A 144179-nucleotide genomic window follows, 5' to 3' on the forward strand; every position below is an offset into this window, starting at 1 on the left:
GTTCCTTTTATTCTTTGCTCCATTCATTTTAACCCAGATGGGGCTCTTGATGGGACTCCCAAGCTCCTCCTCCTGTATTTCTGTGCAGAGATATGTATTTTTCACATATAGTGTGACTCCACCTCCCTTTCTGTTCCTCCTGTTTTTTTTGAACAAGTTATAGCCTTCAATTCAGTCATGAGAGTCATCCCACCATGTCTCAGTTACACCTATCAAGTCATAATTTCCCTCCTGTATTAAGAGTTCAAGTTCGTTCTGTTTGTTTCCCATACTCTGGGCATTAGTATATAGACATCGAAGACCATGTGCTTCATGGTCTGGCTTTCTTCCTACGTGTTTGTGAAGACTATTACTGGGTGCTATTAGAGCTGTTCTCTCTGTTGCGGTGCATGAGCCTTCGTCCATTGTTACCCCCAACTTTATATCTCCCTTCCCCATAGGATTCAATTTAAACCCCTCCTGATGAAGTTCTTCATGCTGTGGCCTGTGACATTCTTCCCAGCCTTTGTGAGGTGCAACCCGTCCCTTACCAACAGTACATCTTCCAGGAAGTATAGCCCATGGTCCCAGAATCCAAATCTCTCTCATTGGCACCACTTTCATAGCCAGTCATTCACCCGGAGTACTTTTCTTTCCCTTTCTATGCCTCTTCTAACTACTGGAAGGATGGATGAGAAAACTATCTGGGCCCCAAAGTTCTTGAGTTTCCTTCCCAAAGCTTCAAAGTCTGTCGTGATTTCTTTGTAGCTCCGCTTGGTGGTATCATTTGTTCCCACATGGATGAGAAGAAAGGGATACCTGTCCGTGGGCTTTATGAGTGCAGGCAACCCTTCAGTCATGTCTCTAATCCATTTTCCCGGGAGACAGCATACCTGGCGAGTCCACGGGTCTTTGCTACATACTTGGGTTTCGATCCCATGCAGCAAGGAGTCTCCCACTACTACTACTCTTCCCTTCTTGTTGTTGTAGGCCTTGGTTTCATCACCTCTGCTTGGCTGACCTTCAGCTTCTTGCTCGCTCTCATGCAGGTTCCCCTGTAATTCTTCCTCTGCAGGCTGTTCCCCAGTCCCATCATCAAGTACCTGGAAACGGTTCCCTAGTTCCACTGCCTCCACTGTTGCAAAGTGGCTTCTAGTTCTTCTGCTCTTCTCACTAGGGATGGTGGAGAATTTCTCCCCGAAACTTCGGGGGGCCGAGCGCCAACGTGTTCAGCCCCCCGAACAAGTTTCGGGGAGAAATCCTCCGAACCCCCCCCGCACCCCGCACCCCCCCTGGGACGGGACTTACCTTCGCCGAATGTCCCTCCCGGCGGCGGGTCCGGCCGGCGGTTCAGCGGGTGTTCGAGCGGGGCGGGAGCAGCAGCCGGTCTTTCGACCGGCTGCCGCCACCGCCATTCCAATGAAAGAAAAAAAAAACGCCCCCTGATAGGCTACGTGACGATTCACGTAGCCTATCACGGCTAGATTTGCAAAGTCAGCCGTGATAGGCTACGTCAATCGTCACGTAGCCTATCACGGGTGACTTTAAAAAAAAAAGCGCGTACGGCTAATGGCGGCCCCCATAGGGAGCCGCCATTCGCGTTCCTTATTTGGTCGCTGTAGTCTACGTAAAGATTTACGTAGACTACAGCGACCAAATAAGGAATGCGAATGGCGGCTCCCTATGGGGGCCGCCATTTGCGTATGCGCTTTTTTTTTTTTTAAGTCACCCATGATAGGCTACATGACGATTAACGTAGCCTATCACGGCTGACTTTGCAGATCTAGTCGTGATAGGCTACGTAAATCGTCACGTAGCCTATCAGGGGGCGTTTTTTTTTTTTTTTAACTTTCGCGTTCGTGGCCGGGCGAGGCGGGAAGCCTCCTCCCCGGCCTGAATTTCGGCCGGGGCAAGGCGGGAAGCCTCCACCCCGGCCTGAATTTCGGCCGGGGTGAGGCAGGAAGCCTCCCCCCCCGGCCTGAACTTCGCGGGGGGAGCAGCGAAGCGCCTCCCCCCCACCGCGAACGTCCTTCGACAACAGGTAAGGGACTTTCGTCCACCCCTACTTGTCACCCTTTTCAAAGGAGTATCCTCTACTTTATTTTCCTCACCTCAGCAGTTTCCTCTTCTGCCTCAGCTTGCTGTTGCTCTTCTAACTCCTGTACTTTGCTTTGCTGCTGTAGTTTTAATTGTTGTGAACTGCTCAGAGAGCTTTGGCTATTGGCTGGTACAGAAATGTAATAAATAAATACATTTCTGATATACATACATTCTGATATACATTTCTGATATACATACATTTCTGATATACATAATAAATACATACAGACATTGTACATTTTATTAGCAATAAATAATAATATAATATTATTTTATTATTTTTATTAGTAGATAAACCACTAGTATTTTTTTTTTTTTTGCTCATCATTGATAATATTCACAAACCTGGTAAATGTTGAGGATGCTTATCTTTCTTGGCAAATGATTGAATGGGTTGGACTGTATGGTCCCTTTGTTGTTGTTGTTCAGTCATTAAGTCGTGTCCGACTCTTCATGACCGGACCATAGCATGCCAGGCCTTCCTGTCCTCCGCTATCTCCCGGAGTGTGCTTAAGTTCATATTCATTGCATCAGTGATGCTATCTAGCCATCTCATCCTCTGCCGTCCCCTTCTCCTTTTGCCTTCAATCCTTCCCAGCATCAGGGTCTTTTCCAGTGACTTTTCTCTTTGCATTTGGTGGCCAAAATATTTGAGCTTCAGCCTCAGTATCTGTCCTTCCAATGAGCAGTCAGGGTTGATTTCCTTTAGGATGGACTGATTTGACCTCCTTGCAGTCCAGGGGACTCGTAAGAGTCTTCTCCAGCACCACAGTTCGAAAGCATCACTTCTTCTGTGCTCAGCCTTCCTTATAGTCCAGCTCTCACAGCCATACGTTACTACTGGGAAAAGCATAGCTTTGGTTATATGGACCTTTGTCGGCAAGGTGATGTCTCTGCTTCTTTCTATGCTGTCTGGGTTTGCCATAGCTTTCCTCCCAAAGAGCAAGCGTCTTTTAATTTCATGGCTACAGTCACCGTCTGCGGTGATTTTGGAGCCCAAGAAAATAAACTCTGTCCCTGCTTCCATTTCTTCCTCTTCTATATGCCAGGAAGTGATGGGGCCAGATGCCATGATCTTCGCTTTTTAATGTTGAGTTTCAAAACAGCATTTGCACTCTCCACTTTCACCCTCAACAAGAGGCTCTTTAGATCCTCTTTGCTTTCTGCCATTAGGGTGGTATCATGTGCATATCTGAGGTTGTTGATAATTCTCCTGGCAATTTTAATTCCGACCTGTGATTCATCCAGCCCGGAGTTTCTCATGATGTACTCTGCACAAAGTATTCTGGGGTCACGAAGAGTCGGACACGACTGAACGACTGAACAACAACAACACTCTGCATATAAGTTAAATAAGCAGGGTGACAATATGCAGCCTTGTCGTACTCCTTTCCCAATTTTGAACCAATCGTTTGTTCCATGTCTGGTTCTTACTGTTGCTTCTTGACCCTTGCACAGGTTTCTCAGGAGACAGGTGAGGTGGTCTGGTACTCCCATCTCTTTGAGAATTTGCCACAGTTTGTTGTGATCCACACAATCAAAGGCTTTAGCGTAGTCAACGAAGCAGAAATAGACACTTTTCTGGAATTCTCTTGCTTTCTCCATGATCCAGCGAATGTTGGCGATTTGATCTCTAGTTCCTCTGCCTCTTCGAAACCCAGCTTGTACTTCCAGTAGTTCTCGGTTCACATGCTGCTGAAGCCTAGCTTGTAGGATTTTGAGCATAACCTTGCTAGCATGTGAAATGAGCGCAATTTTACGGTAGTTTGTACACTCTTTGGCATTGCTCTTCTTTGGAATTGGAATGTAAGCTGACCTTTTCCAGTCTTGTGGCCACTCTTGAGTGTTCCAAATTTGTTGGCATATTGAGTGCAGCACTTTAACAGCATCATCTTTTAGGATTTTAAATAGCTCAGCTGGAATACTGTCATCTCTGCTAGCATTGTTGTTGGAAATGCTTCCTAAGGCCCGCTTCACTTCACTCTCTAGGATGTTCAGCTCAAGTTCAGTGATCGCATTATCATGGCTATCAGGGACATTAAGATCTTTCCTGTATAGTTCTTCCGTGTATTCTTTCCACCTCTTCTTAATCTCATCTGCTTCTCTTAGGAACCTGCCTTCTTTGTCCTTTATCATGCCCATCTTTCCACAAAACGTTCCCTTGATATCTCTGATTTTCTGGAAAAGATCTCTAGTCTTTCCCACTCTGTTGTTTTCCTCGATTTCTTTGCATTGTTCATTTAAGAAGGCCTTCTTGTCTCTCCTTGCAATTCTCTGGAACTCTGCATTCAGTTGGATATATCTTCCCCTTTCTCCTTTGCTTTTCGCTTCCCTTCTTTCCTCAGCTACTTGTAAAGCCTCATCAGACAGCCACTTGGCTTTCTTGCATTTCTTTTTCTTTGGGATGGATTGAGTTGCTGCCTCCTGAACAATGTTACGGACCTCTGTCCATAGTTCCTCAAGCACTTTGTCTGTCAGGTCTAATCCCTTAAATCTATTCCTCACCTGCACTGTATATTCATAAGGGATATGATTTAGGTCATACCTGAATGGTTTAGTGGTTTTCCCTAAGTTCTTCAATTTAAGCTGAAATTTTGCAAGAAGCAGCTCATGATCCGAGCCACAGTCAGCTCCAGGTCTTTACTGTCTATATGGAGCTTCTCCATCTTTGGCTGCAAAGGACATAATCAATCTGATTTTAATATTGACCATCTGGTGATGTCCATGTGTAGAGTCGCCTCTTGTGCTGTTGGAAAAGAGTGTTTGCTATGATCAGCGTGTTCTCTTGACAAAACTCTATTAGCCTTTGTCCTGCTTCATTTTGTACACCAAGGCCATGCTTGCCTGTTATCCCGGTGATTTCTTGACTTCCTACTTTAGCATTCCAATCCCCTATGATGATGAGGACATCTTTTTTTGGTGTTAGTTCTAGAAGGTGTTGTAGGTCTTCATAGAACCGATCAACCTCAGCTTCTTTGGCCTCAGTGGTTGGGGCATTGACCTGAATTACTGTGATGTTGAATGGATTGCCTTGGATTCGTACTGAGATCATTCTGCCGTTTTTGAGATTGTACCCCAGTACTGCTTTGCCCACCCTTTTATTGACTATGAGTGCTACTCTGTTTCTTCTAAGGGATCCTTGCCCACAGTAGTAGATATAATGGTCGCCTGAATTAAATTTGCCCATGCTTGTCCATTTTAGTTCGCTGATTCCCAAGATGTTGATGTTCAGTCTTGCCATCCCATGTTTGACCACCTCCAGCTTACCTTGATTCATTGATCTTACATTCCAGGTTCCTAAACAATATTGTTCTTTACAGCATCGGACTTTCTTTTCACCACCAGACACATCCACAGCTGAGTGTCCTTTCGGCTTTGGCCCAGCCACTTCACTCTTTCTGGCGCTACTTGGAAATACCCTCTGCTCTTCCCCAGTAGTATATTGGACACCTTCTAACCTGAGGGGCTCATCTTCTGGCGTCATATCTTTTAGCCTTGTGATACGTTCCATGGGGTTTTCTTGGCAAGAATACTGGAGTGGGTTGCCATTTCCTTCTCCAGTGGACCACATTTTGTCAGAACTCTCCGCCATGACCTGTCCGTCTTGGGTGGCCCTGCACGGCATAGCTTATGGCTTCACTGAGTTATGCAAGCCCCTTCGCCACAATAAGGCAGTGATCCATGAAGGGGCGATGGCCCCTTCCAACCCTACTATTCTACGATTCTATGAACTGCCATTGTACTGTCATTGTACTACCAACTTTACTGTACGCCTGTGAAACATGACCATCTATAAACGCCACTCCCAACTTCTCGAAAAATTCCACCAACGCTGCCTCCGAAAAATTCTGCAAATTACTTGGGAAGACAGATGGACTAATGTGAGTGTACTGGAAGAAGCAAAGACCACCAGTGTTGAAACAATGATTCTCCAATATGAACTTTGCTGGATCGGCCATGTTGTTCGAATGCCTGATTATCATCTTCCAAAGCAGTTACTCTGTTCCCAAATTATGAATGGAAAACGGAATATTGGTGGACAGCAAAAGAGATTTAAAGATGTTCTCAAAGCTAATCTAAAAAAATGTAACGTAAGCTTTGAGAAGTGGGAAGCTCTAACTCATGAGGGTTCCAACTGGAGGTCAGCCTATATTAAAGGCGTTATGAACTTTGAAGAAGCACGAGTACAGAGCAAAAGGGAGAAACAAGCTCAGCGGAAGGTGCGTCAAGCAAACCCTCACCGTGACCGTCTTCCACCTGGAAACCTATGTCCTCACTGTGGGAGGCTGTGTAGATCCAGAATCAGCCTTTACAGCCACCTGCAGACCCATTGCTAGAGATTAATGTGTTGATTGACCTATCTTCTATGACTCTGTCTAATCCTTTTAAAGAGTTATCTATATAGACTCTATCTTTGGAAGACAATCTTACTCGGTCATGAGTGATCGCCATGATGATGATGAACTGCCATTGTATCTGGAGAACCATAGAGGTCTGATAATGCCAAAGAATGGTCACATGTATACGTCCGGAGAAAGGTAGGTGGCTGTGTGTGCCTGTGTGTGTTTGTATTTCATTACCCACCTATCTTGAAAAACCAAGGAGAAAACAAGGTGTGGAGCAAGGAAATCCTGGTGGAGCATCACCATCAGTTCAAAATGTCCTTGGAAGTATTTTGTTTCTTGGTTGCCTCTCTGATGGATTGACCACTCCTGATTAACACTCTCAGTCCCACCGGCTGATAGACCTCAAAATCTGGCAGCAGAACAGCAGGCCTGACGGAAGGCATCCCCCCCTTCGAATACTGCCCGGTACATGTTCGTAGCGCTGGATGGGCCAAGCCCACACTCAGATTTATTAGCCAATCAATCTTTGGAAAGAGAAGTAGAAGAGAGGAATGATACAGGCAGGGGGAGGGGAGCAGAGAGAGAGAATGACAATGAGTTATTTGAAAATATTTCATGAAGACAAGTTGGCCCAGAAGCAGCTTGCAGATAGCTAGGTTTTTGCACTGTTTTGGCAGCTACAGTCCCAGGTGGTTGGTTGTATACCCAGTTGCAGAACGAATAACAGGTAAACCATCCAACTATGAGTCAGGTTTTGCTCATGAGACCAAACACTGGTAGGTCTCCAAAGCCTTCTTGCAGTGAAACTGAGTCAGTTCTAAAGGCAAGCAATGTCTGTCACGTGTGGCTTGAAGGATCCCCTTGTTTATTGGAAGCAATTGGGCTGACTTAAAGAGGCCGCCGCTTCTCACTGAAAACACCCTCTCTAATGCGGTACTTGGAATACTTATTTATTTGACTGATACCCTGCCTTTCTTCCAAAAAATGGCATTCCAGGCGGCTTACAAAACCAATTTAAAATAGATTAAAACATTAAAACACAATAAAACAATGTAAATACGCATTTTTGTGCTCTGGCCTATGGGGGAAATGCATATTTTTGGCTGGTTTTTAAAATGTTGCCTATTTTTCAAAGACGAAATTTGGGCAAAATTTGGGAAAGTTAAAAAACTGGTCTGCAAGTCCTCGGACTCTGCCTGACAGGGGAAAAGCCAGTCCGCTGCAGAAACCACAGGTCGGTTTAATGAAAATCTGAACTCATTGGGTTCTGTTGCAGATTTCTCTGACATCACTCACTGGGAATTACCCAGTGATGTGGGAAATGGGGTATGTCCCTCTGGGAAACCACGGAGGGCCAGATTGGGACCCCTGATGATCAACATTCCCAATTTAGAAGCAAACCAAAGACACGCCCAGAGATGGGCCTTTCTATGATGCGAAACTTCCGATGTTTCACAGACGGAAATAAGCACACCCCTGTATGTAGCATCCCATCATACCAAGGAAGGGTCCCTTTGCGAATCCCACCATCTCCACTGGCTATATGTGTTTCTGGAAGCTGTATGCTGTATTCAGTGGTCCACAGGCAAGTTGCCAAAGATAGGCACCTGAAAATGGAGACCTGTGTGGGTAAACTGGGACTACTGGAGAACCTGAGGAACTCCTCTTGCTGCCTAGCTCCAGGGTGTTCACAGCAATCCCATTTTCACAGCCAGGGCAACAGAGAGGAACAGGATCAGAAGGGAGCAGGCCTCGGGTCTCACATGTCTTGTGTTACGTTTCGGCAGTAAAGCCATTTATCAGTCTCTGAGCAGATTAACGTAGCTGGCGCTACAGGGGATTAAACCACCAAGAAGGCACTTGTTTACATCATCAGTTATCCTAGAATAATAACCCTCCTGGACTCCCATAAGCCTTGGATTTGTTTATATGCTCATGGGGTGAATAAGAGGATAACGCTGGTGAAGGAATCTCAGCCACCCCTCACCAGCACAGGGCCTGTTTCATCTGGGCAAAACACTTGCTCGCCCCTTCAACAGCAAAACAAGCAAATCTGATGCCCAAAGCATGATGAGTGGAAACCCAGTGAGGTGCAGTGGATTTGACCCAGTAAACCCTGCATTGAGATTCCAGCTGACAAGGGGCCATCTCTTGGCCCAACCTACCTCACAGTAGGGGTGCGTGAGGATTTTCTTCGGTCCACATTTTTAGGTGAACCTGATTCGCACTTTTGGGGCTCAGATGCTTATCGGAACGTAGTTATCTAATTTTTGCATGTCTCCGAATCTGGAGACATGGGTCTCAGCTCAAAAAAGGTACCAAAATGCATATCAAAATATGTGCTTTAAGATAAAATCTGAGCAGGAATCCCCCCCCCCCAGGCCATAGCTTTGCCTGTGGTCTTCGAGGAGAAAATTCCCACTATCCTTTGGCCCTTGAGACACTGCCTAGGGGTCATAGCACTGCTCTCTATGTGCACAACAGGGAGGGGGAGGGGAGTGCGGTTTCTGAAAAATCCTATGTCCCCTAGACGCTGTCTAGGGGACATAGGATTACTCCCTAAATGCCTTTCACCTTAAAAAAAAAAAGTTCAACAGATTGTTTGGGTACTAACTACAAAAATGAACTTCCATCCTTTAGGGCGCAATCCTATGCATGTTTAGACAGAAAAAAGCCCTACAATTCCCAGAATTCCCCAGCCACTGTGATGTTGCTGACAGAGATCAGGAGCTTCTAACCTAAACTGCCATCTTGCTCAGTGACAGTTTGGAATCCCCCATATTAGTTAATTTCATCATCGAGGCCTTATCCCAAACCCTCATACACCAATCATCAATTGTCAAGGACATTTATAACCAGGCTGTGATGGTGGAATCCATTCCCCTGTTCCTTTGACCCCAATATAGCCGTTGTTCTATATCGCCTGCCATTTTTTCTTTGGGAACGTTTGCCTCATCTGCCCCTCTCCCCCTCCTATCTCCTTTCAATTCCAAGAATCATTTTTTCCCTGTCTTTCTGAAGCAAAATTAAAAAATAAAAATAAATAAACCGAACCTTGTGCCAGGCATCTTAAAACCATTTGGAAACACACATTCTCTCCTGCAACCCATTATCTACAGTTCCCCCATGGTCTCCATCATCTGAGGCTGCCAGATAGATAATGTGGTATTAGCCAGGGCCCCCAGATGGGGTGGTAGATTAGAAATAGGATTGCAGTGCTCCTAATATCCAGCCATCGTCTGCCTTGATTGCAGCTGGGGTGGGACATCTGCTAGCAGTGAGAGGAGAGAATTAGAAGAAAGAGAAGCTCACGCTTAGGTTTGGGATGTTAAGAGGAATGTTCCTCCCTATCGTAATTAATAATAATACTTCTCTGCCAAAGGAAGCCCAAAGTCTGCATTTAAAATGATTGATTGATTTGCCATTTTTATCCCACCAACATCGCTCAACGGAATTGTCGGGGTGGCATAAGATTATAGTTGTACATATGGTGGCATCACAATAATGTGCAAGTACAGCTAAAAATCAATCACACCATTTACAAGAAACAAAATGGCCACAGCACCATTAAAGTGATGTGTGCGTCAAACGTTCGGAGACATGTTGGGGCGAAAAATCCCAACTTCAAGTATAAGCTGATGGGATCCGAGCTAGCAGTGACTGACCGAGAAAGAGATCATGGGGTTGAGATGGACAGCTCAATGAAAATGTTGACCCAGTGTGTGGCTGTTGTAAAAAACAACAACAACAAATTCCAAGTTAGGTATAATTAGGAAAGGAATTGAAAATAAAACTGCCAAGATCATACTGGCCTTATGCACTTCTGTGCTGTGACCACACTTAAAATATTGTGTACAGTTCTGGACACCACACCTAAAAAGGACATAGTAGAGTAGGGAAAAGTGCAGAAAAGGGCAACTAAAATGACCCAGGTGCTGGAGCATGAGAAGGTACAACAGCTGGGATTGTTTAGCTTAGAAAAAAGGCGAGTAAGGCATGAGAGAGGTGTGCAAAATTATGCCTGGTGTGGAGAAAATGGATAAGAAGACACTTTTCTCCCTCTCTCATACTACTAGAACCCAATGGGGTCATCCCATGAGCTGACTGTGGGGAGATTCAAGACAGATAAAAGGAAGGGCTTCTTCACACAGTGCAGAGTTAAACTATGGAATTTGCTACCACAAGATGTAGCGCTGGCCGCCACTTTGGATGGCTTTAAAGGGGGACTGGGCAAATGCATGGAGGAGAAGGCTATCAGTGGCTGCTAGTCCTGATGGCTATATGCTACCTCCAGTGTCAGAAGCAGTATGCCTATGACCACCAGTTGCTGGGGAACATGGACGGGAGGGTGCCGTTGCGCCCATGTCCTACTTGTGGGTTTCCACAAGAAGCTGGTTGGCCACTGCATGAACAGAGTGCTGGACTCAATGGGCCCTTGGTCTGATCCAGGAGGGCACTTCTTATGTTCTATCCCCACAAAGAAACTGAACATGCAATGACTGATTTGAACTTACCATATTCATTAATTAATTAATTAATTCATTCATTCATTTTCTATACTACCCAATAGCCAAAGCTTTCTGGGCAGTTCATAGCATGATGAAACATAATATAAAATTTAAATATAATTTAAAACCTATTTAGAACACTTTGAAACCATTAAAAAATTAACAATAAAACGACCAGGGCCCTGTTTCCATGACAGCAGAAGGGGAAGGGAGGCTCAGCTGCATTCTGCAGGAACTGCTTTTGGTCCGGGCAGGGCTCCACAGGGGTGTACATTGCACCACTTAAGAGGCTTCACATAACTGACTTCTGGGTACGGGGGCGGGGGTTGAAGTGAACATCATCTGAGTGGCAGGGGCTGCTCAACCAATAACAGAGCCCCCCCCCCCCGCTCCATAGGGAAAGTGCAAAGTAGTTACTTGCTTCCCCTTGTGCACATTTGTAAGACAAGCCTCCCAACGAGCCCCAAGGCTCATTGAACACAATGGGTGTTACTCCTGAGTAGACACTATTTGGTTTGTGCTAGGAAACACAGGGGCGGGAGACAGGAAACGCCCCTTGACCGGGGTCAGGGTGAAAGGCAGATGTGAGGTTGATTTGGGTAGGGGAAAGGGAGACAAAGGCCCTGTTTCCACACCAATGGAAGGAGACGGGAGGAGTGGCTTACACATATTTTTCTAGGAGCCGATTTTGGTCCAGGCAGGGTTCCACGAGGGTGTGCATTGCCCCATTTTACGTCGCTTCACACAACTTACTTCGAGGGGTTTTTTTTGAAGTGAACGTCATGTGAGTGGCAGGGGCTGCTCTACCAATGGAGCTCCCTGCCGAGGGAGGCTGGGGTGGCTCCCTCTCTGCTGTCCTTCCCCCAGTGGGCCAAGACCTTTTTATTACAGCCAGCCTTCGGCATGTAAGCAGGTCTGCTGGGATGCATGCTGTTTTTATTCTGCGATTCTTGTGTTTTAAGTGTGTTTTAATGCATTCATTTTGTTATTGTTTTAACTGGGTTTTATTTATGATTGTAAGCCTTTTTGAGGGCCGTTTTTCTTGGAAGAAAGGCAGGGTAGACATCAAATAAACAAACAAAACACTTGTTATCCCCCCACTACTTTTCATTTTTATTCCTGTCCCTCCTGCCCTCTCCCATCTTTCCCTTCGCCTTAGAAATTAATAGGTGTGCATTCGGTCAACATTAGAGGGACATGGGCAACACCCTGCCAACAGTTCTTTGGGTCTTATACAAAGGGCTAATGCTGACAAGTCCTTATCCAGTCTCGAAGGACCTCTTGAAGGGAGACTTTAGCATCCCCTGCCTGCACCCCCCTTTTTTGGTTAAAATCGGTACCCCTACCTCTTTTTGTGTCCTCCTCACTCCGCAATTTGCTGTAGAGTTCCAAGGTGGTAGCATAGACTGCAGCACTCCGGATGGCGGGAGGAGAGCGGGCTGAGATGCCATTTTCAAGCGCTCTTTCACACCAAAGAGTCCTGCAAGAAGAAATGAGCAGAGCTATAACTGTTGTCCCTGATATGCTAGGTCAGAGGTAGACAATATGGTGAATGCAGGCCCCAATGTGCCACCAGACACCTTTCTCAGTGCTCCTGCCCTCCCACTTTAAAAATAATAATAATAACACATTTTCTTACAGGGATTGCTGTGAGATAGATTTCTGTTGGTGCTGAAAACTGTGGGTTCAAAGGAGTTGTTCAGTGTTTGGGGACTCAACCCCCCCTCACCTCTGCCTTGTACTCAGTCTTTTGAGCAGGTTACTTGTCCTTTGCCATACCTTCCAAGGCAGCCATTTTGTGTTAGTGCCCTGGACAGTTTCTCAAATTGCCAAATGTGCCCATAGTCCCAAAAGATTGCCACCCTGTGCTAAGTTTTGTAGTTGCGGGCAAGTTTTTAATAATAAATAAATGTAATAATAATAATAATAATAATAATAATAATAATAATAATACCAGGGAGCATTCAAAACTGGGATCCCATACCTGCAGACAGAAGCACTGCAGTCCATTCTACCAGCTCAATCTTCCACCTTGTTCTGAACACTGTGTGGACTGGGCAGACACTGGAGTTCTTGGCTCAAAATCTAGATTCTTTTTCATTATTTTTTTTTCATCAGTTGGTGGAAACAGTCCTGGCTTTAGCTGCTGGAGCAGGTTTGCACTTTCTTGCCTGCTGGAAAGCTAGAACTTCCCCATGATTAGGTATTTCTTGGCTACCATGACGATGAAGCCAACAAACAGCAAGCTCGAACTGGCATGGATATGAAGAGCCGAAAGAAACCTAAAACCTGGCCTGATCTCCATAAGTCGTAAACACCCCCTTAGGCCGGTCAACAGGGAGAACACGTGGGACCCCTACCGTGGTTCCTGCTCACTGTCTCGGCAATGACAGCTGGGAAATTGATGCACCCGACTTCAGGCGGCATTTTCCCCACACCCCTTTAAATCATGGAAAGCCATTTCCCAAATGAGGTCACACTCTCACGCACATCGGGCTTATGACAAGAGACCAACCTGGGAGCAGACCGGTCTGAATCCTAAGTAAGTGAATGCCAGCTTCCTCCCTGCACTCAAGCGAGCCCTCATCTGTCTTCCTTCCCAGGCTTGGCACCAGGATTTGGCATTGCTGGGCATCCGCTCAGGCCTGCACCCCAGCAGGGGGGGCCACTCCTTGCTCCTCTTTGTTGTCACTGCCTGTTCACCTGCCCTCCCCGAAGCACGTGAGCTGTGACAGGGGCAAGAACAAAGAACAGCAGCCTCTGCTCATTTTGTCCTCTCCCTCTGGGGGGCGGGGGTGTCCTGGTAAATTTCAAAGTGCGGGTGTACATCGCGGCAGTCCCCATAACCACGCCCCCAAGGAGAGTCCAAAAGTTCAGACAACTGTGTTGATCTGTATCTAAATGCGTGTGTGGATGACAGACAGACACACACACATACACAGAGGGAGAGGGGGGGAGAGAGAGAGAGAGAGAGAGAGAAGAGCAGCCGTAGATAGCACAATACCCAGTTTATTATCACCACCTGATAGTCACGGAATGGTGACTTGGAAAAGGGCAGTGTACTGATTAGCATGTTGAACTTTGGCTGGAGAGACCCGAGATTGCCTGGGAAAAGAAAAGAGGGGAACCCAACTTGTCCCCAAACAGCCGAAGATCACCAACTCAAGATTTTCCAGGAGTTTCTCTTCTCTGGACCAAGGAGAAACATTTTATCACAAAGTCAACAAAACAGTCGTAGCGGGGCTTTTTCTCCATTGTGAGCAGGTCTTTTGTAAAGAGAATGGGTCTTAATTACCCTTTCAAGACCAAGCAACCCCCCTGAATACTTTGGCTTACGACAGGGATTGCTCACAACAATATATTGTTGCTGGGAAAATCCATCTGAGATCAGACAACAGTGGAAATTCCTTCAGGATGTGGGGCTTGAGTGCCAAGCCCTGTTCCCTGGAGAAACCCAAGGAGGCCTTGTGGGCCAGATACAGAACCTCTGTGGGCTGGAGGTCCTGCATTCCTGGAGTAGGCTAGATGGATAGACCAATAGTGGGCTAGATGGACCAATAGTGGGCGAGATGGACCAATAGTGGACCAATAGTGGGCGAGATGGACCAATCGTGGACCAACAGCAGACCAGTAGTGGGCTAGATGGACCAATATATAGTGGACCAACAGCAGACCAGTAGTGGGCTAGATGGACCAAGTGTACAAGGCAGTTTTCGATAAGAGCTGTAGAGTATTAGCACTGAAATTAAGACTCCAGGTCAGGATAGCAGCCACAGAGGCAGGCAGGCAAGCCTGCAAGAGGAGCACCTAAGCTTTCTGTAAGTGCAGTGGCCAAGCGTCCTCTGAGCATGATTCATTCACCGCCTAAGATCGGCAGAGTTGCAGTCGGTGAGATGGGAAGCAATTTCTCCATGAAGATCATTTTAAATTTATCTGAACTGGCAATTTGCAAGAGGATGAGAAATTGCTAAAGCATGGGAATCGAGTCTTTGGGGAAAGAGGAATCTCCGCTAAATGGGTTCCAGCCCTACCACTGTAAGCAAAAAATAAAATAAAAATAAAGCCATTTTTGGTGTTTAAGTGCCCTATAAGTCAACGGCTTGACAGATACTAATCGTTTTAATAACTGATGACCCCTGACGCAGCTGTCTAAGCTCCGTCCAAGCTTTAACATGTCACAGAATGCCGAAGGCCCTTGATGATCTAAAATTCACTCATTGGAAGAGTCTTTCTGACAGGCTAAATATTAGCAGATTTCCTTAGACTAGCGATGAATCCCTCTAGAGGCTCTAACATGCTGTTGTCCTCCTGGCACAATCTCTCAGATGCAGACCCAGCCGAAAGGAAACAGCCGGGTTTGGAAATTATTCAGAATTGATGAGCATCCGCTTTTTGGGCATCGGTCCCAGTGGTCTTCCTCATATCTTGCCTTCCCCGTTCTCCCCAGCCCTCAAAGAGAAAAGTACTGTGAAATTAAGATAGAGGAAGAAAGCAGGGGTGATGGCCCATTATCCTCCTCTGCCTTGGCCTTGAAATTGGGGGGGGGAGTTGATTGTTCCAATCAAACCCTTGAGAAGCCCTGATTTGGCCAACACTCTGTCTCTGCCACAGCCCTCCCCCTTCTCCAAGGTAAAAAAAGGGGCTTTGCTAGGCCTGGCCCTGTGGGTCCCAGGCCCCAAATCTATTTCCCATGGCCCTGGATCTATTCCCCAGAGATCTAAGTGTTCCTTGGTGCTGATGGAAGGGTTGCTTCTCAGTCTAATTGCCAATGTGGGGGGAGATTTTCAACGGGGACTGGAGCTGGGGCAGGAAGGGTTGGCACAGCTCTCTGGAGCACCACCTGCCCAATGCCTCACTTTGGCCACTGACAGCATGGCGTTCGGTGGGTCGATTCTCTGGGAAGCCCCGCTGGCCACTCAGCTCTCCAGAGATCCCAGCCCAAATGCCTCACTGTAAGGGGTCCTTCCCCAGAGCCAGGCAACGCTCTCCAGGGCCACCTCCCTGCCAGTGCCTCACTCAGAGGAAGGACCCCTCAGAGCGAGGCCTCGAGGGGGAGGCCTTTGGTGCACCACCGCCAGGGGAAAGAGAGGGGGCCACAAGGGCTGCCGCCACTGCCATCATCAAGGAGGAAGGAGTGAGCAGGAGGAAGAGGGGTGGTGGTGGCAATGCTGACCAGTGACCATGGCTGGGAAGGGAGGAGAAGGATGGCCAGGCCAGGCTGCTGTCATTGTCATGGCTGGGTGGGAGAGAGAAGAGGGGGCAGCAACAGGAGAGGAGAGGAGGAGGATGGGAAGTGGCCGCTGTCACCGGCGTTGAGGGGGTGTAAGGAAAGGGGTGGTGGAGGAGGGTAGGCAGTGGCTGCCACCACTGGGGGGAAAAGAGGAGGAGGAGGAGGAGGAGGAGGAGGAAGAGGTGAGTGGCAGCAGTTGCCATCATCGCCATGGCCGGGGGCGGGGAGAAAAGGGGGGCAGCAGGAGGTCTCGCAGCAGCCCTGTCTAGTTACATTGCACAGGCATTGGTTGACACCAGCGCAATGTCATGAGCAGTACTGCCCTAGGCACAGTGGGATCCGAACGCTTTTGTATATAGCAATAGCAAAGACCTGGCAAATATTCATAGCTGGAGAGCCAGTGTGGTATGTTGCTGTTGTTGTTGTTATTTATATCCTGCCTTTTTCCCAATACTGGGATACAAGGAGGCTTTACAACATTAAAACTTGTACAATTCAAACCTATAAATAGAAGTATACAAAACTTAAAAATATAATTAAATCATCAATAATATTAACACTGTATAAAATATCAAAACATTAAAAGATAACAAGAAATATAATATCCATCCGTCCATACAGGTCCCCGGACTAGCTATCCCCAAAGGCCTGCTGGAACAAGAAAGTTTTTACATGCCTGCGAAAACAATTCAAGGAGGGTGCCACTCTCTCCTCCCTGGGAAGGGAGTTCCAGAGCCTTGGGGCAGCCACCGACAAGGCCCTCTCCTGCGTTCCCACCAGATGTGCCTGTGATGGTGGCAGGACGGCGAGAAGGGCCCCCCCTGAAGATCTCAGGGCATGAGTAGGCTCATAGAGGAGAATACAGTCTTTCAGATAACCTGGACTCGAGCCATATAGGGCTTTATAGGACATGACCAGCACTTTGAATTGTGCCCGGAAACAGACTGGGAGCCAGTGAAGCTGTTTAGCAGGGGAGTGGTATGCTCCCTGTAGCCAGCCCCAGTCAGCAGTCTGGCAGCAGCTCTTTGAACCAGCTGAAGTTTCCAAACACTCTTCAGAGGCAGCCCCACATAGAGTGCGTTACAGTAATCCAAACAGGATGTAACTAAGGCATGTGTCACTGTGGCCAAGTCAGACATCTCATAGTATAGTGGTTAGACTGGAGGCATCTCTGCACCAGCCTAAAACCCTGCATTTAAAATGGGGCTTTCTGCTTCCATTTTAAAAGCAGGATCACAACGACTCCCTTTTTCACCCACTTCCTTCCTCCCCTCCCCTTTCCCCCTCCTTCTCCCCGTATCGGAGTCTTCCGTTATCTTTCATTGATCTCGCTCCTCTTCTTGCTGCTTTTCCTCTTTTCACGGAGGGAACTCAAGCAGAACACAATGGGGTAATTTGATAGCTCTTTATCTGCGATCTATTTAAAGATTTAAAGCAAGGGCATTTAGTGCAGGAGACGCCGTGGAGGTTCACGGCGTCATGTAAAGATCCCGCAAACTTCCGTGAAGGAGCCATCTCAATCCCAGGATAAACACTCTGTGTGAACTGTGAACGCTTCGTCCCTGTGTGACTTCAACTGGGCTGTGTGTTTGCAGCCCTACCTCTGTGGAACTATGCACACTGCTTGGCTGTGCTCCAAGTAGCACAAAGGAGATTAGAGCCAGTGTGGCGGAGTGGCTGGAGTGTTGGACTGGGACCCGGCAGATCCGGGTTCTAGTCCCCACTCAGCCATGAAGCTGCCTGGGTGACTTTGGGCCAGTCACAGACTCCCAGCCCAACCTACCTCACAGGGTTGTTGTGGGGGTAAAATGGAGAAGAGGAGGATCATGTAAGCTGATTTGGGTTCCTTGCAAGAGGGGAAAAGGCGGGATATAAATGTGATGGTGATGATGGTGATGGTGATGTATTTATTTAGGGAACTGGGATCTCAGGCCTTCTCCTGGAGGGCCAAGATTCTTGAATTAATAAGTCGCTAACATTTCATTCACCTGAGAAGCAGATGCAGCAATCCCCAGCTTGCTGTCAAGAGAAGGAAGAAAAAACGATGACAAAAAAAGAGCCAAGGAACGGTGCCTTCATACTACTCCATCCAATAAGTGGAATCACATCCATGGTCTTGAAATTAAAGCTTTCCAGGGCATCGGGGAGGGGGGCTTCCGTCCTGCTTTCTTAAGTGTTATTATTCGTAGTACTATCCTTCATGTCTGGATATGGATCAGACGCGACGGCAAGCTCCAAAAAAGAAAGAAATGCATGCAAAGGTTGAGGTGGGCAAGATTTATTTTATACAGCAACACCTTCCAAACCACGCCAGGAATTTACGAGCCCAAGGAACAAGCCAAGAGGGAAATACATTACCGATCTTATTGATAGGTGGCTGCAACTGGACTGGCAGGCAAGGGGTTGCATACACCCCCTCCCCAGATTCTTTAGCAGGAAAGGGGGATAAAAGAAGGGCAAAGGGTATTCTTGATGTTAGAAAACAAGCATTGTAAAGACACGGGGTTCATTGTGTCAGTGGAGGCTGGTGGCTCCGATGTCAGTGGGGCGGTGAATACGCTCCGGGGTTCAGTCAGAACTTTGGTTCTGCAGAGAACCTTGGATAGATCCTTTAGAGTTCTGACTGGTTCTGGCTGAAACTTGGAGCAGATTCATTGCACCACAGGCATTGGAGCCACCGGACTCCATTTCACCATGTCCAGGCGTTCTCTAGCAGAGGCATGCAATCGCCATGAAACACACTCTCGCCCGAGAAAAAACGAGAGCAATCTTTGATGCTGGCAATACCCCTACAGTCACACCAATGATCAGTGCATCAGTTCTCTGCCTTCCCTGCCCCCCAATTACTCATTGCTGGAGGCAATGTTTAATAGGAAAACAAAACTGAAACAAAATGTTGAAGCCTCTAATGGATCTAGCCATGCAATGATAACTGTAAATAAGCAGTGAACAACCTCAGGGTCTGGGGCCAAATATGGCCCCCTGGGATTCCCCAGAAGGCCACGCCCTTCCTCTGGCCCCACCCACTTTCCTCCAAACACCAAGCATTTAGTGGCTTCCCAGCTTTCCCACCTCAATCTAAAAGTTGAAATGCCTGTGTCAGGGTTCCCCTTATGACCTGGACCCCCTGAGCCACTCCTTAAGGATCTCTTGCCTCCTTAAAAGTCCCACCTTCCTTCTTTTAAACTTCCCCTTCCCAGTAACGTGGGGTTTAGGTTGTAGGTGTGGGGTGATTGACGCTCTCGACACAGGGTTTAACCACAACAGTTTACTGGTAAATTAAAGCCAGCAAACCAAAAGTAAAGGTATTTACACAATAGAGCTGTGTGATACAAAAGGCATTAAGAGAAAATAAAAGTTGCAAAACGCACGTTCCTTTACTCTAGCTGCATGTAAGACTTCTCTAGGCTGCTTCTTCCTGCTGCCATTTCAGGCTCTGGTTTCCCCAACTCTGCTCTTACTAGCTCTCATGCTGTCTATATATAGAATCCTCCCTCAAAAAGATAAGTACTGTTTCAAACCTGAAGAAATGAAACTTAACCTGGGAAATGAAACTGAAACTTAACTTGGGAATTGAAACTACTCCTCTCGGAGATACCCCCTCCCAACAAAAAACCCAGGCCTCTAAACCTGACCTTTTCCCCTTTTGCCCTCTGTAGGCCTCAGACCTTCACAGCCTGCCTTAAGCCTTAGGATCTACTTATAAAAGGAACCCTCCAAATCTCCACAACAGGCTAAATAGGGAAAGCAATTCATCAGGGACAGGGACCTGGATGTAGACACTGACCCTGCTAAAAAGAGAGTGTATGGAAAAGTAGCTTGACTCATTTTGTTACTGGCATGGTTATATTTCAACAACCAAAGTCTCCATTTTGGGGGAAGGGGGCAAAGCTAGGAATCAATTTTCACTTTCTGAATTTGCACCCATGATGGCCATGTACTGCTGATGCATCTATTTCTGGATGTGTACCTATTTCTGTAGGGATCACTTTTGACCAGTCATATTTTGTTGTTAAATTACTGTTGAAAGCTCCAGCAGAATTTTAGCTCTGCCTTGTCCCAGGAAAGGTCTGTGTGTGTGTGTGTGTGTGTGTGTGTGTGTGTGTTAGGGATGTCAGAGGAATCTGTCCAGGGGTGGAGCTTTCATCAGCTCAACCCCCTGGACTTCAGCTCTCTTCCCGTGAGCTGGCCCGACTCGATCTGCATCGACTCAGACCAACTCTCAGATTTTCCATTTTTATTTTTATTTTCATAAATAGAAATTTACGCAAATTGTGGCTGTAATTTGTGCAATATTCTTTTTATGTAAATTAAAACAAAAAACAAAAGAAGTTCCCAGATTTTGGGAAAAACCTGCATCTCCCCTCACCAATGTAAGCAGGGCCAGGGGTGCTGCGGAAATCTGGTGAGCCCCCAAAGGGCCAGATTTCCCAACAACGGATGTCCCGTGTGTGTGTGTGTTTATCAACCTTCTCCAATCTGGTGCCCTCCAGATGTTTTGGACTACAACTCCCAGCATTCCTGATTATTAGCCATGCTTTCTGATGGTGATGGGAGCTGAAATCCCTAGAAACATACGAAGTCAGACCCTGGGTCCATCTAGCCCATTGTTGTTGACACTGACTGGCAGCAGCTCTCCAGCTGTTCAGTTGGCAGTCTTTCCCAGCCCTACCTGGCGATGCCGGGGATTGAACCTGGGACCTTCTGAATGCCAAGCATGTGCTCTGCCAGTGAGCTATGATGACCCTTAAGTCCAAAACATCTGGAGGTCACCAGGTTTGGGAAGGCTGATCTGTATATTGACAGTGGGTGTTAATTTTGGCTCTGCTTTTCTTCTGCCATTCTATGAATGTTGGCCTTCCAAATGGAAATGGAACCAAGGGTGTCAGAACTTGGGAAGGGGTCCAAAATGGTGTCCACTGTCTGGACACAGATAGATAGAGGTTTATATATGTAACACGTATAATATGCTTGCTTCTCTGGAAAATCTAGACTATTCTCTTCAGGGTAACTCCCTCTTCTTCCCCACTGCAGAGAGCTTTTCACCTCATCATCTCAAATTCAAAGGTTGTGAGCATTATGGCTTCAGTGCATAGCTTAACCAAGTCCCACCTGTGACCTCTGCTGCATTCTGGGCTTGCATGTTTGCAGCCAGACACAGGTTCAGCCAGATGGAGAACAGATTCTTGCAGCCGACAGCTCCTTTAACAAAGAGACCTTGTAACATAAACCAGCGCAACACACACCACACACTGCCGGCCTCTTGCACCAGTCTGCAGAGGTGAAATGAGGGTTGATAAGCATTTGTCCAGACAGTCTGATTCTCAGGTGTGCATGCCTGGCCGGGGAAGTGATGGAGCTGTTGCTTCTGGGATTTTGTGACCAATACGTTGTCTGCTGACATCCAACCAGCTTCTGGAAACAGGTGATGAACCACAATTGTGCAATGTTATGAGTAGAGCTGTGCACAAATGCCCTCTCAAAACCCTCCACCCTATTTGTGGGCAGAGAAATTGGGGAAACAATTTCACCAAAATTCTCCTCCAGGGGGAGGAGAAAGTTTCCAACAGTTTCTCACAGGTAGAGCTCACTATTGGCAGGGGTTGTAGCACAGCTTATTAGGTTTTTTTTTTTTTTAGGGGGGGGGAGATTGCGCTGCCACAGCAAGTGGCAATGGAAGCAACTGTGTTGGCAGCCTGGCCCCTATTTTACATCCTACACAATGTTCTATAGCTAGCATCATTCCAGGGCATTTGGGAGGAAGAGAGGGAAGGCAGTCGCCATATAAAATTAATTATAAAGTGTGGGAAGCCATGGAGGCTGCAGGCTGCCAGAGAGATGATTGTACAATGAAAGACAGGATAGTCACACACACTCCTTGCTCACCTCATAAGTAAGCTAAGCACAAGAACCCCAAACCCAGCCCATGAGAATTTCTCCAAAATTTTCTTCTCCTTTGAATTTCTTTTCAAAAGCAATTTCTTTTCTATCAAATGGAATGAGAATGGTCGAAAAAAATGTGGGAGAAATTTTCAGCATGGTACTAGTTATGAGTACAGCTGTTTCTATAACCGCCCTCCTTTCCACCTATGAGATACTTAAACAACACCATGCCCTACAAACCCAAACAGTATGGGGCCAGGTTACCTACAGGATCTTCTCCTCCCATGTATACTTGCCCAAACCCTAAGTTCATCCTCAAAAAACCCTCTTCTGGCTGCCCCCACCAAATGAGGTGAGGTGTGTGGCTGCTAAGGAGATAGACTGTTCCGTGGTGCCACCCTGCCTGTGTAATGCCCTCCTCAGAGAGGATTGCCTGGTGCCTATATTGTGGTCTTTCCAGTGCCAGGTGAATACGTTTTTATTTCCCGAGGCTTTTTAGTCCTTCTGTTTTAAAAGTCATGTTAGTGTGTTTTTAGAGCTTTGCACTGCGTCTAGCTTTTACCTTGCCTTTTCCTTTAGTTTCATTCTGTTTTAAACATAAGGTTTTTATATTATGCTTTACAATGTCATTGTATTTTATGGTTTTAAGTTTTGTTTTGTAAGCCACTCAGAGAGCTTCAGCTACTGGGCAGTATAGAATTAATTAATTAATTAATTAATCAATTAATTAATTTCTGGTCCCACACACACAACCAACTCGCTTTGCAGCTATGGATTTGGTGAATCTGTGCAGAGCACATGGCAATCCGGTTATACCAGACTTTTTGGGTCAGTGGGGACATTTGGAATTTTGAGAGCCCATGGAGGGGCCTGCCCATTCGCAATCGTGCCAAGGAAGGTGTCTATAAGCACATTGGTACCCTACTGGCACTGCGTTGGTGACCCCGGGGTTACACGGTTATCCCTTTCGACATAAAACACATCTGACAAAGTGCATCTGAATCCACAAAAGTTTCTGTTGAGATAAGTGTGTTGATTTTTTAGGGTGTCACAGCATTCTTGGTTGGTTTTGATGCCTGGGTGACACAGCTACTCAATGGCATCTTTGTGGGGAAACATGGGTTAACATGATGATGGGGAAGGGGTGCCTGGAGGGAGAGGGCTTATATATTGAATGAGGTTACCAAGCCAAGGGAAGTGATTATGTGTAACATTTCCAAGTCAATAAAGGGAGGTGAAAGAGCAATTTATGTGCTAAAATATCACATTTTGAGCTGTAATTTAAACTGGGGATATACGAAATCTCTCTGAAATCATTTGCACTTCTCATCAAAACTCTTTTCGACCTCCCTTGACATTTCTTGGATGTTTCTCATGAGCAGAACCACCAAAACAGTTTGGAATCTGGGTGTCATTGCCAAAAAAAAGAGAGCAAAAGAGGACCTAAATTTGCAAACATTCATTTATACATACAGATGCACGTTTAGAAATAATTACTGTAATTTAAATAGAAATACAGTACATCACTCCATGGTGAGGAAGACTGACCAGGTGACCTGTCTGGTGTCCAGGTGTCCTCAAGACCCCTGCCTGCTCTCCCTTCATGTGGTTCTTCAACTTTAAACTCAGATTGGACAACCCTTCAAAGAGAGGATGCCTTCAAACAGAGGACCATGGCCCCTTAGACCACCTGTATCTCCATGGGGTCAGTTGGGTCAAATTTTTGTGAACTGCTCAGAGAGCTTCAGCTATGGGACAGTGTAGAAATATAATAAATGAAATGAATAAATGAAATTGGCTGTCAGGGGTGGTGGGTAGGTGAACGCACTCCAGATGTACAATGGGTGATGAAGAAACTCTGCTCAATGGGCAAAATGATAAAAATCTGGGACTAAAGTTGCCACTGAACTGCCTAATTCAAACATTCAAGGTTAATTAACTGTTTGATTACGTCTTCTTTTTTATCACTCTGCCTTTCCATCAGTTCAGGAGATTCAAGATGTCTCCTGGCCAACCAGTCATTAAAAACCAGAATAATAATTTCACCATCATTACAAACCAGTACGGCTTCGGAGAACCAGCAATTTTTAAGCTCACTTAACTCTTCTAAAAGCACACTGAAGCTCTTTTTGGCTTGCTCCCATTTTCATTCCCAACCTGTTTTTTGGCTCGTCGTACGAGAAAAGTGTGCATTCCAGACAGGAGAAGTGGCATTTCTGTGCTTATTTGTCAAAAGGACACATTTCCCCTGTTGACAGTGTGTAATTTTTGAAAAATGTGTATTTCAAAGTGCACTTAAAAAAAAACAAAAACGTTTTTTGAATGCAATTGCAAATTTGGAATTCTATGAACATTTCTGCAAAAAAAAAAATCTGCTCACATTTGCATTTGGGATCATGTTTGCATGATTTGTGAACAGAAATGAAATTCTCATACATCCCTACAAACAAGACATGTATCAGCAAAATCCATCACAGTTCAGTGGAAGCAGCAGCAAAACCAAACAAGACCATATAAGAAGATCAAAACCAACCATCAGTCAAAAGTAATAATAACATTTTGACCTGGCATCTGAAGGCAGAAATGGAGAAGGCCAAAAGATGCTCTGAGGAAAAGAGTTCCATATGGTGGGAGCCACCACTGAGAAGGCCTTGTCTTGCATACCTACACATTGTCTCTCACCATGGGACATGGAGAAGGACTTCTGAAAATCTAAGCATGTGGATGGATTCGTAGGAGAGAAGGTGGTATTTAAGATACCCAGAATCCAAACTGTTCTAGTGGTTCTGGTCATGAAAAACATCCAAGAAATTTCAGGAAAGATCAAAAAGAGTTTTGATGAAACTTCCAATTTTTTTAAGAGAGACTTTGCACATCTCCAGTTTACATTAAAGCTCAAGATGTGATATTTTAAAACATAAATTGCTCTTTCACCTCCTTTTATTGACCTGTATACATGGCACATGATCTGTTGCTTTGGCCTGGTAACCTCGTTGAATACGAAGCCTTATACCTCTGTCCCATTTCACAAACCATCCTCATCATTTTTCCTGTTTTGACTTCATCGTGAGGAATGTTACATCTTTTTCTAATATTATTCCGACTGAGGCCTTTGTTCCTGGAGCCAGCCCATAATATTGCAAACGTTCCTCTCCAGCTCTTGCCAGGTATATCTTTATTAGTTTTGCTGTATGTGTCAGATCATGGTTTGGATTATTACACAATCAATTCCTGGACAATAAGGCATTTCCATATACTAGTGAGTGTTTCCATATAGATGCAATGTCTGAACATTTCTGGGTCCAATATCCAAAAAATAAAAACTAGCTCTTGCTTTTTTGGCTTGCAGATGTCACCTCCCTGGTGAAAGAATGCCCTTAGCATCTGGTTTCAGATCCTCCAAACCAAAATTCAATAACTTTTTGGTTACCTTTGACAATATTTTACTGTCGTTTCCTTCAACACCCGTCAATATTTGCATAATAACGATGGCCAAGCCCTGACTTTGCCTCTTGGATCCAAGCCCTGGAGCAGACGGGAAAGCGTTCCTCAAAACCGCATCGGCAAGAGCAACAAATTCCCTCCATTGGTGCAAGGAGTGTTCCTCTGGTAGCTTGGCTGGATTGTGTCTTGACCTCTCCATTCTTTGTTAAAGTGCCTGCACTTTCATTGCAGGTCGAGGCTGTGGTGGACAAGCTGGAAAGAAAGTCCCAAGGGGGAAAATGCAAGAGGCAGCTGAATTTTTGTTTAAGTTATAACCCAGTCATAAGTACTCACAGACAGGGCTGGAGGAGGCAAACGAGAGGAAAATGAACGCATCTTGTTGGAGGACTGCAGAAATCAGTTGCAGTCCCCAAGCCCCCTGGAGTTTGGAAATTAAGAGGTGGAGCTTCATAGGTCAGTGGGCAGAGTTTGTGGGCATGGGGTGGGGCCTAGGGGGGAAGTATGTGGATGGTGATTTTGGGGGTCAGAATTGGATAGGCCTTGTTCCAGTGAGGGATGTACAAGAATTTCTTCAATTTCTTTAGTGTTAGTAAATAATATAAACACATGATGATGGTCAACGCGAACGCAAGCAGGCGAGCCTGTTCTCCAAAAATGCTCACAAATTCCCCAACTCTCATTCATGCTCAAAAAATGTGCATTTTCAAAAATGCACACTTTTAAAAGTGCACAGGGGGTTGGATGCGATGGCCTTGTAGGCCCCTTCCAACCCTACTATACTATTCTATGTTTATGCTTTACTCTATGAGGAAAACTGTACATTTTTGGTCAGAATAGGCCAAGTCTGGGTAGGGTGGAAACTTGTGAATTGCTGAAAAAGAGGAGACCTATTTGCCTAACATCTGCATAGGCTAATTAATATGTATAGATGCACATTTTGAAGTAATAATCATAATTTAAATAGAAATACAGTACATCTCACCATAGACCTGTGTTCCTGCCTGTTCAGTCTGCTGTCCAGGTGCTTTTGATGGGTAACGTCGAAGCTCAGCTCTTCCTTCTGATGGTTCTTTATCTTTAAACTGGACTTCAAATAGAGGATGCCTTCAAAATAGAGGACAGTCCTCTCCCAGACCTTCAAATAGAGGACTCTTCTCTGTAAAAGAGGACACACGGCCAAGGTGGGGTGTGCAAAAATCAGAAGGTCTTTGCTGAAAAGACAACAGAGTAGGCACCAGGTAGATCTTTCTAAGGACCTTTCATACCTGGAGTACCAGTATAGAAAAGGCCCTTTCACTGGTGGCCCACCACCACACCTGGGTAAGACCCTCTGAAGGCAATCTCAGTACATGTGGAAATATGTGATCCTTCGGCTACCCTGATCCCACGCCATGAAGGGCCTTACAGGTCAAAACCAGCACTGGATGGAACCTCTGTCCAGCCTGGAAGCCAGTGGAGTTGACAATGCAGTGATATACTATGTTTGCCTTGCCTGGTCCCAGTTCGCAATCTTGCTTCCCTATTCAGGCCTAAGCAAAGTTTATGGGCCGTATTCAAAGGCTGCCTCATGTACGAAGCGTGGACTTAATCGCTAACTAAATCATTTGGGATAACAGGATGATCAGCAGAAAGGGAAACACTAATTCAGTCCAAGGAGGAGAGAATATTGCTCAACGTATTCCCCTCCAAGCCTGACAGGACGTCAAGTTGTAAGGCAGAGTAACACTAAGCAGATGCAGCCCATTAAGGAGAGGAACCTGAAGACGTACTTACTCCTGTCAGGGAAAATCCTTCTTGAAAACTTTGGTCCTTAAAGAAATAGCCGTGAGAAGATGCTTGCTCTTTAGCTGTATTACTCTAATCTATTCTCCTATCAGTCCCAGCGACGCAGGAATGATAAATATGGGATCTCCTTGGCTTGATTGCCAGTGTGTTTCCTATCAGGGGCTGAAGGACTGCACAGTTTTCTCCTCATGAAAGACACCTGCCTCCAAATGTCATCGCAGCTGGGCCAGGCAATTGGCCAAATCCTGGGGGAGAGGCTCTTGCTGGCGCTCCTCTCTGTCTGAACACTGTGCCCTGCCCAAGGGAGTACTTTCAGCAGCCAGCCACAAAGGCTGGATCTACACTTACCACCTTTTTCATTTCATGATCTTCGAAGCTTCGAAGTTGTGAAGCTTCACAACTTCGAATCTTCCAAGATCATGCCTGAATTAGAAAAAAAAAAAATTCACGGAGAAGCCCTGATTCTGCGAGGATAATGCCTTAATTTTAAAAAAAAACATCCGGAGCCAGGATAGGAGGGCATAAAACTTAGTCTCATTTGAAGGGATACAACAACATCTGAGATCAGACAAGCGCACGCAGGAAAACAGCGCAGCGCTCGAGTGTGAACCGAGCTTGTGCATTTGATGAAGCACTGCAACAGAGAAAATGGGTGAGTGTGAATAATCACGTTTTAATGCGAGAGTGTTTAACCCGACGGGACACCGAATTCATTGCTATGGCGGGTGCAGTGTAGATCGGCCCAAGGTTAAGTGGAGACTCATAGAATCATAGAGTTAGAAGGGATCCTGGAGATCATCTAGTCCAACCAATGGAGGCTAGTGGCTCTTATTTCAGTGGGGCAATCAAGCCACTCCGGGTTTCAGTCAGAACCAGTCAGAACTCTAAAGGAGCTATCCAAGGTGCAGAAGCACCTTGGATAGCTCCTTTAGAGTTCTGACTGGTTCTGACTGAAACCGTCCCACTGACATCAGAGTCACCAGCCTCCACGGAGTCCAACCTTCTGCTCAGTGGCCATCCAGCCTCTGCTTAAATAGCTCCAGGGAAGGAGAACCCACCACTTCCTGGGGCAATCTGTTCCACGGCTGAACAGCTCTCACTGTTAGGAGGTTTCTCCCAATGTTTAGTCAAAATTGGCTTCCCTACAATGTCCACCCGTTGGTTCTGGTCCTGCCTTCTGGAACAACAGAGAACAAGCCTGCTCCATCATCTGCATGACAGCCTTTCAGATATTTGAACACCAGTAGAGGGAAGGAAGACCATGAGAGGCAGGCTGCATGATCAACAGAGGGCCAGGGGTTGTCGCAGAGATGAAAGTGAGACAACGATAGTCCTTAACACTGGGGCATTCCTAACACCTCAAACTAGGGGTGTACAGATTTTGTAGACTTCATTCTGTCTGTGTTTCATGGATTGTCAGGGGCTGTTTATTCCATCATCTGCTCATTGAGAAAACCAGATTTTCCCCAATTTCCCAAATGTGCACAAACTTGCATTTGCTCAAACTCACAGTTGCCAAAATGCACAAATCTCCCTAATGCACCAATCCTCGCAAAGTTCACAGATCCCTCCAAAATGTGCAATGAAATGCAAATGTGCATTTTCATGATTTAGACTACAGGGGAAATGTGCATTTTCGGCCAGTGTTTTTTTTATTTTATGTATTTTTCTACAACTGAATTTGTGTACCAGTGGAAAAAAAAGTCCATGTGACTCAGGAAAAGCCAGTCTACTGCAGAATCAATGGCTCAGAGCCATTGAAATCTGAACTTATTTGATTCCATTGAATTTTGAGAGGCCATTTGCACACAGCTCTGTTTATTGGCAAATCATGATTTTTCCCCCAGGGACCACTGTGACATCCTGTATCGTGTCGGTGTGTCAGCTCTGCAAGGTAAGGATTTTGCTTGTGGTGTGCGATTAAACAGTCGCCTTGGCCATTGTGGCACGCATATGTTTCCTGCCTCCTCCCCCAGTTCTTCTCCTCCATAGATTTCCAATGTTCCCTACTTTAGCAAAGATATAAAACTTGATAAAGCAGGATTTAAACTTTAAATTTTGAGGGATCTGAAGTGTGTGAATCTTGAGGAGGATGGATGTTTTCAAATGAGAAAGGATGTGCATCATGAGATAAAGGGATGAGCAAGAGATTCAAACCTTTTCGTTCGTTATTTGGCTGACTGTCAGGAAACTGAAGATATGTGAGCTTGTCAAAGATTCTCCCCTGGGAAGCCTGGGAGTCTTCACCATTTGCGTATTTCAGAGTTGAGTCCATATTGGCTTAAGCACTGAGTGAAAATTACATGGCAAAGCAGAGAGTGGGAGAGAGGAGGAAATCTCTTAATGGATTTCACACATTTAAATCCCCCTCAACATGATCAGTTTTTCACCTGAGTGGTGTTTGGATGGCTCTCCTATGCAGACCCATTTCTAGTTATTGCGCTGGATGCAATGACACTTGCTGATCCAGACATTAGCATTTCAAAAAACTGTTGCTGTGTTCAGACATTTGATCCAACATGTGATGAACAGGGATGAACCAATCTGTCAGGTTCGCTTTTTCCTACAATTTTTTTTTAAATCTCAAGGTCTTTCCATTTAATTAATTAATTTATTTGTAAATGCGTGAGTTCCCTTTCAGCCCAAATCAGGTCCCCAAGGCAACTGACAATTAAAACTTGCAACGATGTAAAAACATTTTTTTTAAAAAAATAGCAAAACAATTTGAAAACCTTAAAAACAATTTTAAACTTTTTTTTAAAAAAAACCCATTTATGAAGACTTTTGCACATTTTGGCAAGTTCTTATAAAAAATGAACCGAATGAAATTCTCAGCCATCTGCATTGGCCAAATTCATTAGGTCCAGCTGTTCCCAGCATGGGGAGGGCCATGTTGTGCCTGCCTGCCACACAGCTGTTAAAGATGAAGAGCCCGTCAGAAAAAAAGAGGTGGCAACCCTACTTGAGCACCACAGACATGGTGGGATTTGAAGTCAGGCTCTGAAGAGCTGAACATTCACAGCCCTGAGCCCAGATAGACAAATCTGCCCATTTCTCTTCCTCTTCTGTTTGATTTTTTAAATAATCTCAACTTCTTTCATTCTTGTTTATGAAGAAATTTGTGAAACTACTTGGCTATCAAAAAACAAACCTAACAAAACTCTCACCCATTCCTGGTAGGGATGTATGGATTTTGTTAAGTTTGTTCCGTCTGTGTTTTGTGGATTGTCAGGCGTCTTTCATTCCATCAACCGCTCATTGATGGGATCAGATTTTTCTAAGGTTCTCAAACTGTGCTCACGATGGAAAGCGTGGCGTAGTGGCTAGAGTGTTGGACAGGGAGGCAGGAGATCCGGGTTCTAGTCCCCACTCGGCCATGGAAGCTCACTGGGTGACTTTGGGCCAGTCACAGATTCTCAGCCCAACCTACCTCACAGGGTTGTTGTTGTGAGGATAAAATGGAGAGGAGGAGGATTATGTACGCTGCCTTGGGTTCCTTAAGGAGGAAAAAACTGGGATATAAAGGTAATGATTGAATGATTGAATGAATGAATAAATGAATGAATGTTCACACTTTAGCCTTTGGGGGGAAATGTGCATTTTTGGTTGTTTTTTAAATGATTTTTTAGTTTTTGCATTTTTGTACAACTAAATTTGTGTACAATTCCAGAAAGTTTTTTTTTTAAAAAAATGGTCCACAAGTCTGTGCGACTTGGAAAAAGCCGGTTTGCTGCAGCTCAGATTCATAGAAATCTGAACTCATTTGAATTCATTACGGATTTCCCTGACATCCCTAATCCCTAGAGATGGGAAGGGCTGGGATCACACTCATCCACCCCCAGCATTACATATGAGATATCACATTTGCCCAGGGACTTGAGAATGGAAGAGCACTGCTGCACCAGACCAAGGATCCAGCTAATCCAGCTGCCTGCTTCCCCAAGTGGTCAACCAGATGCACCTGGGACGCCCCTGATGGGCTTGTCCGCCCTTCATGAACTTGTCTCATCTCTCTTCAAAGCCATCTAAGCTTACTCAGCATCATTACCTCTTGTGGCAGGAGATTCCACAAATCATGTGCTGCGAGAAGACTGTCTTCGCGACTGCATGACACAACAGAGTCCGTTTCTGTAGCAGCAGCAATCCCACAGCTACCCTTGCTCCCGAACTGTTGACAAAGTTCTTCCGCTCCGCCTCTGAGACCTCCAGTGGTCTTGGCCCGCACCAGCCCTCAGAGACCTGCCCCCAGGCCCTTTTTTAGATCTGTGTGCACGCCTCTCTCCCCTTTCCCTCTTCCCTCACAGGAAAGCAACCCTGCTCCCCCGCTCGGAGACACAGGCCGCAGCAGGGGCTATCCACAGGCCCATTGCACCACATGGCTTCCGGTGGGATGAACAAGAAGGCCTGCAGCTCAGCGTACACCCTGTTGAAAATAACACGGTGCAGAAGAAGGACGTGTGCACTCGGGTGCATCCTGACACACATCCTAGTGTGGATATTTATTTATCTATTACATTTCTATGCCGCCCAACTGCCGAAACCATTATTCCACCTTTGCAGTGGATTGCTTTCAACGAAGGGAGGCAGGGCCAGGTTAGGCGTGGTCAGGCCCCTGCCGAGGGCCCTCAGCCCAGCAGAGGCCCACTGACAGGAGCCACCTGGACTTGCTCCTCTTCTTTAGCATTGCACCCCACTTGTTCCCCTGTCTCTTGCTCTGGCCCAGACAATGGTGGTGATGAGAAGGAGGAGCAGGAGATGTCAGGTACAGGTAGGGATGTCAGAGAATTCTGCGACGGATCTCAGTGAGGCCGAATCCCAGTGCATTTGGCCGCCCGAAATCTGTCGTGGAACGAAGCCCCCGCCCCCCCCAAACCCATGAAAGGTGCGCGAAACGGAGCACTTACCTGCTCCTGTCCGTGCTGCTGTGTGAATGGCGGGCGTCCTGTGGCCGCCATTCGCTTCCTCTTCATAGCCGTGATAGGCTACGTAAATACTTATGTAGCCTATCACGGCTAACGCAGGGACGCCATTTGCGTCCCTGCGGAGGCCGTGATAGGCTACGTAAGTATTTACGTAGCCTATCACGGCGGGGGGGGGGAACCCAGCGTACGCAAATGGCGGCGGCTACCGCCATTTGTGTATGCTGGGTTTTTTCCCCCCTGCCGTGATAGGCTATGTAAACATTTATGTAGCCTATCACGGCTAAATACAGGGACGCAAATGGCGGCGGCTACGACAGCCACCATTTGCGTCCCTGCAGGCTTGGTCGCGGAGCAGAGCTGGCCAGGCAGGATTCCGGGGGGGAGGACCAGATTGCCTCCCCCCCGTCGAGGACTCTGGGAGGAGGGACAGAGCGCCTCACCCCCCCAGCGGAAACAGAACGGAACGGAAGGGTCCATCCCTAGGTACAGGTTAGAGAAATCCACCGTGGATTCAAATGAGGCTGTATTCTTTGAAATCTGGCCTCAGGAATCCACAGCAGATCGACCCCACTTACCTCCTCTCCTGGAGGATTCCGTGCGGGACGGCACGGCTGCCTCCGCGCCAATCGCCATTAAAAAAAATAGGCTTATACACAAGATTCACAGCTCTATTTTGCATATAAGTCTATGGACACATCCTGCCGATTGCTTAAAAAAAAAAAAAAGCCGTGAATCTTGCGTATCAGTCTACATAGACTTATATGCAATATTCATGGCTCTATTATGCATATAAGTCTATGGGGACATCCTGCCGGTCGCCATTAAAAAAAAAAAAGCGATTGGCGTGGAGGCGAAGGGCTCCAGTTGCAGGTAAGCGGCGACCCTTGGCCCTGTAGAACCCTCGTGGAGCAGAGCCCCTCCGCCAGGATTGCAGGGGGGAGGAACGGATTGCCTCCCCCCCTGCACATTCCCCATCAGAACAGATGGTGGGGAATCCATACATCCCTAGGTACAGGCAATGTCCCAGTCTGCTTGCTCACTGGCTCTCTTCCTGTTGAGTAAGCAAACGGTTGCGATGATGAGAATGAGGAGGAGGAGCGAGAGCTGCTGGGGACCGTGGCGGTGCAAATGTGGGCTCACTGAGGGAGGGGCCCATTGAGAGTGTCCCTCAGAAACCTGGAGCCAGCACTGAAGGGAGGGGGTTAACATTTCTGCCCCCTTCCCCCCTCAATGGCAAGACTGGCAATAACATTTGAACATTGGGGAAATTCATTACAGCGCCAGCATCCGTCAGGGGCAAAAATGCCTTTCTTGTGCCACCTGCAGCTCTTTATCTCCAGCCTTTATTGCATTTTCTGCACCAAAGAGCAAGTCCCAGGCAGCACTGAGGCCAGGCGCGCAGGAGGGAGGGAAGGATGGCTTCTTCGGTTCTGCAGACCAGCCACATTGCTTGAACAGCGAGACACGTTGAGTGGTTCTGCCTTCGGGGGTCTGTTTTCTAACAGGAAACAAGGCCGATCCCTCTGGGACCCGTTTATCACTTTCCTGACAAAGTCGTCATTAATTGCATTCAGATTGCTGGTTTCCCCTCCTGAACCTTCCTTCCCCCAGGGTGTAGCTTCACGTAGAACACCATTCTTTCCCTCGTCTGCTGCAGGGTGATTAAGGCACTTTCGTTTTTTTGCCCATGCAAACAGCGCAAGCAAGCAAAAGGGCAGCTGGGAATTTTCTCCAATGGACGTCATTCCTGCAGATGTGCAGAGACACTCAAAGGATACTGAGAAGAGGACTCAGAAAGATGGCATAGCATGAGTTGGCCTAGCAACGTAGGAACATAGGAAACTGACTTAATACGGAGTCAGACCATTTCTCCATCTAGACCAGTATTGTTGACACCGACTGGTAGTGGCTGTCTGGGGTTTCAGGCAGTTCAGTGTCAGATCACATACTTTGCATGGCAAAGGTCCCAGGTTCAATCCCTGACATCTCCAGGTAGAACTGGAAAAAAGGCAAGTAAGGGGAGACATGACAGAGGTGTACAAAATTATGTGTGGTGTGGAGACATTTTTCTCCCCCTCTCAGAATACTAGAACTTAATGGGGTCATCCCATGAAGCTGATTGGGGGGAGATTCAGGACAAATAAAAGGAAGGACTTTTTCACACAGCACGTAGTTAAACTATGGAATTCACTTCCACAGGATGTAGTGATGGCCACCAATTTGGTTGACTTTAAAAGCAGATTGGACAAATTCCTGGGGAGAAGGCTATCAGTGCCTACTAGTCCTGATGGCTCTATGCTACCTCCAGTATCAGTGGCAGTGAGCCTATGTACACCAGTTGCTGGGGAACATGAGTGGGAGGGTGCTGTTGAGCTCCTGTCCTGCTTGTGAGTTTCCCTCAGGCAGCTGGTTGGCCACTGTGTGAACAGAATGTTGGGCTAGACGGACCTTTGGTCTGATCTAGCAGGGCTCTTCTTATGTTCTTAGAGTGGATCTCTTCCTAGGCTGCTGCTGTCAATTCATTTGAGTGAGCTTTCTTTCATCAGGTTACAGTCCTGCTTCATAGATTAGTCATATGCATCATCCCACTCAATCAGGGATCACTACTCCACGAATGGGATGATGTCATCAAACTATGTAGCCAATCAGATTTGGCTACTGGAAGGCATCGAAGCAAGGATAATGTCAAAAGTGAACATTTTCATCAGGAATGCTGAAGAATACTCAAGAAGGGGAGGCAGTTGATGTGACACTGCGGATAGGTTTAACTCGGCTTTAGTTTGGCATCAAAGCACATGGGCTCCCTGATGGGGAAGCCCTTAGCCCTGGGTGTCTAATATTGAGTCTGACCTCCTGCAAAGGGGTCAGGTGGGCAGTAAAAATGCTCATTGATTCCCCAGAAAATTTTCCCTGAAAATACATAATTGACCTTCTCTGCTCTACAGCTGCCAATGGAGGCTGGTGGGTCCAATGTCAGTGGGGTAGCAAATCCGCTCTGGTTGCAATCAGAACCAGTTTTTAAACTGTAGCTTTAAGCTATTATATTTTATATTGTATTTTGTGCTGTGTTTTGTGGTTTTAATTTTTGTGAACTGCCCAGAGAGTTTCTATACTGGGTGGTATAGAAATGTCATAAATAAATAATTAAACAAACAAACAAACCAGTTCTAGAGGTTCTTTCTCTCCACCACCTTTCGTAAAGCTCATGGGTCTTAGTTGCCCATTCAAGACCAAGCCAACCTCCCCCCAAATATTTTACGTTACAACAAAGAACACTGTGTTGTGGGAAAATTCATTCTCTCTCCTCTGCCCCCTTTTGCTGGCTACTGACAGGGTTGGATCTGAGCCCATAGAGTCCCAAAGCAGCTCTGATTCTGAAGAGGAGATATAATCTGTGGGAGAGGAATTCTCTCAGGTTTCAGAGGCGCAGTTGGAGAGGGAGCCCCCCCCCCCCGCTCACATTCCTGGGAGCGACAGTGACCCTGGCATGGAAAGGGAGGGACAACTTGAGCTTTTAGATGTGAGACACAAGCGCAGGCACAAGCGAGTGGTTGCGGGAGCTGAGCTGAGGTGTTCAGCCTGGTTGGCTCAACATCAGCAGCTGCGCCCCGAGGTCCCATGGGAAAGGGGGAGAATTTCCCCTCCTACTCCTTAAGTTCAGAGAGTTGCCACGTTTTTCTCCAAATGGAGACCAACTGACATCCTAACTCTTAGAAACCCCCTGGTAGGCTGTTACTTTGTATTTCCTCTGAGTCTCAGGCAATTAGCATCTGTAAGCCTCATTAGGATGAATGGAAATAAAGCCTCGGAAAGCAGCCCTTTTGTCTGACTGTTGATTCTGGCTATTGGAGGGTTCAGAAGACAACAGGGGCATTCCTGACAGCTACTGTGAGGTGTGCAGCTAAGCTCAAAAGGAACAGGGAATTCCGGGAGGGGGCTGCTCCATGAGATCAGTGTCCCTACTAATAAACAAGTACCAGTGCTGCATTCCTGTGAGTCCTGGCTCCACTACCCCACTCGATTTCAGGGGACCCTTGATAATGTGCCCAATGGTAGGGCCCCCGGTGTAAGAGGGTCCTATCTAGTTGACCTCTGGTAGCATTACTCAGCGGTGGGCAGCAGCAGCACTTTGATTGGTGTCAGGCGACTGCCATGTAATTTTCCCACAATGCCCTGGAGTGACACTACATCGGGGGCATTGTAGGACATTTTAAGAGTGGCTACCAGGCCCTCTTGCTCAGCACTGATGGGAAGGAATTCAAGGTCGGCTCAGGCTGGTATCCGTGCCGAGTCCTGCCAGGTTGCTGGGGACTGTTTGCTGACACCCAGCCTGTTTATATGCAGTTGCATTTAGGAACACAGTTGCCAGTTCCTGCCCAAGGAAAGCCAGTCTGCAGATTAATAGCAATTCTTAAGACTCGTCCTTTGGACCTGTGTGTAATTCCAGGCTTTATTTCATACCATTGTTAAGCTTGCTGATAATATAATATACAATATACAATATATATGTATGTATAAAGTAGAATAGAGGGAGGGGGAAAGCATCAGATATATTTTTATAAATATTTCTGTATGTTCCGCATACAAAATAAAATATGTACATCCACAACGGATAGTGGTTCTGTGCTATATCCTGGCAGGACTGTGCATCTCATCCCAATATTTCCGTGAGGTCCATGGCAAACTTTCTGTATCGTCTGGAATTTATACATACGCTTATCTGGCTTCTTGGCTCTTTGCAATGCAATGCACACAGGGCTTCTCTACATGGAGGCTTTTTATCCCGCAACTTTAGGTTGCGGCTTATGCATCCAGATTCTTTGTGGAATTAAGATTGTCCCTTTCCACGCACTTCTGCTTTTTTTTTCATGGGGAGGTCCTTATGTTTCATTATACAGCCACTAGGTGGCATTGTGGTATAGCTGCTGTTAAAGCGCCACTTCCTCTTTTGGAGAAATTCAGCTCATGATATTTATGTAACGCATTATCCCTGATCTTAAAAAAAACAGGACAAAAGTCTGAAAGGACAGGAGAGGCCTTGGAGGCTGACAACGCCATGTAAAGGACCTGCAAACTTCTGTGAATAACTCATCTCAATTGCAGGATAAAAGCCTGTGTGGAGAAGCCCACAAAGGCACGCGCACATGCACCCACACACACACAGGATTAGCTAGATTGAGGCTCAGAGTATCAGCCAATAAGAATTAACCCCCAAGGAGAAAGATGGCAGCCATTCCTGCACTGTTTTTTTAAATTTCATGCCTGGGTTTGCTGGCTGTTCTCCTCTGACAGTACACTAGCCATGGAGGCCTAGCACAGGGGTATCGAACCTCTTCCAGCCCAAGGGCCAAATCCAATTTTAGAGACACTCTCAGAGGCCGCATCCCAGTCATGGGTGGGGCCAAAGGCAAAAGGGGCAGGGCCAAAAATACCAGCACATTTCTGCTTAAAGCTCTTACTGCAAATAATGAAGCCATTTCAGCCTCCTAGAAGGGGGTGTGTGTGCAAAAGCCAGGAAAACACCAAAAGACCGGCAGTTTGAGGAAAGGGGAAAGGGCCAGCAGGAGGGTGTGTGGCCATCTGGTAATCCCATGGGACCAGATTGGTCTGTCCCTCTGGCCTAGCAGCAGCACCCATAAGATCTGAGCCCAAATATCCTTAATCCAATATAACCTCCTTATCCTAATCTATCATGTGGTGTGTGTTCCCCCCCCCCAAATAGCACTTCTGCGTCCCCAAACGTCTGGTTATTCACATGTTTTAGACATTCCATAGCTCAGCAGTTCTCCAAGCATGAGACAAGCCTTCCTGGAGAGAACTGTATGGCTGCCATTGCCTTCCTGACAGCTGCACAGCATTTTCCTTGACTGGGCCAGGAGACGGACTGAGACACTGCTTCCTTCCCCATCATGGCTCAATGCAGTTAAGGAGCAAGTCCATAATGTAAGCCTCTCCCCTCCTCCTCCTCCTCCTCGGATCTTCCCTGGGTACCGTGTCTAGGATTCACATGGTCTTCTTTTCTCCCCCTTTTAATTTGATCCACTTGCCTCTCAGGAGGTGGGCAAAAGCGAATTCTGCAACATTTTGTACTGCAAAATGTGCTTTTTTGGCCTTTTGTACTGCAACATTTTGAAATGCCCCAAAAGATTTTGACATGATTTTGAGACCCTCCTGCTTCAGGATCAGGTGCGAGCAATTCCTTGAAGGTTGGTGCAGGGTTTTACCATCTCGCTTGGCCAGCTGGGGCTGGGGGGAGGGATGCCCACTGTGAAATTCAATTAATGCCTTGCCCCACTGCCACTCCGACATGGGCTGCTACGAACGAATGGCATGTGGCAGACCCTGTAGGCCAAAGGACTGGGGTCAAGCTGCACACATTGTATCAGTGAAAGAGCCCTGGGTGGGGCAGGCTATGGGAAAGAATCAGGGCCATAACAGCACAGCCCTTAGTACCAACCCAAGACCATACACATTACAGCTGGTGGCATCAAGAGTAGGCATAGTTGGGCATTGCACAGGACCCACACCCCAGCAGGGGCCCACTGGCAAGAGACCCCTGGCTCTGCTCCTCCTCCTCACCCTTGCACCCTGCTTGTTCACCTGCCCTTCGCCCTGGCCCAGACACGAGTGGTGGTCAGGAGGAGCAGGAGATGCCGCGGCCCACTTGCTCCCGGGCCCTCTGCCTGTCCAGCAAGCAGTAGAAATGATGAGGAAGAGGAGGAAAAGCATCTGGAGCTCATGTTGATGGCGGTGAGAAGACTCACTGAGGGAGGTGCCCATTCAGGGTGTCTTTCCTGAGAGCCCTCCAAAACCCGGAGCCAGGCCTGAAGCTTTATGTTGCTTCCTGTCAAGCGTATGGATGAATGAGATGGGGTTGTCTTCTGTCCCCATTGCTCTGGGCTCACCTCTCTTGAAAGAAGGAGCAATACACTTAGGGACGTTGGCGAAATCTGCAACGGTGCGAAATGAGTTGGGATTTTCATGAATCTGAACTGTGGATGCCGCAGTAGACTACCTTTCCCCCTGTCGGGCAGATTCCGTGGACTTGTGGACTGTTGTTCTAACTTTCCCAAATTTTGCGCCAATTTCATCCTAGCAAAATATGCAAAAAATAAAAAACGCAAAAAATGTGCATTTCCCCCATGGGCGAAAGCATGAAAATGCACATTTTTTGGGGGGGTGCATAGGGGGGATTTATGCATTTTCGCACATGTGAATTTGAGCAAATTGGGAAACTGGAAAACAATTCTGTTGGTGGGCAGTCGGAAGAAAGGCACCTGATGATCCACAAAACACAAATGGAATGGATTCTACATAATCCATGCATCCCTAAATATAATTGAGAAGTGGGATCAGCAGCTGGTAACCCTGGCACCAGGTCATCAAGAGCCCTGATGGGTCAGCGCAAGGGTTGTCTGCAATTCTGCAGCCAGGGCTTGAACCTGGGACAAAGGTCCTGGGGGCCCCCAACTGACCACCCGGAGAATGGCAAGCGCAGAAGCAAACCCCATTTTATTCCTGTCATCATTTAAAGCGAGTTTAAAATGCAAATCTGCACATGCTCAGAGGCAGGGTTTTTGTTTTGTTTTTTAAAAAAATCAGGATTGGCCATTTTGTTATTGTCATTTTGATGTATTGGGGATGTAGAACCAGTTGCAAAGCATGGAATGGAGGTTGGATGGGCGAAGGGAAATGTCAGTTGTGCTCTTCACAACTGAAGTAATATAGGGGCCATCTGAAGCCCCCCCCATAAGCCCATTATACCAAGGGTCTAAAAAATTACCTAGCTGCATCACTGGTCTCCCTGGTGGTAACAGCTACTCAACAGTGGAACAGAATGCCTGAGGAGGAGTGGGGGACATTCTTCACTGGAAGGATTTGAACAGAAGCTGGACAGCCATCTTTCAGGGATGCTGTAGCTCCATCCTGCATTGAGCAACAGGTTGGACTAGATGGCGAGGAGAAGGCTATCAATGGCTACTAGTCCTGATAGCTATGTGCTCCCTCCAGTATCAGAGGCAATGAGCCTATGTACACCATTTGCTGGGGAACATGGGTGGGAGGGCGCTGTTGCGCTCATGCCCTGCTTGTGGGTCTCCCAGGGGCAGCTAGTTGGCCACTATGTGAACAGAATGCGGGACTAGATGGACCCTTGGTCTGATCCAGCAGGGATCTTCTGATGTCCTTAGATGACCTCCAAGGCCTTCCGACTCTATGGTTCTGTGTGTCCCACTCCTCCAGCATCCAGTTTTCAAGCAGCCAGCTTGAAGCTTCTGACAATCTCACAACACAGCATGAGAGAAAAAGTTCTTCCTTGGTGTTTGCTCACTCCGCCCCCCCTCTCCACCAGCAACATCTTCCCATTCACCATCCATAGTACCTGGAGGACACACAGTAGCCGGACATCACAGGAAAGCTAAGGCAGGTTGGCTACCATAAGAACAGGGTTGGGTCTTTTGGTTTGTTTTTGAAACCAAGATCTCATCCAGTGATAAACACTGTTTCACGTGGCTAATATCTGTTGATTTGGCCCGTTGAGTGGCGAAGACTGTCCTTCCAACGGCCAAGCCCAAAGCAAATGGGGGAAGAGAAGGTAATGAAACTGCAACAGTGGAACTTAGTTAGAGCTCCCTTTAGGGATTGGGGCCTTTAATCTTGGCTCCCCCCTCCCACTTTACTTCACCAGTTTCTCATGTGACCACCTGACAAAACTTGCTGTTCACCAGGCCATTAGAATCGACCTGATGAACAGGCCACGTAGTTTTTAAAGGGGCAAAAATGATAGGAATCTGTCTTCCTTTGTCTCCAGCACATAATGCTCCCATCTAAGAAGAGAGAGATTTTGTTAAAGGGGGGTGGGGAGCAAACAATGAATTAAAACCATTGCTGAAAGACTGTAGTATTTCCTTTGTCAGGGATTGAATGTCGTTCTCTCTGGGACGTCGCATCCACTGCGTTACAACACAGAAATGCAGGCTTTCTTGTATTACCTTCATGCATTGTTATCCCCCCCCCCATCCCCACAACAAAAGCTCCCACTGCTCAACCCCACCCGTAGCACACAGAAGGCACTCAGTAGCTGGGTATCGCCAAAAAAGAAAGAAAAAGCCCCCCAAAACACAAAAAAGCAAAGGCCAATTGGCCACCATAAGAACAGAGTTTGGTCTTTTGGTTTGTTTTTGCAATGAAGATCTCATCCAGCAATAGCTACTGCTTGTTTGTTAGTTAGTTTGTTTGTTTGTTTCAGTCTTGCTTTCTCCAAGGTTAAGGGAAAACCTGCCACTCATGACCAAAAGGTGACCATTTTTAAAATGTTATCGTCCAAACGCTGCGATCGTTTTCGGCCAAATATCGTGGGGGTTTTGGCAAGGCAAACATGGACTAGAGTAGGAGAGTTCTTCTCCTTGTCTGAAGAGCACTTGGGAAAAGGTGGCGCGGACTTCTCAGTTCGTGGCCCCAGCAAGGAGGAGAGTGGCGCGGGGCAGGCCTCATTTGCACACGTATCTCTCGACAGTCCTCTCGCACTTCTTGCAGGTGACGTAACAGCACCAGTGGTACTTGCAGTGGCACCTCTCCACCACCTTGTCCATGTAGGGGTTGTAGCCACGGCCACAGCACATGAGGTCGCAGCTGTCACTGCCGTTGGATGTTTTGTTGCACTGCCTGGAAAAAAGAAAATGCGGTGAGTGGGGCATTAAGGATCAGTAGGGGATGGGCTGGGGTACTCAGGGGAAAAGCCCATAATAAGGCCAGCTTCTTGTGGGATCAGGAGCTAGAAGGAACCAAAAGATCAAGTTCAACCTAGAAGGAACCAAAAGATCAAGCTCACCCCAAACGTTTCAACTCTCCTCATCCGAGCCCATTCCAGCAGTCTACCAAACATCAGGCATTGTGCAGCGATCTTTCCCTGCTTAATGGATTTTGTCATGGTAAGAAATAAGATGGAAGAAGGGAAAACATGGGAGGTTCACAACGGGAAGATGATAACGATGTCTGGATGCCTCCAAAACATCCTAGAGAGAGACTTGGTCAACCCACTGCCTGACCCTTTTAGCTGAAGATGCTAAGCACTGAACCTGAGCACTGAACCTAAGCACTGAACCTGAGCACTGCTAAGCACTGAACCTGAGCACTGCTAAGCACTGAACCTGGGAGCTCCTGCAAAGGGCGTGATCTACTGCTGCACTGCCACTGCCCCTACGCAAAATGCATCCCATGAAAATTTGGCCAAGCCCTCAAACCCGCCCTTCCACTGGCCCTCCTATTAATACCATGTGCAGGCATATCTGGCCTGCTCAGAATCAGAGATGGGCACATCTGCCAATTTTGGATCCTCTCCATTTCTCATTTTCCCAATCCTAACTCCAGTCCATCCTGAACTTCAAGAATTCTTTTTAAAAGTTTGTTCAAACATTTGTATACATTTCGGAGTGTGATTCTCTGAATACATAAGCATTTTTGTGTGCAATTTTGCCTAATGCCTATTTTTGCAAGCAATGTTCCTCACATGGTCCATTTTTTATGTTATTTTCACCAACACGCGTTTTTGTGTGCACTTTCCCCTAAAAGATTCACTTTTGGATGCCTTTTGACAGCAGAACTCCATTGCAAATTTCGGAGAAGTGTGAAGTTCTAAGCATGCCTGAATTTCGGTTCATGCATTGGTTGAAAAGTGCAAAAGTAGGCGAGTTTGCATTAAAATGTAAACCAAACTAGTTTCTCCCCCATGCCTACTCTGAGCCATAGTTCAGACTGCAGAGTGCCTTTAGTTGGATGCAGTTCCTGGTTGGAGCACTGTGGTGTCAACAATCAACACACATCACTCGGGAAGGCCGCATTCCTTTGACCAATGGCTTAGACATCTCTTCCAAAATTGCCTGGCACTTGGTTGCTTTGGATGCAGCGATAATTTAACTTTCAAGCAGGTTGGTGAAGAGGCAGGGGGTGGGACAGAGGGTGGGGGGGTGAAAAGGATTGCTGGACTCTGCCGTGGGCCACTCTTTAATGGATGGAAATGAATCCACAAAGATTTATATGAAATTCCTCATGAGGTAATGCTTTATGAGAAGTTATGGGATTGATGAAGTGCTGAGATCTTGTTCTCAGTCTGCCCTTTATTTATTTCTGAGTCAGCCTGGCCTCCTGTTTGTTATTTCAGAGTTGAGTTCCTATCCAGGTTCAACTCTCCACCCCCACCCCCACCCGCAGTCTTTTAAGCCTACTCTTCTCATCACCCACTTTTTTTGTGTTGGTGGGGGTAGATGCATGTAAATATTTACAGATCTCTGGAAGGCGCACCAAGGCATTCTTTGCAGAAACGTGCTATGTCTCAGAGCCAAAACCTACGACTTGCAGCCACATGCTGTGTGTTTGTCTAGCTCTGGACCAAAGGCGTCGTTATATACACACCCCTGCGAGCCTCCCCCCCAATTTTCCCTCCTACACAAATTAGTTGAGAAGAAATATTTGGAGCAAAGGTTCACAAGCTTAATGCACAGGAGAATGGAAGGGTTTAGGAAAGGGGTGAAGGATCTCTTGGATTGCCAAACATCAGCAGCTGGATTTGGAGGGGAGATATGGTGGGTAGAGGGTAGATATGTGCTTAACCCTGCCCTGTCAGTCATGGCTTCTCTTCTCTCCAAGATGAAGCAACATGTCTGGGAACCCAGGCTGGGGAGAAAGGCCAAGGAGGAGGAGTATGGTGGCCAACTGTCCTCTGTTACAGAGGACCTCTGTTGAAGGGCTGTCCTATCCCACTCCAGTTTACTTTTTTATTTTTATTATTTATTACACTTCTAATCTGCCCAGTAACCAATGTTCTCTGGACTGGTTACAAACAAGTTTAAAGAAAAAAGAACCAGAAGAACTGTTAGCATCTTGACAGTAGACTGAACAGCCAGGCACACAGGTCACCTGGTCGCACTATAGTGAGATGCCCTGCATTTCTATTCAAATTCTAATAATGATTTCTAAATTTGCATCTATATGTATAAATGATCATATGCAAATTTTATGCAAAAGTGTGTCCTCCTTTGTCTTCATTTTGGATGATTCACTTCCTCTCTTTTTTGGCAATGCTTATGTGGCCACCTTAGGAAGGATCATCCCCAGCAATGCAATTGTGCAGGACGCTTTGCTCCATTTAGCTGCCATAGCTAATAGACACTGTAAGGGAATTTGTCTAAACTCCTGAAGCCAGTGGTTATCTCCACATCTTGTGGCAGTGAGTTCCAAGGGTTAATCATGCATCGCGTGAAGAAGCACTTCCCTCGGTCTGCTCTGAATCGGCTGCCAAGCAATTCGTAGAAATGGGGATATTGCATACCTGCCACATTATCTGTTTCAAGGTCCATTCAGTGGAGATCTAACAGCCACAAAATCTTACCAGCTGCAAGGGGCTAGGGGTTAAAGAGAAGGTTGAGCTGATGTATCAGCCAGCAGAAATGTTAGGGGTGAATTTGGTGAAGGGCAGGCTGCAAAGTCCTCCCGAACCTTCCCCCCACCAGTTTACCTGCAGTTTTGTGTCTTTGCTGGCTGTTTACAAACAAAATTATCACGGCCATTTTACCAGAGCTGGAAGAGAAAACATCCCTGAACTGCCTAGGCAAACAGGCAACTTTTTCCAATTTTCTCATCTGGCAATGCAAAAAAAAAAAAAAAGTTGGCAAATAGCCAACAAGGAAATTAACTTGGTGATAAACTGACAATGGTGTTTGGGTGGGGCAGTGGACAAATTTTGTGCCACTCACCCCAGAAGCAGCAATGAAATTGGGGAGGGGGGGGTGCAACATTGCAGCCTGCAAACAAGGCTGCGAAGTTTATAAGGAGCTTTTGGCTCAGCATGAAACCTAAACCGGTTTGAATTTATAAGGAGCTTTTGGCTCAGCTCAAAACTTACACCGGTTTGAATTTATAAGGAGCTTTTGGCTCAGCTCGAAACTTACACCGGTTTGAATTTATAAGGAGCTTTGGTTCAGCTTGAAACTTACACCGGTTTGAATTTATAAGGAGCTTTGGTTCAGCTCAAAACTTACACCGGTTTGAATTTTGGCTTACTCGTGATGAAAGAAACGCAGTGGCCAAATCCCCTAAAAAGTTTTAAAACACACACACCAGTCCGCAGAACCCCCGCGACTCGGAAAAAGCTGGTCCTCTGAGGAAAATGCAGGTCAGATTCATGGAAAACTGAACTCATTTGAATCCACTGACATCCGACATTTCTCCAACATCCCTAGTCTGAAGAAGGGCTGAGCAAAAACAAGCCTCCTGTTTTGCTACCCTGTTTGGGGACAAAGAAACAAAATGCGGCCATTTTGGCTATCATCAGTGTGGGGGAACTACCCTGAACCAACTGGAGGAGCACGTACCTCGGGATCGCTTCCTTCCCCCTCCACAGTTTAGCAAGTGGAGGCACACACTGCACAGAGAGAGAGAACACCTGGGGCAGCTGCTGTCCAGCTACTGGACATCGATACTCTCCTTTCAGAAGCGGCTGGTAGAGTGCTCTTCCTTGCATCGAGAGGCATAACCACCCCAGCACGTTTTAGGGAGGAGAGCAATGGCAGGGAGCAGCTGCTCACTAACGGACCCAAAGCACTCCCCTTCTGTCTCTTCCTGTGCCCAGAAAGAGAAGTGGAGGCCGGTGCCTCCAATTTTGGTGGGGCTATGAATCCATTCTGGATTTCAGTCAGAACCAGCCAGGGCCCTAAAGGAGCAATCCAGGGTATTGAACACATTTGGGGGATAGGATTCAGCATTGTGGATAGCTCCTCTGGAGTTCTGACTGGTTCTGACTGAAACCCAGATTGGATTCGAGGCCCCACTGACTTTGGAGCCACCAGCCTCCACTGGAAAAAGAGAACGCACTTGTTGAACTGGGGTGAAGGGGAAAGCAATTAAAAGGCATGTGCCTCCCCGAATTGGTTCAGGGCATTTTGCCCCCTCCCCCAGCCAAGAGAGGTGTTTCTCCATTGCCAAATAGGGTGACAAAACAAGGAGGGGTGGTTTTGCTCAGCCGTATTTCCTCAAAATTTAACTTATATGCAGAGTACATCATGAGAAATGCCAGGTTGGATGAATCACAGGTCGGAATTAAGATTGCTGGGAGAATTATCAACAACCTCCGATATGCAGACGATACCACCCTAATGGCAGAAAGCGAAGAGGATCTACAGAGCCTCTTGCTGAGGGTGAAAGAGGAGAGTGCAAAAGCTGGTTTGAAACTCAACATTAAAAAAACTAAGATAATGGCATCTGGCCCTATCACTTCCTGGCATATAGAAGGGGAAGAAATGGAAGCAGTGACAGATTTTACTTTCTTGGGCTCCAAGATCGGTGACTGCAGACGGTGACTGTAGCCATGAAATTAAAAGACGCTTGCTCCTTGGGAGGAAAGCTATGGCAAACCTAGACAGCATAGTAAGAAGCAGAGACATCACCTTGCTGACAAAGGTCCACATAATCAAAGCTATGGTTTTCCCAGTAGTAATGTATGGCTGTGAGAGCTGGACTATAAGGAAGGCTGAGCGCCGAAGAATTGATGCTTTCGAACTGTGGTGCTGGAGAAGACTCTTACGAGTCCCCTGGACTGCAAGGAGGTCAAATCAGTCCATCCTAAAGGAAATCAACCCTGAGTGCTCATTGGAAGGCCAGATACTGAAGCTGAAGCTCAAGTATTTTGGCCACCTAATGCGAAGAGAAAACTCTCTGGAAAAGACCCTGATGCTGGGAAAGACTGAGGGCAAAAGGAGAAGGGGACGGCACAGGATGAGATGGCTAGATAGCATCACCGATGCAATGAATATGGACTTGAGCACGCTCCGGGAGAGAGCGCAGGACAGGAAGGCCTGGCGTGCTATGGTCCATGGGGTCATGAAGAGTCGGACATGATTGAATGACTGAACAACAATTTCCTCAAAATCCTATGTAGGAAAAGGCTATCAATGGCTACTAGTCATGATATCTGCATATTGCCTGTGATATCGGGGACGGTGTGCCTCTGCACCAGTTGCTGGGGAATACGAGCAGGGGGGTGCTGTTGCATGCATGCCCAGCTGTGGGTTTCCTCACAAGTAGGCTGACCATATTTCCTTGAGACAAAAATGGGATATTGGGATGACAAAAACGGGATGGGTTTTTTTTATTACAGCGGAGAGTTCCACTGTAATAAAAAAATAGCTAACAGCCTGTTGAACCGAAATATGAGTCTGAAAAGTCCGAATCAAACTGAATGTAGGGCAGAAAGAATCTCTGTGGGTGGATTGATGGTAGAAATAACAGTAAGACTCACCCTCCTGGCTCCCAGACGCTGAATGGGGCTTAGCGGCCGCCTCTTGAATTCCCCGCCACTGCAGACAAGCAAGGGGGCAGCGTCTGATCATGGCTAGCTCAAGAGGCCTGGTCCTGGCTGGATGAAGGAAATGGAACTTCCTCTTTCGTCATGCTAGTAGTTTTACTGCACACGTTGATTAGCATACAGCCTTATGATAAAGGTGTTCAGTTTTTTTACAAAAACAGGACAAAATTGACATTTATATTAAAACGACGGGACGGTCGGGAGAGATGGAAAAAAACGGTACTGTCCCGTTTAAAACGGTAAGTATGGTCAGCCTACTCACAAGTCATGTCTTTGGCCACTGCGGGAAAGGTACGTGGGACTAGGTAGGCATTTGGTCTGATCCAGCACAGCTGTTCATATTTTATTGTGTTCTTAGGTTCCCCTTAAATAGTTCAGGGTACTTCCCCACCCCCACCCCATGCCTCACCCCAAATTTGCCTCCATTTTCAATGCCATTTTAGGCTACAAAAATTATACCAGGTTTGTCCATGCCTCCTAGTCTGAACTGACCTTTGTCAGAGGGGTTCCCCAAACCTTACTCTGTTCTAGGCTGCAGTCCTGTGTACACCTACTAGTAATGAATACGTTCCACTAAATTCAGTGGGACTTACCTCCAAGTAAACATAGATCGGATTGGGCTGTTAGGCTGCAATCCTATGCATGCACAACAGGAAGTAAGTCCCATTAAACACAGTGGAATTACTTGGGAGTACACATGAAAAAACATGCACAGGATCAAGCTATTATTAATATGCCCACCAATCCAACTTTGAGTTGGCCTACCCTTTGGCAAAGAAGGAAGGAAGGAAGGAAGGAAGGAAGGAAGGAAGGAAGGAAGAGTCTTATGTGGGAGAAAGCTGTGTTTGCTTTGCTCCACAAACCTAACCATAGCTATCTAACCAAAATGAGATGTTGAAAGAGAGGCATTTAATGTTCCTAGTCTGACTGCCTCCTGAATAATTCTGGAAATGGAAGCCATTCCAGCCCTTTCCAATGAAGAATGTGTTTTGCTCCTCCCTGTTCTCTGTTCCTCTTTCTATAAAATGCATCCTTATCTGCTATCATTTATCTCTCACATTAAACCAATGGTGAATGTTTTAGGAAGACGCTGAGGGTGGTGGGGTAAAGAAACCAAACAACCTTGTTTAAAAGATAAAGTTACAGGTGGGTTTTCCTTACAAGGAAGATCCATCCAAAAGCTGAACAGAAACCATCTTTCTCCCGGGTAAACACATGCTTGTTATCGACCGTCATAAATCTGCGAAGCTGCTTAACGAGTCAATTTCTGTCTAGATTTATTTTCCTCTCCAGATCGTTTTTCCTTTGCTTAACAAGACCATGGCAGAGATAAATGTTAAGGTAGGGAGGACATCAATCTCTTCACTAGTGCTGGCCCATCACAAACATAATTCTCAAGGGACAGACACCAGCTCTGTGAAAGTTAAACCACTGGTTTCCATTTAGGCCTTGTACGGTTTGGATGTTTACAGAAACTGAAAGGATTTTGCGGAATCCAAGAGGGTAGGGCCCTTTTGCAAGAATGCCAACTCCAGATTCAGAATTTGAATACTCCCCAAAGCTTGGGTGTGTTTAGATTTCAAGAGTTCAGTTCAGGCCTGCTTCCAGTTTCAACATTTTTTTTATTGAAAGAAAGAAAGAAAGAAAGAAAGAAAGAAAGAAAGAAAGAAAGAAAGCCAGCCAGCCAGCCAGCCAGCCAGCCAGCCAGCCAGGTTCATTTTCCAACATGGCCCCAGGATCACTAAGCGCTGCTCCCAGATTTCTCTAAATGTTTCACACAACTCCATGCTAACATCTAGGGGAAACATTTTACAACACACCACTTCAGTCACTTGATTCCCCACATCCCCAGCTACCTCCCACAGGAATTCACACTTAGGGGAAGAAATAGAAGGAAGCTAATTAGAGGACTATAACAGGCCAAAGTGGAAGAGTCCTTACCAGTTAACCCATCCAACCACCTGCTAGTGTGAAATGGTTCCCTTTGGTGCATGATGCAACTCTATACATAATGTAGGCAATCCAATACTCCCCAAATTATCCCCCTCATCCTTTTAAGCGACCAAACATTTGCCTCAATTAACAAGACACTAGAGGTTTCCTATATTTCCCTCTCCTTCCTCCCCCCACCCACATCCATCTTTCTTTCTAGTTCACCTTTTACAAGACAAGCCTGGGAAAGTGACTTCACAGCCCCACTGCATTCCAAATGCAATGGATCCAGCAGAGATCTAGACTTCCAAAGTCATACCAAGAAGCTGCTGTATTCCAAGTCAGACTGTTGGGTCCACGTAGCCTGGTATGAGTGGCAGCTGTCTGTGGCAACTGCAGCCCTTTGAAAGGAAGATGCCAGGAGCTGGCAGACTTCCCAACTGCCCTGCATTTATTCTCAAATCTCAAGGTCCTTGACCTTGCTAATCCATGGATGAGCAACTGATTAGTGATGGGCGAACTTAACCCAGGTGAATTTGTTATTTCCTTGGATAATAACAAACCCATGTAAGCTTGGGTGAGAGCGAATTCTTAAAACGAATTCTCCTTCTGCATAAATGAGGTTTTGTGCATGCACAGTATCAAAGTGCATCTTGGGAGCTGCAGTTTGGAATTGCACAGTGTGTCACGGCATCATGCGTCACCATGTTATGCACCCCCTTCTTTACCATAAGGAAGAAAAGGGTTGATCCAACCAACTCAGCACATGTGCGGAAACAGCCTTGCTTAGATGCAGACTGCACATGCTCAGAAGCTTGCGATCCATTCCAAACTTCATACTGAATTCGTAAAATGCCAGTCCAGGCTGGTTAAGAAGGTGAGCATTATGAACGAGCAAAGTTCAACCAGCACGCCAACTAATTGCAAAATCCTGCGGTATCGCTACAATTGATGATGAAATGTTTGCTATCTTGCAATCAAAATTATTTGTCCGTGTCCTTATCGGTAGGTAATCTACAGGCTGAGCTACACATTTGGAATGATGTCATGGTTAAGTCGTCCTAGGACTATCCCTTGAGAGTACAGGTGGAAGATGACATGCTTGGATATTCTCCACAGGGTGGTCATATGTCCTCTTTTACAGAGGACAATCCTCTATGTGAAGGGCTGCCAGAAGACTTCTGCTTTGAAGGTGTCCTCTGTTGGAAGGACTGTCCAGTCCAAGTCCAGTTTAAAGATAAGGAACCATCAGAAGGAAAAGTTGGGCCTTGAAGTTGCCCATCAATAGCAGACTCAGCAAGGCACACAGGTCACCTGGTCACAGTCTTCCATACTCAGGTGAGATGTACTGTATTTCTAGTTTAATTATAATAACCATTCCTAAATTTACATTCTAAACACATGAGAAAAGAAAACACATGCAGATTTATACAAATGGGTGTCATTTCTAAATTTGCATCTGTGCACATACATTAGCATATGCAAATGTTAAGCAAATAGGCACCCTCTCTTCTTTGAGTGATGCATTTTCTCTTCTTTGGCAATTCACAAGTGGCCACCCTACCTTGCCTGCAGAAGATTAGCTTATAATCTGTGAGAAGGCTAAGCTAGAACCCTTTCTTCCTGATACACTAGTTTTCCACCACATGAAGGAAAGTGTCACACACACACACACACACACACACACTTGTACACACAATCTGCATTCTGAAATGGTACAGTCCCTTGTATCACGTGACATTCCTGGAAGTGCAGTTCAGTCTTTGGTTGGTTCATACATTACAGCAGCCCAGGGCCAGCTCCAGGTTCTTGAGGGCCCTGGGGCCAGAGACCCTCAAAAGGTATCTGATGGTTCTTCATCTTTAAACCGGACTTGGGCTGGAGGACGCCTTCAAACTGAGGACAGTCTTTTGGCAGCCTTTCAAAGAGACGGCTGCTCTCTGCAAAAGAGGATATGTGGCCACCTATTTACCACTGAGTTTTGGCCCAGGGACCAGATTTACTTCTGTTTTGACAAGTTGTGCAGAGGTATAATACTTGGGGGGGGAGGGGGAGGAGGAGAAGGCATAGAAGCAGCAACACCAGTGACACGGGGAGGTATGGGGTTGACTCCACATCCTTCTCACACAAATATCAAGAGCAGATTGCGCCACAAAACTGGATGCGCCTTAGAGGGCACAGATGATTCATCCCAATTCATCATGATGCACTTTTAAGTCTGTGCTCAAACCATAAATCCATTAATAGCACCAGTTAATCCATTAATGTTCGCAGAGGGGGTGGAAGTGGGAAGACACAGGGGGTGAGGGAAGGAGGGACATGTCCTGGCTGCATCGTAGTTCTGACACCTCCTTTTTGCTGATCTCCTGAGGGCCGTTTGCAGCTGACTTGAAAGGGAAAAACCTCTTTCTTCTTACTCTGCCAGCCAAAGTTGAGCGTGAGTGGGTGAAGCATTAGGGCATCAATGGGGGGGGGGATATGGGGTGTGGGTGGGGAGGTGGAAGACAGCGAAAGGAAGGAGGCACACTTCAGGAGAGAGTTTGGAATCACTTCAAGTGCTTTCAGCCAAACAGATCCATTTTAAAGGCAATGGCAAAATCTTTGGAAAGTGGAAGTTTAAATAGCATAAAATTTGAAAGGTGCCTTCGGGACCCATAAAGCTATTTGGAACATGTTCATATGAACATTACACTTTTATGTGTGGGAAGTGTGAACTATATTTTAAACATATTCTCACACGCGCACATTCTATATCTCCTTCTGCTCTTGCAAAAAAAGTCTTCCCTTCCCCCAATGTGAAGCTGCCTTAAAGAGACTGGAAATACTGGCCCACATAGCTGAGTCTGTCTGTTGGAACTGGGAGCCACTCTCGGAGGCCTTTTCCAGCTCCTCAACCTGAGAGCTTGTTCTCAACTGGAGATGCTAGGAACTGAACCTGCGGCCTCCTGCGGCCATAGCGGGCATCCTGCCGCAACGCTTGGAGCTCTCCATTCCATTTAGCCATGTATTTGACAAGTCATCATCTCAGTTATTGTACAGAGCAGGGAATAACGGCAGGGAGGCCATAGCTCAGTGGTAGAGCAGCTGCTTTGCATGCAGAGGGTCCCTGTTCAATGCCTGGCTTCTCCAGGTAGGACCGTGAAGGAATTTGACCTGGAACTAGGGATTGATGGATGGTGTAAAATCCACTCCATCTGCATTTTGTGGATTGTCAGGTGCCCTTCGTTCCATCTTCTGCCCATCCACAGATTTGGATTTTTTTGTTTCTGAATTTGCACAAATGCGCAGATGCGCAAATTCACCAAAATGTGCATTTTCATGCTTTAGCCTATGGGGGGAATGCACACTGTTGGCTGTTTTTTTAAAATTTTGCCTATTTTTCAGCCACAAAATTTGTGCAAAATTTGGGAAAGCTGGGAAGCCAGTCTGCAAGTCTGCATAATCCTCCCGACAGGGGTGAGTGAGGCTGGTCCACTGCAGAATCGTCAGGTCAGATCCATGAAAACTCAAACTCATTTGGTTCCATTGCGGATTTCTCCAACATCATCCCTACCTCAAAAGCTGGAGTGAGTATTGTGGATCATACTGGACTAGGTGGTCTGACTCAGTATAAGTCAGCTTCCTATGTTCCTGCCCTCCCCAATCTTTTCTTTAAGGCACAGCCCTCTCGCAAGGGCCTTGCTGGCTGATCCTACATAGCTGTGAAAAAACAGATTTGTTCGTCAACGTCCTCCGATGCATTTGCCCCAAGACTGCCAAGTGGTGGCGGGGCAACTTTCCCCTTCCACACCTCTTGTAAAAATAAAGGGAACTACTGAGCAAAGAGTTTTCAGCAGAAGCACAACCACCACTTAAGGGAGCACAGACACCTTGCCTGGCTGTTCACGGCAGTGATGCACGATGACAAGGAGGAAGAAAGAAAAAAAGGCAATGATTAAAGATATGGCTGTGTCCAACTGGACCATTCTGAAATTTAACTCTCCAAGTGGGGATTTCACCAGGATACGACTTCTACAAAACAAATACACTGTGTGTCTGCTGGGATCTTGGATGACCTCTCTGTACGAATCCAAAGCACTTTGGATGCAAATGGTGTTGGGTCATCTCCAAGCCAGTTGGAGGACTGCCTTTTGGGTTCTCCAGTTCTCCAGATCTGGTCTTGTTATTCGGCCACTGACATTGGGTCATTTTGTCTAATGAAGGTCTTGCAGATGAAAAAGAGGAGACCAAGAGGAGGGCAGCAATGTGGCCCTCATTCAAAGAAAGATAATGGAGGCAAGGAACATAGGCATCTGCCTTCTATCATTGGCCTTTCTAGCTTAGTATTGTCCATACTGACTAGTAGCAACTCTCTTCAGTCTTGTCCAGCCATACTTGGAAATGCCAGTGGTTCAACCTAGGACCTCCTGCATCCAAAACTTAAACTCTACCACTGAGCTTCCACCTGTAAATACAGCAGCATAACCCTTAAATCCAGAGCACAGACCTACCTAATCTCTGTTCCTCTTTCTTGCTGCAGGCCAGCTCTCCTGTGAAGCAGGGTGAGGTGTCTGCACCATGTGGCGAAGCAGTGAATTGTGCTGCTTCCCCCCAGAAGGCCTGCCTCTGCCCCACCTCCTCCAGTGGGTACTCTGGAGAGCCCTGCCAGCCTCTCTCCCATCAAGACATTTGTTGCAGTGAGAGAGCAGCTGACGAGGCTCTCTAGAGCAGCCTCCTGCCCTCTGTTTGCCTGGTTGCACGGAGAGCTACATTTCTGGAAGATCTGGCTGTGGGGGTCTTGTGAGAGCTTGCCTGGGTCAAGTGAGAGCTCTCATGAGATCTGGCCAAGCTCTCATGAGAGCCCCACAGCCGCTTCTCCTGCTGTGTGGCTCTCTGTGTGACGAGGCAAGAGAGGGTGCATGGCAGCAGCAAAGGTAAGGGAGGCATGAGATGGGGGAAGGGGAAGGGGGTGGGCATGATGTGGTGGTGATGTGGTGGCAAGAGAGCTTGCACCAGGGCTGCTGCAGAAGATGGCCCACTGTCACATGTTAAACCACCAAAAGGCCACCAAATAAAAAGCCATCACTGTAGCAAAGCATCTCACAGGTATAAACCAATTGGTGCATGATGAGATTATGGTACGCACACAGCCATTTCTGATCTGAAAAAGCCCACACCGGAACTGCCGTTCTTCCTGTGCCGCAAGAATTGTGGAAGCCATTTGTATCCATGTCAGTATCCAGGGCTTCCATGGATTGTGTTCCTTCACTGTTTCCACCCTCCTGTCATGTCACCTAGAGTGGGCCCTCTCGGGCGGGTCACAAGGAGTGGCCCAGCACAGAAAAACAGAGAGCCGCTTTCCATGAGCAGCTTAGAGGGCACCGACTGCCTATCTGCCTAGAAAGTTTGTGCAGTTTGCAGAAGGGGTCAGAGTCTCTGGATCTGTAAAACACGGATCCTTGAATTCACCACCCGGCTTTGCGGGTACTGGCATCAGCTCTTGTTCTCTGAGCATCCAGCACAGAAAGAAGGTGATACTTGTGCACATTGATGCTTATTTGGAGGAGGCTACTAAGTGACAGGGGTGCTAAGCCAAGGATGCACAAAGCAGAGGGGTGCTAAGCCAAGGATGCACAAAGCAGAGGGGTGCTAAGCCAAGGATGCACAAAGCAGAGGGGTGCTAAGCCAAGGATGCACAAAGCAGAGGGGTGCTAAGCCAAGGATGCACAAAGCAGAGGGGTGCTAAGCCAAGGATGCACAAAGCAGAGGGGTGCTAAGCCAAGGATGCACAAAGCAGAGGGGTGCTAAGCCAAGGATGCACAAAGCAGAGGGGTGCTAAGCCAAGGATGCACAAAGCAGAGGGGTGCTAAGCCAAGGATGCACAAAGCAGAGGGGTGCTAAGCCAAGGATGCACAAAGCAGAGGGGTGCTAAGCCAAGGATGCACAAAGCAGAGGGGTGCTAAGTCAAGGATGCACAAAGCAGAGGGGTGCTAAGCCAAGGATGCACAAAGCAGAGGGGTGCTAAGCCAAGGATGCATGGGATCTTCCACCTGGTGGACATTTACCTGTCTTGAGTCCCGTGTGAGCCCACTTTCTCATTCTTCATGCAGAAATCAGGCGAGCTTTGCAGGTAGACCAGTTCCGTCTCCTTGACGGGGCGGATATCAAGATCCTTGGGGACTAGGTGCTTGCGGGTGCCCATGGGGCGATGCACCACCTTGGTAGCCGAAAGGTATTTGTTTTTTAAGTCCAGGGCAATGTCTCTCAGCTCCTGAAGCCCCCTCCAGCAGGTCTTGATCGAGCAGGAGCCCGATACGCCGTGGCATTTGCATTTCATTTCCAGAGAAGCTTTCAGGGCCTGCAAAAACAGCAATGTGCTGATTTTGAAGCAATCCTCCCTCTTTGCTCCAACGTCCTCCAACACCAACACCGCTGCCCCACCCCTCCCCAGGAATGCTGAAAGGAGCCCACATCCTAAGCAGGTTACAATCAAGGGCTGTGTGTCTCAGGAACCAAAATGCAAATCAACCCCTTTGCATATCATTGGCATAGATGTGGGAAAGTGTGTTGATTTTGCTGGCATTCATCCCTTGTTCCCCTTGACTTTCCTTCCTCTTTGTTCCCGTCCCTGCCTTCCGTCACCATGCCCCGCTGTCAACAATTTTGACGGTGAGCTCTTGGGGGCAGGAACCCACCATTTTTGCTTCCTCTGTTACCATGCTGCGTTCAACAATTGAATGTTGTTGTTGTTGTTGTAGTTATGCATAATTTATTCTGCTTTTCAGGTCAAAGGCAGGAGGGCACCAAAACTCTTGCCCAGTCACTCACTAGCTCTTGAGATTCCACCTGGCACTTCCAATGGGATGTGGAAACAGCAAAACATTTGGCCCAAACCAGACAAGATGTGGAATGGGTGAATGCATTTCACATATCTATGAAGTAGCCACCAGGGGAGAAGCTGATTAGAAGTAGCGTTAACCCTTTCCTCCTGTGCCATGGTCCTGATGAGGATCACCCTCTCCTGGAACTGCTATTGATCCTAGGAGGGACATTTCCACTGACATTGCGAGAGGTGATCTTAAAAGTGGAATGAGCACTTAACATTGCGAACTTATGTGAGAAGGTTTTTTTCACTGGGACCATGGGAGGGAAGGAAACGGCTCACCTCCCTCTCTGTGCAGTGTGATCCCAATCCTGATCACCCACCCACTGGTATTTAGTTGCTTTTTAAAAAGCCCACAGGCATATGAAAAACATTCCCATGTTCCATGTACAGCCACACAACTTTCAGGATGCTCATTTCCCTTGTTGGCTGGCCCTTCGGGAAAGGTGCATTCAGAAATTTATTTATTTATTTATTTCATTTCTATACCGCCCAGTAGCCGAAGCTCCCCCCTGGCTCAATTCAGAATATAACCTGTGTTCAAAATGGGTCACCAACCCACACCGAAGCGAGAGCCTGCAGAACTACAAGCCTTCCGTTTTACCTGCACCGCACCTCAGGCAGGATCCAATGCTGCTGCTGCACTAGAGGGGTGATCGCTAGCCCACCAGCAAGCTAGGGCTAACTAGCGTAACCGGAAACTAGCCAAAACGGCCGCTTCCAGAATGGAACGTCAGCAGGGCTTGTGGAAGGGAGCTCCACTGGCTTGTCCCGTTCTGGAAGTGGTAGTTTTGGATAGTTTCCTGGGTTGTGCTGGCAAGTTCTAGTTTCCATTTGCACTGGGGGTCCTTCCCTCTAGCTGGCACAATGCGTTTAGAGCCGGCAGGTTTCTAGCGTTGCCCATTGTGTTTAGCCTGGGCAGTGCACATACAAACCCCCATGGACTGGATGTTCTTCCCCGCCTTTTTTTAAAGGAATAATATTCAAATATGGACGTCAGGTACTTTAAAATGGCGCTCCTCCCACCACCCCCAGTGGTGATTTTACATGGTGAGGAGGGTCTTGGAGAGAAGCCGTTCAACCTGCTCAGCGCCCTGGATGAGCAACATTCCTGGCAGATCTGATTGCTGATTTGGTTGTACCCTCTGAGCCGCTGTATTCGGGGACATAAACATTCCACTTTTGAGCCCAGTTTTCTGTCTGCTTTGTCAATGCAGTTTGACTTTGAACATGAGTGTTTTCCGATGGACAGAATTTCAGAATTGTGGATCAGATGGACAATTCATTTAGCAGGAATGTTCTGGCCCCCTTCTGTCAGGGAGTTAAACCTCAGCCAGATATTGGCTGGGCTCACACAACACGCTAACCCACACTCAGTGGTTGAGTGTGGGTTGTTGTTGAACAGTATTGTCCAAACCCAAGACATTTTCTGCAGGGTGGCTTGTTAACCATGCAGGGTGGCTTGTTAACTACCCTGAACAACCCAACAACAAACCATGGGTTCTAAAGGTGGCATGTACAAGACAAATAAGCCACACTGCATGGTTAACAAGCCACCCTGTGAAAAATGTCCTGGGTTCAGACAACACGCTAACCCACCATTCAACAAACAACTTACAGTTCAACAACAACCCACACTCAACCACAGAGTGTGGGTTAGCATGTTGTGTGAACCCAGCCATTGACTTACAGTGATTTGCTGGAGGTGGGAGTCTGGAAACAGCTTAATCAAAATCTGTAGTAGGACCTGGAGATAGCATGCATGACAAATTCATCCCCAAGTGTGCAAGGAATGAACAGAGATTGCAATTTCGGTGGGGACTGGATGAGAAGCAGGAGAATGGAAGGACTATGGCATGAAAATTGGCTATCTGCAATATTTTGAAGGAGGGGAAAGATTCTGGCTACCGAGAAGCAGGAATATGGTAAGAGGAGTATGACTGGCTGCGCATGATCCTTGGTGCTGCACACAGCTCTGATTCGCTAATAGAGCTCTGTGTGTGTAGGAGCTGTCTTAACGGAAGCGCTCCACAAGCATTCCTGAAATGCTTTCCTGAAATCATATGGGAGAATAGCACGGATCCTGCGAATGCAGAGCTGTGTGCATGTACCTGAACTGGGACCAGCCAAAGACCTTTTAGTGCCTGGGCAGAGAATCCAAAGGGAGCACCAGGTCTGGAGGTGAGCTAGGAAGAGGCAGGCACTCAAGTCCGTTGTGCAGGGATGCCTCTTCTGTGCTCGAGCAGCAAAGCTCAGAAGGAAGAGCCCAACCAGAGCCAGTGACTTTACAGGACCAGGCGGGACTCTATTGGACCCCTCTGTTGCCTGACTCTCGCTGAACTGGTAGCTGCAGTACCACCCTCTGGCCATCCACAGAGGTGGCGCTGACGTGCACAGAGACCATATGCATCTATCTGATACCGAGTCAGAACACTGCTGCTTCAAACCCGATGCCGCGATTAGCGATGGCAATCTAAGGCCTCAGGCGGGCGTCTTTTTCAGCCCTCCCTGGAGATGGTGGCCACGGAGCCTGGAACCTTCTGCATGCAAAACAGGCGCCTGCCGGCGGGCTACAATCCCTCTCCCTGCCTCGTGGGTCAGATCCATCTCATCTCCGCTACCCTTCATGGCACCCAGAGTCTGCCCCTTCCCCCCCCCCCCATGATAGGGCACTTGCACCCAGAGTCTGCCCCTCCCCCCCCCCATGATAGGGCACTTGCCTCCAACCAGTGCTGCCTAGTTTGCACACAGGATAATCCCACGGCTGGCTCCTACTGAGTTGCAACCCTGCGATCCCTCATTAAGCCCGGATGATGATTTGCATAATGACAATAACTCTCTCGTATTGGTTACCTGTCTCCCTACTTCACTGTTGTGCAGGTGCATCAGCTTATTGGCTTGTGATCCTGATTTTTTCATCTTCATGGGAGCATCTGAAAATTTGGACCCCATGACAAGACCATAGTTGAGGTTGTCAGCACATCCTCCCCAGCGATACCCAGGTCCAGGTGTCTCACCTGGGATGGGACCACAGGAGCAGCCAGGGAGGTCCCCGGTGGTGCAGGCTCTGGCAATGGTGTGGCTGATGGCTGCAGCGGAGAGGGCGTACACAAAAGCGGACTCCCTGGTACCTGGAAGGCAGGAAGACAAACCACGCCAGCCATCAGTAGGCCCAACAGACTCATCTTCTGCTTTGGCAAATGAATCATGACACGCGCCAGACCAGCCTTCTCCAACCTGGTGCCTTCTGGAGGCTTTGAACAAATCCCATCGCCCCTGGCCATTGCCCAGGCTGGCTGGGGCTGATGGGAATTGGAGTCCAAATGCGTTAGATCCCCCAAACAAGATTGTAAGAGAAATACGGGTAGGTTCTTGTTCTTCTTTGCAGCTGACGTCCAGTGGCACTTGATTTCAGTACTTGGTGTTGGGTTTAATACTGGATATTTGACAGAATTTGATGGTGAAAACTTGGCCTGTCAGCCAATATTCAGTGTCTTAATGACCACATTCGGGGCACGTAAGATCGTAAGACGAGCCCTGTTGGATCATACCTGGCCTATCTAGTCCAGCGTTCTGTTCACACGGGCCAAACAGACACCCCCATGGGAAGTCCACCCGGCAGACATTAGCGCAGTAGCACTCTCCCACTAATGTCCCCCAGCTACTGGCATATAGAGCATACTGCCTCTGATAATGATGGTAATATATAGCCATCATGACTTGTAGCCACTGATAGCCTTATCCTCCAGGAATTTGTCTAATTCCCTTGAAAAACTGTCCAGGTTGGTGGCCATCGCTTCATCTTGTGCTATCAAATTCCATTGCTTATGTGAGGCGTGAACAAGTATGTCCTTTTACCTGACCTGAATTTCCCGCTATTCAGCTTCATGGGATGACCCCGGGTTCTAGAATTATGGGAAAGGAATACAGACCTCTCCCTATGCACTTTCTCCACACCAGGCATCATTTTATACACCTCTGTCATTTCTCCCAATTACTTGCCTGTTTTCCAAGCTTAAAAGCCCCAAGCATCGCAATCTCGGCTTACAAGGGAGTTGCTCCAGCCCCTTGATCACTTCGGTTGCCCTTTTCTGGGTCTTCCCCTGCTCTCCCACATGCTTTTTAAGATGCGGCGACCAGAACCACACACAAGCCTGGTCGCTGCAGCTCTGTCATGTAAACCATACACATCGGACGCACAGCTAGTTTGCAGGAGGAAGGCGCCCGGCTTGTGTCGGGCACCAAGATTTTCGGGCACGTTTCTGGAAGAGATGTCTTCTTTACCTCTCTCCAAATCCAGCAGGTAGTTGGGTGCCAGCTCAATGGAGGAGCAGTTCCACCGCATGTCGGAGAAGGCCTTCCGGCACGTCTTGATCACCTCCCGCGCAGCCTGGATGATGGTTTGCATTAACTCCAAGTTACTGCGGCATAGCTGCACTTGTGGAAGCAGCAGCCCTTCTAGCTGCTTGCAGTGCTGCGTCTGATTCAAGGCTAGAACCGAGGGAGTCTTGGACAAGGCTCTAAGGAGAAAAGAAGAATTCCCCCCACCAAAAACGCACGCGTTAGCAAATCCTCGCAGCCCCTAAATCTCCCAAAGCAGTACACTTGGCACTCACGAGTCCTCTAGCACAGGGGTCCCCAACCCCCGGGCCACGGGCCGGTACCGGTCCGTCGCCTGTTAGGGACCGAGCCGCAGTAGGGGTGTGGGAACACCCCCTTACCTTGGGTCCGTGGGGGGGGGAGGCGATCCGTCCCTTCCCCCCGCCCCGGAATCCTTGCTGGCCCTGGCCGGCTCCACACTGTGGCAAGTCTGCGGAGCTGCCGGCTGGCTCCAGCCCTGTTCTTTGCAGTAATAGCCTATTACTACAAAGAACAGGGATGCAAATGGCGTCTGCTATGCAGACGCCATTTGCATCCCAGCAGCCGGAAGTCCTCCCCTGGCTGGAGCTGGCCAGCAGCTCCGCAGTGAGTCCACAGCCGACGAGGATTCCGGGGGGGGGGACAATGGCCCCCCTGGCGGACCCAAGGTAAGGGGGGTTCCCACACCCCTACTGCGGCCTGGTCCCATCCCCCCCCAGTCCGTGGAAAAATTGTCTTCCATGGACCGGTCCCTGGTCTCAAAAAGGTTGGGGACCGCTGCTCTAACACAACCCCGTCATGGTGGCTGAGAATGATGGGCATTGCAATCCAACACCCTGGAAGTACACCAGGTTGGGGAAGGCAAGGCTGTTCTGAACAGGACTGATTTAGCCATGCTAAAAAGTTCAGCATTTCAAAGCTGAATGCATGTTATCGGTGTGGATGAGAATCCGTTCCCAGATGATGTCACGCGTCCCATTTTTCCCTTCTCCCTGTCTGAAAACATCCTAAATTGTTTGCGCAGCCCTGGGACTGGACTGAAACCACCTCTCTTGTTTCAGGTTCATTTCCGCAAGCGCCTCCCATGTTTGGCGATCTCGTGCGCCCGTCGTGAGCAAATCTGCCTTGCACTTTGACTTCTTAGCCCTTGCGGGTCCTCAAGTCTCATTTTCTATCAGTGCTGTTGAATCTTATCTGTTGAGGTTGACCCACCTGATGTTCTCCATGATCTATTTATTTATTATTGCATTTATATCACGCCTTGGTTCCTCTTGCAAGGAACGCAAGGCGGCTAGGAACCCATACCCTCACAGAGGCTCCTAAATGTCATCACATGGATAGCCACAGCCAATCACATTCAGTGGCAACGTAGACAACATAGGAACATAGGTAGCTGCCTTATACCGAGTCAGACCGTTGGTCTGTCTAGTCCAGTATGGTCTCCACTGACTGGCAGCAATGGCTCTCCAAGATTTCAGGCAGGAGTCTTTTCCAGCCCTATCTGGAGATGCCGGGGATCAAACCTGGGGCCTTCTGCATGCAAAGCGGGCGCTCTACCACTGAGCTATGGCACTTCCCTTGGCAAATAAAGCCAATGACTGTGAAGGTGATGAATAGGGATGTTAGAGAATTCCACCACGGACTCCAATGAGGAGTCCGCCGGAGCCCGTGGCGAAATGGAGCAGTGCCTCCCGCCACCCCGCAAAATTTCCCCGGGACGGACCCTACCTTTTGTCAGCCGTCCGGTCTGTCCGTTGCCCTGGTCTGCAGCCGCTAATGGCTGCCCCAGTCTGCAGCCGCCATTTCCCTCCCTACTTTAGCCGTGATAGGCTACGTAAGTATTTACGTAGCCTATCACGGAAAAGAGCAGGGACGCAAATAGTGTCCACTACGCCATTTGCATCCCTGCCTTTTGCCGTGATAGGCTACGTAAATATATATGTAGCCTATCACAGCTAACGCAGGGACGCAAATGGCAGGTGCTATGCCATTTGTGTCCCTGCGTTAGCCGTGATAGGCTACGTATATATTTACATAGCCTATCACGAAAAGAGCAGGGATGCAAATGGCGCAGCGGGCGCCATTTGCATCCCTGCTCTTTGCTGTGATAGGCTACGTAAATATATACGTAGCCTATCATGGCTAACGCAGGGACACAAATGGTGGCCACTATGGCGGCCGCCATTTGCGGCCGCAGCCCAGCAGTGGATGGAAGTCCGGCTGCGGGCAGCCCCAGCCGGCAGCTCTGCAGACTCGCCACGGAGCCGAGCCAGCCGGGGAGGATTCTGGGGGGAGGGACGGATCACCTTTCCCCCCCAGCGGAATGGGGTGAGTAATCCATACACCCCTAGCGATGAAGGAAGAGGAAAATATGCAGGGAAGCACCTGCAGCCAAACGGGCACCAAATAACACTGAAACAATACAAATGTTCAGCAATGTGTGTTTTGTGTTCAGTAGTTTAGCTGCATTGACTGTGTGACTTCTTAAGCTATTCCCCGAACTAGGGAATATTCAGCCAAACTAGTCAATCACTACCTCACTCCATGCTCTGTCCAGATCTAGATCCAGAGGGCTGCACTCACCCTCTTTTTCATGAGTCTTGTAACACAATCCATTCTCAATGCTACCCCTCCCTTTAGAAAGGGAGGCCAGGCTGCATAATAGTGTCACCAAGCAGCTATTGCTCAGGCCTTGCAAACCCAACCCAACAAGGGAGGGGTCCTAGCTGAGTGGTAGAGCACCGGCATTTCATGCAGAAGATCCCGGATTCAATCCCCAGCATCTCCATGTATAGCTAAGAGAAGATCCTGCCTGAAGCCCTGGGAAAGCGCTGCCAGTCAGTGTCGACAATAATACGGGGTCAGATGGACCAAGGGTCCGACTCAGTAGAAGGCAGCTTCCGATGTTCCTAGGAATACAACATTACGTGAAATAATATATAGCAAATTTGCAAAGCTTCAGTCATCCTTACAACAACCCTACCAGGTAGGTTAGTATTATTATCCTTATTTTGCAGAATTGCAGGGGCAGGGGGCGGGATTTATGACAGAATTAAGAACTGAGCTCTGGACTTCCTGGCCTTTCACTCTTAACCCACATAGCCCTTTGGAAAAATCCATCTCCCACACATGTCACTTTTAAAAACCATCTTCCTTCAGAGAGAAAGTGTAGAAAAAATTCCTAGTCAATAAAAATTTGAGAGAGTCATTCTGAGTGGCAGATAAAACTGCTTTATGGGCCCCCAAATCTACCCTACAAGGTCACTGGTTGGCCATTTGGTGGACTAGAAGATGGGGCCATAGGGAAGGTATTTACGCATCGCCAAAAACGAAGAAACGCATGACCAAAAAGGAGGACACCAAGGCCCCATCTACATGGCACCGCTTTGACCCCCAACCCCATCGCAACTGCACAGCAATGTGGCTTCGAGTCACCACACCCTGCGATACACTCGCAATGTACTGCATGCTCCCCTTGCAGACTCGCCGTGCCCTTGGGGGGGGGGCATTTTACTGAAATGCACAGCTGTGCAGTCCTGTGAGTGTGGGGGTGTGACACTTCAGTGGCTGTTTTGTATTTGAGGGGCTCTGGTGTGTCTTTCCATCCCTTTTTAGGTAAAAAGTAGGTGTTTTGTGCTCCTTCATTTCCGCACCATCAGTTTGTCAGTTCCCCAGCCTGAGACTCTCGTGATGGTTCACACTCACAAGCGTGAACACTACGTGCCTAGCCACCACTCTGAAATGGTGGCCGGAGCGATGTTGATCCTCCTCCAAGACCCCACCTCCAGCCCTTGGGTACTGAGTCCACAACTGTTGCGAAGATACGAAGCTGCAAAACTGTGCAGAAGTGTGACTAAATAGATGAAAACGCCCCTCTGTGCCTCTGTAACTGCGCAGCTGTGAAGGGATGGGGGAGTAAAGGGGTGTCACAGAGTGACGCAGGCACTACGCATGCCTACAACCCGCCCACTGCAAAATGCAAAGTCAGTTTGGGGGAGGAATAGATGGTCCTCAACCACGGGGGAACCTGCAGCAAACCCCCAAAATCGCAGCAAAATGACTCCTTGGAATTCCGCATTTTCCGGGCGAAAACCATGGATGGCTGCGAAGTCATGACTGTGCCATCTATCACGAGGGACCTCCACTCGCACCCTCCCCAGAGTAAAAGCTCCCCAGAGTAAAAAGTAGATGGGGCCCAAATTGCTTCATGTTTGCATATGCACATTTATATGTATAAATTTATATGTAAGAAATCATCACTATGATTTAAATAGAAACACAATATTTTATACATTTGTATTGATTACTACATTTATATCCCACCTTTTTTTCTCTTGCAAGGAACCCAAGGTGTCTTACATGGTCCTCCTCCTCTCCAATTTATCCTCAGAACAACAACCCTGTGAGGTGGGTTTGGCTGAGAGTCACTGACCAGCCCAAAGTCACCCAGTGAGCTTCATGGCCGAGTGGGGAGTAGAACCCAGATCTCTCAAGTCCCAGTCCAGCACTCTAACCACTACACCACACTGCCTCTCACCATAGAGAAGAAGACCCTGAACCTGCTCAGCAGGCTGTCCAGGTGCTCTCGGTGGATGGACAACTTCGGGACTCCTCCTGCTTTCTCTTGTTATGATTATTTATCTTTAAACCAGACTTGGACTGGACACTCCATCAAAGAGAGGATACTGTCAAATGGAGGACTGCTCTCTACCAGCTCTCCAAAGCAGAGGACTGTCCTCTGTGAAGCAGGATACCTGGCCACCCAAAGGAGCCATCTTCATTTCACAGTGTAAATTTGAGAGGTAATGGAAGTGAAATGGACATTTTGGCAATGGTACCCAACAGTTCATGGCCAGATTCATTTTGGAGTGCACCATCATGAAAATGTCGGATTCTTTCCCAGCCACCCACTCCGGTCCACCAGAAGCACGGAGCGCTGCTTCCTTTGCAACGTTTTATAACCACGCTCGCTCAGCCATAAAGCATCCCCCCTTTTTCTCATAAAAAGTCTTTTAGGACTCACAGCTGGAGAATGACCCTAACGGCAGTTGGACGACGCCCTCAGCTTAAAAGCAAGGGTCCCTTTCTGGGTGTGTTAAATTGACACACGGACCCCAAAACACACACACACACACACACATGCAATTTCATCGTGCGCCATCTTAGGCACCAAGGTGAATGCTCCTTGGGCCTTAATGGACAAATTTTATGGGTGTGATTTATTCCTTGCCAGAAGCAAATGGTACCTCACAGCCTCAGTTAAAAACCTGGATTAGGGATGGGCTTAAGCCAGATGCTTTGATCAGAGGACCCCTTTTACGATTCCATCTCTGAGGAATTTGAACTCAGGCCACAAGAGGCTCTTACCTTAGCAACGGGCTAAGCCATTCCCCATCACCCACTCCTTCAAAGCCTTCTCTGACTCTGATTTTTTAAAAAAAAATTGACTTGGCAAATAAGACTGCTAAGGCTGCCAGACATAACTGAAAGATGGGGGGGGGGGGGAGAGAGAGAGAGAGAGAGAGAGAGAGAGAGAGAAGCATTCCAGAATGTTCTTCTATTCTGGGCGAAGCATAGGTAGCGGGAGGACAGAAGGCTTGAAGTCGGATGGGATGGATCATGGACCTATAATTTTACTCATTTTATTTTACAATAATTATATACCGCTTTTCAAAATTTATTTACAAAGTGGTACAATGGCCTTCTCCAACCTGGCTCCCTTCAGATGTATTGGACCCAACACCCATAATCCCCCAGCCAATTGTAGTCCAATACATCTAAAGAGCACCAGTTTGGAGGAGGCTGCAGTAGAGAATATAACAAAAGGAAGATGCAACAATTTAAGCAACTAAAATAGACAGCAGAACAAATGGCTAAAAATTCGCCTCTGTGAAGCAGCCCATCAAACGGAGGACACCTTCAAACAGAGCACTGTCCTCTGCTAGTTCTCCAAAAGAGAGGACTGTCCTCTGTTAAGGAGGACACCAGGGCACCCTAAATGTGATGGATGTGTGCTCCGTCTCCAAATGCCTGCATGCCACACTGTCAAATGGGTCCCTGGCCCTGACACATAGACGAGAATCACGGGAATGGCTGGAACCACTTTGCAGGGTGCCGAACTTATGTATCAGTGTTCTGACTGAAACCCAGAGTGGATTTATTGCCCCACTGACATCAGAACCACCAGCCTCTACGGGTGGCGGAGAATTCTGCCACAGACTCCAATGAGGCCAGATTCTTTAGAATCCGGCTCCCCGGAGTCTGTGGCGGAACGGATCATTCCGCCCCGCCACCCTGCGAACTTTGTCCCGGACGGACCCTACCTGGCGCCAGCCAGGTCCAGGTCCGTCTGCTGAGTCCTTGCGTCTGCTGCTGGTGTGCGGATGCAAATGGCGTCCGGCATAGCAGATGCCATTTGCATCCCTGGTCTTTTCGTGATAGGCTACGTAAATATTTACGTAGCCTATCACGAAAGAACCAGGGACGCAAATGGCATCTACTACTCCGGACGCCATTTGCATCCGCACACCAGCAGGGCAGCGGAGAGAAGTCCAGCTGCAGATGGGCCCAGCCGGTGGCTCCATGGACTCAGTGCAGAGTGGAACTGGCCGGGGAGGATTCCGAGGCAGAAACAGATCACCTCCCCCCCCCACAGACCCCCCAGGCAGATCGGTGAGTGGGGTTTGTACACCCCTACCAGCCTCCACTGGATCCATCCAAACTGTCTAAGCAACACTGCAGGCTGATTCACACTTCCTTCATTCCACTGGAGCATCGAGGCATGTGGATGAACCCCCCACGCCCCCAGGCTACTCTCCAAACAGAGAGCTTACGCATCATTTCGCATCAAAACCAACACATGCCGGTTGAGCTACAGCTCCCACCATGGTGCAGCTCACTGCAGTTTACACATCCTCTACCCTTACGCACATGCATATGTGGCGGGTAAAACGGGACCACGCCTGCTGCCACCTCCCCAGGCCCCAAATTCAGGAGTCGTTCCAAAGCTGTAAACAAAGCCAATGAGCATTTCTATGTACAAATTACGATGTGATAAATTTGTCCATGTGATTCCTTAGGAGAGAAATTGGTCCCTGTCTGTGGAAATGGAAGTCATTTGTGAAAAGAACGGGGAAGAGGCGATGATGAAGAATGGTGCCTTATTTAGCACCCTGAATACTAAAGGAGCTTATAAACTGCTGACCCCACTACATTAGTGAAAGGTGTGCAAGAAGACCTGGACGTTCTCGGTAACTGTTATGGATAAAAAAGCGGTGCTTTAATGTGAAAGCACCTTCCGGGGGAAGAAAAGGAGGATTTGCAAGATGACAGAAAGAGAGAGATCTTAAAACATGAAACAAAAAAGGGGATTTTAGCCAACTCTCAGGCAGTGCTGTTAGCCTGTTTCTCATTGAGTCAGGCACCCTCAAAGGAGCCAGCTGTGACAGATCCATATAGTTTCTGATGGTCTTTCACAGTTGAACTTCTTGCTTTTAAAGCTTTTATAATAAGCAACATTATGGGAGGGGCTGGGGCAGCCTTTCCCAACCTGGGGCCCTCCACCAGAACTCCCACGAACCCTACCTGTGGCTTGCTGTGCAGAAATCAGCAGGTGGAGCTCTTCACGGAGTGGAGAAAAGCACCGGTGGAGGTGTACAAAATTATGCATGACGTGGAGAATGTGCAGAGGGAGACATTTTTTTCCCTCTCTCATAATACTGGAACCCAGCAGGGTCATCCCATGAAGCTGATAGGTGGGAATTTCAGGACAGATAAAAGGAAGGACCTCTTCTAACAGCACATATGGAATTGGTTATCACAAGATGTAGTGATGGCCACCAATTTGGAAGGCTTCAAAAGGGGATTGGACAAATGCCTGGAGGAGAAGGCTATCAGTGGCTACTAGTCCTGATGGCTGTAAGCTACCTCCAGTATCAGAGGCAGGATGCCTGTGTACACCACTTGCTGGGGAACATGGGCAGGAGAGTGCTGTTGCACTCATGTCCCGTAGGCAGCTGGTCGATCATGGTGTGAACAGAATGCTGGACTAGGTGGACCCTTGGCCAGATCCAGCATGGCTCTCCTTATGTTCTAGTCTGGAATGCTGGACTAGATGGACCCTTGGCCGGATCCAGCAGGGCTCTCCTTATGTTCTAGTCCAGAATGCTGGACTAGATGGACCCTTGGCCGGATCCAGCAGGGCTCTCCTTATGTTCTAGTCTGGAATGCTGGACTAGATGGACCCTTGGCTGGATCCAGCAGGGCTCTCCTTATGTTCTAGTCCAGAATGCTGGACTAGATGGACCCTTGGCCGGATCCAGCAGGGGTCTCCTTATGTTCTAGTCTGGAATGCTGGACTAGGTGGACCCTTGGCTGGATCCAGCAGGGCTCTCCTTATGTTCTTAGCTTTCATGGATTATGGCAGCAGGGCATAGAAGGAGCTCATCCACAGCTTCATCCCACACTTCTGCAGAAGCCCCACACCAGGCAGGCAAGTGGGTCCCCCTCAACCCGCATTCTTGATCTTGGCTAAGCAATGAGTCAGAAGGAAGGAAGGGCCACCTGATCAGCCCTACCCATATGGTCCACTGCCTTTGATCATGGCAGAAGCACCATAGGACAAAGCCACCAATAACCAACCTCCATTCTGCTGCCCCAACTGTTGGGCAGGTGCCATTAACGCTTGCTTGGGTTGGCACATCCATCTGTCCACGCAGGCAGCTACGGAGAGGTTGGGAACTCGATTTTCTCGCTGCTCTATAAACATCCCCTTCCTGTTAGCATGCTTTCGATGACAAGGTGCCCACAGTGTTGATCCATTGATGCCACACCTTCCTGCCCTACCCCTGGCATTGTCTATTCCTGCTTTGTTCCTTGCCTCTGTTGAGGATACCTTGCCCAAGAACCCCCCTGCCCCTAAATCTGGAGCTGATGCTGCATGAATGTTCTGAAAGCAGAGATGGGCTTCCCCAGAACCAGGAGCATCATAGGGGTCTGTGCCTGCACAGACTGGCAGCATCCACGGAACATCAAGCATTCCACAGAGTGCATGCCTGGATCCTGACATAAGAACATCAGAAGAGTCCATCCAGTCCAGCATTCTGTTCACACAGTGGCCAACCAGCCGCCCATGGGAAACCCACAAGCAGGACGTGAGTGCATCTGCACCCTCCGCCCATTTTCCCCAGCAACTGCCATGCCCCCAGTGGGAGCCAAGGTGGCAAGGTACCCTGACGCCACATGGACAGCTGCTGGCAGAAATCCCCCAAACATCTGATGACAAAGAACATCTCCAAATTACAATTAGACTCTGAGGACGCATCACAGGAGTAATTGCCTGCCCTCGGAAGACCCCATGAGCCACTCCTCTGGCTCCGGATGGGAAGAAGGCAAGCCCAGGGACTCAGGCAGAGGTGTAATGGTCAGGATCCTCTGAGAGTGGGCAGTGAGGGGAAGGGGGCACAGCCATCTAGGGAACTCTGGAGGGCCAGATTGGGACCAGATGGGTTTGGCCCAGGAGGCTGAGTTTCAACACCCCTAATTTAGCCGGTATTATCTCCTCTGTCAGGCAGCTGCCACCCAGGGGCTCAGGCAGAAGAAGGGAGTTTCCCGTCAGCTGTTGTAGTGGAATATGCATTATTGCGCGTGAAACTGAAAGCTACTGAGCATAGCAGGGATACCCTCACGTGCGTGTTACTGGTGTCAATGGCAAACTGTGCTACATCGGGAGGAACTGGAATAGTGGTATGACCAGGTCTGAAACTGAGGATGAGGTCATCAATGGGGGTTATAAGTAAAAGACAAGGGTTTGATCTGTTCAGGAGAGAGATCCTGGGACAACCAGAAACCTGCCAAATATGCTTAGGCTGGCTTGGCCTCCCATGCCTTCCATTTAGGTAAATACGAAATTCTGATATTAATGTTAGATTGAGAGGAACTTAGATTTTACTATCTTAACAATATGCTGGCTATTATTTTCATTACTTTTAGTGATTATAACTTGTGTGCATTTAGGGATGTTTGTGATCTGCCTTATCATAGCAAAAGCATGTTATTCTCTTAGCCTGTTTGAGCAATAAATATATATTCTTTAGTACCAAATTTGCATTGTCAAGAATATATTAATTCTTGACGCCCAAAACACTCGGTGAGGATTTGTACATCTATCACTGAGGGGGGTCTGTCTTTAAAGCCGTTGATCAGGTGAATCTCAGAGACACCCGTTCATGTTTGGAAAGCAAGCTAGTTGGATGGAATGAGGGTGCGTTACACTGTTACCTGCTCCTTTTAACTGGAGACACCAGGGATTGAACCGGGGACCTTTGCTTCGCAAAGCAAGGTTTCTCCCACTGAGCTATGCCCCCCTGCCCTACCCCCAACTACTGCTGTAAGTCCATTTGTAGTCCATATCCATTACTGTTTTTGCCCTGTGTTTTATGGGCAAATGGTCTGGGGGATCAGGCAGTGCATGAATATATGAAACTGCACCATTAGGCCACCCAGCCCAGCATTGTCCACTACCAGGGATGGAGCCAAAGGGTAGGCATGGTGGGGCTTCTGCTGAGGGCCCACAACCCAGCAGGGACCCACCAACAAGCGCCCCCTGGACTTGCTTCTGGACCTTCCTTTTGCTTTGGCCCAGAGGATGGTGGTGGTGAGAAGGAGAAGCAGGAGACGCCACTGCTGACTTGCTCCCTGGCTCTCTGCCTGCCAAGCAAGCGAGTGGTAGCCATGAGGAGGAAGAGGAGGAGGAAGAGGAGGAGGAGGAGCTGGGGACAATGGCAGGTGGACTCACCAAGGGAGGGGTCCCATGGAGGGTGTTTGCCCAAGAGCCCTCAGAAACCAGGAACTAACACTTTCTACTACTATGACTGGCTGCAGTTTCCACCAAAGACTCTGGCAGCAATCCCTTTTCCAGCCCCACTACTCGAGATCTTTTAAACTAGGGAAGGGAGGGATCGAACCTGGGACCTTCGGCAAGCAAAGTTAAGCTGAGATGGACCTGGTCAGCACTTGGATGGGAGGCCCCTTCCAGCCCTTTGTGCTGCGAGATCCCATGCAGTGTTGCTAATGTTCCATTGAGCTTACTTGGCTTAGTGTACTGGGCCATATCGAAGCTTTGGTAGATATGCCGAGGGCTACAACCTTAAAATCAGCATGCTTTATCGGCTCATCAACCTCACTTCCTTGCGCTACAGTTCGGAGGGGCTGGTTTTTATTCTTGTCTTTGCAGTGGTTTGGGCGGGGGGGGGGGTGCGTGAGAGAAATTATTCCTACTCTTCGGTCCTTCCCTAGATAATATAAACAAATGTCAAATTGAATTTATACAGACCTGACAGGGCTTTCAAAGAACATTAGGGCGACTGTCAGGAAAGTGGACACTTGATTGCAAAGGACACCTGATCCATGCACGTATCGTGGGATTTGTTGGCTCACTTAACTACTTTGGGCAGCTTGAATAAATTCACTCCGAAACAGGAATAAGCTACAGCAGGTGTTGCTTGGGAAAGGATTTTCCCAAAATTGGAAAACGGCAGGTTCGCTTTGCACAAATAGGTGCCCAAATTAGTGCTGCTGGCAGTGTGTGTGTGTGTGTGTGTGTAGGGGTGTGTAGGGCTGTGTAGGGGTGGGACCCTCCCCCTCCCCTCCCCCTCCCCTCCCCTCCCCTCCCCTCCCCCTCCCCACAAAAAGGACAGAGGAAAAAATGGTGAAATCCTTAAAAATGAATGCAGCAAGGCCACCTTGCCACATTTGAATAAAGTGACTCTTTCTTTCTTTCTTTCTTTCTTTCTTTCTTTCTTTCTTTCTTTCTTTCTCTCTCTCTCTCTCTCTTTCTCTCTTTCTTTCTTTCTTTCTTTCTTTCTTTCTTTCTTTCGTCTCCCACCTTTCTACTAGAAATAGGGCTCAAGGTAGCTAATGACAACAAAATAAAACACAAAATCATAATTAAAACATTAAAAAGCAAATCCATTAAAACAAGTGCGGTGCTGAAAATTTCTCCAACATTTTATTCAACCGTTCTCATTCCATTTGATGGAAAAGAAATTACTTCCGAAAAGAAATTCAAAGGGGAAGAACAGTTTGGAGACATGCTCGTGGGCTGGGTTTGAGGCTCTTGTGTTTACCTTGCTCAGGAGGTGCCCAAGGACTGTGTGTGACTGTCCTGCTTTCACTGGACAATCCTCTCTCTGGCAGCCTGCAGCCCCCTTGGCTTCCTGCACTTCTGTTCATTTTACATGGTGGCCGGCTTCTCTCTGTTCCCCCGCAATGCCCTGGAACGACGCTACGGATGGGGCATTGTAAAGGATGCAAAATGGGGGCCAGGTGGCCAACACAGTTGCTGCTGTGGCCACTTCAGTGGCAGTGCAACCCTCCCCTTCCCCCCCAAAAAAAACCATAGGAAAGGAGAAAGAAGCGGTGCTACAGCCCCTGCCAATGGTGAGCCCTACCTGGGAGAAACTGTGGGCAAATTTCTCCTCCCCCTGGAGGAATTCGGTGAAATTGTTCTCGCGGTTTCTCTGCCCAGAAATAGGGTGGAGAATTTTGAGAGGCCATTTGTGCACAGCTCTACTTGAAGCACACACACACAAGAAGTAAACAGCACCCTGCCCCCAGTTAAAACCGACTTCTGCAAACACATCAGCTTCAACGCCAACGGCTTGTCTGAATAAAAAACGCTTGAAGTGTTTAGTGAACAAAACAAATGCAGTAACAAAACATATTGTTCTCCTCACTCCCTCATGTCCTCCCCCAGTCCCTGACATGATAACTATCCATGGGGAGTTAATTTCAGACCCTCCCACATTTCATAGACCACGATAGGCACATGCTTGGTAGTAATATCTTAATTCTTATGCCAAGGATCGCTGCCCAGAATTCACCCCTGCCCCCAACCCCAACCCCCTTTCCTCTCTCTCTCTCTCTCTCTCTCTCTCTCACACACACACAGATGGAGGGAGGGAGGGGGAGGGAGGGGGAGAGAGAGAGAAAAAAATTAAACATTGATGAATGTCCTATTATACCAGCCTTCCTCAGTCTGGTGCCCTACAGATCTAAGTACATAAGATTCCAGCTGAACATCAGGAAAAACTTCCCGACTGTTAGAGCAATACGACCATGCAACCCATGACCTAGGGAGGTGGTGGGCTCTCCCACGCTGGAGGCGTTCAAGATGAGGCTGGACAGACACCTGTCAAGGATGTTCTGACTTGGATTCCTGCATTGAGCAGGGGGTTGGACTCGATGGCCTTGTAGGCCCCTTCCAACCCTACTCGTCTATGATTCTATACTATGATTCTATGAAGAGCCCTGCTGGATCAGAGCAAGGGTCCATCTAGTCCAGCATTCTGTTCACACAGTGGCCAACCAACTGCCCACAGGAAACCCACAAGCAGGACATGAACACAACAGCACCCTCTCATCCATGTTCCCCAGCAACTGGTGTACATAGATGTGTACCAAGATTTACTGGTTAGGGATTCTTATTCTTATTCTTATTAAATTTATTAATCGCCCATCTGGCTGGTCACCCAGCCACTCTGGGCTATGTACAACATACAATAAAACAGTTTAAAACAATAAAATTCTACAATAAAAACATTTTCTAAAATACCCTAACCCACCCCAAATGCCTGCCTGAACAACCACGTTTTTAATGCACGACGGAAGATCATTAAAGAGGGGGCATGACGGAGCTCTCTAGGGAGGGAGTTCCACAGAGTGGGAGCCACCACAGAAAAGGCCCTCTCCCTCGTCCCCACCAGTCTAGCTGTCCTGGCTGATGGGACAGAGAGAAGGCCATCCAAGGCTGATCTTGTTAAGTGGCCTGTCTGGTGCTTCTGGAGGCGCTCCTTAAGATAGGCTGGGCCGCAACCATATAGGGTTTTAAAGGTCAAAACCAACACCTTGAATTTGGCCCGGAAAACAACTGGTAACCAGTGCAACTCCTTCAGCACTGGAGTGATGTGATCTCGCCGGCAGCTGCCTTTAATCAGGCAAGCCGCCGCGTTCTGTACCAACTGCAGTTTCCGAACCGTCTTCAAGGGTAACCCCACATAGAGCGCATTACAGTAGTGTAAACGAGAGGAGACCAGGGCATGTACTACCGATGGGAGCAGATGGTCGGGAAGGAAGGGGTGCAGCTGCCATATCAGATGGAGTTGATACAGCGCTGTCCAGCTCACAGCTGACACCTGAGCCTCCATGGACAGCTGGGAGTCCAAAATGACCCCGGGGCTGCGGACCTGGTCTTTCAAGGGTAGCCATACCCCATTCAACACCAAGTCAACATCCCCCAGCCTCCTCTTGTCTCCCACCAAAAGTACCTCGGTCTTGTCAGGGTTCAGCTTCAGCCTATTCCTCCCCATCCAGCCACTCACCGTCTCCAGACATTTGGACAGGGATTCTACGGCCAACCTTGGTGAAGATTTGAACGAGAGGGATGGTCAAATCTATCCGTAATATGCAAATCAGATGCAAATCACTGTGGAAGTAGCGACAGAGGATACACAAGCAACTCATATCCTTAAAAAAAAAGTTTCGTCAAGGGTGCACACATCTTCTTTCCACGCTTCTGGCCACATGTGAAGGAGAAGTAGCAAAGGGCCCGCAGCGTGCTCATATTGGCAGCATTTCACAAAGTATCATCCAGAAGTGGGGAAAAAGAGGTGCAAGTCAGGATGCTTCCAGATAAGGTTTTTTTGCTTCCAGATAAGGTTTTTTTTTAATTGTGCAATCGCACTGCCCTGTTTGCAGAATTTTAAGGGGGGTCCAGAGATGATGTCTTCAGTTTGTAGCCCTCCCGTGTTTTCCCACAGCTTTCCCCATCCTTTTTCTTACCAGAAAAGTTCTGTTAAGGAGGGAAAGACAGAAGAGGTGCACAATGCCCTCTCATTGTTAGCGACAGGCGCCCTCCATCTAGACGCACCCTTGCTCACCCATACCTCCTTGACGCCACTTCCATAACACACAGTGCTGCCTTAAGATACCAGCACACTCTTTGGCCAGAATCCAAAATACTATGGTGGCAACCCCCTATACAATTGCCTGGGAGTAAGTCCCACTAAACTCAATAGGACTTACTTCTGAGCAGGCACGCACGGGATTGCGGTATACATAAATTATGTGCAGGGGACATCCTGGTGTGTCACAAGATGACTGCTTTGTGCGCTGCGAGAAACAAATCAATTAAAGAATTAAAGACAACTATTGGTCCAAAGTAGCCAATCAGGGAAGAGTCTTCCCACTCCTTCTCTGCATGATCTCCTGCAGGGGTGGGCAGAAAGTAGATCTCCAGACATTTTGGACTTCAAGTCCCAGCATTCCTGACCACTGGCTATACCAGAAGGGGCTTCTGGGAGTTGAAGTCCAAAACATCTGGAGATGTACCTTCTGACCACCCCTGCCCTTCTTTCCTTCCCCTCAGCCAGGAGTTTTGCCACTTAAGTGCCTTGGATGTGATCGGCTCATTCGATCACTCCCAATGCAGGGACTGAAGAATTAGTTGCCCTCAAGAAGAGGTTCCCCATCGCCTCTCTGCACAAAGCACTCTTGTCGGATTGTGGCTATTTTTGACTTGCAGACTCAGCTTTCCGAGGCTTACAGTCATTGGGAAGCAACTGCACACTCCCCCGAGCAGCCCTGCCCTCAGAGGAGCCAAGGAGCGTGGGATATACAATACATCCCAAAACAAAATGTGAGAACAAGGTCTAAGTAAACAAAATGTACCTCCCTGCTCTTACTCTCTTTGGTGTGCAGTTCAGATTTTTCAGCAGGAAAATATCAGAAGGGCAGCCAGACTTTTAACAAACAACAACAACGTTTGTCCGCTGGACCAGGAAGAAAGGAACCAAGTTGGATGGCTTTGTCAACTCGCACGGGGAACGTAGATATCAGGACAATTGTCTTTGTTCAGCCAGCCAGCATGGCAGGCTTCCCACCCCCAAACTCCAGACTGGGCTCACTGAAGGCCATCGAGCTACTCTGGAGCACAATGACCTGAAGACAGCAGGCTAAACAAGTCAAATGTAAAATATTAAGTGCTACCGCATGACGCCGAGCCAAGTCCTCCCCGGGCACTGGCAGGCATCACTTGGCTGAGTTCAAATGGAGGATGTCCTCCTTGAAGTTCATGCCAGTTGCAAGAGTTTGGCACTGACAGTGGTCAGAGAGGCCAGCATGTTCATGGACATTTGCCAACTTTCGTTGTGTGCAGCCAGCTCCAGGGGCCATGTGAACATACAACGCAGCCTCCTGCTCAGTCACATCACTGGTCCATTTAGGCCAGTCTCGTCTACTCTGACTCTCCAGGGCGTCATACAGAGAGGGGTCTTTCTGAGCTCTGCTGCCTGGGATTCCTCATTGTCTGGATCCTCAGCCCACTTATCTGGATGCACAAAGCTGTCTTATCTTGAGTCAGATTGCTGACCCATTTAGTCCAGTGCTAAGTACCCTGGCTGGTAGCAGCTTTCCAGCCACACAGGCACAGAGAGATGTCTTCCTGAGCACTGCTGCCTGGGATTCCTGATTGCCTGGACCCCCAGTCCACATATACGAATGTACAAAACTGTCATATACCAAGTGAGATTACTGGTCCATCCAGGCCAGTATAGTCTACATGACTGGCAGCAGCTCTCCAGGATCCCAGGCAGAGAAAGGTCTTTCTGGACTCTGATATCTGAGATTTCTGATTGGCTGGGCTATTACCTGGAAGGCCAATCCACATACGTGAATGTACACAGAGCTGCCTTATACTATCAGAGAACTGGTGCATATGGGATACTCCAGCCTTCCCCAACCTGGGTCCCTCCAGACATTGTTGCCAACAACTCCCATCAGCCCTGACCACTGGCCATGTTGGCTGAGGATGATGGGAACTGTAGGGCAACAACATCTTGAGGGACCCAGGTCAACGAAGGCTGCGGCTCTCTGAAGTCTCAGGTGGAGATCTTTCCTTGCCCTGCTTCTCAAGACCCTTTGATCTGGAGATGTTGGAGATGGAGCCTGGGACTTTCTGTAACGTGAAGTCTGTGAGCCCTTCCCAGGGGATAAATCTGCGCCTTCTCTCCAGCATTCTTCCCAGAGAGTACAAAGGCACTGGGACAATTGACTACTTGAACATATGACTATGACCTTTTCCTTTTTTTGGAAACCAGGAGAGACTTTTGTCCATCTAGCCCAGGAATGCCTGCCATGACTGGTGACAGCTTTCCATGGCCTCAGACGGAGAGAGCAAGAGAGGACTTTCCCTGCACCTGCTTTGTGAGATCCCTTTAACTGGAGGCGCCAGGAATCGAACCGCTGCCCGCAAGACCTGTGCTCTGCCTACACACACAAAGCACGCACCTTCCCACCCTGGACTCGGGAGGGGTGAGAAATGCATCGGCCTCCCTTCTGCATGCAAACTTACCGAATGTGCACATGGCAAACCTAAACACGAACCGGAATGCAGTTTACCAGCAAGATCCTTACTCTCCCAAGGTTTGCTATGCGCTTCACCGACCCCTGACCCCCAAAACCCACTGCTCACAAAGAATGCTCACATCCCCAGCCAGCATGGTTTACACCGGCGTGGCCCTATATCACTTGTGGCCCTCCTGGTGTTTCGGCCTGCAACTCCCACGATCCCTCACCATTGGCTATCCTGGCTAGGGCTGATGGGAGTTGTAAGCCCAAACCCCTGGAGGGCCACAAGTTGCCCACCCTGCGTCTACACTGACTGGCAGTGGCACTCCCTGAGTCTTTCCCAGCCATACCTGGAGATGTGATTGAATCTGGGACCTTCTGCATACAAAGCAGGGGTTCTATTCACCCAGCCACCCCGAATTCTGTCTTCCTCTCACAAAATAATTTTAAGCATTTTAAAAAGTGATGGTTCAACCCACCTTAGGTTATGGTCAGACCTTCAGCCCACCTGGTGCTTGATTTACAGGGAGTCTGGGGGGATCCTGTCTCTTCAGTATGGCTTTTTAGAAGGCTGCGGGTGGCAGGATGCATGACAGGGCTGAAACTGGACGGGGTCAGGTAGTGTGGCTTGTAGGTTGCGTTAAGAACCCTTTCCCCATATCCCACCCAACAATTTGGGCCCTGAGCCCCCCAGTTAAAGACCAGAAGATATCCAACACCTCCCAGCTGATGCTCACCAGAGGCAAAGATGGGGAGTGACTGGCAAGCTGTCGTGCACATCTGCCGCCATGGATCGCCTTATTGAGGAGCACCTGGCAACTTTGCAAGGGACCACCCCAATTCCCCGGAATGCTGTCAGAATACTTTTGCCTTAAGACAGCTTTTCCCAAGCGGGTGCCCTTCAGATGTGTGGCCTGCAACTCCCATCATTCCCTGAGAATGATAGGAGTTGCAGTCCTACATATCTGGAAAGCACCTGGTTAGGGAAGACTGCCTGAAGATCACTGCTCTGCTGAAATTTCCACAAAAATCTATTGAAGATATTCATAAAAACAAGGCTATGCCTAGGACAAAAATGTAGTGTCGGGAGACGTGTGTGTTTTAACCAATATTGGTTTATTTTCTTTTTAAAAATTCCCTGGCTCGATACCAATGAATGATGTCGAAAGCGACTTGCTGGCAGGCATGCAATATGTGGTGTTGCAAACAGTGCCCTCTAGCGGCCCTCTCAAAAGCCATTTCCCGATCCCCTCGTAACACATCCCTCGGACTTCTGCGACGAAGCAGCAGAATCGAGGCTGGGATGGCCCGATCCTGTGTGTGTTCACTCAGAAGTAAGGCGAATCAATCTCAGTGGTGTTTAATCTAAATATGTGTGTGTGTGTGTGTGTGTGTATATATATATATATATATATATATATATATATATATATATACACACACACACACACACATATATATATTGTTGTGCTTGTCCAGTCGTTCAGTCATGTCCGACTCTCCGTGACCCCATGGACCACAGCACACCAGGCCTTCCTGTCCTCCACTCTCTCCCGGAGCGTGCTCAAGTTCATGTTCATTGCATCGGTGATGCTATCTAGCCATCTCATCCTCTGCCGTCCCCTTCTCCATTTGCCTTGGATCCTTCCCAGCATACATATATATGCATGCATGCATGCATAGGGACTACAGTTCAAGAGTCAAATCCGCTCACAGGAGAATATGCTCCTTTTGTCTTCTCAAACATTTCACAAAGGAAAATGGGAGGTCATTATGGGGTAATTGTAGCACAAGTCCATTATCACACCAAGAGTCCTTACCTGGGTTCCTCCCCCCATACACACACACACATAGACACACACACACACACACACACACACCTCTATTACTCAAGGATGAAAGCTCTCTTCCGCCTATGTCAAACAGACTATAACGTTTTCCTTAATAAAATAAAATAGACCCGAAGACTCATTCCCTCTATTTCTAATGTGCAGGTACAGAGTGACAGTCCATATGGAGACAAAACAGCTCCACCATGCTCAAGAGGGAGGTATCAGCAGTCTCAGGAGAACCTCAAGGTCTGAGGAATTTCAAAAAAGGCTGAGCATGCTCAGCAGCCATGGAATGCTGACCGGCTGGTGGAGGCAGGGGCAGAAGATAAGAACATACAAAGAGCCCTGCTGGGTCAGACTGAGGGTCCGTCTAGTCCAGCATTCTCTTCACACCATGGCCAACCACCTGTCGACCGGGAAATCACGAGCAGGACACGAGCGCAACAGCACCCTCCCACCCATGTTCCCCAGCAACTGGTGTACATAGGCATACTGCCTCTGATGCTGGAGGTAGCATTAGCATATAGCCATCAGGACTAGTAGCCACTGGTAGCATTTTCCTCAAGGAATTTGTCTGATCCCCTATTAAAGCCATCCAAATTGGTGGCCATTACTACGTCTAGGGGTAGCGAATTCCGTAGTTTGACTCTGTGCTGTGTGAAGAAGGATTTCCTTTTATCAGTCCTGAATCTCCCACCAATCAGCTTCATAGGATGACCCCGTTGGGTTCTAGTATTTTGGGAGAGGGAGAATGGAGCATCCTGTAAAAGGGCCTGGCTAGAATGCTAAACAGGAGCATACTGCAACATTTTGTTGCAGGTCCCACTTGTGCTTTATAGAACAACAGATCTGGCTCTCATGCTAGAATAGCAGCAACTCCAAAACACATTCAGCAGCGTTTGCTCTCTGGATCAAGGGTGGAAGGGAACAGCATCCTGACATTTGGCATCCATGTGTGTGTACATTTACATTTACATTTAGGTGCATCACAGGCCAGATGCAACTGCTTCCCCCCCCATCCCACTCCTGCCACAGCAGAGATTGAACCTCTAGTGATCCCAAGGAAACCAGAATAATTACTGCATGTGCCAACACCCGAGCACCATTTTTTGAAGAGATATCCTCCACATATTCTGTCCAAAGGCAAAATAAAAGGCGAAATTAGAACAGTGTTTTACCAGCGGGAAACAGCATGGAGAGCTGAGAGGAGAAGAGGGGCTATTCCACCAACCCTGCTGAAAGAATTAAATTGTTCCCCTCTTCCCTCCCCAGGCCTTTTCCTTGTGAGTCGTGACTGTTTAGATTGTTAGGCTGCGGCCCGGGACTGTCTGGCTGAATTGGTTATATCTAAGCTGCTCCGGGAGCCATTTTGCAGCATAAAAATACTTCAAAGAAACAAACCGAAACAGCACCTGGGGGGCACGTTGAACACTCTGATCCCCCCACACCGCTTTCCCAATCCAGTCTGGAGTGCCTCACACCTATTTTTGCATTAAAATTCAAAAGTGGGACATCTGATTGCGTCTGCTTTGGCCCAACTTGGTCCTGATGAAAACCCTCCCTTACCAGAAGCTGCGATTAGCCCGAGAAGAAAAACCCCTGTTGACAGCGCTGGGAGCCTTCCCCCTGGGTACGAGTAGCAGCTTCAGAGCACGTGTGCAATTTTGTCAAGATGCAGTGGAGGAGGAAAGGGTTCCACCTCCCCTCCTCACCTACAGAGATCCCAAAAAGAATCCCATCCACACATCTTCCATTAATTTTTTTAAAACCCTGGCGTGATTCCATCTGACCGGATCATGCCTGCCTTAGTTGCATCCCATTTAGACCACTGTAACAAGCTCTACATGGGGCTGCCTTTGGAAACTGTTCAGAAACTTCAGCTGGCCCAGAATGCTGCAGTCAAACTATTGACCAGGGCCAGTTACAGGGAGCACGTCTTCCGGTCTGTTTCCAGGCAGAATTGAGAGTGCTGGTTATGACCAATAAAGCCCTATATGGCTTGGGACCAGGCTACCTGAAAGACTGTCTTCTCTCCTATGAGCCTGCCCGGTCCCTAAGATCTTCTGGAGAGGCCCTTCCTTCAAGGCTGCTGCCTTCAAAGGCACATCCTCTGCGTGCCTCCTCTGAGGGAAGCTTGGAAGGCAGCAACAAGGGAGAGGGCCTTCTCAGTGGTGGCCCCCCATCTGTGGAATGAGCCACCCAATGAGGTCTGCCTGGCACCAACATTATTATCTTTGGAGCGCCAGGTTAAGACCTCTCTCTTTTCCCAGGCATTTGGCAGCACATGATGAGTTTTGATTGGTGCTGGATGTGTCTTTACTTATGACTGACACTTCAAAGTTGTTTTAAGTTATACGTTGTTTGTGTACATCGTCTGTGTGCTTTTTTGTAAATGGCTTTTAAACTGTGCAAATTGTATTTTAATGTTGTAACTTCTGGGAACCTCCCAGAGAGCTTCAGCTATGGGGTGGTATAGAAATGTAACAAATAATAATGGTAATTTGGTGGCAACCTGTCCGAGGGCCTTCCTAGCAGCCGCTCCCAGACGGCAGAACTCCCTGCCAAGGTCCGTTCCCTTTCTGCAGTCCAGCAGGAAAAGACCTTTTTATTCAAGCAGGCCTTTAGCGTGTAAGTGGGCCTGTTGGGTTGGGTGCTATTTTTATTCTGTTATTGCTTTGTTTTTAACTGTATTTTAATGTGTTTGTTTTATTATTGTTTTAGTTAATATTTTAATTCATCTATGATTGTAAACCAGCTTGAGTAGGGAGGTGCAAACACACCCCAGCTCAGGTTCCCTGGGCGCCTGCTGAAGCACCCCTCCACTCCCCACCCCCCCAGACCCGCGCTCGGGCCCTTATGAGCTCGGTGAGTTGCCTGGACTCACCGTGATCCCGTCCGGGAAGCGCCCGCCATTTTCCTGCCTTTGTTTTCTACGTAAAAAAGGGAGTTTAAAAAATGTGCATATTTAAATATGCACAGTTTGGGGGCCAGGAAAGCTTAATATGCACAATATTAGATGCACTATGCCTCTAATATTGTGCATATTAAGATTTCCTGGCTCCAAACTGCACATAAATATGTGCATTTTAAACTCCCTTTTTTGTGCAGAAAACAACGGCGGGAAAATGGTGGGCACTCCCCGGACGGGAACGCGGTGATTCTGGGAGGGCGCGAGTGAGCATAAGCGGGTGGCAAGCGAGGACAGCAGCTCGGTGTCGGCGGGCACAGTCCAGGGGTCGCGGGCTGGGGGGGCCCGACGGACTCCTGGCCCATGACATCCTTAGCCTTGAGTGCTACTTCCTTGGTAGAAAGGTGGGGAACAAATCAAATAATTCAGCGGTGTTGAACCCAGTGGTGTAGTGGTAAATTTTGAAGCGTGGGGGCTCGTCATGGCAGGCCCCATAGCTGTGCTTCCAAGGAGAGTCCAACCAAGCAGGCAACTGAGTTGAGCCATGTCAACAAACCTGTTCTAGCAGTCTTCCCATTCTAGCAGCCAGTGCCGCTATATTAGAGGGATTATACCTCTAATATTGCATTTATTTAGCTTTCCCAGCTCCAAACTGAGCATATTGGAATATGCGCATTTTTTAAACTTCCAGTTTTTCCTAGAAAGCAAAAGCGCAAAAATGGTGGCGCTCATCGAACGGGTTTGCGGTGAGTACTTTGGAACGCGAGTAGGCATGAGCAGGGGGCGAACAAGGACAGCGCCTTGGCGGGCACAGTTCGGGGGTTGCGGGCGGGGGTTGCTTGATGAATATTTGAACCCTGCACTTTCGATCGGCTTCCAAATGTCCCCCTGTGCCCAGTCTGCAGCAGCAGTGAGAGGAGGAGAGCTGAGCCATCCTTGTCTGCACAGTTATTCATTTGACTTGTACCCCTCCTTTCTACCAAAAATGGCACTCAAGGCGGAACAAGATGGTGGAGTCCCAAGGTGGCATAACGGATGGTACGGCTTCACTGCAGGTGGGAAATGCCATTTTTGAATGTTCCATTAATTTTATTTATTTATTTATTTATTTATTTATTTCTATACCACCCAATAGCGGAAGCTCTCTTAAGTAAGTGGGGGGGGAGGGGGGAGAAATAATACATTCCCTGCAAGTAGAAAGATAGCACAGCAGGGCATGGGCAGGGATAGAACCTTTCTCCCTGGATTTACTAGAGCTTGTTTTACTTGCAGGGAATTTTCTATGTAGGAGAGCACTCAAAAACACTATCTTCCCACCTACAGCCTAAAGTCTTTTCTACCCATGCCAGATCCTACCACCCATTCGTTTGCACACACCAGCCAGTTGTATGCACATAGGCTCTGCAGGCACCCTCAGGGACACTGCCATCTATATGTTGCCAGCAGTGTGACAGCAGCCTGGGCATATCAAGCTAGTGCCTGCAACTCAGGCTTTCAGATGAATACATGGAGGTCAGGAGTAAAAGCAAGGCCTGCAGCCCTTACTCCCTGCTCTCTGTGCATTCAAGCAGCCAGCAGCCAAAGAGGGCTGTGCATCTATGCACCTCTTCCACTTTCCTTGGCTTATGTAGGAGGCTCCCAGTAGACACCCATCAGCACCAGTCCACGCCACCACAGCTGGACCAGTACGTAGCCAATGGAGGCTGGTGGCTGCGATATCAGTGGGGCGATGAATCCACTCCGGGTTTAAAGCAGAACCAGTCAGAACTCTAAAGGAGCTATCCAAGCAACCCGCAGCGGATTCACCGCCCCACTGACAGTAGAATTAGGGGCTTCTAAATGACCCACTAGGGCCTTCTCAGTGGTGGCCCCCCATCTGTGGCAAGAGCCACCCCATGAGGTCTGCCTGGCACCAACGTTGTTATCTTTGGGGCATCAGGTTTAGACCTCTCTCTTTTCCCAGGCATTTGGCAGCACATTATGAGTTTTGATCAGTCCTGGATGTGTCTTTAGTTATGACTGGCAGTTCAAAGTTGTTTTAGTTCTATGTTGCTTGTGTATATTGTCTGTGTGCTTTTATGTAAATGGCTTTTAAACTTTACATATTGCATTTTAATGTTCTAACTTCTGAAAACCACCCAGAGGGCTTCAGCTATAGGGCGGTATAGAAATGTAATTAATTAATAACGACAACAACAAGAACAACAACAGTTTTTTTGTTTGGTTGGTTGAACAAAGGTGGCCTGAGAAGAGTCGTAAAAGCAAGCCTGTGCTAGCTTAACATGTTTGCGGTTCACAGCCCCTTTGAGAAAGAGCATCATTTCAGCTGTGCTCAATTTCTGAAGCTCCACCACCGGGTGCCGAGTTCAAGTGTGACTCGGAGATCAAGGCCACTCCTCCTCCTCCGACAGAGCCCTTAGCCCAGCGGCGTTGAACCTCCTTCATCCCAAGGGCTGAATTCCATTTTGGAGAAGCTCTCGGGGGCCGCACTCCAGTGGTGGGCAGGGCTCAAGGCAAAAGGGTGGAGCCAAAGGCAAAGGGGCAGAGCCAAAATACCCACCTATTTTCGCTTAAAGCTCTCCCTGCCAGTAACTACACCTTAGCAGAGGCATTTCAGCCTTTGAGAATGGGGGAAAACTGCACAAAAGCTGGGAAACCCCAAACAATTGGTGGCGGTGAAGGGGGCGTGGCCCTCTGGGAAACCTTGGAGGGCCTGATGTGGCCCCCAGCCTGAGGTTCTGCACCCCTGCCTTAGCCCCAAACTCAGATGGGTGGCATCTGGCTGTGGCTGTTTAGAGACAAGAGAAAGGACTCTTCCCTTGCTTGAAAGGATCCTTTGTCGCTTTGCGTCGTCCACAACAGTGCCCTGGGGTGTAAAATGGGTCCTGGGGCTGCACCCCGGCTCGAGTTATGCCTCGCATCACGCCAAGAGGAGGCAACCTGAGAAATGGCGCCTTCTCTACCTCTCCCAGATGAAATGCAACGGGGCAGGAGACGGGGTGGATGGGCTGGCAGCTGTGACAAGGGGCGGCTGCTCAGAGCTAAGCCTGCATGGCCTTAGCATGGTATCCAAACAGACTGAGCGTTCGGACAGGCAGCCGGGCCCGCAGATTACAGAAGCACACCAGCTGCTGTTTGAGAGTTTGGTTTGCTCTTTGCGCGGGAATCTTCTGAACAAAATGGAGCAGCTGGATGATGTTTCTCTCCATTTGCAAGCCCTGCTGTTGCATTGTTCCAGAAAAAAGCAGGGGGTGGACAGGTTTTTGCAACACAGACCTCTCGGTTTGTGAGCGCTTATCCCTTTAAAATACTAAATTTTCACTGTTCCCACAAAAATGAATCTGTCGCTATTCATTCCCTTTGAAAGGCACTGAAGGCGTGCCCCCACCCCACCCCACCCCACAAATACCCTGCTCGACCCCTCCCTCTAGCTTACTAGATTTCATCCCAGACTGCCCACATGCTTTCAAGCCTATGGCTGCAACCTTGAGGACGAGAAACTTTTCTTTACAAATTAAAGCTGAGGGCGGAGCTAAAGGTTACAACAAACACAGACCAGGACGCCGCTAAACATATCTTAGCGTGGCAGCACACCTGTTTGGCACACATCCACTCCCTCCTGGCCTCTCCAGGTTTAAAAAAAAGATCTCAGGTAGCAGGTGAGGGAAAAGATGCCAGTCAGAGTGGACCAATGGTGTGACCCTTTATAATGCGGCTTCACATGAGATTGGCTCTAGCCTAGCCTTTTCCTCTGAGATGCTAGCTTTCTATGGGCAGGGAGTTTTGCCATGGGGAAACTTTTGAGGATTCCCCCTGCCCTTCCGCCTCCATTCCGAAATGACACAGTCCCGAGAGGTCAGATGCTCTCCTCCCGCCACATTTGAATGGAGTCCCAGGGCAATTAGAAAGCATTCAGGCTTTACTCCTCGTTGCAAAAAACAACCAATAAACAAAGTTCAGAGCTCAAAAGGGATTCAAGATAAAGAAGCCATGCACAGTTCTGAAAGAGGATCCACAGCTGTTGCTCCAATTTCCTGCCACTCCACAACCATTTCACTGTAAGACTGCCCCTTCTTGTAATCCACCCTGGAATAAAATTTGATGAAGCCAGTGTGGTGTAGTGGCTAGAGTGCTGGACTGGGTTCTAGTCCCCACTCGGCCATGGAAGCTCACTGGGCGACTTTGGGCCAGTCACAGGCTCTCAGCCCAACCCACCTCACAGGGTTGTTGTTGTGAGGATACAACGGAGAGGAGGAGGATAATGTAAGCCGCCTTGGGTTCCTTGCAAGAGGAAAAAAGGCGGGGAATAAATGCAATGATAAATAAATAAAATAAATAAAAATGAAGGAGGGTAGGATAGAAATGTTTAAAATAGATAAATATAACAATAGTGAACATTGGAACATGTTGAACATGGACCCTTGGCCCGTTTAGATCAGTGTTGTCTGGTCTACCTGGTATCATCTCTCCAGGGTCTCAGATGGGAGTCATTGACCTTCAGCATTCGAAACAAGTGTTCTGCCACTGAAATATGATAAAAATATGGGGCCCACATTGCTGACGTTGGCCCTGTGCGCCTCCCCCTCCCATGCAGTACAACACCCTTCCTCAGCCTGGTGTCCTCCAGATGTTTTGGACTACAACTCCCATCAGCCTCACCCAGCATGGGCAGTAGTCAGAGATGATGGGAGCCGTACTCCCAAACATCTGGTCCAAAGCACCAGGTCCAGGAATGCTGCAGTGTAACTCCAAGCGAAGAGCGCAACCATTTATCGATAAAGGTACGACTGTTTGAGGATCACGCTAATGGAGCAGGGACCGTTTCTGTTTATTCGTGTGCCTTCCCCATTCTCTCATAAAGCAGAGGGCAGAAATCTAATTTCTAGAACGCGGCTGGCCTGTGACCGTAATTAAATAAACTGAACTGAATTAAAGGCATGGGGCAGGGGGTTTGAGGGGAACCAAGCCTTCCTTCGCCTACCAATGCCAACTCCAGGTCTTGCCCCCCCCATGAGCCCACCTTCTCATCGCCATGGTCACCAGCTGCTCTTGCTCCGCATCCCCTTCCTCATCATTGCTACAACTTGCTTGACAGGGGGAGAGCCAGGGAGCAAGCAGGCCGCGGCATCTGCTGCTCCTTCTACTAACCACCTCCTTTGGGCCAAAGCGAGGGACTGGTGGACAAGCAGGTTGCACTTGCAATGTTGTTGTCATCTTGCAAGCCAATATTGGTCAAACTCGCATCTTGCAAGCCAACTCGCATCTTGCAAGCCAATATTGGTCAAACTCGCATCTTGCAAGCCAATATACTGGCCAATATATTGGTCAAACTTGCATCTTGCAAGCCAACTCGCATCTTGCAAGCCAATATAATGGGATCAACCTAAATTAGTTGCTGCAGTACTCACAGTTATAACTCACAACCTGAGGCTCAATAAAAACAGCAAAAGATTTTGTTCAAGCTCGCTCTTAAACGGCTGAGTTGAGTGATGTCTCTCGACATTTGCTAGCTAATGGAAAAAGTCAAGTCTTTCAAGATCTGAACAGTTTTGATTACCCAAAAGCCAGGTGAGGGAGAAATCTGATACCACACACACACGCACACGCACACACACGCACACACACACTGTGGATCCCTTCTCCTGTGTACCCCTTTTCATATTAAAATTAGACTCCCCAACACAGTTTACACATGAACGGGGAAGGTATGTGAATAACAAAAGGGCTGCACACATTGGATCTAGTTTGGGTCTGATTTGCCGCCCACCTACCCCATATGACAGGCCACTTGTTATTTGGGTTAAGTGTGCAGCAAAATTACATGTTTGTCCCTCCCCCCCCCTCCCGCAAAGTTATGCCTGCACAACACCTGGATAGATTTTTTTTAAACAAAAAACAGAAAAAAAGACTTACAGCCATTTGATTCCATTGCAGGTCCCGTTCTGCAAGATGAAAGCTAGGAAAAAGGCGACCAGAATTTGTCGATTCATCTTCATGTTCTGCCTCCTCTCTCTCCTTAGCCACCCAATCTCTTTTGGAGAAAAATTAATCAATTGCTTCTTGGGAGGAAAATTAAAATCCTTCGTTTTCCGAAAAATGGGATTTCCTCCAGGTGCCAACCTAAAATCGAGGGTGGAAAACACGTGGTAAGGTTAACAGCAAAGAATTTCACATCCATCGAAAAGAGAAATCTAGCCTCCCCAATGTCAAAGGAGTGGTTTATTAATCATGAACAAAATTCAGATTTCCCCATCTCTCCGTTCTCGATAGAATCTTTACAGTCAAGGAGACAGACAAAACGTATGGCTTGAATTACAGCAACGCACTCTGGTCCAATGGTATGCTTTTGGTTAATGCTGCATATGGTGAGATTTCATTCTTTATCCTGGTTTTATTTCCCTCGCACCCCTTCCTTTAAAAAAGATGAAGTATATATCTGGTTGAGAAGGGGAAGGGGGGAAAGTATGGACATCAGATCTCAACGACCCCTACAGGTTTAAATCTTTAGCCTTGTCATTTACAAATTTATTAAAAGTGGAATGCAGGAAGAGAGTGCTTTCTAAGGGGACAAATTGCAGGAACGGATGTCAGTTAATGGAGCTGCCCACCTCCCCCCCCCCCCCGCAGATGTTAGAAGTTGTCTGGGCTGTTTGCAAGGGATTTTTTGGACTGCTTTTGCCTGCTGCTCTCTTTCTCACCTCATTAGCTCAAGATCTCATGTCTCCCCCAGACTCAAACACCTGGACCCCAAGGAACAAGTCAAGCTGGGAATAAACACACAATCACAAACAGCATCTCCAGAGGATCACTGAGCAGGGGGAGGGGGTGGAATCCAGGATCCTTCTTTGTTGCTAAAAAAAAACAAACAGCTTTATTACGTTTTTATCCTTTCCTTCCTCCAAAGAGATCAAAGCAGCATACAAGGTTCTTCCACACTAATTTTATCTACACAACAACCCTGCCAGGGAGGCTATGCTGAGAGAAAGGGTGACTGGATCAAAGTCAACTGGGGAGTTTCATGGCTGAGTGGGAATTTGGACCCGGGTTACACTCCCACCCCCACCCCAGTCCTGGCAAGAGGATACTCAACAGTTCTGCCTGGTCACAGAATTTGGTATTGGATGCATGCTCTTAGGGCTAATCAACACTTTGCATTTTTAGTTGTACACCTAAGAACATAGGAACATAAGAGGAGCCCTGCTGGATAAGGCCAAGGGTCCATCTAGTTCAGCATTCTGTTCACACAGTTGTCGACCAGGAACCCACAAGAAGCATTTGAGCGTCCATCTAAAACAGGTCATGTGTGAATAAGATCAACGTGTATTTGGTAATACCTCTATCCTAAAGAATAAAGCCTGGCTCCAGCTTTCTCTCGAGCGTATGGCTGGTTGCAGATCTAGGCTTGTGACCATTTAACGTGGCCCCCAACTTTCCTATTTTCAATAAGGTAAGCTTCTAGCCCTCGTGATTACAGTGCAGCCATTGAAAGGCAGGGTGGGGGAAGAATGCTGCTTCTGAGCATGTGGGAAAGGGAGGTAAAGGATGTAGGACTGTGCCGACCAACCTGTTGGTATGGATGGAACATTAAAGGAAGTTAATGCAAAAAGGAACACCATTTCCTCAAGCGCGTGGTATGTGCAGCTCCAACTATAATTGTGCTTCCAGCTAATGCAGAAGGGCAAAGTTTCAGCTCTTGTGCTCCTGTCTGAAAGCTTCCCATTGGGAGATCCAGTAGACTAGATAGGCCTCTGGTTCAGTATACATAGAGTTGTAGTCTAAAACGTCTGGAGGGCACCAGGTTGTCAATCTTGTGACTACAGTACAGACAAGACGTTTTCCCCAGCCCTTCCTGGAATTGCCAGGAATCAAACCTGGGACCTTCCACATGCAAAACAGGTGCTCTTGAAGTCTGGGAATCAGCAAGAAGGGATGGCACTTGGGTGTCCCAAAACAGAAGATAAAATATTCTCAGGTGCCTGAAAAAAACTTTTTATTATTCCCAACACGTTTCGGAAAGGGCTTTCCTTCCTCGGAGGCCTCTTACCTTTCTTCAAATGTGTTGCAAAGAATCCCTCTGAATGTTTTGAACATCTTAAGACACAAGAAGCATTCGGAAGGATCCTTTGCGACACGTTTGGAGAAAGATAAGTGGACCCTGAGGAAGGAAAGCCCTTTCTGAAACACATTGGGCATAATAAACGTTTTTTCAGGCACCTGAGAATATTTTCTCTTCTGTTCTGGGCTCTTGAAGTCTGTCCATCTCACTGGTTCAACTCCCTGAGTGTCTATCGTTAGAAAAAATTAAACATGTATCCACTGTGGATACTAATGGCACAAATCCCTTTGCCTGAGTGGGGGGCGGGGCGGGGGGAGGAGGGAATGGGCTTTGTGTGACCGTTTGGTCACATCCCTAATAATACTTAGAATGTATCCAGTGCTTTTCATACATTACCTTGTCCTTAGTCCTGCAAGGTAGATCAGTTGCATTATTTCCATATTGCAGGTGTGGGGAGCTAAGCTGAACAGCTTGCCTAAGCACATGTTCACAGCAGAGGTGCAATTTAAACGTGATTATATCCAATAGTGGGCCAGTAAATATTTCAGTGCGCCTCACCTGTGGACAGAAGCATCTAGATACAGCGCACCCCTTCGGCAGATGGTTCTTATTCCAAGAGATGGAGAGCCAGTGTGGTTAGAGTGTTTGGACTGGGACGGGGAGACCCACGTTCGAGTCCCCACTCTGCCAGGAAGCTCACTGGGTGACCTTGGGCCGGTCCCTGACACTCAGCCTCACCTACCTCACAGGGTTGTTGTGAGGATAAAATGGAGGGGAGGAGGACCATCTGAGCCACCTGGGGATCCTTGCAAGGGGAAAAGAGATAGGGTATACATATAATCATCATCATCATCATCATCATCATAGAATAGTAGTAGGGTTGGAAGGGGCCTACAAGGCCATCGAGTCCAACCCCCTGCTCAATGCAGGAATCCAAGTCAGAGCATCCCTGACAAATGGCTGTCCAGCCTTGTCTTGAAGGCCTCCAGTGTGGGAGAGCCCACCACCTCCCCAGGTAATTGGTTCCATTGCCGTATTGCTCTGACACTCAGGAAGTTTTTCCTGATGTTCAGTCGGAATCTGGCTTCCTGTAACTTGAGCCCATTATTCCGTGTCCTGCACTCTGGGATGATCAAGAAGAGATCCTGGCCTTCTTCTCTGTGACAACCTTTCAAGTACTTGAAGAGTGCTATCATATCTCCCCTCAGTCTTCTCTTCTCAAGGCTAAACATGCCCAGTTCTTTCAGTCTCTCTTCATACGGCTTTGTTTCCAGTCCCCTGATCATCTTTGTTGCCCTCCTTTGAACCCTCTCCAGCTTGTCTGCATCCTTCTTAAAGTGTGGTGCCCAGAACTGGACACAGTACTCCAGATGAGGCCTAACCAGTGCTGAGTAGAGGGGAACTAGTACTTCCCGGGATTTGGAAGCGATGCTTCTATTAATGCAGCCCAAAAGAGCATTTGCCTTTTTTGCAGCCACATCACATTGTTGGCTCATATTCAGCTTGTGATCGACGACAATTCCAAGATCCTTCTCGCTCGTAGTGTGGTTGAGCCACATATCCCCCATCTTGTAACTGTGCATTTGGTTTCTTTTTCCTAGGTGCAGAACTTGGCATTTGTCCCTATTAAATGCCATTCTGTTGTTTTCTGCCCAGCACTCCAGTCTATCCAGATCACTTTGAATTTTGTTTCTGTCTTCCAAAGTATTAGCTATCCCTCCCAATTTTGTGTCATCTGCAAATTTGATCAGCATTCCCTGCACCTCCTCCTCCAAGTCATTAATAAAAATGTTGAAGAGCACTGGGCCCAGGACTGAGCCCTGCGGTACCCCACTCGTTACCTCTCCCCAGCTTGAGAAGGTCCCATTGATACGCACTCTTTGAGTCCGATTCTGTAGCCAACTGTGGATCCACCTGAGAGTTGTTTCATCTAGCCCACTTTGAGCTCATCAGGATATCATGGGGCGCTTTGTCGAAAGCTTTGCTGAAGTCGAGGTATATGATGTCTACAGCATTCCCACGGTCTACAAGGGAGGTGACTTGATCCAAAAATGAGATCAGATTTGTCTGGCAGGACTTGTTTTTGACAAATCCATGTTGGCTTCGAGTAATCACGGCATTGTTGTCAAGGTGCTTCCAGATGGATTGCTTTATGATCTGCTCCAGAATTTTCCCAGGGATTGATGTCAGACTGACTGGTCTGTAGTTCCCAGGTTCCTCCTTTTTACCCTTTTTGAAGATAGGGACAACGTTAGCCCTCCTCCAGTCATCTGGCACTTCCCTCGTCCTCCATGATTTCTCAAAGAGAATAGACAGCGGTTCTGAGAGTTCTTCTGCCAGTTCCTTTATGACTCTAGGATGCAGTTCATCTGGCCCTGGAGATTTGAACTCATTCAAAGTAATGAGGTGTTCCTTGACCATATGCCTGTCGATCTCAAGCTGCAATCCTGCCCCTTCAGCCTGTACTTCGCCTTTGCCAGGGGGGTCATAGACCCTCTTTTGGGAGAAGACTGAGCCAAAGTAGGAATTGAGCACCTCTGCCTTTTCTTTGTCCTCTGTTATCATTTTGCCATCCTTATTTAATAGCTGAACAACCATTTCTTTCCTCTGCCTTTTACTATGCACGTAGCTGAAGAAAGCCTTTTTGTTGTTTTTAGCATCCCTCGCTAACCTCACCTCGTTCTCCGCTTTAGCCTTCCTGACACCATCCCTGCAATTCTGTGCTACCTGCCTGTACTCTTCCTTTGTTACTTGGCCTTCTTTCCACTTCCTATATGTGTCCTTTTTTGTTTTCAGGTCATCCATAAGCTTTTTGTGAAGCCACATTGGCTTCTTCTGTTGTCTTCCACCTTTTCTTCTTGTTGGAATTGTTTGTGATTGTGCCTTGAGAATTTCCTTTTTTAAAAGTTCCCACCCATCTTGGACTCCTTTTCTCGCTAGCATTGCTTGCCATGGGACCTTACTGATCATTGTTCTGAGTTTATTAAAATCAGCTTTCCTAAAATCCAGGGTACGCGTTTGAGTACACTCGGCTTTTGCTTCCCTTAGAACCAAGAACTCAAGTACAACATGGTCGCTTTCCCCCAGAGTTCCTGTAACTGCTACTTTATCCACTAAGTCATCTCTGTTGGTTAGGATCAAGTCAAGGATAGCCGATCCTCTAGTTCCTTCCTCTACTTTCTGTAGGAGGAAGTTATCCGCCACACAAGTCAGGAATTTCCTGGAGGGGCCATGTTTTGCAGAATTTGTCTCCCAACAAATATCGGGGAAATTGAAGTCCCCCATTACTACTACATCATGCTTCCTTAAAACATTGGCTATTTGCTTTTCAAAAGTTTCATCCTTGTCTTCTCCTTGATTGGGTGGCCGGTAGTAGACTCCGACCACCAGGTTCCTTTTATTCTTTGCTCCATTTATTTCAACCCAGATGCTCTCGATGGGGCTACCAAGCTCCTCCTCCTGTATTTCTGTGCAGAGATATGTATTTTTCACATACAGTGCAACCCCGCCTCCCTTTCTGTTCCTCCTGTTCTTTTTGAACAAGTTATATCCTTCAACTGCTGTATTCCAGTCATGAGAGTCATCCCACCAAGTCTCAGTTATACCTATCAAGTCATAATTTCCCTCCTGTATTAAGAGTTCAAGTTCGTTCTGTTTGTTTCCCATACTCTGGGCATTAGTATATAGACATCGAAGACCATGTGCTTCATAGTCTGGCTTTCTTCCTACCTGTGTCTGAAGACTATTATTGGGTGCTATCAGAGCTGTTCTCTCCATTGCAGTGCATGCGCCTACGTCCATTGTTACCCCCAACATTACATCTCCCTTCCCCGTAGGATTCAGTTTAAAGCCCTCCTGATGAAGTTCTTCATGCTGTGGCCTGTGACATTCTTCCCAGCCTTTGTGAGGTGCAACCCATCCCTAGCCAACAGCCCATCTTCCAGGAAGTATAGCCCGTGGTCCCAGAATCCAAATCTCTCTCGTCGGCACCACCTTCGTAGCCAGTCATTCACCCGGAGTATTTTTCGTTCCCTTTCTATCCCTCTTCTAACTACTGGAAGGATGGATGAGAAAACTATCTGGGCCCCAAAGTTCTTGAGTTTCCTTCCCAAAGCTTCAAAGTCTGACGTGATCTCTTCGTAGCTCCGCTTGGCGGTATCATTTGTTCCCACATGGATGAGAAGAAAGGGATACCTGTCAGTGTATTATTATTATAATAATAATTATAATATTATAATTATTATTAATAATAATAATAATAGGAATAGAGCCCAGAGCAGCAGAGTTGTTCTGAACATCATCCGTATTCCAACAAGCATACACACATATACACAGAGTTCTGTATCAATTGATAAGAGAGACATGGCTGTTGCGATACGTTCCCTTGTTTTTGAATAAGTTGTTTCAGAGGAATAATATTAGGGCTGTGCATGGACCCCCCAAACCGACTCGGAAGCCACTTTGGGGCTTCCGAGGCGGGCCCAATTTGCTTTGGGCTGACTTGGGGGGCCCTGATCCACCTCAGCCCCGAACCTGAAGCAGGATTTGGATGGCTGAATCCGGCTTTGGGGGGGCTCTGATGCCCCCACTGTGCTGTGAAAGCCCCCAGCTCCTTCCCTGGGCCCTCAGTCAGGATGTGCACCTGCAGCCATCCTGAAGAGGAGTCACTGGCAGCATCACTGCCGCCACCATCCTCTACTGAACCCTGGACACGCGCCGGCTCTCGTTGCAGGGAGACGCCATTTTTAAAACGCCGCCTCCCTGCAACAAGAGCTGGTGCGCATCCAGGTCTCAGGAGTTGGCGGCAGCAGCAGCAGCAGCAGAGGTGGAGATGGCAGTGACAGGAGCGAGGCAACGGCGGCGATGGGGGAGGCAGCAATGACAACGGTGACTCCTCCGCAGGATGGCTCAAGAAAGGAGCTGGGGGCACCCGTGCAGCTGGGCTGGGGTTCCGAAGCTCCGAAGCGCACCGAAGCGTTTCAGAGAGCCCTGACCTGCTTCGAGTTGCTTTGTGCCGCCTCTGCTTCGCCTTGGAAGGGGCCCGAAGCAGCCCACTTCGACTCGGGCTTCGGGCCAAAGCGGTGCACAGGCCTGAATAATATGGCACTGGCCGCCCTTCGTCACCCAGACCCGGGACAGCGTCAAGGGTGGGCAAGATCAGGCACCTGCCGAGGGCCCAACCCCAGCAGGTGCTGACTGACGCAAGCCCCCTGGACTTGCCCCCCGGCAACTTGCGTGCTCCCCGGCCTCTCGCTCTGGCCCAGGCAACGGTGGTGGTGAGGAGGAGGAGCAGCAGATGCTGAGGCCTCCTTGCTCCCGGGCTCCGTGCCTGTCGAGCAGGCACATGGGAGCCAGGAGGAGGAAGAGGAGGAGGAGCAAGGTCAGCTGGTGACAGTGCTGGTGAGAAGGTCAACTCGCGGAGGGCCGGGGCCCAAGGAGGGTATCTTGCCCAAAGGCCCTTCAAAACCTGAAGCTGGCACTGCCCAGGACTACATCATGCTTGACAGCAGCCGCACCACGTCTCCAGGCAGGGTCAGCCTCTGCACCTGGCCGGCATTCTTGGGCAGCTGCCAGAGCACCCATGCCCTGGTAGGACCCGCTGCTGATGCTGGCCCAGGCTCCCCTGCGCTGGCAGCTGGGTCTTCAAGCTGCCATCACCCACAATGCCCCTGATGAAGCATTGTTCCAGTGCATTGTGGGAAACTGCCCACTGCAGATTGCTGCCTGATACCCCTTCCAGCAACCAGTACGCAAGCTCAGTGGGGATGGGGGGCAGGGGAAGCTCCAAGGTTAGAAGGGAGCACTTTGCCTGGGATCCCTCAAACTTAGACCTGGATGACTCCACCTTAAACTGGAGTCTGCCCCATTCACAAGTGGGAGTAGGGCGGCCATGTAGTCTACTGTGCAGAGGACAGTCCTCTATTTCAAGGGCTGTCAGAGGATGGTCTTCTATTTGAAGGTGTCCTCTATTTGAAGGACTGTCCACTCCAAGTCCAGTTTACAGATGAAGAACTACAGCTGTGCACAAATGGCCTCTCGAAATTCTCCACTCTATTTGTGGGCAGAGAACCTGGGAGGAGAATTTCACCAAATTTCTCCAGTGGGAGGAGAAATTCCCCAACCATTCCTCACAGGTAGGGCTTACCACTGCCAAGGGTTGTAGCACAGGTAGGGAATGTACGAATCCCTTTACCTGGGCTCTGCAGGGGGGTCTGCAAGGGGGAGAGGCGATCCGTTCCTCCCCCCCCCGGAATCCTCGCCAGCCGGCTCCATTCCTCAAGCGATACGGCCACCATTGCCATGCTGTATCACTGCAGATGAGAAACAGGAAGTGATCCGGACACAAATGGCATCCACCATGCCATTTGCATCCCTTTTTCTTCTTGTCATAGGCTACGCATCTTTATTTACGTAGTTATTTACGTAGCCTACTGCATGAAAAAATGTCCCTGTTTTTTCACACAATAGGCTATGTAAATAGCTACATAAATACAGATGCGTAGCCTACCACAAGAAGAAACAGGGACACAAATGGTGTGGCGGACGCCATTTGCGTCCGGATCACTTCCTGTTCCTCATCCACAGCGATATGGACGGCAATGGCGGCCGTATCGCTTGTGGAATGGAGCTGCCAGCAAGGAGGATTCGGCTCCACGACGATCCAGCAGGAGGCGGAGGTGAGTGGGAATGTTCCGCCATGGACTCCGGAGGCTGAATTCATAGAATCATAGAATAGTAGGGATGGAAGGGGCCTACAAGGCCATCGAGTCCAACCCCCTGCTCAAGGCAGGAATCCAAGTTAGAGCATCCCTGACAGGTGGCTGTCCAGCCTTGTCTTGAATGCCTCCAGTGTGGGAGAGCCCACCGCTTCCCTAGGGAATTGGTTCCATTGTCATACTGCTCTAACAGTCAGGAAGTTTTTCAGCTGGAATCTGGCTTCCTGTCACTTGAGCCCATTATTCCGTGTCCTGCACTCTGGGATGATCAAGAAGAGATCCTGGCCTTCTTCTCTGTGACAACCTTTCAAGTACTTGAAGAGTGCTATCATATCTCCCCTCAGTCTTCTCTTCTCAAGGCTAAACATGCCCAGTTCTTTCAGTCTCTCTTCATAGGGCTTTGTTTCCAGTCCCCTGATCATCTTCATTGCCCTCTTCTGAACCCTCTCCAGTTTGTCTGCATCCTTCTTAAAGTGTGGTGCCCAGAACTGGACACAGTACTCCAGATGAGGCCTAACCAGTGCTGCATAGAGGGGAACTAGTACTTCCTAGGGGTGCACGAAAGTCACTTACCCGGTCTCGCAGCTTGCTTGGCAGTGGGGGGGAGGCGTTTCGCTGCTCCCCCCGAAGTTCAGGCCGGGGGGGGGAGGCTTCCCTCCTCGCCCAGCCGAAATTCAGGCCGGGGGGGAGGCGCCTCGCCCAGCCGCGAAATAAAAAGTTAAAAAAACAACAACACGCCCCCGTGATAGGCTACGTGACGATTAACGTAGCCTATCATGGCTAGATCTGCAAAGTCAGCCGTGATAGGCTACGTTAATCGTCACGTAGCCTATCACGGGTGACTTAAAAAAAAAAAGCGCGTACGCAAATGGTGGCCCCCATAGGGAGCCGCCATTCGTGTTCCTTATTTGGTCGTTGTAGTCTACGTAAATCTTTACATAGACTACAGCGACCAAATAAGGAACACGAATGGCGGCTCCGTATGGGGGCCACCATTAGCCGTATGCGCTTTTTTTTTTTAAGTCACCCGTGATAGGCTACGTGACGATTTACGTAGCCTATCATGGCTGACTTTGCAAATCTAGCCGTGATAGGCTACGTTAATCGTCACGTAGCCTATCACGGGGGCGTGTGTTTTTTTTTTACTTTTCTTGGAATGGCGGCGGCGGCAGCCGGTCAAAAGACCGGCTGCCGCCCCTGCCCCTGACGAAGACCTGCCGAACCGCCGCCGGGACCTGTCGCCGGGAGGGACATTCAGGTAGGGATGGTGGAGAATTTCTCCCCGAAACTTCAGGGGGGCACAGCGCCAACGTGTTCGGCCCCCCGAACAAGTTTCGGGGAGAAATTCTCTGCCATCCCTACCCGAATGTCCCTCCCGGCGGCAGGTCCCGGCGGCGGTTCGGCAGGTCTTCGTCAGGGGCAGGGGCGGCAGCCGGTCTTTTGACCGGCTGCCGCCACCGCCATTCCAAGAAAATCTTTACATAGACTACAGCGACCAAATAAGGAACGCGAATGGCGGCTCCCTATGGGGGCCGCCATTAGCGTACGCGCTTTTTTTTTTTTTTAAAGTCACCCGTGATAGGCTATGTGACGATTAACGTAGCCTATCACGGCTGACTTTGCAGATCTAGCCGTGATAGGCTACGTTAATCATCACGTAGCCTATCACGGGGGCGTTTTTTTTTTTTACACTTTGGAGTTCGCAGCCGGGCGAGGCGGGAAGCCTCCTCCCCGGCCTGAATTTCGGCCGGGCAAGGCGGGAAGCCTCCCCCCCGGCCTGAATTTCGGCTGGGTGAGGTGGGAAGCCTCCCCCCCCCAGCCTGAACTTCGCGGGGGGAGCAGCGAAGCGCCTCCCGCCCACCGCGAACAAGCTTCGACGACAGGTAAGTGACTTTCGTCCACCCCTACATTCGGGAAAGGTAAGTCCCATCCCGGGGGGGGCGTGGGGCGGGGGGGCGGAGAATTTCTCCCCAAAACTACTTCGGGGGGCTGAATACATTGGCACTCGCCCCCCCCCCGAAGTTTCGGGGAGAAATTCTCCCCCATCCCTAGTACTTCCTGGGATTTGGAACCTATGCTTCTATTAATGCAGTCCAAAAGAGCATTTGTCTTTTTTGCAGCCACATCACATTGTTGGCTCATATATTCAGCTTGTGATCGACAACAATTCCAAGATCTTTCTTATCTTAAGGAGTGCCTCCAGCAGCACCAGACAGGCCGCTTAACAAGATCAGCCTTGGATGGCCTTCTCTCTGTCCCATCACCCAGGACAGCTAGACTGGTGGGGACGAGGGAGAGGGCCTTTTCTGTGGTGGCCCCCACTCTGTGGAACTCCCTCCCGTCGTGCATTAAAAATGTTGTTGTTCAGGCAGGCATTTGGGGTCGGTTAGGGTATTTTAGAAAATGTTTTTATTGTAGAATTTTATTGTTTTAAACTGTTTTTATTGTATGTTGTACATCGCCCAGAGTGGCTGGGTGACCAGCCAGATGGGCGATTAATAAATTTAACAATAAATAAATAAATAAATAAATAAAATCTTTCTCGCTTGTAGTGTTGTTGAGCGACGTATACCCCATCTTGTAACTGTGCATTTGGTTTCTTCTTCCTAGGTGCAGAACTTGGCATTTATCCCTATTAAATGTCATTCTGTTGTTTTCTGCCCAGCGCTCCAGTCTATCCAGGTCACTTTGAACTTTGTTTCTGTCTTCCAAAGTATTAGCTATCCCGCCCAATTTTGTGTCATCTGCAAATTTGATCAGCATTTGCAATTCCCTGGAATTCGGCCTCATTGGAGCCCATGGTGGAATTCTCCGCCATCCCTAAGCAAAGCTTCTTTCTTTTTTTCCTAAGGGGTGTGGGCTTTTGCACAGCCACCGCAAGCAGAAACAGCGGCAAGCATGTTGGCAGCCTGGCCCCCGCTTTGCGTTCTTCACAATACCCCATACCTAGCATTGTTCTGGGGCATTAGCGTGGTGTGGGGGAGAGGGAAGGCAACCCCCCCCCCCAAATATGGGAAAGAAAAATTTGGGGAAATTTTGCAAGTGGTCTTTTATTTCTAGGAAGGGGTAAGAAAAAGAAAAATCTCACGACTTTTCTGGGAAAAAGTCCTCTGAGAAATGTTGGCTTAGCTCTAGTTGTTATTCTTCAGGGTTCCGCACTTTCCCCCAGGACATTCCAAACGTTAAATTTCTGGGGGGTGATTGTGGATGCATCTTATCTTTAATGCAGGTGCAAAGAGGTGATGATTGTACAGTGAAAGACAGGACACTCCTACACATTCCTCAGTCATCTCCTAAGTAAAGGAAGCATGTGTTCCCCTTGACTCAGCACTGGCTAAGCCTCATCTGGAGTACTGTGTCCAGTTCTGGGCCCCACACTTTAAGAAGGATGCAGACAAAATGGAGAGGAGGGTTCCGAGGAGGGCAACGAAGATGATCCGGGGACTGGAAGCAAAGCCCTATGAGGAGAGACTGAAAGAACTGGGCATGTTTAGCCTGGAGAAGACTAAGGGGAGATAGGATAGCGCTCTTCAAGTACTTGAAAGGCTGTCCCAGAGAGGAAGGCCAGGATCTCTTCTCGATCATCCCAGAGTGCAGGACATGGAATAATGGGCTCAAGTGACAGGAAGCCAGATTCTGGCTGAACATCAGCAAAACCTTCCTGACTGTTAGAGCAGTACGACCCTGGAACCCATTACCTGGGGAGGTGGTGGGCTCTCCCGCACTGGAGGCATTTAAGATGAGGCTGGACAGCCATCTGTCAGGGATGCTCTGAATTGGACTGCTGCATTGAGCAGGGGGTTGGACTCGATGGCCTTGTAGGCCCCTTCCAACCCTACTATTCTATGATTCTAACCCAGAACACAACCCATGAGAATTTCTCTGAAATTTCTTCTCCTTTAATTTTCTTTTCAAAAGCAATTTCTTTTCTATCAAATTGAATGGGAATGGTCAAAAACAATGGGGGAGAAATTTTTGGCATGGCACTGTAAAGAACCCGAAGAAAGGCGAACAGGCAGGGTCCATCTGTGGTTCGCAGCTGGACAGCAGGTGGAACAGGCAGGCACACAGGTGACCTGGTCACCATCTTCCCACTCTGGTGAGATGTGTCATATTTCTAATTAAATTATAGTCATTATTTCCAAATTTGCACCTACATATATATACATCAGCCTATGTACATTTTTGCTGATGCTAGGGAAAGTGGAAGGCAAAAGGAAGAGGGGCCAACCAAGGGCAAGGTGGATGGATGATATTCTGGAGGTGACGGACTCGACCTTGGGGGAGCTGGGGGTGGCGACGGCCGACAGGAAGCTCTGGCGTGGGCTGGCCCATGAAGTCACGAAGAGTCGGAAGCGACTGACCGAATAAACAACAACAACAATGTACATTTTATGCAAATCTCTGTGTCTGCTTTTGTGGTGATGGGTTTCCTCTTTTCTGGCAATGTGTAGGGGGCTAGACAACGTGGGAGTGGAGTGAGATTTAAAGTGCAAAAAAGATGATGAAGGCAGAAAGGGATGAAACGAACCATTCCTGCCACAGACGGGGGTGCCCACCCTGCAATCTGTTGCCCAGCTAGGTCAGTATCTTTATTAGGACTGATTGAAATGTCATAAAATGGGGAGCAAGGCTGGATGTTAAGCAAAGCAAGGGGGAAACGGGGGGGGGGGACCCTGGACAATGCTGTTGGAGCCCAAATAATTACTTCCAGAGAATGAAATTGTTTGCATTTATTACATCTATGTCCTGCCTTGCCTCCAAGGAGTTCAAGGTGGTGCATCTAGCTCCCACCCACCCCCAATTTTATCGTCACAACAACCTTGCAAGGTAGGTTAGGCAAAGACAGAGGTGGAGGGTGCCATTTTTCCTCCATTCTAAATGGTTGGAATGACTTTCCTAAGGCTTAGTGGCTGGCGGTAAGAGCTTGAAGCTAAAATAGGCTGGCATTTTTTATTTTGGCCCCAGCCACCTCTGGAATTTGACCCCCCTGGAGTTTCTCCCAAAGGGAATTTGGCCCTGAGGCTGAAGGAAGTTCCGCACCCCTGAGTTAAGAGATAGTGAGCGCCCTCAGTTCACTGAGTGAGCTTCACGACTCAGGCAGGGTTTGAACTCAGAGGCCAATCTCATGCTCTGACCACTATGTGCCACTGCCTCTCATGGAACAGGGATGCCGTTGGGACAGCCACATGCACACCGCCAGCTTGCAATCCTATGTGAAGTAACCCTCACTGAAATCAGTGTGTGTGTGTGCGCGCGCGTGCATGCGTGTGCAGCTGGGGCGGGGGGAGGATTTTGCTGCGGAGTAAGCCTGGGTTAGGATCAGACAGGAACCCTCTAAAGTTAAGACCAGAGCCTGGTTTCTTTCTAAAATTGACAGCATTCTGTTTTGTTTGATCAGGAAGACAATCCAGCTCCCAGTAGACAGTAGGATGGCAGATGGATTCCTCACCCCCACCGCCTTTTCCTCCACCAGCATACATAGCATACATGGTTTTTATGAGTGCCTTTGAAGCAGCTGGGAGGACTGCAGAAATGGCGGGGATGAATCCTTGAGATCAAACATTAGTACTCGGAGGAGAAAGTTGCACCTGGAACCGGTTTGATGAGCATCTTTTCCTCGATGGCATATTTGCTGTGCTCGGTGTGTGCATTAAAGTCTTTATCCGGTGTCCCCACCCCACCCCGCCCCGGTCTAAGAATCCAGTCTCAGGAACACCATTCCTGGAAAAGGGCCATTATAAAGAACAGACTTGCATTGGCAGTCTTCCTTCCACAACTTGGGGGGGGGGGTGTTAAAAAAAACAAAACCCTAATCGTGGCAAGTAGAGATAAGTGCAGCCCATCGCTAGCCATTTTTATCCCATCTCCTGCTTCTGCGGCTGGTGTATTTCAATGCCTTTTATCTCTGCCCTCAAGAAGGCCACTTCAAAACTTCACTCCTTAATCCTGCAGCATTCATTGCACCGCCCGAGATGGGCTATTTCAGAGTCTCTTGTTATCTTTCCTCTGGATTTGGGCTTCTTAATAACACAGACTACTGTAGGGTTTGTTTATTTTATTGTATTTTTAAAGTTGTTATATTCCAGAACTGAACCTTGAAAAACCAATTTGCAGTTGACAAAAAATCCAAGAAAAGCCACAAGATAGAGAACACTTTCTTAAAAACAACACAGAATCTGCTTGTGTGTTCCTTCAAAAAAATCATCTTTATTATTAGCTATCTAATGATAAGCCAATGAAGAAGATGACGCAATCAGAGCAGTATTAATCCCCTCAGTTAGAGTTGCTGGGCCTAAAATGAGATGAATATATATTTTCCTGTTTCGTTGGCTTGCATGTTTTGTTTCTGATGGCTCAGCCTAAAACCAACGTCAATGCTCTCGTTCATAATCAATGGAAATGCTTCACTTTGGGCATACTGAAGCCTAAAATTTAACAGAACGTCACTGATGAACGCACAAAAGACGCAGGCAAAGTCTCGCCCAGTCCACTTATGCCAATCTAGCATAGTTCCACATAACAGAATTTCCTCCAGTATGGACATTTCAGGGAATTCAGCCTCAGCAGGTGGGGGAAATGTTGCATTGTGCTCCTGTTCAAAGGTGCCACATATTTTCACAAGGTCTTTGCATAACCCCGAGGTTAAATGTCCGGCTTCAAGGGGAATTTTCAAGGGGGAAGGGGGAGGGGAGGGGAAAATATTCAAGCCATGGGATGTGCTGTTTACAAAGGTGAAAAGTCAGGTCACAGGTCAAGCTAGGAACAAGTGGCTTGCTATCTCCTACAATTAACAAGGCGCTGTTTGTCTTCAGCTGGTTTTTTTCCCCCTTTTCTTTACACATCTGTGCCTTTAAGAGAAGTGGACTCCAGTCCACAAAGCCTTATGACAGCCTTCCCCAACCTGGCGCCCTCCATAGAATCATCGAATCATAGAATAGTAGGGTTGGAAGGGGCCTACAAGGCCATCGAGTCCAACCCCCTGCTTCATGCAGGAATCCAAGTCAGAGCATCCCTGACAGATGGCTGTCCAGTCTCGTCTTGAATGCCACCAGTGTGGGAGAGCCCACCACCTCCCCAGGTAATTGGTTCCAGTGTCGTATTGCTCTAACAGTCAGGAAGTTTTTCCTGATGTTCAGCCAGATGTGTTTGACTGCAATCCCCATCATTTCCAGGCTGAGAATGATGGGAGTTGCAGTCCAACACATTTATTTATTTATTTATTTATTTATTTGATGCATGCCCTGCCTTTATACCAAAACATGGCACTCAAGGCAGCACATCTGGAGGGCACCAGGCTGTCTTGGGCCATAATAAACAGGGTAGTCTTTAAGGTGCCACAAGACTTTGTTGCTTTTTCTTTTGTTTTTCATTCTTTCACTGCTGCTGGAGTGGATGGCTTTAGAAAAAGACTAGACAAGTCCACGGAAGAGAAAGGATCTACCAATTTTATGATAGAAAAATGGAGCTTCTGAGTTCAGAGGCAGATGTTGGGGCAAGGGGGAAGGCAGTGAGGAAGGGCAGTTGACTTCATCATGCCCTGTTTCAGGGCTTCCCACAAGCTTCTGGCCAGCCACTATGGGATGTGGCGGGCAGGACGAGACGGACCCTTGGCCTGACCCAGCAGGGCTCTTGTTCTGTAAAGCCATTCAAAACAGAAGTCTCCTGTCTCCCAACAACAGCTCTTAGGTCAATCCCTATTCACTGTCTCCGCTGAGGACTGAGTAAGAAGCAACGGGTATTAACTAAAAGGTAGAGACCAGAAAATCAAGCAGTAAGGCTTTTCCCAGACTGTACTATTTACAGGCAAGGGCATGTTGCAGGTTTGAGTGCTCCCCCTGGAGACTCATAGATCACCAGCATGTCAAGCAGAAGGTTAACCTGACTCACTCATTTTCTGGGTGTGGGGAGTTGATTTTGTGGAGAAGCATTCAAGAGTGCAATTCTGCACCTGGACCCTGCGTATTTCTCTCCCCCTCTCCCTCCGGATGTCTGTGAACCACTCTTTGCCTCTCTCTACTTCATTGTTTGTTTGTCTGTTTGTTTATTTATTTCATTCTATACCACCCCATAGCCGAAGCTCTCTGGGCAGTTCACAAAATTAAAACCAAACAGCACACAATAAAACAATATAAAATATACAGAATATTAAAACCACAGTATAACAATACAACCAGAATAAAACCTAGCAGCAGTGCAGAGATTTAAAATACAGATTTAAAACAGCAAAGCTAAAAGTCTAGAAAGCTAAAATGCCTGAGAAAATAAAAAGGTCTTCACCTGGCGCCGGAAAGGATACAGTGTAGGTGCCAGGTGAGCCTCACTAGGGAGCTCATTCCACAGCCGGGGTGCCACAGCAGAAAAAGCCCTCCTCCTAGTAGCCACCCGCCCCACCTCCTTTGGCAGGGGCTCACGGAGGAGGGCCGCTGAGGATGATCTTAAGGTCCGGGGCCGGGCAGGCACATATGGGAGGAGGCAATCCTTCAGATAACCTGGCCCCAAGCCGTCAAGGGCTTTGAATGTTAATACCTGCTTGCTGCTTGCGGAATAGAATGGTGTGTAAAGCATGGAGACATCTTGTGTTATTCCTTACTACATCAGGGTGGGGCCAAACTCACTTGCAGAGAAGCTCTCTGGGGCTGCATTCCAGTGGTGGGTGGAGCCAAATGCAAAGGGGGTGGAGCCCCACATACCTGTATATTTTAGCTTAAAGCTCCTCCTGCCACTAATTAAGCCATAGGGGAAGCATTTCAACTTTTCAGAATGGGATGGGGGGACTGCACAAAAGCCAGAAAATCAACAAATGATATGGGGAAAGGGGGAGTGGCCTTCTGGGGAACCCCAGAGGGTTGGATTGGGCCCCTGGGCTGGAGTTTCTGCACCTTGCACTTGACATTATGTGGGAGAAGGGAAGAATAAGACAGAGATGCTCTTTTCAGCAACACAGCCTAGTTCATCTCTTATAACATCTACTTTGATTCACAGAAAGAGCACTGGACAGAGAACTGCTAAGGTCAGGTTTTCTGTCTATGACCATTTGCCTTGGGCAAAATGTTGGAGCAAATTTATGCAGTTTGCAAAATCAAATAGTAACGCTTTGCCTGGATCAGACCATTTCAAGCTATGGGAGTGGAAGCATTGCATATTTGGCTGTTTGTGCATGTAGAAAAAAAATAAATAACTTGTTGCGGGGAGGGAGAAGTTAAGCAGAATGCCTCTCCCTGACATGCTAGTTTTCTATGTGTGTGGCGGGAGGGCGTGCAGTTGCAAATGTGGAACAACCCTACCTGCAGGCTTGTCGTGGTGAAGACTCCCAGAACGGCCGTATCACTCGATTGTCAATTGTATAAAAATGGCCTCTAAGTGTCTCATCTGAATATTTCTGTCTCCATGATGTTAGGATCTGGGTTTTATAGACCTGCGTTCCACCTGCAGGTATCTCCAGCATGGTACACCTTAACCTATGCCTCAAACATCCAGTTCTTCATACGAACTACAGTCCAGATATCACAGGATCATGTTTCAGCTGTGATGGATCATGCCGATATCTAGGTGACTGGACCAGAAAAGCGTTGGTCAGCATATTTAGGGTGCAATCCTATGCACATTTAGACAGAAACAAGTCCTACAACTCCCAGTATTCCCCAGCTAGCATAGCTATGCTGGGAGTTGTAGGACTTGTTTCTGTCTGAACATGCATGGGATTGCACCCTTATTCCCAGAAGCCACAACATGCTCCAGAAACGTGGTCCGGGGAGAAATATGCTTATTTTGTCACATAAGCTGAACTCTTTGTAAGTGGCCAAGTGTAGCCAGAAAATGTTATGAAGTCACATTTTCAGGGTTTTTTTACTGCTGAAGCTAGAAGCTAACTGGACGGAAGACGACCTGGGAACCCCATGTAAGCTGTGCTGAATTCCATGGGGGATGGCCAAAGTTTGTGTAAGATGTTTAAGAGGATTCCATGTAATGGTCAGCAGAATACTGCATGTAAAACCCCGAAAGAACATTGTCACGTGAAAGTGTTGGAATCTGTGTACGTGTGTGTTTCATCAACTTTTGGAAACAATTTTCTTTCCGTTAAAAGTGAAACCATAAGAGCATCAGAACAAAGGGACCTGCTGGATAAAAATGATCCATATACACCACCCTTCCTCAACCTGGTGGTCTTCATATGTGTTGGAGTACAACTCCCATCATCCACAGCCAGCACAAGAACAAGAGCCCTGCTGGATCAGACCAAGGGTCCATGTAGTCCAGCATTCTGTTCACACAGTGGCCAACCAGCTGCCTGTGAGAAGCCCACAAGCAGGATATGTGCACAAGACCATACTCCCACATTTTTCCCTCTGGTCTGGCTCAGGATGGTGGGAGTTGTAGTCATCTGGCAGGCACCAAGTTGGAGGAGACTGATCTGTGTCTTATATCATGTTTCCCACAGTCGTTTTTATATGTTTATTTCTATTTATTATTACATTTATATCACACTTTTTTCCTTTTGCAAGGAACCCAAGGCAGCGCATATGATCCCCCTCCTCTCCCTTTTCTCCTCACAACAACCCTGTGAGTATGTTCAGCTGAGAGTCAGTGACTGCCACTGGCACAAAGCCACCCAGTGAGCTTCCTGGCCAAGTGGGGTCTAGAACCCAGATCTCCCAAGTCCCACTCCAATACTCTAACCACTACACCACCCTGGCTTTGGGAAGCCTACAAGCTGGAGATGAAGGAAACAGACCTTGCTCATTATCACACACGCATGCATGCACGCACTCACACACAAGACAGCGACTGGAATTCAGGGGGAATATACATTTTGCCACATCTGGATTTAAATTCTAGCAGAGCCAACCAGAACCAGAAAACCTTGTTTCATGAGCCCAGCCAGTGGAAAAACCAGTTGCCCAGCCCAAAAAACATAAGAATATAAGAAGAGTCATGCTGGATCAGACCAAGGGTCCATCTAGTCCAGCATTCTGTTCACTCTGTGGCCAACCGGCTGCCACAGGAAACCCACAAGCAGGACATGAGCGCAACAGCACCCTCCTGCCCATGTTCCCCAGCAACTGGTGTACATAGTGGAGGTAGCATAGAGCCATCAGGACTAGTAGCCATTCATAGCCTTCTCCTCCAGGGATTTGTCTAAGCCCCTTTTAAAGCCATCCAAATTGGTGGCCATCACTGAACAACTGAGCAGTCAAAGACGTCTGAGGACCCTAAAGTATCTTCTCCTTCATCCAGTCTGTAATGGGGCTTCACTGACAGCTGTTAGGAGCCCAAGAGGCTGGTGGGGCTTATCCCTTTGCAAAATCAGTAACTGCAGAGAGGGAAGAATCTGCCAGCTCCTACCTGACACATTCTAGCTGCAGATTTGGGTTCAAGATTCAGGTCATATATGAAATCGCATCTAAGGAGGGGCAGGAAAAAGGGAGCAGCATTCTCAACCCAAGCAACTTGACATCCGCAATGGTTCTTCTTATTGGATTAATTGTTTGGGTTTGGGATGTTGTAAAAAAAATGTTTTCTCTTTTTTTTTTCTCCAGACCTGCAAGTACATAGCAGTCTGCCCACCTTCACCCCTCTCTCTTTCCTACCCTGCCAGTCTGTGTGTTTTTCCAATTTTCAGTGTGCTGCTACTCCTGTTAAAAGGATCTTCCAAGCAGATTCTCTACTCTACTATCTAATAGATATCTAAAGTCTAATCTAAATCACATCCATTTGTCTTTAACAACCACAACCAAATGAATCCATATTTGCAGCTATTCCAGTTTCAAAGGCATATTAAATCTGCCTTCTGATGGCGGAGAAGCGTTGCAAAGCTATGTGAGCATTTGTAAAAAGGCAGGGTATAAATCAAATATTAATGATGATGATAATAATGATAATGACAACAACAACAACAATAATAGCAGCTTTCCCAATAGCTTTCCCAACAATAATAATAATAGCAGCTTTCCCTCTAGTGTTCTTGAACATTGCAAGCTGTCAGATTTCTGTGATCATCTTTTTTCTTAATCATTCACTATCAATCAGGTTTTTAATCTGCTCATTAAACCAGAACTGTTGTAACCTGGATCTCAAATTATCTTCTCTAATGCACTGTCTCCTTTCTCCTTTATCTTCTTAGATCTTTCTTCTACCATGGATCAGGCACTATCCCTGTTTTCTATTCTCTGCACTCTCTAGGTTTCTGTGGTTCCGTTCTTTTCTGTTATTGTTATATTTCTCACCTCTCATTCTATGGCAATTGTACTATCTGTTCTCCAAGGGTCTGCCTAAGGGGCTGGATCCAGACTGAGTCATACTTAGAGTAGACCCATTGACTTCAAGGAGATTGATGTTACAAACCCCATTGATTTCAATGGGTCTACTCTAATTATGGCTAAGTATATTGATCATAAATATCATATTGTCAGACCAATCCTGAATGTTTTTTAGTTGGAAGAAAGTGCAACTGGGTTTAAGGGGGCTTTCTCCCAGGTTGGTAAGCCCAATAGGTTTGCAGCCCTACTGTCAGTTACCTATCAGACTGACAGCCCAATGTCAGGTTTACTCACAAGTAAGCCCCATTTTGTTCAAGAGGGGTTACTCCCCAGTTAGAAGCTTTGCAGCGTAATCCTATGCATGTTTACTCAGAATTATTGCCCACTGAGTTCAATGAGATATATTCCCCGACATGTGTGTCTAGGCTACAGTTCGATGCACACTTAACTGGCAGGCAACTTACATCTGAGTAGAAATGCTCAGATTTAACATCGCCATGCCAATTCCAGGCTTTTATCTTGGAACCTTAAATGCAACTGAAATGAAGCTTGATGGCTCTGATTTTACAAGCCTTTTAAAATGCCTGTGAGATTATAATCTTACAGAAGGCTCAAACAATAGCGGGAAGATAACATAAAAAGTCTCTCAGGGTTTTGGAGCATTTATGTTTCCAGCCGTGGCAGAGAAAAGAAGTCACAGACATCCACTAGGGATGATATCTCCCTTGCAATCCACTTTTGAGATGACTAGGAAGTGTGCGGAGGGAAGACCTGTTCATCTCAATGAGTCTTGCAGAACTTGAGTTTCTAGACATGGTATTGGGGGCGTGAGGTGGGGGGATGATCCCAGCAGCAGCAGCTCGAAGGAATGGCGCATTTATTTATTTATTTATTTATTTATTGCATTTATATCCTGCCTTTTTTCCTCTTGCAAGGAAAATAAAGAGCCAGTGTGGTGTAGTGGCGGGAGTGTCGGACTGGGAGCCGGGAGATCCAGGTTCTAGTCCCCACTCGGCCATGGAAGCTCACTGGGTGACTTTGGGCCAGTCACAGACTCTCAGCCCAACCCACCTCACAGGGTTGTTGTTGTGGGGATAAAATGGAGGAGGAGGAGGAGGAGGAGGAGGAGGAGGAGGAGAATATAAGCCGCCTTGGGTTCCTTAAGTAGGAAAAAAGGCGGGATATAAATGTAATAAATAAATAAATAAATAAATATAGTGGGACCAACACAGAAGAAATATTTGCAATTCCAGGGGTATGAAAAAAGGGGGGATGCTCTTGACTTTGGGATGTTCCGAAACAGGGCAGCGGCTATTCTGTTCTAATAGGGCTTTGATCCGAAATCAGAGGGGATCCTTTCAAACGAAGGAGCGCATGGCGACTTTATGAGTGCCTAGGACCACAGGCGTACGTACGTTCCAGCTAGGCAGATCTCTTTTACACCCGCATAGGGCATACATACAGATATAGTTTCTCAGCATCCAGAGACAGCTTCGCCCTAGACCGGCTGCCAACTTTGCATCATTTTCGGGCGGCTTTCGCGAGCCAGCCTTTTACAAAAGATCGGTTTACAAGGAGGCGTCAAATATCTCCCTCCCCAGCTCTTTGGACACTTTTAAATGCCAGATTCGCATCAGTGGCGCACAGACACAGACAGATCTCTTCCCCTCAGCACGAAATCGTTGCGTTTTTGCTCACACACCCTTTTCAGTTTTGAAACTATTTCACCCTCTGCTTCCCCCCCTTTTTTTTCTTGTGCAAAATACCCACCCCACCCACCCCCTTGGGCGTTATGTGTGTCTCAAAGTCCTCCTCTCCACCGCCCCCACCCCCCTCTCCAGTTTTGGCTAAATTTTAAAATATAACCTTAACATCTGCATGCATGCCCCACACAACTCGGTCTGCACCCTTTGGTCAATTTCACTGGTTTGACCACACACCGGCGCCGAATCTGGAGACCGCCGGCTCGATTTCTCGTTTTACAAAAAGACCCCAAACGTTGGGGGGGGGGGGGTGAACCACGCAAACCCAGTCGACACCCCCCACCCCCACCAGCCTTGCCTGAAGTCGTTCAGCCAGGCATTCCTACGGCTTCTCTCCCACCCACCCAAATCATATTTACTAGTTAAAAAGAGCCGGTGCTCCATCGCTTTCCCTTACCTTTTGGCAGTGAGACGCTTTCTCTCCCTCCCCCTTTCAAATCGCCCCCCTTTTAAAAAGAGGCGGTGGTGGAATGTCTTCAACAGCCCTCCTGCTTCGTCTCTCCGAGTGGTTCTGGGGAGGGGCGGGCGGGCGGGCTGGTTACAGATGCAGCGGGCCAAAGAAGTGTTCCAAACGCGGTTCCCAAAGGCAGGAAGGTCACCCGGAGGTGAAATCGCTGTTGAAGCGAAAGGCGCACCGACCGAGTCGACCGGGGGCTCGGGGTGGGTGGCTGGGTGGGTGTCAGAAGACAGACCCAGAATACTAAAAATGAAAAGGACAAGGGAAGGGAAGGGAACCCAGAGGCTCCGGGAGGCGCGGCCGTGCGCGGGGCTGTGCGCGCGCGCGGCTGCGCGTCTCGCTGCGCGCCGCGCCTGGGTCGCCGGGCCGATCGCCCTCTCCAGCCCGCGTGCGAGCGGCTCAGCGGCTGCGACGCGTCTTTCTGCCGTCTCCTCCGGAGCAACCTGCCTATATGCCCTCCTCCGGGCTTTGATGTGAGCGGTGATGTCAGCCCGCATTAGCATAACAAAAAACGCGCCGGGTCTACTGCCTCGGACGGGACAAATAACGCGTTTGATCTATTCCGGGGGGAGGTGACAAAGGCAGGGGAGGACGCGAGGAGCGCGCGTTTGCCAGCGACCGCTCCGCCCCCGCCTGCCCGCCCCGGCCCCGGCCCCGGCCCCGGCCCCCTCCCTTCCGATCCGGATTAACGCCAGAGGGCGGGCGGGGCGCGGCGCGGCGCGGCGCGGACCTAGGCGGGGCTCCTCGCGGAGCGCGCCGGGGCTTCCTGCGCCAAGACAGCGGGCGACTGTAGGATCGCAGCCTTAGTTCTGGCGCGACCAGAGGAGGCTGGTGGCTCCGATTTCGGGGGGGGGGGGCTGTGACCCCATTTGGGTCTCAGTCAGAACCAACCAGAACTCCATAGGTGCTGGACCCTATCCCCAAAATACGTCCGAGCCCCCTTGTAGCCGGATCCATTGCGTATTTATGACGCGGAAGTAAGTCCCGTTTTCATTCAGTGGGGCTGACTCCTTACTTGGAAGGAAGTCCTGCTGATTTCAAGCGGGGTAACTCAGTAGATTTCTTACTTATGGAAATACGTCCCATTGAACACGGTGAGATTTACTTATGAGGAAACTTGCATCCCAGTTGTGACTATGTCCAGGCGTAGCTGTATATGTTGGATCCCTCCCGAATCTCGCCTCTCCAGTTCCTATCTTCTTCCTCGCTGTTACAATTTACGTTTGCATGCTCTTTGGGGCAGGAATATGTACACGTCTCCTTTTCCTCCTCTATTGCTTTCCTCCTCCACCTTCTTTTCCTTCTTCTTTTCTTCATCTTGCTGCAGCTCTTTTCCTCCTCATTTTCCTTCCTCTGCTCCTCCTTTTGCTTCCTTTGCTTCCTCGGCTTCTTCTTTCTTTCCCTTCCTTTCAGTCTCCTATTCCTTCTTTTCCTTCCTTTTCTCCTCCTCCTCCTCCTCTTCTTTTTGCCTTCCTCATCATCTTCCTCCTTTCCTCTACTGCTTCTTCTTCCTTTCCTTCCCTTCCACTCCTTTCCTTTCTCCTCCTCCTCCACAGGCAGTGCAATCCTATGTATGTATATGTCCCACAAGTTTAGGATTGTTGCAGCAGCCTGCGATCCTGAGCTAGTCAGGAAGCTAGGTTCACTTTCGTTCACCTCTTGCCTCTGCTCTGATTGCCGTTAGTGGTCTTATTAGGCAGCTTCTCTCTCTCTCTTTCTCTCTCTTTCTCTCTCTCTCTCTCTGCCTCAACTTGCAAGATGTGGGTAAGCGTGGGCTCTGTCCCCCATGCTATTTAACATCTACATGAAACTGCTGAGTGGGGTCATCCAGAGCTTGGGAGCTGCTGTCATCAGTATGCTGATCAACTCCTTTTTGCCTTTACCAGGTGAGGCTGTGGATGTGCCAGATGGGTGCCTGGCGGCCACAATGGACTGAATGAGGGCTAATCCACTGAAACTCGGGCCAGACAAGACCAGGATGCCATTAGTGAGTGGTTCTTCTGACCAGATGGAGGGTGCTCAACCTGTTCTGGATGGGGTTGCACCCCTCCTGAAGGAGCAGGTTCGTAACTGCGGGGTTCTCCTGGAGTCATCTTTGTCACTTGAGGCTCAGTGGCAAAAAGTGCCTTCTACCAGCTTTGGCTGGCGACTCAGCTACTGTATGCCCCTATCTGACAGGGATGACCTGGCTTCAGTGGTCTATGTTTTGATCATCTCAAAGTTAGATTACTGCAATCTGCTCTACATGGGGCTGCCCTTGAAGATTGCTCAGAAGTTGCAGCTTGTGCAAAATGTGGCAGCCAGATTAATAACAGGGACCAGAAGGTCTGAGCATATAACACCAATTCCAGTCCATTTGCATTGGCTGCCTGCATATTTCCAAGCCCAATTCAAGGTGCTGGTTTTAACCTATAAAGCCTTACACAGTTTAGGACAGCAGTGCCTTTCTCAACATGAACCTAACTGGACACTATGATCAACTTCCGTGGCCTTCCTCCGAGTGCCTCCTCCAGTCCTTGGAGCCTCTGAAGATGGAAGCAAAGGAGAGGGCCTTCTCAGTAGTGGGTCCCAATTATGGAATGATCTCCCCACTGAGGCCTGCCTGGCACCAACACTGCCATCTTTTCAGAGCCAGGTTAAGACTAGGGATGGCGGAGAATTTCTCCCCGAATCTTCGGGAGGCCAAGTGCCGAGGCATTCAGCCCCCCGAAAGTGTTGGGGAAATTCTTCGCCGGCCCCCCGCCCCCCCAGATGGGACTTACCATGGCCGAATGTCCCTCTCGGCGGCGGGTCCCAGTGGCAGTTTGGCGGCGTTTCGTCGGGGGCGGGGGCGGCGGCCGGTCTCCTGACCGGCTGCCGCCACCGCCATTGCAAAAAAAAAAAGTGCGGTAAAAAAAACCCAAACACACCCGTGATAGGCTATGTAACGATTTACATAGCCTATCACGGCTAGATTTCCAAAGTCAGCCATGATAGGCTACGTAAATCATCACGTAGCCTATCACGGGTGACTTTGGAAAAAAAAAAAACGCATACGCAAATGGCGGCGGCCCATGGGCGCCACTATTTGCATTCCTTATTTTGGCACGTCTAGTCTACGTAAAGATTTACGTAGACTACGGCGAAAATAAGGGAACGCTATTTGCTAAAGATTTATTTGCTAAATCTTTACGTAGACTAGACATGCCAAAATAAGGAACACAAATGGCGGTCCCCATGGGAGCCGCCATTTGCGTACGCGCTTTTTTTTTTTTCAAAGTCACCCGTGATAGGCTACGTGACGATTTACATAGCCTGTCATGGCTGACTTTGGAAATCTAGCCGTGATAGGCTACGTAAATCGTTACGTAGCCTATCACGGGTGTGTGGGTTTTTTTGTTTTTTTTTTTGTTTTTTTTTCGCGGCCGGGTAGACGGGGCGCTTCTACTCGGCCTGAATTTCGCCGGCGAGGGATGGGGCGCCTCCCCCCCGGCCTGAATTTCGTCCAGGCGAGGCGGGGCGCCTCCCCCCCGCCTAAACTTCGGGGGGAGAACCGAAGCGCCATCCCCCCAACGGTGAAGCAAGCTTCGAGGACAGGTAAGGGACTTTCGCCCATCCCTAGTTAAGACTGCCTCTACTCCCAGGCATATGATGGCATATGATGTGGCATTTATGTCAGTTGTTTTGATCAAGTCCAGTATTTTATTGTAACTGCCTTAGGGCGCAATCCTAAGCATGTTTAGACAGGAAAAAGTCCTACAACTCCCAGCATTCCCCAGCCAGTTTGTCTGGGAGTGGGATCAGGACTACAAAAAGCAGTAACCTGGTGCAGCTTGAAGGGGAAGACTACGGGCTTTGCATACAGAAGGTCCTGGGTTCAAGGCTTGGTATTTACAATGGAAAGAATCAGGGAATCGGTGATGGGAAATTCCCTTTTCTGCCTGAGATCCTAGAAAGAAGCTGCCTGTTAGAGCAGTTAGGGAACCTGCTGCTGGACTACAGCTCCCATCGTCCTTGAGCATTGGTCTTGCTGGCTTGGGCTGATGGAAGTTGGAGTCCAACAACATCTGCAAGTCCGTAGTTTCCCCAGCCCAGGAGGAGAAACTACTGGGCTAAGTGGACACATAGACTGGCCTGGTTTAAGGCATCTTCCTGACTCCTAACGCAAAGCTTCCGGACTGCAGGAAACACACCTGCTCTGGATTTTTCTGGGCCTTGGGGCAAAATGCCCTCCGGACCCCTTTTTGCCTCTGGATGTGTGGGGGGAAAGAGAAGATGACAAGGGCCTTGACAATGTGCGAAGGGCTTCCTCCCCCACCCCGCTGCAGAACCGCAGAAACCCTAATGCAACGGTAGGCAACCTTCTGCCCATAGTACTAATCCCACCTAGGGAGGTTGGCCATCCGCTCGCTGCTAGAAGGAAAGGCAGGCTCCAATCATTCACTTCTCATTCCCTCTTGAATGCTGTGCCAGATGCACATGGACTGACAAATAATAAACAAGTGTGTGCCCTTACCTTTCAGCCTCGCCAATTAAAATTTGCCTTTCTTTGATTACAATTATAACTCTAGAGGGGAAAAGACATAGCACAAGTAATGTTTCCATACACCTAACTAGTCAAGGGGCATAAAATAAACAGAGTCAGTGACCTTGGGCCAGTCACTGACTCAGCCTAACCTACCTCACAGGGTTGATGTGAGGATAAAATGGAGAGGAGTAGGACATGTAAGCTGCCTTCAGTTCCTTAGAGGAAAAAAGTCCCGATATAAAGGCAGGATATAAAAAGGTAGAATAAACAAAAAATAAAATAAAAATAAATAAAAGCATTGCAGCACACATGAGAATTTAAGATGCATAAACTTTTATGTAGGTTATCCTACCACCAATGGCTTAGGTATCCATTTTTGCTGCTTTATACAATATATTCATAGCAGAATTTTCTTTAACATGATTCCAGGCCACAGTTAATGAATTACCAAGAAAAATAAGCAGTTAATATTTCAACCGGAAATCTTTCATGTTACCTTTCCGAAGACCGGCTGGTATTGACTGATTTCAAGGGTTGATTTCACCAGTAAACCCAAACAATACTCTACTTAAAACAATTTTAAAATATATTATACAGAGTTCCCTTTGGCTGGAAATCTCATCCATCTGATAGAGTCTGAAAGCACAAAAGTAAAATGTCAAAGGAACTGTAAGGGGATGGGTCGAGGCATAGAAATGCAACATGGCTAAACCTTAAGGCACCCTTCCCCAACCTGGGCCCTTCCAGATGTGTTGGACTACAACTCCCATAGGTCGAAGAAACCTGCCTTAAGATGGTATTTTCCAAATGTCTGACAAGTGATGGATACTAGGAAGCACGTTTAGGATCAGAAGATGCTACTTCTACCAGGGCAATCCATTTGAGCATCTCAACCCCAATATTCTGTTTTATACTTTTGACTTACTGGCTGCACCTCTCCAGTACCTTTTCCAACCCTACTATCTGAGATGCCTTTTTGTGAAGGTCGTGAAGGTCAGATCTGGGTGTTCCTGTTTGCAAAGCATGTGCTCTACCCACCGAGATCTGGTCCCTCCCAGTCTTGTATCCCCAACAGCTTTCTTGTAGAGAGTGCAAGAATAATACCCAAGGAAGGAAAAGCCGTAACTCTGTGGTGGAGCCCCTGCTTTGCATGCAGGAGGTCCCAGGTTCGATTCCCAGCATCTTCAGGTAGGGCTGGAAAAACTCCTGCCAGCCAGTCTGAGTCAATGCTCTGACTCAGTATAAGGCAGCTTCCTCTGTTCCTAGGAGGTCCCGCATGTTTCTAGGCCTGCCTCCCAATTGGAAGAAGGAAACCCCAGAACAGCAACTTGTACACCGATGTGATACTAGGACCCAGTGGGGTCATCCCATGAAGCTGATTGTGGGGAGATTCAGGACAAATCAAAGGAAGTCCCTCTTCACACAGCACAGAGTTAAACTGTGGAATTCACTGCCACAAGATGTAGGGATGGCCACCAATTTCGATGGCTTTAAAAGGGGATTAGACAATTTCCTGGAGGAGAAGGCTATCAGTGGCTATTGATGACTGTATGCTACCTCCAGTATCAGAGGCAGTATGCCTATGTATACCAGTTGCTGGGGAACATGGGTGGGAGGGTGCTGTTGCACTCACGTTCTGCTGGCGGGTTTCCTGTCAACAGCTGGTTGGCCACTGTGTGAACAGAATGCTGGACTAGATGGCATGTTGATCTCATCCAGCACGGCTCTTCTTCTGTTTTTATGTTCTTGGCAGGCAGCGCAGCTTCCTCGGAAGCTGTGTAATTCCACCACCATCTCTGCACTGGGTGTGATTGGATGGAGAGCGCTGGGACTGGCCATGAAGCTCACTTGGTGACTTTAGGCCAGTCATCAACTCTCAGCCTAACCTGCTACTCCGCAAGCTTGTTATGAGGACAAAATGGCGGCAGTGGGGGGGGGGAATGGGGACACACCATATAACGCGCCTGCCTTGAGCTTGTTGCAGGAAAGGTGGGATATAAATGTAAATGAATGAATGAATGAAATACCTGCCTCTGCCCTGCAGAGGTTGATACAGGGAGGAACTGTAGCTCAGTGGTAGGACACCCACCTTGCACCCAGAAGGTCTCAATCGCTGACATCACCAACTCAAAGGACCTGGAAACAGCTGATGGGAAAGACATTCTGCCTGGAAAGATGCTACCTGTCAGAATAAACAATCCCAGGCTAGAAAGACAGATGCTCTGACCTGGTCAAAGTCTGCTTTCTATGTGCCTATAACCAGGAGCAGGATCCCAGCATAGAATCACACAGAGGGCTGCCTCCTTTTGTAGGTGGGCACATTTTTGGGCCCCCAGACACACTGAATATATTTCTCACGGCGCCCTAGTGGTTTATCTCATGGCACGCCCTTTGGGAATCCCTGTCTTAAAACATCAGGATGTTTGGGCTTCCTCGTGTGATGGAAAATGCTTCCCTCCCCAGTTCTCCGCCACCCCCTTTTCTATAGAAAGGTGCATATGTCTCTTCTTAGTTGGGTAATTCAGATGTTTATAGGAAGAACTACACAATCTAATTAGATTTCATTGTAAGTAAACAGAGACCCCAGCTCAAACATTCAAATTGAAGTCAGATTGTGAGCTGTACACCATTCTTTCTTTCTTCTTTTCTTTCCGGGGGATATAGTTCTTGTAAGGAAAGGTTTTGGGTTTTTTAAATCTTTTTTGAGGAGGGCAACAAAGATGATCAGGGGACTGGAAACAAAGCCCTATGAAGAGAGACTGAAAGAACTGGGCATGTTTAGCCTTGAGAAGAGAAGACTGAGGGGAGATATGATAGCACTCTTCAAGTACTTGAAAGGTTGTCACAGAGGGGAAGGCCAGGATGTGTTCTTGATCATCCCAGAGTGCAGGACACGGAAGAATGGGCTCAAGTGACAGGAAGCCAGATTCCGGCTGAACATCAGGAAAAACTTCCTGACTGTTAAAGCAGTACGACAGTGGAACCAATTACCTGGGGAGGTGGTGGGCTCTCCCACACTGGAGGCATTCAAGACGAGGCTGGACAGCCATCTGTCAGGGATGCTCTGACTTGGACTCCTGCCTTGAGCAAGGGGTTGGACTCGATGGCCTTGTAGGCCCCTTCCAACCCTACTATTCTATGATTCTCTGATCTCCAGCTTTGTCAATATAAAAAATGTCTCATTTCTCTCCATGCCTGTTTCCACCTACCAAGGAACCGGTGTGTTTTGCCTGAGGAGGGAGCAAACACCTGGATTTTTATCATTTCAGAAATGGGGCTCATCTTCAAAAAACGGCAATCTACATATAATTGTGGGGTTGTTTTCTTCTTCCTAGCAACCCTTGGACAGTCCTGGGACTGGTCCTGGGACGGTAAGCTGAGATTTGAATGTCTGCAGCCCCCATTCCATTTTCTACTTGAAGACTATAACCAAATGCAGAACTCACAGGTTTGAAATCAGTCACTTTTTCCTTCTCCCCTGACTTTTTTTGCTCTGTTTACCATTTTGCCTGATGAAGAGTTCTGCAAAACTCAAAAGCTTGCATGGTAGTTTGTGACCGTTGAGTTGGCCTAATGAAGCTATTAACACTAATACATTTTTCTTTTGGATTTTTTCCTCTCTTTTTTTGAATCAGAGAGTACAACTCCTTCCATAGTTGTACTAACTCCTCTTCATACACGATGCATGCTCTGAATAGAAACTGAAGTGTAGCTTGCCACTTCTGATGTGTGCATTTCACTGCACGCACCCGGGGTGCGTGTAAGTCAGCATACATCAGTGTGGGACCATCACTGACCGCAAAGAGATTTATGGAAAGAATGTATGATGTGTGTCATGTATGTGTGCATGGGTGGAAAAAGGCTGTGGCCAATTGGGAGTTTCTCCCAACATGCTACACATTTGACCATCCGTGTGGAAGTTTCATCCTATTTCCTGTGTGGAAATATATAATGTGTGAAACAGCTCTCCAGGCAGCTTTGTGCATGCCTAGAACACATGCCCCTATTTCTTCTCTCTGCCTGGTGCTCCCACCATACAGAAATGGGATGAATGTGCAGGAGATACGCTTGCCATATGTGAGGAAAGCAGAAGGGTGAGTCAGGAGGAGAGGCGATTAAGAGAAGTAGCATAGTGGTAAATATTACCAAGTAGTGTGGTGGTAATTTTGAAGTGAAGTGTTCATCATGATAGTGCGCATACCTATGCCCCCAAGGAAAGTCCAGAAATGCAGGCAGCTATGTTGATTCATCCATCCATCCATCCATCCCCACCCCACTCCCACCCCCCGCTCTCTCTCCTATATATAGTTCACAACAATATGTTGTTGCTAGGAAAATCCATTTCTGCCCCAGCCACTGTGAATACTGCAGTTAAGCCCAGGGGGAACAGGGAAGTCTGAGGGGGGTGGCTGATGATGTCAGTGTCCCTGCTAAAAAAGAAAGTCCCAGTGCTTTGACCCTGAGAGCCCCGGCTCCACTAAACCTCTGGGTTTTAGCAAATATTTTGTCCTTTTGAAAAAGGAATCATAGCTCACTCATTTTATTTTCATGGCTGAAAGTACATTCGTGAATGTAATGCCTGCCCTGTGGGGTCAGACCAAAGCAGCCTAGATCAATGGCATAGGTAGCCCGTTGGATCACCATATGCAAGCTATGCGGGGGCTTCATGTTCTTGGCGACGGGCCCTAGGGATGGCGGAGAATTTCTCCACGAATCTCAGGGAGGCCGAATGCCAACGTATTCGGCCCCCCAAAATTGGTGGTGAAATTCTCCGCCCCCCCCGCCCCCGGGATGGGACTTACCTCCCGCGAATGTCCCTCTCGGCGGCGGGTCCCAGCGGCGGTTCGGCGGCGGTTCAGCGGGGGCGGGGGCGGCGGCTGGTCTTCCAACCGGCTGCCGCCGCCGCCATTATAAAGTAAATGTAAAAACACACGCACACACGTGATAGGCTACGTAACGATTTACGTAGCCTATCACGGCTAGATTTCCAAAGTCAGCCGTGATAGGCTACGTAAATCGTTACATAGCCTATCACGGGTGACTTTGGGGGAAAAAAAAAGTGCGTACGCAAATGGCGGTGCCCATGGGCGCCGCCATTTGCGTTCCTTATTTGGCCCAGGTAGTCTACGTAAAGATTTATGTAGACTACGGAGAAAATAAGGGCAACGCAGCGTTGCCCTTATTTTCGCCATAGTCTACGTAAATCTTTACATAGACTACCCGAGCCCAAATAAGGAATGCAAATGGCGGCGCCCATGCTTTTTTTCCCTTTTTTTTTTCAAAGTCACCCATGATAGGCTACGTAATGATTTACGTAGCCTATCACGGCTGACTTTGGAAATCTAGCCGTGATAGGCTATGTAAATCGTTACGTAGCCTATCATGTGTGTGGGGGGGTTACATTTACTTTTTTATTTCGTGGCCGGGGAGACAGGGCACTTCTCCCCGGCCTGAATTTCAGCCGGGCGAGGCGGGGCGCCTCCCCCCCCGGCCTGAACTTCGGGGGTAGAACCGAAGTGCCTCCCCCCCACCGCGAAGCAAGCTGCGGGACAAGGTAAGGGACTTTCGTCCATCCTTAGCGACGGCCGAGCAATTTAGGGATGGCGGAGAATTTCTCCACGAATCTCCGGGAGGCCGAATGCCAACGCATTCGGCCCCCCGAAATTGGTGGGGAAATTCTCCGCCCCCCCCCGGATGGGACTTACCGTGGCCGAATGTCCCTCTTGGCGGCGGGTCCCGGCGGCGTTTCGGCGGGGGCGGCAGCGGCGGCCGGTCTCCCGACTGGCTGCCACCAGCACCATTGCAAAAAAAAAAGTAAGGTAAAAAAAAAAAAAAAAAAAACACCCGTGATAGGCTACGTAACGATTTACGTAGCCTATCACGGCTAGATTTCCAAAGTCAGCCGTGATAGGCTACGTAAATTGTCACGTAGCCTATCACGGGTGACTTTGAAAAAAAAAAGCGCGTACGCAAATGGCGGCGCCCATGGGGCACCGCCATTTGCGTTCCTTAGTTTGGCACATCTAGTCTACGTAAAGATTTACGTAGACTATGGCGAAAATAAGAGCAACGCAAATAGCGTTCCCTTATTTTTGCCGTAGTCTACATAAATCTTTACATAGACTAGACGTGCCAAAATAAGGAACGCAAATGGCGGCGCCCATGGGCCGCCGCCATTTGCGTGTTTTTTTTTCCCCCAAAGTCACCCGTGATAGGCTACGTGACGATTAACGTAGCCTATCACGGCTGACTTTGGAAATCTAGCCGTGATAGGCTACGTTAATCGTTACGTAGCCTATCACAGGGTTTGGTTTTGTTTTTTTCCTTTTTCTTTCACGGCTGGGGAGACAGGGCGCTTCTCCCCGGCCTGAATTTCGGCCAGGTGAGGCGGGACGCCTCCCCCCCCTCGCCTGAACTTCGGTGGGAGAAGCGAAGCGCCTCCCCCCTCCGCGAATCACCCCTGCGAAAAGGTAAGTGACTTTTGTACATCCCTAGTGACTGCTCTGGCAGAATGGCAGTGCTCCTGGCTATTGGCAGGAGAGGATTCAGTAAAACAAAAATGCAACCCGGGTGCAACAAAAAGGTGCAGAGTGGACTGCTGCTATTCAGGATCCCAGCCACTCTATTCCCCCCTCCAGTTTCAGGGGAGGCTGGTGGCTCCGATGTCAGTGGGGCAGTGAATCCGCTCCAGGTTTCAGTCAGAACTAGTCAGAACTCTAAAGGAGCTCTCCAAGGTGCTTCACTGCCCCACTGAAATTGGAGCACACTCACTGGGCCACTGGAGGGGTTTCATTGTTGAACTGCTCTTACCATTAAGACATTTCTCCTAACATTCAACCGAAATCTACCCTCCTGTAACTTAATCCCAATACAAGAAGTCCTGCCCTCTGGAGCAGCAGAGAACACACTTTTGCCCTCTTCTGTGAAACTGTAAGTGCCTTCTCTCTCTTCTTAAAAAAAATTCCTAGCGTTCTTCCAACAGAACCATGTAAAGATCAGCTTTAACTTTGTACTACAGATTTTTAAAAGAAGACTTGAAATGACTAAGTCATCCTAATATTTTTCAGGGCAACTCCCTTGTTTTGCAGTTAACTGTGTTTATTTTACCCACTTTCATGTGACCTTATTCTCCCAGGTATGGAAATGTGTAATTGTTCTCTCTCTCACACACACTCACTTGTGCTCTTTCTCTCTCCGTTTTGGAGGCACCTGGGAGGGGAATAGGGTGTTGATCCAAAATCTTTGAGTACAAGAATGCATTGGAGGCAGACCCAGGAATGAATGACAAGCCAGACATTCTCAAAGCACATGTGGGAGAAAGCATCTTTAAAGGAAGTTTGTGGGGGAGGGAGGGAGGGCGAGAGAGAGAATCAAACAATTCTTTTCATCACACCAAGCCAAAAACACAGATCTGCCAAAGAGCGATGTGAGAAAAAAGCATCCGAAGGATTGGAAGAAGGCCGCTGCAGCATCACGCAACAAAGCCAAGAAGACATTTGGCTGTAAATGATGCATGATCCATTTTGCAAAAAATGCTTTCACTAGGAGGTATTCAGATGGAGACGGGATGCAGAATCCCAGAGAGAAATTGGAGCATGGGGGTGGGGGGAGGCAGTGTTCACAGGCCCCTAACCACCTCCGGAGAGACCCATAATGAAGAACTTGGAGGTCACTGTCACCTCAATAGAAACATTAGGAATCCCTGATTTTCCTGCTACTTTTCTCCTAGAGTTATTGACTTATGGTGGCTGTGAATTGCCAAAAAAGAGGAAATGAATCACCAAAAAAGGGAACAAAAGAGGACACAATGTTGCATAACATTTACATATGCTGATTTATATGTATAGATGCAAATGTTAGAAATATTATTAGAATTTGAATAGGAATACAGTACAACTCACCAAAGTGGGGAAGACTGTGACCAGCTGACCTGTGTGCCTACCTGTCCAGTCTGCTGTCCAGGTGCTACCTGGCGATGGGCAACGGATCTGATGGTTCTTTATCTTTAAACTGGAATTGGACAGGACAGCTTTTCAAACAGAGGACACCTTCAAATAGAAAAAGGTCCTCTGTAAAAGAAGACACATGGCCACCCTAGGCCACAGCAGAATCTCTGAAGTGCCTTCCATTCTATCAATTTCTGCATCCATCACAAACCCGTGATCCTTACCTGTAGAGCCCTCCATTCTGTCCTCCTTGCTGGATGTCTCCCTGCCTGCAAACTCTGCTCCTGTCCTTGTTCCACTCTCAAGCCAAAGTTGGATATTACCCAGGTGACAGACTCAACCTTGAGGGAGCTGGGGGTGGCGACGGCCAACAGGAAGCTCTGGCGTGGGCTGGTCCATGAAGTCACGAAGAGTCGGAAATAGGGATGTCAGAGAATTCCGCCACGGATCTCAGTGAGGCCGAATGCCAGTGCATTTGGCCCCCCGAAATCCGCGGCAGAACGAAGCCCCCTGCCCCCCCCCCACGAAATGGGCCCGGAACAGAGCACCTACCTGCTGCCGTCTGTGCTGCATTGCGAATGGTGGCTGCGTCTGCGGCCGCCATTTGTTTCTTCCATATAGCTAAATACTTACGTAGCCTATCATGGCAAAAAAAAAGGGGAATGCAAATGGCGGCCGCCGTAGCCGCCGCCATTTGCATTCACTGTTGTTCGTTTTGTTTTTCCATGATAGGCTACGTAGCCTATATTTACGTAGCCTATCACGGCAAAATACAGGGACGCAAATGGTGGCGGCTATGGCCGCCGCCATTTGCGTCCCTGCAGGCTGCCCAGCGGCCGGATGTCCAGCTGCGGCCCCAGCCAGCAGCTCCGCAGAATCTCCGCGGAGCGGAGCCGGCCGGAGAGAATTTCGGGGGGAGGGACGGAACGCCTCCCCCCCACTGCGAATGTCACCCTTCAAAAAGGTAAGTGATTTTTGTACATCCCTAGTCAGAAGTGACTGAGCGAATAAACAAAAACCAGACTACCCCCAGTCTTGGAAAGGCAAAGGGAACTGACTTAAACCAGACCAGACTATTTGTCCATCCTGGTCAGGGTTGCTGAGCCCCTGAATGGAGGGCTGAATTCCATTTTGTAGAAGCTCTCAGTGGCTTGTATCCGAAAGAAGTTTGGCATCCCTTCTCTGGGAAGCCCACAAGCGTAGGGTCAGAGGAAGCTGACTCATACTGACCCTTGGTCCATCTAGCCCAGTATTGTCGACACTGTCCGGCAGCAGGGCTCTCCAGGGATTCAGGCGGAGTTTTTCCTGCCCAACCTGGAGATGCCAGGGATTGAACCTGTGCTCTTCCGGATGCAAAGCAAGGGCTCTATTGCTGAGCCACAGCCCCTCCCACTGAGCTATGGACCCTCCAGTAGGAGGTCTAGAAGGCAATGGGCTTTCCCCATTGTTTGTCCCCAGAACTGGCTACTCGTACACAGACTTTGTTTAGCCCTTGTGGCAAATCGCCATTGGCAGCCATCGGCGAGTATTATTCCTACAAATAAAACCTGCGGGCTGCACCAGGCACAGGAAAGACACAAGAGGCAAAGCTGATGAGGTGCAATTAGAATTTAATTCCCAAGGGGACTTGTTGACAGCCTCACAGCTCCTCACCAGATGGCATACAGAAAGGAAATGCAGATTTGCGTTGGGCTAACTGCTGAAATTCTATTCCTGTGATGGAAGACAGCAGAAAGGCCGTGGGAATGACATATGAATTTCTCATTGCACCTTATTGGGCTGGCCCTCTTGCACAGGGCTGGCCGAGCTGGCCCCTGCCCAGGCACCAAGCTAAGGGGGGAGCCAACTGAAGCTGAAGGGGGCTCCAAGCTGAGCTCGGTGGCTGTGTTTTTTTTAATGTACTGTCTTCAGTGAGCTGGGGTGGCAAAAAGCAAATGCCTGTAACCTTTTTTCCCAAGGTTCTACAGGTTGTTTGGGTACTAACTACAAAAATGATCTTCCTTCAATTAGCTTTAAAGTATGTTTCTTTTTGAATTTCACAGTTGATGTCATTTGTACTAGGTAAAAATCAGAACCTTTACTTCGAGGCAATGTTACGAGCACTTAGCACTTCAAATACAGTCTGTGGGTTCAATAGTTCTCGCGTGTGGCCTCCAGCGTTGTACACATATGCATAGGTCCTTGTAGGGGGCAGCAGCAGGGCCCCCAACATCACACCTGTCCCAGGCACCCTCTGGGTAGCCCTGCAAAGCTGACCATGGCGGGGGGGACCAAAGGCACTCCTTGCTCAGAGCACTTTTTATCCTAGGGCCAGCCCTGCTCTTGCATCTTTCTGACTATTTCTGAATCACATGGATTCCATGGACTTGGTAACCAATTTTTCACTTTTGGGGTGAATTTGCACTAATTCACAGTAGTGCATTAGCATTCATTAATGTGCATTAGCGCATTTGCACAAGTGTGCTTTAGTGCTAATGTGCACTTGCGCTAATGCACTGATGCAAATTACCTCTAATGCGAATTAGCACAATTTTGGTAAAAAACATACAATTCTGTCAATGAGCAGATGGTGGGATGAAAGATGCCTGACAATCTATGAAAAACAGACAGAACGGATTTAACAAAATCCGTACATCCCTAGGAGAAAGTAGTGCTATCTTCAGTAGGGATGGTGGAGAATTCTGCCATGGATCTCGGTGAGGCCAAATGCCAGTGCATTCGGCCCCCCGAAGCCCGTGGCGGAACAAAGCCCCCCGCCCCCCCACCCCACGAAAGGTGCGCGAAACGGAGCACTCACCTGCTGCCATTCGCGCTGCTCTGCGAATGGAGGCCGCATCTGCAGCCACCATTTGCTTCACCATTTTAGTCGTGATAGGCTATGTAAATACGTAGTCTATCACGGCTAACACAGGGACACCATTTGCATCCCTGTGGAGGCAGTGATAGGCTACATAAATATTTACGTAGCCTATAACAGCCAAAAAAAAAAAAAGGCAACGCAAATGGCGGCCGCCGTTGCTGCTGCCATTTGCGTTCCCCCCTCTTTTTTTTGCCGTGATAGGCTACATAAATATTCACGTAGCCTATCACAGCAAAAAAAAGGGACGCAAATGGCGGCAGCTACGGCGGCCACCATTTGTGTCCCTGCGCAGCCCAGCAGCGGCGGATGTCGCTGCGGGCTGCCCCAGCTGGCAGCTCCATGGAGTCGCCGCGGAGCAGAGCTGGCCATTGAGGATTTCGGGGGGAGGGACGGAGCGCCTCCCCCCCACCGCGGATGTAAGAAACAAAACAGGTAAGTTGTTTCGTACATTCCTAAATTCTTCAGTGAGCCCCCGGAGTAAGTGAAGATATCTATTTGAAGTCCAATCAGTTAGTAAAACAAATGTCACGATGTTACCAGAAAATACCTTTTTTTCTTAGGCAGGAGAGAGCTGATGGCAAGCGCTGGCTGCATATCAGCAAATTTTGTGAATAGACTAGTTTGATGATAATGATCATGATGATGAAGATGATGATATGGTGACAGACTTGAATTCCGCCTGGGTTGCATCTTGAAAAGCTTAAGAACGCAGTAACCCGCCAAGCGGCATTCAATCTGAACCTGTTCTCCTGATGGCATTCATTTTCTGAGCTAAGCCCTCCAGGCTTAGCATGCTCCAGGGACTCTATAACGTACAAACACGCACACACAGGCCAAAAGATTGGCTGCTGTTTTCTTGTTTTTACTTCATACATCCATTTCTGCTAGAGCCAGTTCATATATACCTCAGCAGAGGGGTGTGTGCCTGTGTAGGTATTGCAATCATATGTTGATGGGTTGGTGGGGGGAGAGCAAGAGGGGAGAAATGTACAAACTCTGTCTAGCCACTCTCTTCTGACCCCTAACCAGTGGCGCAACTGGAACATTGTAGACCCTGGACTTAATGGTCTTGCTGGAGTGGGGGTGGCTTCAGACGACCATGCTATGAAGCCCACACAGGGCTGCCCCAAAACATTTTGCTGCCTGAGGTGAAGGACAAGATGGCGCCCCACGTACAAAAGCCAACCAGATAGAAGGTTGAATCATTCCTTGACACTGGCAATGTGACAGCATTCTTCACCACACCTGAAGGCAGCAAGCTAGCTTAGGGGGTGCAGGGCAGGGCGTGTAGCCCACAGCTCTCTCCTCTGACACTTTGCTGCCACCTCCCAGGATCTGCTGCCTGAGGTGACCACATAACATACGCAAATCTGATGCGGATTTCTGTCCTATGAGCCTGGGTCCTGAATCTTTTAAGTGCTGAGCAACAGTGTTCCTGCTACCCTGGTACAAACAGCAGGGAACAGGAGCCACCTTCGCGTCCTGGGTGAACACCTGGCATCCGGCTGCCATTGCAGCCAGAGTGCTGGAGGAGTTGGGCCTTTGGGACAAGCAGTTCTTACATTCTCCTGTTGTTAAAGAAACAAGTATTCAGGGGACTGTCTGAACATGGGCGCTGTTCTTAATCCACATCTGTCTACAGTATTACAAGAACAGCAGGATTTTCCTAAACGTTTAGCCTGTTAGCTCCCTGTTCGGTTTTCATTTTTCAAGCAAGCTGGGGCAACACTGCAGTGCTGGCAGCCAAATTCTTTTCAACAATCTGAGCTAAATAGTGTGGCTTCCGTCTTTTCTTCTTCTTTAGATTTGATTCCACATGTTTTGGGTGTCAATTCATCAAAAGCTTTCTGTTTGTCCCAGCCCAGACCCCCAGACAAAGCTGTTGGCGGGGCGGTGGGGGCGGGTGCCGAAGGGGGAAATAACTTCACGCAAGGTATATAACTGGGGACGACCAAAGACATCTGGTCAGCCAAGATGCTGGGTTGAATTTCCAGCACTAGCAGTTGTACGGAGAAGCAGAGTGTGTGCATCTGAATGAATTCCCACCTCTTTTTATTTGTAAATTGAGCAAAAGTTGCAATGATGTCATTGAAACACATAAACACACACACACACTGGTGCTCTTTTAGCGGTGATAGTTCAGCATGGAACAGCTGGCTTTTATTATTACCTTTGTGTCGTCCGTGAATTTTACTCCTTTTTAACAGTTCCAGTTGCAGATCTCGGAGGAATGGCTGGGATATGCCATTCCTGCCCTCTTCAGCATCACCATTCTGAGCTATCAGATTCAAACTGGCCTGTGAGATGCTTTGGTCTGTGAGATGCTACGAACTGCACAAATGTTGCCAGGAAGGTGTCGCTAACCAACATTGGGGCTGGCAGCAGAATTGGCAAGGTTGCTGCAATGAGAGGATGTCATGGCTACACAACCAAGTAACCCAAATATAAGGATCCGAGGAAGGATGTGGATGATGTCTTACTCCTCCACAGTGGATACCCTGAAGTGAAGAGATGGTTGTCTGCAGCGACAGGCCGATGGTGCACGGATGTTAACGAATATAAACCAGACTTGACCAACCTGAGGCCTGCCACATTTCTTGGACTAGAAGAACGCCCATCATCCCCTTGGGGAAGGCTGCAAGTCTGAAGCTTGCCAGGTAGGAGTAGGTAGCAGCGCAATCAAAGAAACTCACTGCTTTCGGCACTGGCGTAGTGGTAAATTCAGAAGTGTGAGCGCTCAGGGTGACAGTCCCCACAGGCACACCCACAAGGAGAGTCCAAAAATTCAGGCAGCGGTGTCGATCCAGGTCAGCAAGCCAGTTCTAGCAGTTTTCATCTCCACCTGGAGCAGGTCTTTGGGAAAGCGAATGGATCTTCTTAATTGCCTATTCAAGACCAAGCTGCCCAAAAAAGACTTCGCATTACAACAGGGAACAATATATTGTTCTCGGGAAAAATTCATTTCCCCCAGCTATAGACTGTTTGCAGGATCACAAAGGGAAAATAAGCCAAAGTGGATTATTTTTCCTCCCTGCACATGCTGGTCACGAGCCCCTCGCCAGGCGCAAGTTGTCCTGACGTCCAAACCCGGTGAGGGTGGGTGGCTGGGGTGGTTTACACCCAATACTTGTAGTCCCCGCTCTGGAGCAGCAGAGAACTACCCTTTGCCCTCTTCTGTGAATTTGTAAGTGCCTTAATGCGCTTTTTAAAAAAATCCTAGCATTCTTCCAACAGAACCATGTAAAAATCAGCTTTGTACAACATATATGCATTTTTCCTGAAGATTTTTAGTCCTTTTGCAAACCGTGGGAGTCCCCTGAGCCCACATATATCTCCCTTTTGTGTGGGGGTGACACCATTCTGGCTACATAAGCAACATCACTCACAACCTGAAATCGGAAATTGAAGGTATGAATGATGTCATGGAGATCCTTTCCACACCTGCGGTGTTGTGAACATGGATGGTTCCATGTGCATGGATAATTTGCCCAGTGACAAAATGTCCCAGTCTGAGTTCAGGAGAAATGGAATATCCCCTCAACAAAAGAGCTGGTTTAAAGAAAGGTAAGGCATACAAAAGGCCCCGCATTCAACCCAATGCTGGCTGGGGAGTGATGGGAGTTGTAGTCCAACACATCTGGAGGGTGCCGCGTCTAGCATAAGGTTTCTCACCCACAGGGTCATATGATGGCCTTTCCAAGGCCTAAATCTCACCAACAAGAGCTGTCGTTCAATTGCCTCTTGCCTTCATGATACTATCTTGTTTGCCTTTACGATAGTGTGCCTTTTTCTAGGTGTTCTTTGGCTAACCCGCTCCTGAATATGCTTTGAATTCAATCCATTGATGCCGCTGAGCTCACCGGACAGGAATGCAGAGCTATAAAGAAATGGTTGGAATCCAAGTTCCCGATACCCTATCGGTCATGATGTCACATCTGCAATTGTCTGCCATCTGAATGCAAAAGAACCTTGGCCAAATCATACACTTTGATGGTTGTTGTTGTTTTAAACAGAACAAGAAATAATTCAGTTTCAAATGCCAGGAATCTAAATGAGGAAGGACATTTTGTGGGGAACATGTAACCTCTTCTTATCTTCTGGCCCAAACCTGCATTGGGAGATTAGCTGCATGATTGGGGGGTGGGGGGACGGTGCCCAGTTTTCTCTGAATTGCTTTCAGATCACCTCCCACCCCCACCCCATGCGATGAAAGCCACTTGCTGTCAGTTGTGGCTAGGGCTGGACCTCAGCATTGAGGTGTAGGGGCCCACAGATGAGGGGGCTCCCAAATGACCAGCCAGAGAGTGGCAAGAGGTAAGGGCAGCAGCAAACAGGCCTGACATCAGTTTGACGCAGTGAGAAGGGAGGCAGATTGCCGCATCAGGGGTAGAAATGGGCAGCTGGCTAATCTCACATTTTAGCTTTTTTGAAAAAGGCAAGGAATTGGGGGACGCGATAGAGTTGTATAAAATTATGCATGGTATAGAGAAAGAGGATGGGAGAACAGAATACTGGTCTAGTTGGGCCTTTGGTCTGATCCTCTTATGTTCACACTACTTTGGGGATCTCTGGGCTATGATGTGGCAACCCTATGAGGCATTTGGTTGGCTGCTCTTAGAATACCGGACATGATGTACCTTAGTCTGAGCCAACAAGACCATTAACCCATTCTTCTTATAATTTCATACATTCCAAATCATAAGTCCCAGAACAGAAAACAGAGTTTGGAGGGAGGCCACTGAGAACTAGATAAAATCTGGTCCTGTTAACAAATGGGGTCCATTTTGCCTGGTCAGACCTTCTCTCTTATATTCTCCACACAGGAAGCCCCACCTCTTCCTTCTTCCCCACAGGAAACTCAGCCACGTTCTTCCTCCCTTGCTTAAGTCTCTGCAGTAAGGCTTGGTGCTAATACCTCAGTTTCGTGGCACAGCAGATTCACATCCACGTTTGGAAAAAATGGGAACGGGGCCCTTACTGCTGTGATTCTCGGGCTGGAACTGTTTTATTTATTATTTATTTATTGGTTACATTTATATCCCACCTTTCCTCCAAGGAGCTGTACACGAAGAGTACACATAATCCTCTCCATTTTATCCTTACAACAACCCTGTGAGGGAAGTTAGGCTGAGAGCCAGTGACTGGCCCAAAGTCACCCGGTGAGCTTCATGGCCGAGTGGGGACTAGAACCCCAGTCTCCCAAGTCCCAGTCCTACACTCTAACCACTACACCACACCACACTGGCTCTCCACACTTGGAACCTTTGGGATGAAAACGCTGAGCCTGGGCTCTGAGCTTCCTAGCGGCAAGCAGGCACGGCAACTCTGCGTCAGAAGGAACTATCCTTGCCTGAGACTCCGGAACACCGCTGCGAATCAGAGTAGCAGAGCAGTGGGCTAGAAAAAGGGTTAGGAAGCTTCTGGCTGCGGGCCCTATGTGGACTTCCCGGCCTCTCAGCCTGGACCTCTTGACTCTTCTCAATTCACACACAGCCTCCCCAGGTCACGCCCCATCTCTGTAGCCCTCATCCTCTCACTAGCCCTGCTCCAGGTTATTGATAGCAATTACTCCATCCTGCGCTGACCCCGGACTAGAAAGCTGATGGAGGGAACCTTGTAAGTTCTTTCAGGTTTCACTTTGGAGAGGAGGCAAAGAGCCCTGTGCAAACAGGAATGTTAGGGATCAGGCTGCCATCCTAAATCCATTTACCTGGGAGTAAGCCCCACTGAACACAATGGGACTAATTTCTGAATAGAGATGTGAACGCCCAGAAAAACTGGAAAAAATCAGAAAAAAAATGTTTTTTTGCTATTTTTTTCCAAGGACTATTTTTGTTTTGTTTTTTCTGAACAATTGGAAAAATTGAACATCTTTGGATTATGAAATATTTTCTTTTAGAATTTAAGACTAAGTGTTTATATATTGTTACCCAGCCTTTACTTTTCCCAAAATGATTTCTAAAAACTATGAAATAAGAACACTTTTATAGAAAGACTAGAGATGTAAAATGTCTGGAAATCATGAAGCCATGGGGATTTTTTTTTAATCCTCTCTGTAAGATTCCCAAAATAGTTATTTCCTTAATTCCTTAACTAAAATTATTGATGTAAAGTATATTTTACTGTTACATATTTATGCTCAGTTTCCCAACATGTGATGTGAGTAGAGTCACCATTGTGCGTTCTTGACAGTTTGGGTTTTGTTCTGTAGAGTCCTGTGTTTCTGGGCTTGTTCTGGTTAGATGCTGTAGTCAGTTAATGAAGTTCTAATCTAAAACCCCAAAGTGAAAAAACACTGTAGGTTATCCAGGTACTGTCACCAGATGCAACAGAACAGCATGTGAGTTATCCCACCTATGTTTCTTTTCTTGTTTAATTAACTTTGAAGCTTGGGTCTGTAGAACTCACTGCCACTGTTCTTAATAGAGTTCTCAGATCTCACCACTAGCAAATGCTGCCTCAGCTATAAAACTTTTTAACTGCTGCCACTAGAATAAACCCTCTCTACCTAAAGGAAACTCAGTAGCCTGGTTCCTTTGCTGTAGGCATGGGACTGACACTACCACTAGAGACAACTTTTCCGAAAGGAAAAAAAAAAAGTTCATAAATGGAAATTATTCACAAAAGTGAATACAATGTCACTCTTCAAATAGGTTGAGATCGCTTAAAGGATTTTAAATATGGTTGCTTACCATTCCTAAGCTGAGTCTTTGCTGGCTAAATAAAATCTCAATACCTTTTCCTTCAGATCAGGTTTAGGAATTTCCCTAAACTCCCTTACAAATAGGAACAGATGCTGAACACCAGTCTTCCTCTGCCTCCAGTTGCTTCTTCTGGCTTCTAGGATGATTCAGATGCTTTCAGAGACTACTTGCTGGTGTTCCCTCTGGTCAGACATTAAATAGGAACCTAAAATATATTATGTATATCTTGGTTTGCTCATAAAATTATAATGTTTGATACATTAAATGTAAAAGTATAGTTAATTCAGAAGAAAATAATTACAACTTACTAAGGGCGCAATCCTATGGCCGCTAGTCAGCAGCTAGATGGCCATAAGATTGTTCAGTTCCCAGGAACTGACCCCCACCCCCTCCCGCGCCACCATGTAGGCAGCGTAGATTGGACCTGTTGCTCCGCGCTCATTTGAGCAGTGTGGAGCAGGGAGAACAGGGTGTTCCTGAGGTCGGGCCGGCAGCGGGGAGGTCGGAAATGCCGGTACGACATTTCCTATGTGTCGTCCGGCTCCCACTTCCCAAACCCCAAGGTCCTGCAGCTAGACAATTGAAATCGGCTGTCTAGCCGCAAAAGCAGGGGAGTGGGAGGGAGGAGAAGATCCGCTTCTCACCACTCCTCCTTCCCCGCACTGGATAGGCAGTTGCCCCAGGGGTCGGAGGCGACCGTCGATCCACATAAACAAGTTTGCTTTTAAAAGTTTTAAAATATAAGGATAATTTTAAGAGCAAACTGAGTTATACATAAAAACAACTTTAGGAACAGAAAGGCTGCTTTATATTCCTAAAGCAGCCATCCCCAACTTGGTGCCTTCCAGATGTTTTGGGCTACAATGCCCAGCATTTCTAACCATTGGCCCTGCTGCTTGAGGCTAAAGTCCAAAATATCTGGAGGGCACCAGGTTGGGGAAGGCTGTCTTAAAGCAACAAAGTGACTTTAGAACTGTAAAGAGCGCTTAAAAAAAAGTATTGCTTATTTTTCAATTTTCCCAAAAATTTCATTTTTTTCCGAAAAACCCTGGAATACAAACACTTTTTTTCCATGGCCTAAAAATTTCCAGAAATGTTTACGTCTCCACTTCTGAGTAGACATGCATACGGTTGTGTTCTTAAAATCAGAATGAAAAAACATCAACAACCTGAAAGGGTGACAATAATGACAATGAAACCACAGCAGCCATGAAACATAAAAGCAAAAACAAACCACTAATGGTTCCACTTTCTGAAGGCCAGCGGAAAAGAGGCAAGTTCCATCTGGAATCCCATAATTCAGTGGCCTTCACTGAAAAACTCTGCTCCTAAAGGGTGGCCGCTTAAGGCTTGACAAAACAAGGAAATTCATCACCAAAAAAGAGGACAAAGGAAGACAGTGAATTGCATAAAACTTGCATACGCTTATATGTATAGATGCAAATTGAGAAATATTAAAATGCAAACCGTACATCTCACCATACTGCAGAAGACTGTGACCAGCTCACCTGTGTGTCCGCCTGTTCAGTCTGCAGTCCAGGTGCCCACTAACCTTGATGGCTCTGTACTACTTCCAGTGCCAGAGGCAGTGAGCCTATGAACACCAGTTGTTGGGGAACATGGGCAGGAGGGTGCTGTTGTGCTTGTGTCCTGCTTGTGGGCTCCTGGTCGACAGCTGGTTGGCCCCTGTGTGAACGGAATGCTGGGCTAGATGGACCCTTGGTCTGATCCAGCAGGGCTCTTCTGATGTTCTGATGTTCTTAACTGTGGATGGGCAACAGTTCTGATGGGTATCTTTAAACTGGACTTGACTGGACAAACCTTCAAACAGAAAACTGTCCTCTGTAAAAGAGGACACATGGCAACCTTTGCACTTGTAAAGTTAAATAAGTATTTCTGAAACCTCCTCCAAAATTTGGATTAGCATCTGGAAAGATTACCAAGTGATAAGAAATTTGTGTGTGTACAATATAGGCAGACCACAAAATGATGTGACTGAGGAGTGATTTTTTTTTCTCTTGAGAGCTTAAATCACTTGTAAATTACCTGGGATGCAGTTCTATAATATTTGGTTTTATTATTTTGTCAAGTGCCTTAGGAAGATTCACAGGCGTTTGCTGTTAGTCTTCCAGCGTATTGCCACAGGTGTTAATCATTTGGCCCCCATACTGTTTCCTAGGAGCAACAGCCAAATAAAATATTAAGGAAGGAAAAAAAGGAAAAGAAACATTTGATTTGCTTGGGGGGGGGGTCCCTCTCAAGAAAAGAATCTTACCAAGAACCCAGGCCAGAAATCTGCCACAGAGGCCCAATTCAAGCGTAACAATCTCAGTCCAAGAAGAACGGGCCTGGTGCCCTGTTTGCTCCCTCTTCAACCCCCTCTCCTTCTTTTGTGTGGCGCACCTCAAGGAAGACATGGTGCCACCATGGGGCATGCTTGGGCAGTTGCCAGGGCACAGGCACCCTGGAAGGGCCCACCCCGAGTCAACGCCGACCCTTGTGATCCCTTCAATTTCTTTTTTACAGTTAGCGTTCAATTCCGGCCTATGAGGCCATCTGTCCTCTTTTAGAGAGGACGGTTCTCTCTTTGAAAGGCTGCCAGGGGACCGTTCTCTGTTTGAAAGCATCCTCTATTTGAACGGTTGTCTGGTCCAATTCCAGTGTAAAGATAAAGAACTGTAAAACCTCCTGCCCATCAACAGTTAGCCCCTGAATCGCTAACTGAACAGACAGGTCACAGTCTTCCACGTAAGGTGTACAGTATTTCTACTACAGTTATAACAATTATTTCTAAATTTGCATCTAAACATATAAATTAGAATATGCAAATTTAATGCAAATGTGTGTCTTCCTTTTTGGTGATTACCCTGCTTTTTGGAGATCCATAAATGGCCGCTCTGCAGCCATCATCTTGGATTTGCCTCCTGATGTCGCAGGAAGTTGAGATTCTGTAGCATTGTAGGAGGGAAAATGTGGGTGCCACCATGTATTTGTGCGGAGGTGGGCGGAACAAGGTTGCTTTCATATTTTTGTGCCAGCAGCCATTCCCAAAGCTTGGAAATGACTCAACTTTCAGGGCACTGGGAGCAAATCCAAGATGGCAGCTGGAAACCGTTCAGTGGTGGTGAACCAAAAACTCACAGTTTCAAATGTATTTTTGTTGTTAATTTAGAATGGGGGCTCAGGGCAGGTGTCAGGGATGGGAGGGGGGCCCACTGATGGGAGGGGGCCCACAAGACGGAACTTTGCCAAAGGCCCACTGAACCATGGAGCTAGCCCTGATTGTGGTGTATTAAACCACGGTTTCCTGTGATGTCCGAAGTGGAAAACTGTGGTTTAAGCGCTTGCTTACAGACCAGGACTTTATACTGAATGGACGGAACCCCTCGCTCCTCGCTTTAGGTATGAATAGGGCAGATACGTACATTAAAAAAACAAAACAAAACACATGTCTGCCCTTTCCAGTTTGGTCCCAGAATCTAGGCCTCTGTGACAACATAATTAAAAAGCGATATACAGATAACTTGTTTGGGAGGCCCTTCAGCTAAGAACGGCAGATGTGTTCTGTCTAAACCACCCTGTTTTTCAGCCAGACTGAACTGCACACACACACACACACACGCACACACCAAACCAAAGGTTTTGGCCTTTAAAACACCTCACAAATCCCAACAGTAATATAAAGAAGTGAGTTGGAACAAGCCAGCTGTAACTTGCCCAGAACGCGGGTGACAACAGACTTCCTGATGCTAAGGAACAGCAAACAGGCATTGTGTGGAAAGGACGTGTCAACTACACAATTTAGTTAACATAGCAAACAGAGCTTTTGGGCCTTTAAACAGGTGTGGCGAGGGCTGCCGCTTCCTGTCAGCCGAACCCCATACATCTGATGTCGATAGGGCATGTGTGAGAGGCAGGTCCGGATTTCAAGAATGCGCATGCACAGCTGGGGTGTGATTCCTCACCCTGGCAATATTTCCAAGGAGAAACTATTGTCATTGCCTCTTTAAAATATGTTAGAAGTCAAGAGCTAAACTGTGTTCTAAAATAGAGGCGTTTATGCTAAACGTGGAGGGTTGCAGTGGTGTTGCAGAACCTTTAATGGCTCCTATTCAACACTGTCACAATTTTCTGGTATCTGACCCTGATAAATCCCTGTATCTTTGGGGGAGATTATGAGGATGCCTTTTTAAGCCGCCTTGAGTGCCATTTCGGGGGGAGGGGGGGAGAAAGGCAGGATAGAAATCAAATAAAATTAATAAAATGACATTTTTAAAAACGTATGACAGCTGTCAGATCGTCGTTATGAGCTAGGCCTCACATAGGCCTAAATTCTCACTGAGGTGATAATCCTGTATCTGGATAGGGGTTCTCACAAGTGAAAGCTCTTCCATGCAAACAGAAGAAAAAGAAAGAAGAAGAGGGGGAAGAGAAATGAAGATGAAGAATTCCCTCTACATAGAAGACTCGCTTTCAGAGAGAAGGCTAAGTTATTAGTTAGATCCTTTCTCCCTTACATGCTAGATTTCTATGTGCAGAAATATTCTTATTGTTACTTCTGCTATTACTACTACTACTAAAACAACAGCAAGAAGGAGCATTCAGTCCTGTCCGAGCAACGGAGAAGAAGTCTGCTCCATCTTATGGATGACAGCTTGCCAGATATTTGAAAACCACTATCACTTCTTCCCTTAATGGTCTTTTCTCCAGGCTAAACATACCCAGGTCTTTCAACCAGTTCTCATTGGACTTGGTTCAAACCATTGTTTAGACAGTTGATAAGCTAGATCAGTAGAAGGGAGCAATTTTCCTGAACATTGCTGGCTCTGAAGCACTAAGGGGTGATTCTTGATTCTAATTCTAATACATCCTGATTCTGACACCTGCACAGGAATGCGCGCACACACAGAGAGACATATACACATGCAGTGCAATCGGATGCATGCTTTCTCTTAAGAAAGCCCCATTATTTTCAATGGGACTTACTCCTAGGTAAGTGTGCCTAGGATTGCGGCCACAGAATAAGCCGGTATGCTGGTTCCTTTCCACCCACTAGCCAGGCAGTAAATTTGCTGAATGTCTTTTGTGTGAAAACTATACTATGTTCAACCAGATCTATTATGAGATTAAACATTCTGTGAAATATACCTAAGTGTGTGTTTTTTTAAGGGAATTGTTATGTTCAGCAACTGACGACACAAATCCTTGCTGCGAGCCTTGGTTGTCTCAAGTACACAGGAGTATCCATATCTGTGAAATGTTGGAGGGTGCAGTTGATATTGTCTCCGCTGCACGTGAAAATCCTTTTCATCCTCATGCAGGTGTCAGATCCAGTACTTTGATTCTGTGTGCGCACAAGGGGGCAGACAAGCAATTCTGCAACTCATTTCACAGGGCAGTGCACGAACTGCGATGACTTAAGTAGAATGTGTGTTGCTTGCACTAGCGGCTGTGCTAGTTCTGAGAGCGGTTGTGCAGCCACTAGGAGAACAACCCCAAGGGCATTTCTACACCAGCCTAAAATCCTGCATTTAAAACGGGGCTTTCTGCTTCCATTATAAATGCAGGATCACCACGTACTCCCTTTACACACACTTCCTTTCCCCCCTTTCTCCCCCGTAGCTGAGTCTTCCATTATCTTTCACTGACCTCGCTCCTCTTCTTGCCACTTTAACTCTTTTGACGGAGGAAACGGAAGCGGAACACAACGGGGTAATTTGATGGCATGTTACCTGCGATCTATTTAAAAATGGAACAAAGGGCATTCAGCGCAAGAGGGCCATGGCAGGGTCACGGCGCCATGTAAAGAGCCCGCAAACTCCCACGAAGGAGCAACCTCAATCTCAGGATAAAAGCTCCATGTGAGGAAGCCCCAACTCTTGTCATTTGTCCGCTGGCATAACGCTGGATAGAACCTAGAACTAGCACAAACCACACCTAGTCTGATGAAGCGGTGATGAGTGGCGCAGGCGGCAACGCACACGCAATGATTTGCAGAACAACTCATGCGGCAGCTTGCGCAAGCAGACCCGAAGTATAGGATTTGATACTTGCACAAGGAAAACAACAGGGTTTCGGTTCGTGGTAGAAGCTCTGTGCTAGCTGCAGTACTGACTTGGATTCCTGCATCTGACTTGGATTCCTGCACTGATGGCCTTGTAGGCCCCTTCCAACCCTACTATTCCATGATTCTATGAACGACCCCGCTGGATACAATCCTTGAGGTTCGGTGGCAGTACACCTCTGAATACCAGTTGCTAGCAGGCCACAGAGCATATTGCCTTTATGCTTTCCTTGCGGGCTTCAGTTGGCCATTGTGGAAGCCTGGACTAGTGTCGGACTGCAACTCCCATTGTCCCCTTGCCAGCAGCCAATGGCTGTGCCAAATGATGGGAACTGTAGTCCGACACAGCTGGAAGGCCTCAGGTCAGGGAAGGCTGCCCATAAGGTTTAGCCGTATGGCTCAGAGAGGTATTTGTGCCTCCATGCTGCACAGGGGATGATGGTAGCTGTAGTCCAACACCTCTAGAGGTCCTAGGCTGGGGAAGTCTGGACTAGATGGACCTTTGGCCTGAACTGGCAGAGTTTATCTTATGTTCCTAAACTTGTGACTTCCTTTTAATTTCTTTTCTGCAAATGGATACACTCTGGGAACTCAAGTCTGATTTTTAGTGGCCAAACTAGACATGACATGGAAGATCTGTGGACCTTTAAAAACAAAAAAGTTCATTACAGCCACACTGTGGGGGAGGGGGGAAGAGATTTGCATCAGGACCACCATGCTGCAGGAGGGGTTAGTCCCTTTTCTCCCTGTACTGTTGTCCTGATGAATGTTATCCCCTTGAAGCGGCTATTTGCCCTGTGAGCCAAAACATACATAGTCCAATGCTCAGTGGAGGTTGGTGGCTCTGATGTCACTGGGGTGGTGAATCTGCTCCGGGTTTCAGTCAGAACCAGTTAGAGCTCCAACAGAGCTATCTCGTTTAGAGTTCTGACTTGTTCTGACGGAAACCCGGAGTAGATTTACCGCCCCACCGACATTGGAGCCACCAGCCTCCACTGCCAACACTCTAGCCACTGTTAGACATAGACATAGAACCATTGGGTTGGAAGGGGCTACAAGGCCATCGAGTCCAACCCCCTGCTCAATGCAGGAAGCCTGATTCCCAAGCAGTCTCCCATCCAAGTACTAACCAGGGCTGACACTGTGTAGCTTCCGAGATCAGACGACATCAGGCACGTCCAGTCCTTTGCTGTTCTACACTGTCTCTCTATTTATAGCCTCTCTTTGTCCTGTAATGCATATATAAATTAAATACGCATAATTTTTGTACAGCTTTTTTTTTTTTTAAGTAACAAGCAGGTGATTAACTTCAGATGTACCTGTCACAATGTCCAGAGACACAAACAGAAAAAAGGAAGGCATTAATCCCTTTCCCATCATAAAAGTGCAACAATGAACAATTACCTTGCTGAACAACATAATATCTCTTTTTCTTCCCCATGTGTGCTCCCGCTCTTTGGCTTCCCATTTGTGAAAAGTATGCCTTAACCTTGCACTCAGAAAGTTGATGCATTTAACACCAATGAAGGCTTGGCACCTTGTTCAAACAACAATGGGAAGGAGGAAAGGAGTGTTGATCTCCTACAGGGCTCCCCCCTCCCTTCTATTCTGCTTTGTTTGAAATTTTCATTTTTTTCCAATGGTGAATTGTTTTAATCGGGGGGGGGGGCATTCAGAGGGGGGAGACAGGCGGATGAAATCTAGCAAAGAAAAGCAAAGAAAGTCACATTCCAAAGGAATGGTGTAATATTCCCTAGGATTACAGTTTTATGATCCACCACCTCAATTTTTAGTTTAAAAAGAGACAACCTATGTCTTCTGAGAGAGAGAGAGAGAGAGAAGGTCAGTAACACATGGTGAGCAGGAAGGATGTCCTCTCCTTGTGTGGAACAAGGGGGTTGGGGAACTCTAGGCCCCAAAGACCAAACTAGCCCTACTCTAAGAGATTTTGCAAAACTGGACTGTTTGAATTTCTTGGAGACCTTTGCAGCAAGTGAAGCATAGAGTTAGGAAAAGGTTTTATTGACAAGATCAAATAAAATTGGAGAACATCCAAAATGGCCAATGGAATAAAGAGACAAAGACTCTCTACTCAGCACTGCTTAGGCCTCATCTTGAGTACTGTGTCCAGTTCTGGGCACCACACTTTAAGAAGGATGCAGACAAGCTGGAGAGGGTTCAGAGGAGGGCAACAAAGATGATCAGGGGACTGGAAACAAAGCCCTATGAGGAGAGACTGAAAGAACTGGGCATGTTTAGCCTGGAGAAGACTGAGGGGAGATAGGATAGCGCTCTTCAAGTACTTGAACGGTTGTCGCAGAGAGGAAGGCCAGGATCTCTTCTCAAGCATCCCAGAGTGCAGGACACGGAATCATGGGCTCCAGTTACAGGAAGCCAGATTCTGGCTGAACGTCAGGAAAAACATCCTGACAGAGCAATACAACAATGGAACCAATTACCTGGGGAGATGGTGGGCTCTCCCACACTGGAGGCATTCAAGATGAGGCTGGACAGCCACCTGTCTCTGACTTGGATTCCTGCATTGAGCATGGGGTTGGACTCGACAGTCTTATAGGCCCCTTCCAACCCTACTATTCTATGATTCTGTGACTCAGGATGTTGAAAAAAATATGTAGTTTCATTCCGAGGAGTAGCCCTGCATGTTTCGGCCCTGACTAATATATATGGGCCTTCTTCAGGGTCTGCATTTCTAAAAGTGCCTGTCCTGCAGAGATATCTGAAAAAGATCATCCCCAAGATGAGTCACAGGATTCATCTTTGTTGTTGTTGTTCAGTCGTTCAGTCGTGTCCGACTCCATGGACCCCATGGACCATAGCACGCCAGGCCTTCCTGTCCTGCGCTGTCTCCCGGAGTGTGCTCAAGTTCATATTCATTGCATCCGTGATGCTATCTAGCCATCTCATCCTCTGTCGTCCCCTTCTCCTTTTGCCTTCAGTCTTTCCCAGCATCAGGGTCTTTTCCAGAGAGTTTTCTCTTCGCATTAGGTGGCCAAAATATTTGAGCTTCAGCTTCAGTATGTGTCCTTCCAATGAGCACTCAGGGTTGATTTCCTTTAGGATGGACTGATTTGACCTCCTTGCAGTCCAGGGGACTCGTAAGAGTCTTCTCCAGCACCACAGTTCGAAAGCATCAATTCTTCGGCGCTCAGCCTTCCTTATAGTCCAGCTCTCACAGCCAGACATTACTACTGGGAAAACCATAGCTTTGATTAGATGGACCTTTGTCGGCAAGGTGATGTCTCTGCTTCTTACTATGCTGTCTAGGTTGGCCATAGCTTTCCTCCCCAGGAGCAAGCGTCTTTTAATTTCAGGGCTACAGTCACCGTCTGCGGTGATCTTGGAGCCCAAGAAAGTAAACTCTGTCCCTGCTTCCATTTCTTCCCCTTCTATATGCCAGGAAGTGATGGGGCCAGATGCCATGATCTTCATTTTTTTAATGTTGAGTTTCAAACCAGCTTTTGCACTCTCCTCTTTCACCCTCAACAAGAGGCTCTGTAGCTCCTCTTCGCTTTCTGCCATTAGGGTAGTATCGTCTGCATATCAGAGGTTGTTGATAATTCTCCCGGCAATCTTAATTCCGACCTGTGATTCATCCAACCCGTTTCTCATGATGTACTCTGCATATAAGTTAAATAAGCAGGGTGACAATATGCAGCCTTGTCGTACTGCTTTCCCAATTTTGAACCACTCGGTTGTTCCATGTCTGGTTCTTACTGTTGCTTCTTGACCCTCGTACAGGTTTCTCAGGAGACAGGTAAGGTAGTCTGTTACTCCCATCACTTTAAGAATTTATCTTTAGAGATCTCAGCAGGCACTTTTAGAAATACAGCCCCCTGAAAAAGGCCCATATATATTCGTCAGGGCCGAAACATGCCTACTCCTTGAAATAAGGCTACTGTTGGTCGTGAATGATGCTGTATGGATGCAGATGGGGAAGTTACACTATGCCTACATCTCCATGGGAAAAGCCCCTTATA

The 144179-nt window shown here is 47.9% G+C and overlaps 2 protein-coding genes across 4 annotated transcripts; both read right to left on the reverse strand.

Annotated features, from left to right (window-relative positions):
• Positions 1–25199: 25199 nt before the first annotated feature.
• LOC146349310 (uncharacterized) lies at positions 25200–33353 on the reverse strand. The gene is made up of 5 exons (XM_084845388.1): positions 33238–33353; positions 31578–31698; positions 31324–31488; positions 26473–26646; positions 25200–25742 (listed from the first exon to the last, which is right to left on the reverse strand). The coding sequence occupies exons 1-5, from the start codon at positions 33351–33353 to the stop codon at positions 25713–25715; spliced, it is 606 nt and encodes a 201-aa protein (XP_084701514.1). The 3' UTR covers positions 25200–25712.
• Positions 33354–41082: 7729 nt separating this feature from the next.
• On the reverse strand, positions 41083–112534 carry WNT11 (Wnt family member 11). 3 transcript variants are annotated; one of them, XM_084841593.1, is made up of 7 exons: positions 112041–112523; positions 89547–89699; positions 88762–88968; positions 60631–60866; positions 59200–59477; positions 55529–55821; positions 41083–41860 (listed from the first exon to the last, which is right to left on the reverse strand). In XM_084841593.1, exons 2-7 carry the CDS (start codon positions 89549–89551, stop codon positions 41686–41688), a joined length of 1194 nt encoding a protein of 397 aa, XP_084697719.1. In that variant the 5' UTR covers positions 89552–89699; positions 112041–112523; the 3' UTR covers positions 41083–41685. The 3 variants fall into 3 exon arrangements, with proteins under 3 accessions (XP_084697719.1, XP_084697721.1, XP_084697720.1); XM_084841595.1 differs by lacking the exon at positions 89547–89699 and having other exon boundaries at positions 59200–59279; positions 59364–59477; positions 112041–112071; XM_084841594.1 differs by lacking the exon at positions 89547–89699 and having other exon boundaries at positions 112041–112534.
• Between the last annotated feature and the right edge of the window lie 31645 nt (positions 112535–144179).

The sequence above is a fragment of the Heloderma suspectum genome, chromosome 3 (assembly GCF_057233095.1).
Source record: "Heloderma suspectum isolate Gila_16-S chromosome 3, 16-S_ref, whole genome shotgun sequence".
NCBI lineage: Eukaryota > Metazoa > Chordata > Lepidosauria > Squamata > Helodermatidae > Heloderma > Heloderma suspectum.

Excerpts from the sequence above, each read along its gene's own strand:
- LOC146349310 (XM_084845388.1), bottom strand. The coding sequence starts at position 33,353 with ATGGGCCCCTCCCTCAGTGAGCCCACATTTGCACCGCCACGGTCCCCA. Across the intron at positions 31,699-33,237 it reads ACTCAACAGGAAGAGAGCCA|GGTGTACGCTGAGCTGCAGG; the intron begins GTGAGCAAGCAG and ends TATTTTCAACAG. Across the intron at positions 25,743-26,472 it reads GGCAGGAACACAGGTCTATG|CTTGTCCACCACAGCCTCGA; the intron begins GTGAGATGTACT and ends CTTTCTTTCCAG.
- WNT11 (XM_084841593.1), bottom strand. Across the intron at positions 60,867-88,761 it reads TGCAATGGAATCAAATGGCT|AGCCTTGTCCAAGACTCCCT; the intron begins GTAAGTCTTTTT and ends TTTTCTCCTTAG. Across the intron at positions 55,822-59,199 it reads ACAGTGAAGTAGGGAGACAG|GCCCTGAAAGCTTCTCTGGA; the intron begins GTAACCAATACG and ends CTGTTTTTGCAG.